We start from the raw sequence: 119090 nt of genomic DNA on the forward strand, positions 1-119090 counted from the left end.
TTGGGAGGGGCAGTGAAGAGAGCTAACATTTACTCAGGCATTAACTGTTCTGGACAATGGGCTAAGGGCTAGAGATAAGAAATGACAAAACCCACATATTTCTCTCCCCAGAGCTCACAGCTTAGTACGGGAAAGAGACAAATGAGCAAGCAGTCACAGGACAGCATGACCAGCGTGGAGACGGAGATCCTTGCAACTGAGGGGACAGTGGAGCAAGTCAGGGAGGACTTCCCAGAGGAGGAGATACGTGAGCGGAGGCTTGAAGGGTAGGGAGGAATCTGTGGCTTGAGTGAGTGGGCCTCCTGAACAGATCATATTGCATGGAGCACAGGGCGCACGTGACAGGAGATGAGGACAATGGTGAGCAGATCAGGCAGGGTCCTGGCCCTCTCTCAGTGTGTGTGGGACTGGTCATCATCAATAATAATAATCTCACGCAGCTGAGACAAGTGTTGTGAAGGAGACGAGTGTAAGGGGCCGGGGGCTGGGCCAGAAGGGTTCACCCTGGTCAGGGAGAGCAGAAGAGGCTTCTCTGGGGAAATGATCCTTGAGATGAGCTTGGAATGATGGCTATGAGTTAACAACAAGGAGAGGGGAGGAAGAGTGTTCCCGGCAGATGGAACAGTGTGGATAATGGTCCCGGGGCTGGAGAGAAGGAGGCACGTCAAAGAACCGAGTGTGGCCGGAGCCCAGTCAGAGGAGAGATTGCACAGAGGCAGGGTGGGGCCAGGTCCTGTATGGTCTCGTAGGCCAAGGTAAGGATCAGGCCTGACAACACTGGAAGACAGAGATGGGTTTTAAGTAAGGCTGTGACAATAAGATTTGTGGCATTTGGAAAGGATCTCTGTGGCATCCGTGTGGACAATGGGGACAAAGGCAGATGTAGGGAGATTGGCGAGGAGTCAGAGTCCAGGCAAGAGGTGATGGTGGCCTGGCTGGGAGAATGGATGCGGTGGGGTGGGGGGATGTAGATGGAGTGAAGTGGACGCAGGTACAATTGACCGGATGTAGCGAGGGTTAGTTCCGGGGGATAAGGGAGAGGGAGGTGACAAGAGCAAGTCTTGGGACTCTGGCTTTAGACCTGGATAGGCAATGAGACAGGAAACACTGTGCTGGGTGGGAGCAGGGGGAACATCCTGAGCTCAGATTGGGCATGTAGAGTCCAAGTGCCCTTGAGGTGTCCAAGGGGATATGTCTGATGATCAGAGAAGCGGGGAGGGCCGGAGATGTACTCGTGTGAGCCACCTGGGCATCCTTGGGGATGGAGGTTGGGAGGCTGGATGTGGGGCTCAGGGAAAGACTTAAAAGTGGGAAGAGAAGAGGGCTCAGGATTGGACCTTGAAGCCCCATGTGTCACTGGAGGATGGTGTGAAGTATTGTGGGGTGGGCGGAGGCAGGGAGATGAGTTTGGAGGCTGTGAGCAAAAATGAGGGAATCTGCAGGGAGAAGGAAAGGAGGGGCCTTTATAAAGCAGAATTGCCAGGCCTTGGTGAGGGATGGAGTGTGAGGTGAGGGCAGGGAGGAGTCTAGGTTGAATCCAGCTTTTGGCCCTGGTATCCTGGTGGGTCTGCTGTTCAAGAGGGAGATTTGGGCTGGGGATAGAAATGTTTGGAGTCATCAGCATATGACTGGACAAGAATGATCAGGGAATGTGTGTCCAGTGGGAAGAGATCCAAGAATAGAACCCTGAGGGACATTAAGTAAGATGAGAGGAAGGGCCAGGAGGTAGGAGAGATGTCATCGAAACCCTGGCGACCCCTGCAAGTCGTCCATCAATGTCTGCGCTCCAGTGGCTGCCCAGGTGGACTCGCTTCCCAGCTAGCTCCCCGCTGCCAGGTGTGGGCGTGTGATTTCATCCCCACCAGTGAGAGGCCAAGGGGAAGTGGTGTGAGCCCTTCTCCGCCTGGGCTCTAAGACCCCAGGTAAATCCTCTGTACACTCCCTTTCCCCCTTCCCGAGGCTGGAGCCCCACAGGGCAGTCCCCTATCTTTGGTCTTGAGTCACCGATAAGCCCTAGGGGGCAGTGCAGCAACACCACGGAGGGAACCTGGGTCTCTGAATGACTGCAGGGGAGTTCCTCATGGACCTGGAATGTAAGAAACTTTACATTCTTTGAGCAGCTGTCTTCTTTGGATCTCTCTGTTACCGGAGTTTAGCCTAACTAATACAACTTAACTAAGCTAATACAATTTAGCCTAACCCAACTAATGTAACTAATTAGGCTAATAAAAGTTATTAACCTAACTAGTACAACATAAAATTAAAACACAATGAAATAAAAAGTTGGCCTAATGAATACAATATCACTTATCCTAACTAACACGAGAACCAAGGGAGGAGAGTGTATCAAGAAAGAGAAAGTGGGGGGCTTCCCTGGTGGCGCAGTGGTTGAGAGTCCGCCTGCCGATGCAGGGGACACGGGTTCGTGCCCCGGTCTGGGAAGATCCCACATGCCGCGGAGCGGCTGGGCCCGTGAGCCATGGCCGCTGAGCCTGCGCGTCCAGAGCCTGTGCTCTGCAACGGGAGAGGCCGCAGCAGTGAGAGGCCTGCGTACCGCAAAAAAAAAAAAAAAAGAAAGAGAAAGTGGGGAACCGTGTTGAATGTTGCAAAAGGATCAGATAAAATAGGGGATGAAGAACCTCCACCAGCCTTGGCAAGTAGGAGGTGACTGGTGACTCTAATGGCCTTGCAAGGGCAGCGGTGGGGGGGTGGGAGGGTGGAGGGGTGGGCCGGGGGATGGATGCGTGAACCGGGCGATAAAGAAGTAGATTCAGCAAGTGCAGGCATCTCTTTTGAGGAAGTTGGATGCGAAGGAAAGAGTTGGGGAATGATCTAGAAGGGGACTCAGGATCAAGCCTGATTGCAGTGGAGCTGGGGGAGAGGGAGGGGTTGAAGATGCTGGAAAAACGATGAGTGAGGGAGTTAGGCCTCTGTGGGTGGGGGAGGGGCTGGGACCCAGAGCTAGGTGGACAGGGCGGGAAATGTGCGTTCCCAAACATAAACACACACTCAAGGCACATTGGCAATTGTGGGAGAGGAGGGAGTACTTTCTAGAGAGCTTCCATTTTCTCTGAGAAACAGGACTAGGTTGAGGGGTACAGGGCGGGACAGGGAAGAGTTGGCTGGAAGCTTGAGGAGATCGGACAATGTCAAGCTGACAGAAGGAATCTGCCAACAATACAGAGACAATTGCAAACTGGGAATCGGTGGAGGTGCCAAACTTCTGGGGTGCGGGGCTTTTTCCAGCTGAGCTTAGCCTCTAGGGCTGGCGTCCAGGAGTGCAGCAGGCACATGGGTGGGCCCAGGGCGGGAGTTCTTCCCACTGCAAGCAGAGGAAGTCCAGGACCACGAGAGCGAGGGTATGACATGATGGATCCAGGGGTTGGATGGGGACCGAAGTTGAAGGTGGGGTCGGGGCAAGATCTCAGTAGAAAACTGAGAAGTGTGAGAGGGTGAAGGTGTCAGGAGAGCACAGAGCAGCTGCGGCGGAAGCAGGGAGGCAGAGGCCTGGGAGGAGGGGAGGTTGGCCAGTGGAGGCTGCCTACTTTTTGGGTTTTGCCGGGACCCCGAGGCTGCCCAGGATGACAGCAAGACTTGGGTCAGAGAGGCTTTCTAGGAGTCAAGGGCCAGAGTCTCTGAAATACGAGGGATGTGGGCAGGGCGATCTCCCAGAAAAAGCAGGGCGGACAGTGGCCCGAACCTTCCCTCTGCCCACCGCACAGACATCAACAGGCCGAATAAACAGTGATCTCTTACATTTATGGCATGGAGCCTGACAAATTACAAAGCCTTTCATTTCCCTACCGGTGCAATTCAGCATTTGTTTTAACAGAGGAACAGCTGAGAGGGATTAAGACTCTAGCGGGGGTCTTCCCTGGTGGTTCAGTGGTTGGGGGGTCTGCCTGCCGATGCGGGGGACGCGGGTTCGTGCCCCGGTCCGGGAGGATCCCACGTGCCGCGGAGCGGCTGGGCCCGTGAGCCATGGCCACTGAGCCTGCGCGTCCGGAGCCTGTGCTCCACAACGGGAGAGGCCGCAGCAGTGAGAGGCCCGCGTACCGCAAAAAAAAAAAAAACAGATTCTAGCGGCCCCACAGTGGGGTTGCCTTACCCACTTCTTGTCATAGCCACAGACGGAGGTCACAGGACCTTGTTTGTTGCCATGAAAACAGACGTGGAGTGTCCCCCACCTTTGGTCCCTCTCATGGAGGTATAGGGTCCTGTCACAGGGAAATAATTCACCTACAGTTATGAAAGGTGGACACCCTGGAGAGAGGAGGGGAGACTGAGGATACATTCCTGGGTTGGGGGTGACCCCGATCCCATGCCTGAGGCAGCCATGAGCCGCCTTTGATGTTGTTTTGACCTAGAGGACCTGGCAGCAGGAGCTGGAGACAGTGGGGTGCCCCTGTGGGGAATTGTCTATGGCTTATGAGGGCCCGTATGTCTGTCCACATGTGTCCCTTGGTCCTGTGTGTATGCTTGTGACTGGGTCCCTGACAGGTTCCGGAGTTGGGGAGGTATCTATGGACCTGCGTGTGTGTGCGCGTGAGTCTGAGCGTATTTGGGAATGAGCGCCGAAGTTCCTGCCTCAGGCTACCCTGAGTGCGTGGAGCATGCGTCTCTGGGCCATGCACCACTCTGTGTCTAGGAGCCTGTAAGGACGTGTCCCTTCTGCATCGAGGCAGAAACGAGGTCAGCGTGCAGGCGGGGGTGGAGCTAGGGATTGATTCTCCAGCAGTGACAGGCTGAGCGGGGAAAGGGGGCGGGGTGGAGGAGGGGGAGAGGGCAGGGAAAGATACCCTCGGACCTGGGAGCCCCCTAGCCTCTTCAGAACACCTGCCCTTGAGGGAGGGAGCCAAAGAAGGGAGTGGGAGATGTGGAGAACCTTATCACCCAGGGACCAGGAATGGGGGTGGGGAGGCAGGCAGAGGGGCAGAGGTGTTCTCGGTCTCTTGGCCTGGGGCTGGTGGGATGGGGGCCAGATGTTGCCTGGAGTAGCCAGCTGTCTGGGGCTTTGGTTAAGAAAAATGTCTCTAAAACCTTGTTAAAAGGGCTGGCGTTCCTCCTGCCTGATACCACCAGATCAGCTGTAGCAAGATCCCATAGCAACACCCCTCCGTCCATCCCGTCCTCCTCTATCTCCACCTGGGCATAAAGAGAAGCTGCAGGTGGACCCCAAGCAGCTGGGTGGGGAAGAGTGCTGAGGGATGTGTGATCAGGTCGGAGAGCGAGGGTTAGATTTGGTTAAGAAAAAGATGGAGGCCATCTGTCTCCAGATATGGTTGGGGCGTCTTTGGGGACCTGCATTTTTTCCCCTGGGGAAGGACACAAAGGTGTCAGGGCTCCCTGCCCGGGCGTCTGGCTGCATGGGAAGGGTCTCTTATCCCAGGGAGTGAGAATCCTTAGTCCTCTGGGACCTGAGTTCCCCCCAACCAGGGAGATGTTCTTTTGTCTGCTCCCCTAGTGCTAGCCACTCCTTGATCTGGGATCCCTAAGCCCTAAGGCCATAACCCCCATGTCCTCGTGTATAATGGGAGCAGGGAGTCTGAATGCCAGGGTCCTGGAGAGGGCAGTGGGCCCTTCCCTAAGCCAGGCCTTTCTAGCAAAGACGTGCCCCCGTGTCAGGGCCCCGTGCCTGCCCTGCCTCCGGCTTCCCACTTCCTCTTCCAGCTGAGCTGTTGCTGTGGCAGCAGCACCTTCTCTCCAACGCCTTCCAACCCGGGGCCCAGCCAAGTACCACCCAGCCCACGGCAAGCAGGCTCATGGCAGCCCCAGAGCTGGCACACTCCTTGACTCCTGCCCCTCCCCTCTGTTGCCTTCTTCGGCCCCTCCCTTCCTGCCTTCTGCATCCTGGAGAGGCTGTGGAGAGCCCCCTGCTCTGTCTGGGGCCCCCACTGCAGCCCTCTTTAGCTCAGGGCCTTTGTTTCCAGGGCCACATCAGCCCAAGCCCTTGTGAGCTCCGTATCACCCTGGGTACCAAGGTGGCGTCACCTTAGTCCTTTAGGGTTCCAAGTCAGTGCAGACCCCCGTGGCTACTGTGGATTCCATCTCACTCTGGGCCAAAGCAGGCTCCACTTCAGTCGAATTCCTTATGGGCGCCATGATACCCTGGAGCAATGCGGGCCCTATATTAGTTAGTTGACATGGAGTGGCTCCATGTCGACTCCAGGCCCTGTGGGCGCCTTAGTGTGGGCTGCTGTGGGCTCCCTGACATTCTGGGCTGGGAGTTCCATGTCAGCTTGGGCCCGGGCAGGTGTCATATGGTTCTAATTCCTTGATCCGCTGGACACCATCTTCATCAGCTCCCTGGGCCCCTCAGGACTCCCGTGGGTTCTTTGTCCCATCTGAGCCAAAGTGAGCTCCAGGTTCTAGTTCCTCGTAGATCATGGCTGCTCATTTGGGGTCAGTGGACAAATACCACTGGCATCACCGAGACGTGTTGGAAATGCAAAATCTCAGGCCCCACCCAGACCTTCTGAATCAGAACCTGCATCGTTAACAAGACCTTTGATACATGTGCACGTTAAAGTTTGAGCAGCACCATTGTCAAGTTCATGTCAATCTGGATCAAGGTGGAACCACATTGACCCAATGCTATATGAGCTCCACGACACCCCGGGCCAGTGTGGGTGTCATATTAAAGACGGCCCAATGCCACATGGGAGTTGAGGTGTTCTCCCTGTGACCCCGCAGGCCTCTGCCTCCTCTGTCTCTCACCTTTCCTTACTTCCTCCCTGAGACCTTGCCTCTAACCAACTTCCTTCTCCAAAACCAAATGCTCATTCCCCTGCCCTGAGTCTCTGGCCCCCTCTGCACAGAATCCAAGCACAAAGGGCTTTTGTCATCCTCCACTCTGGGCTGGGCTTTGGGGATCCTCCCTCCTGACCCTCCCTCCCCACCAGCCTCCTACCGACCTCAGGCCACCCGAGCTGGAGGCCGCTGCTGTAGTTTTCCATCCCTGCTGTTCTCTGCCTTATACACACGTTGCACAGATAGATCCAAAGTCTATATCTATATATACTTCTCACCCCCCCACCCCCGGACGGCGTGCGTCTCCTTTGCCAGGCTGTGGTCGTGCAGTCTGTCGCTCCTTAAGGCACTGTCTCAGATTTGCATGTTTAATATTTTATCCAGGAAGCGCTCCTGGCTGGGGCCCTGGGAGCTGGTGTGAAGCTGACAGAATGTCAGGCCCCGGAATGGTTGCTCACGGGTGGTGGCGGTGGGACGAATGTCTGGGGGACAGGAGAATGGTGACGCCAGTTCCTGGCTGCTGGTCTAGACGTCAGTATCAGGGTGGGGGTGGGGAGAACACATCAGAGTTCCGCAGCCCCAGCCTGCACAGAGAGCCCCCCTTCTGGGGCACAGCCATTGACCTCTGATGTGAACTTGCTTTTTAGGTTCAGCGACTCCTCCAGGTCTCAGTCAACATCAGTGCCTGGGGATTTTCCAGTGGGGAGAAGCCCTTTGGCTCCATGGGGAAGTGGCGAGGAGCTCATCCTCTTATCTGGTTTCCCCCAGATAAGAGGAGGACAGAGTGGGAGGGAGGAGGTGGGCAGGAGAACAGCCGGTGCTGTGTGACCTTGGGGTGCCATTGAGATGGCTGGTTTCTGTGAGTGACAGGGAAGAATCAGCATCTTCCTTCCCTCTCTGGCATGTTGGAGATCTGAGTTAGCGGCAAGCGGTGCAGAATATTGACAGCAATCCCTTCTGTTCCCAGATATTTGTAAAGAACTTAGTGGGCAGGAGGGGGAGAGGAGGGAGAAAGAGGAGGCTCTGGCCCTAGGGCAGATGGAAAAATCTGAAGATGGAAGCGGGGGAGGGGAGAGCAGACAGACACAGGCCTTTCATTCTGACCCTTGCGAGGCATGAAATGCCTGATTGTGCCTGTGTCCTGAGGGTTCAGTGGGGCCTGGAGGTCAGGAGGTAGGGGGGAGGGGAGGGAGAGGCTGCTCCATCCCCTAAGCCCCTGGGGAACAAGATCCCCACACATTCTGCCGCAGTCTGGCGAGGCTCTGATAGAAAGGGCTTCTTAGAGACGGGAGGATGGGACATGGCCCCAGACCCTGCTCCCATACCCCTTGCCAAGTTTCAGAGCCTGGAGTTTTATCTGTGCAGGACTCAGCGCTGGTTGGGGGCAGGGGCCAGGAAGGAGTGTGTGTGTGTGTGTGCGCGCGCGCGCGCGTGTGTGTGTGCATGCGATTATCCCTCAGCCTGCAACTGGGACACCCCACTGCCCCAGAGCTGGCTGCTGCACGGCCGCTCCTCTCCCAGGGCTGCATTGGAAAGTTCTTCCTGGTGTCTCGCCTCAGTTCTTTCTGCCTCCGCTTCTGTGTGATTACTCTCTGTTTTGCTCCCTGGGGGCGGGTAGGGGATTAGAGCCCTCATTTCCTGGGGTTTGTGCTGCCTCCTCCACCCAGGAAGAGGCATCCTGACCTGATATGGAAGCCTGGAGGCCTGGTCTGCCTCTCTGGTCCATTCTCCTGCCCACATACCTAGAGGGCTTGGCCGTTATGTAAAGTGATCCCCTCCTATCGGCATCCCCACCATCCACCCACTAATAAGAAGCTGGAAAAGAAGCTTAAAGGACCTCCAAACAACCACGATGGACACCACCAAGTTGCACACCAAAGCATAGACATTTTACATGTTAGGCAGCCCTCTGCTCTCACAATACCCCCCATCTAGGTCAGCAGTTTGCAAACGCTTTTTACCCCTGGGACTTTTGGTCCAAAGGATATCATGCAGAAGCAGAAAGAAATAAAACTGAGAAAAGTCCAGTTGCTGTGGTGGAAGCCGGGGTGGAGGGCCAGGGGTATCTGTCTGCTGTGCTCCTTGGAAACCTTTCCAATCCCTCCCACCATCCCCTAGGGGCTTCTGAGAGACCCTGCAGGGCTCCCAGCGCCTGGCAGAGCACAGTTAGAAAAACACTGATCTGCAAAATCTAGTTTCTTAACTCCTGGAAGCTGCCAATCAAAGGGAATGGGGGCCGGCAGAGTTAGGAGTGTAAGTGACGGTCCCACAGGTGACAACTTGATGACAAGGGAAGGAGAGGTAGAATGATGCTTAAAAGCAGACATGCCAGCCCGAAGGGTTCAAGGCTGGGGCCATTTAGTTTGGGGGTGACCTTGATTACTCCTCAAGAATCTCCAGGGGCTGGACTCATGCTCAGAGTGGGGACCTGGGGCATCAAGGGAAGGTTATGCTTGCTGGAAAGGAATTAGATGAGAGATTTCTGCCCTCACCATGGTTAAAATACAAAAATATGGAACAACGTGGGTCCTTGAAGATGAACCCTGAGCTTACTGAATATGTTGACTCATTCAAAGACCTCATAGCAGTGGTTCTCAGCTGGGGTGATTTTGGTCCCCCCAATCCCAGGGAACATTTGGCAATGTCTGGGGACATTTTTGGTTGTCACAACTGGGGAGAGGGTGCTATCTAAAGGATAGAGAGAGACCGGGGATGCTGCTAAACGTCCTATAATGCACAGGACAGTCCCCCTCGATAAAGAATTGCCCAGGGACTTCCCTGGTGGTCCAGGAGCTAGGACTCGGCGCTTCCACTGCAGGGGGGATGGGTTCGATCCTTGGTCAGGGAACTGAGATTCCCCCATGCCTTGCGGCACAGCCAACCTTTTTAAAAAAATTTTAAAAATATAAATAAAAATCACTTAAAAAAATCGCCCAGTACAATACATCAATTGTGCTGAGGGTGAGAAACCTTGGTCTAGACTCTAGATGATAGCAGGGTCTTTAACTGTATCTATTTATTCCGCCCACCAGAATGTGTTCCCAGAAGTTGGAAATAATGAGTCTTCTACTTGTCTACTGCATCTGCCTCTGGACTTTATGCAGAGTCGGTGCTTTGCAAGTATTTGTTAGGTGAATGCGTGAATAAATGACTTACCTGGACATGGTAGGCAGCCCTCTTCTTTCAGTCCAGAGCCCAGTTTGCCTTGGGGAAGGCGTGTGCTACTTCTTCAGTTTAGTTAATAGATCCTGCAAGGGATCTTGACCCTGGGCAACCCTGGGAGAAAGCTGGGGAGGGCTCCCTCAAAAGTGCCTGAGCTGTTGACTCAAAAAGAACAGATGCTCATTTGCAATGCAATTTACATATCACTTGCATATTGCTTTGAATATAATTTGCATGCTGCTCCTTTAAAGTCAAAAGGCACAGATCTCCCGCCTGGTCCTGCCTTTCCCACCTCTGTCCCTTCACTGTTTCTTTGCTCACTTTCTGGGGAACATCCACCTGTTGGGCCCACATTTGCTTCCCCAGGGCCTGGCACAAAAAACTTAAGAGACCCATTCATGGTGAGATGCAAAAAAAAAAAAAAAAAGAAGTAGCAGACCCCTTCCATTTTGCCCATTTCTTGTGGTCAAGATTCTGGCCTTTGGTGTCCCACATGCTTGAGTTTCAACTCGGCCTCTGCTACTCCACAAACTGTATGATCTTGAGCGAGTTATTTAATCTCTCTGCCCCTCAGTTCCCTTATCTGTGAAATGGAAGTAATGATGGAGCTACTGTGATGATTCAGGAAGAAAATCTGTTAAAGTGCCAGGCATCTGGTAGGCACTCAAGAAGTGTTCACTGTTGTGCTTACTATTATTCAAGCCTCGCTTCCTTGAAGCAGCTGTCACCAGGAGAAGCTGCTTTTCTGAACTTCTTGCTCTGCTGCTCATCCCTTAGCTGATCTCTTTTTTCCTTCTTGAAATTCTCTCTGCTCTTGGCTTTGAGTTGCCACTGTCTTCTGGATTTCCTCCCATCTTGCTGGCCACTCCTTCTTAGTCTGATTCCTTCTCCCCTGTCTACCTCTAAAGTTTGGAGACTCCCGGGGCTTGGTCCCAGGACCCCTCACCTTTTCTTCCCGGGTGTCCATGGCTTTAACCACTGGCTCCACTCCAGGGACTCTCAATTATTTCTCCAGCCTGGAGACTTATAATCCACACCTACCTGCTATCTCCACTTGATGTCTAAAAGGCATCTTAAAATCAACGTTGTGATCTCTAATCCCTTTCCTCTCCCAGGCGTCCCTACTCAGTAAAATGGTACTGTCATCTATCCAGTTGCTCAAGCCCCAAAACTCAGTATGTCTTTGATTCCTCTCTCCTTCACCCCCTGTTTTAGTTATCTCTTGCTACGGAACACATTATTCCCCAAATTTAGTGGCTTAAAGTGATAAGCAATTACTATCTCACATAATACATACTTCTTTGGGTCAGGAATCCGGAAGTGACTTAGCTGGGCTCAGGGTCTCTCATGAGGTTGCAGTCAAGATGTCAGTGAGGATGCAGTCATTTAAAAGGATTGCTTGGGCTGGAGGATCTGCTTCCAAGGGGACTCACTCACATGCCTGTTAAGTTAGTGCTGATGGTGGGCAGGAAGCCTGCATTCCTTGCCAAGTGGCATCAGAGAGCTGCTTGAGCGTCCTCATAACATGGCAGCTGACCTTCCCAGAATGAGTGATCTAAGAGATAGCAAGAGAAAGCCGTAGTCCCTTTTCTGATTTTGTCTTGGAAGTCTCACACTGTTACTGCTGCCATGTTCTATTCATTAGATAGGAGTCACTAAGTCCAGCCCATGCTTTCAAGGGGAGGAGAATTAAGTTCCATCTCTTGAAGGGAGGGATATCAAAGAGTTTGTGGGCATATTTTAAAACCACTACCTAGGGACTTCCCTGGTGGCGCAGTGGTTAAGAATCCGCCTTCCAATGTGGATTTGATCTCTGGTCTGGGAAGATCCCACATGCCATGGGGCAACTAAGCCTGTGGGCCACAACTATGGATTCTGCGCTCTAGAGCCCATGAACCACAACTATTGAGCCCGTGTGCCCAGGGACAGTGCTCTGCAACGAGAGAAGCCACCGCAATGAGAAGCCCGCTACTGCAATGAAGAGTAGCCCCCGCTGGCCGTAACTGGAGAAAAGCCCGGACGCAGCAACGAAGACCCAATGCAGCCAAAAAAAACCCAAACAAACAAAGAAATAAGTAAATTGGTGGTTCAGTGGTTAAGACTCTGTGCTCCCAATGCAAGGGGCCTGGGTTCGATCCCTGGTCAGGGGGCTACATCCCACATGCATGCTGCAACTAAGAGTTTGCATGCTACAACTAAGGAGCCTGCCTGCTGCAACTAAGACCTGGCACAACGAACGAAAGAAAGAAAGAGAGAGAGAGAGAAAGAAAAAAAGAAAGAAAGAAAGAAAGAAAGAAAGAACAACGAACGAAAGAAAGAAAGAGAGAGAGAAAGAAAGAAAGAGAGAAAAGGAAGAGCGAGAGAAAGAGAGAAAGAGAGAGTTCTGAACTTCTGCTTTAGTCCAAGATGGAGTAACAGGCAATGGATTTACTCTCCCATCTGAAACAACTAAAAAGTCAGACAAAATATATGAAACAATGATGTTCAGACATTAGAAATCAGGTAGCACAGGACAATGATCCCTGAGAGAAGAGAAGCAAAGCTATAAGCTCTGCAGTCGTCCCAGCCTACAACCTGGAGTGAGTTTCCAGGCCACGGCACAAGTAGGGGTAACTCAGGCAGAACCTGGTGATCTACCTGAGTTTTAGTAAATTTATACAGTTGTGCACCCAAGATGGTACATTTAAACTCAACCATATCAATAATTTCAGTCAGTATACCTGGTCTAGACAATCTAATTAAAAGGCAGATAAAAAAGAAAGACCCAACTACATGCTGTCTTTAGGAAGCCCACCTAAAAATAAACACAAGTAGGTAAAAAGTAAAAAGCTATACCATGCTAACACTAATCAAAAGAATGCTGGAGTGGCTATATTAATATAAGATATATCATGTTAACACTAATCAAAAGGGCTATTTTAACATCAGACAAAATAGATTTCAGAGCAAAGATTATCACAAAGGATAAAGAGGGCCATTTTATAATGATAATAGGGTCATTTCCACAAGAGGACATAGATCTTTTTTTTTCTTACTTAAAAAAATTTTTTTAGGGCTTCCCTGGTGGCGCAGTGGTTGAAAGTCCACCTGCCGATGCAGGGGACACGAGTTCGTGCCCCGGTCCAGGAAGATCCCACATGCCGCAGAGCGGCTGGACCCGTGAGCCATGGCCGCTGAGCCTGCGCGTCCGGAACATTTGCTCCGCAACGGGAGAGGCCACAACGGTGAGAGGCCCGCGTACCGCAAAAAAAAGCATAAACTGGCACCTGAGAGATGTTATTGCTGTAACTCAGGCAGGGTGGCCCATTGGGACAGAAGGGCAGAGAGGGGGCCAGGTATGTATTCAAATGTAATAAATCCAAAACAGATTTGCATTAGCTTTTGAAGACTATTTCTGTTAAAAGAATGGCTTTGCTGGCTAGTTATTTTCAGCACATATCAAGTAAGGATTTAGCAGGCATGTGATTTAAAGCTATAGGTAAGTAACCTATTTATTCCCGAATCATATTTCCTCCAATTTGATTTTATGATATTCTGTTGGCTTTAATAAGCCTCATATCTGACAGTTGTAATCAGGTGGAAATGTAAGTAATTTAATCCATTTTGCTGTCTTCTAAGTTGCTCTGAGGTAAAAGTCACCTATTAAAACATGGTAGACAAGGGTTTAGTCAGTTATGAAACATATATTGGCAATGTCTTCTGTCATTTTTGTCCTTGATCCCAGGAATTTCTAGTGAAAATTTAAAAAAAGGGGGCTTCCCTGGTGGCGCAGTGACTGAGAGTCCGCCTGCTGATGCAGGGGACGCGGGTTCGTGCCCCGGTCCGGGAAGATCCCACATGCCGCGGAGCGGCTGGGCCCCTGAGCCATGGCCGCTGAGCCTGCGCGTCCGGAGCCTGTGCTCCGCAACGGGAGAGGCCACAGCAGTGAGAGGCCCGCGTACCGCAAAAAAAAAAGAAAAAAATTTTTTTTAATTTAACTATAGTTGATTTACAATATTGTGTTAGTTTCAGGTGTTCAGCTTCAGATTCTTTTCCATTATAGTTATTATAAGATATTGAATATAGTTCCATGTGCTATACAGTAAATCCTTATTGTTTTTTTTATTTATAGTGGTGTGTATCTATTAATCCTATACTTCTAATTTATCCCTCCCCCTCCCCTTTCCACTTTGGTAACCATAAGTTTGTTTTCTATGTCTGTGAGTCTGTTTCTGTTATATAAATAAGATGATTTGTATTATTTTTTTCAGATTCCACATATAAATATCATACAATATTTGTTTCTCTATCTGACTTACTTCACTTAGTATGATAATCTCTAGTTCCATCCTTTTTGCTACAAATGGCAATATTTTATTCTTTTTTATAGCTGGGTAATATTCCACTGCATATGTACATATACCACATCTTTTTTATCCATTCATCTGTTGATGGACATTTAGGTTGCTTCCATGTCTTAGCTGTTGTAAATAGTGCTGCCATGAACATTGGTGTATCTTTTTTTTTTAATTTGTTTATTTAGGTTGCACTGGGTCTTAGCTGTGGCATGCAGGATCTTTAGTTGTGGCAGGTAGGATCTTTTAGTTGCGGCATGTGGACTCTTAGTTGCGGCATGCAGGCAGGATCTAGTTTCCCAACCAGGGATGGAACCTGGGCCCCCTGCACTGGGAGAGTGGAGTCTTACCCACTGGACCACCAGGGAAGTCCCAGTGTATCTGTTCAAATTAGAGTTTTCGTCTTCTCTGGATATATGCCCAGGAGTGAGATTGCCAGATCATATGGTAACTCTATTTTTAGTTTTTTTAAGGAACCTCCATACTGCTTTCCATAGTGGCTGCACCAATTTACATTCCCACCAACAGTTTAGAGGGGATTCCCTTCTTTCCACACCCTCTCCAGCATTTACTATTTGTAGACTTTTTGATGATGGCCATTCTGACTGGTGTGAGGGCTTTTCTCTAGTTGCGGCGAGCGGGGGCTACTCTTTGCTGCGGTGCACTGGCTTCTCATTGTGGTGGCTTCTCTTGTTGCAGAGCGCAGGCTCTAGAGCGCAGGCTCAGTAGTTGTGGCACACGGACTTAGTTGTTCCGTGGCATGTGGGATCTTCCCAGATTAGGGCTCAAACCCGTGTCCCCTGCATTGGCAGGCAGATTCTTAACAACCAGGGAAGCCCATTTCTTCCTTTCTAATCCTTGTACTTGTTATATAATGTTCTTGCTTTATTACATTGACTAGACTTTCTAGTACAATGTTAAGTAGTGGTGATAGAGACCTTCTTGTCTTGTTTTCTGTCTCAGAGGAGGGCTTTCGATAGTTTGGCATTTACCAGATTAAATAAATTTTCTTCTCTTCTTACTTTGCTAAGAGTTGTCTTTTTAAAAAAGCATGAATTAGTGTCAAATTTTTTCAAGTTCTTCTGAATCTGTTGAGATAATCATATGGGTTTTGTACTTTATTCTGGTAAAGAGATGAATAACTATTTGATTTTCTAATGTTAAATAAATCTTGCTCTCCTGGAATAAACCCAATTTGGTAGTTATGAATTATTCTTTTTTTTTAACCAATTTATTATTTATTTATTTGTCTGCATTGGTCTTAGTTGCGGCACGTGGGTTCTCTAGTTGTGGCACGCAGGCTCTAGAGTGCATGGACTTAGTTGCCCGCGGCATGTGGGATCTTAGTTCCCTGACCAGGAATCGAACCCGCATCCCCTGCATTGGAAGGTGGATTCTTAACCACTGGACCACCAGGGAAGTCCCTGTATTATTACTTTTATATATTATTGTATAGGATATGCTAATATTTCATTTAAATTTTTTTCCATTTCTATTCAAGAGAGAGACTTTTAATTTTCTTTTCTTTGTAATATCATTATTTTTTTTAACATCTTTATTGGAGTATGATTTCTTTACAATGGTGTGTTAGTTTCTGCTTTATAACAAAGTAAATCAGCTATACATATATATATCCCCATATCTCCTCCCTCTTGTGTCTCCCTCCCTCCCTCCCTATCCCACCCCTCTAGGTGGTCATAAAGCACTGAGCTGATCTCCCTGTGCTATGTGGCTGCTTCCCACTAGCTATCAGTTTTACATTTGGTAGTGTATATATGTCCATGCCACTCTCTCACTTCGTCCCAGCTTATCCTTCCCCCCCCCATGTCCTCAAGTCCATTCTCTATGTCTGTGGCTTTATTCCTGTCTTTCCCCTAGGTTCTTCAGAACCATTTTTTTTTTTAGATTCCATATATATGTGTGAGCGTACAGTATTTGTTTTTCTCTTTCTGACTTACTTCACTCTGTATGACAGACTCTAGGTCCATCCGTCTCACTACAAATGATTCAATTTCGTTTCTTTTTATGACTGCGTAATATTCCATTGTATATATGTGCCACATCTTCTTTATCCACTCATCTGTTGATGGACACTTAGGTTGCTTCCATGTCCTAGGTATTGTAAATAGAGCTGCAATGAACATTGTGGTACATGACTCTTTTTGAATTATGGTTTTCTCAGGGTATATGCCCAGTAGTGGGATTGCTGAGTTGTATGGTAGTTCTATTCTTAGATTTTAAGGAACATCCATACTGTTCTCCATAGTGGCTGTATCAATTTACATTCCCACCAGCAGTGCAAGCGGGTTCCCTTTTCTCCACACCTTCTCCAGCATTTATTGATTGTAGACTTTTTGATGATGGCCATTCTGACTGGTGTGAGGTGATACTTCATTGTAGCTTTGATTTGCATTTCTCTAAAGATCAGTGATGTTGAGAATCCTTTCATGTGTTTGTTGGCAATCTGTATATCTTCTTTGGAGAAATGTCTCTTTAGGTCTTCTGCCCATTTTTGGATTGGGTTGTTTGTTTTTTTGATATTGAGCTGCATGAGCTTCTTGTAAATTTTGGAGATTAATCCTTTGTCAGTTGCTTCATTTGCAAATATATTCTCCCATTCTGAGAGTTGTCTTTTTGTCTTGTTTATGGTTTCCTTTGCTGTGCAGAAGTTTTTAAGTTTCACTAAGTCCCATTTGTTTACTTTTGCTTTTATTTCCATTTCTCTAGGAGGTGGGTCAAAAAGGATCTTGCTGTGATTTACATCATAGAGTGTTCTGCCTATGTTTTCCACTAAGAGTTTTATAGTGTCCGGTCTTACATTTAGGTCTTTAATCCATTTTGAGTTTATTTTTGTATATGGTGTTAAGGAGTGTTCTAATTTCATTCTTTTACATGTAGCTGTCCAGTTTTCCCAGCAACATTTATTTAAAAGGCTGTCTTTTCTCCATTGTATATTCTTGCCTCCTTTATCAAAAATAAGGTGACTATATGTGCGCGGGTTTATCTCTGGGCTTTCTATCCTGTTCCATTGATCTATATTTCTGTTTTTGTGCCAGTACCATACTGTCTTGATTACTGTGGCTTTGTAGTATAGTCTGAAGTCTGGGAGCCTGATTCTTCCAGTGCCATTTTTCTTTCTCAAGATTGCTTTGGCTATTCGGGGTCTTTTGTGTTTCCATACAAATTGTGAAATTTTTGTTCTAGTTCTGTGAAAAATGCCATTGGTAGTTTGATGGGGATTGCATTGAATATGTAAATTGGTTTGGGTAGTATAGTCAATCTCACAATGTTGATTCTTCCAATCCAAGAACATGGTATATCTCTCCATCTGTTTGTATCATCTTTAATTTCTTTCATCAGTGTCTTATAGTTTTCTGCATACAGGTCTTTTGTCTCCTTAGGTAGGTTTATCCCTAGGTATTTTATTCTTTTTGTTGCAATGGTAAATGGGAGTGTTTCCTTAATTTCTCTTTCAGATTTTTCATCATTAATGTGTAGGAAAGCAAGAGATTTCTGTGCATTAATTTTATATCCTGTTACTTTACCAAACTGATCAATTAGCTCTAGTAGTTTTCTGGTAGCATTTTTAGGATTCCCTATGTATAGTATCATGTCATCTGCAAACAGTGACAGCTTTACTTCTTCTTTCCAATTTGGATTCCTTTTATTTCTTTTTCTTCTCTGATTGCTGTGGCTAAAATTCCAAAACTATGTTGAATAATAGTGGTGAGAGTAGACAACCTTGTCCTGTTCCTGATCTTAGAGGAAATGGTTTCAGTTTTTCACCATTGAGAACGATGCTGTCTATGGGTTTGTCATATATGGTCTTTATTATGTTGAGGTAAGTTCCCTCTATGCCTACTTTCTGGAGGGTTTTTATCATAAATGGATGTTGAATTTTGTCAAAAGCTTTCTCTACATCTATTGAGATGATCATATGGTTTTTCTCCTTCAGTTTGTTAATATGGTTTATCACATTGATTGATATGCATATATTGAAGAATCCTTGCATTCCTGAGATAAACCCCACTTGATCATGGTGTATGATCCTTTTAATGTGCTGTTGGATTCTGTTTGCTAGTATTTTGTTGAGGATTTTTGCATCTATGTTCATTAGTGATATTGGCCTATAGTTTTCTTTCTTTGTGACATCTTTGGTTTTGGTATCAGGGTGATGGTGGCCTTGTAAAATGAGTTAGGGAGTGTTCCTCCCTCTGCTTTATTTTGGAAGAATTTGAGAAGGATAGGTGTTAGCTCTTCTCTAAATGTTTGATAGAATTCACCTGTGAAGCCATCTGGTCCTGGGCTTTTGTTTGTTGGAAGATTTTTAATCACAGTCTCAATTTCAGTGCTTGTGATTGGTCTGTTTATATTTTCTATTTCTTCCTGGTTCAGTCTTGGAAGGTTGTGCTTTTCTAAGAATTTGTCTATTTCTTCCAGGTTGTCCATTTTATTGGAATATGATTGCTTGTAGTAGTCTCTCATGATCCTTTGTATTTCTGCAGTGTCAGTTGTTATTTCTCCTTTTTCATTTCTCATTCTATTGATTTGAGTTTTCTCCCTTTTTTTCTTGATGAGTCTGGCTAAAGGTTTATCAATTTTGTTTGTCTTCTCAAAGAACTAACTTTTAGTTTTATTGATCTTTGTTATTGTTTCTTTCATTTCTTTTTCATTTATTTCTGATCTGATCTTTATGATTTCTTTCCTTCTGCTAACTTTGGGGTTTTGTTGTTCTTCTTTCTCTAATTGCTTTAGGTGTAAGGTTAGGTTGTTTATTTGAGGTGTTTCTTGTTTCTTGAGGTAGGATTGTATTGCTAGAACTCTTAGAACTGCTTTTGCTGCACCCCATAGGTTTTGGGTCATCGTGTTTTCATTGTCATTTGTTTCTAGGTATTTTTGATCTCCTCCTTGATTTCTTCGGTGATCCCTTGGTTATTTAGTAGTGTATTGCTTAGCCTCCATGTGTTTGTATTTTTTACAGATTTTTTTCCTGTAATTGATATCTAGTCTCATAACATTGTGGTTGGAAAAGCTATTTGACACGATTTCAATTTTCTTAAATTTACCAAGGCTTGATTTGTGACCCAGGATATGATCTATCCTGGAAAATGTTCCATGAGCACTTGAGAAGAAACTGTATTCTGTTGTTTTTGGATGGAATTTCCTATAAATATCAATTAAGTCCATCTTGTTTAGTGTATCATTTAAAGCTTGTGTTTCCTTATTTATTTTCATTTTGGATGATCTGTCCATTGGTGAAAGTGGGGTGTTAAAGTCCCCTACTATGATTGTGTTACTGTCAATTTCCCCTTTTATGGCTGTTAGCATTTGCCTTATGTATTGAGGTGCTCCTATGTTGGGTGCATAAATGTTTACAATTGTTATATATTCTTCTTCGATCGATCCCTTGATCATTATGTAGTGTCCTTCTTTGTCTCTTGTAATGGTTTTTATTTTAAAGTCTGTTTTGTCTGATATGAGAATTGCTACTCCAGCTTTCTTTTGATTTCCATTTGCATGGAATATCTTTTTCCATCCCCTCACTTTCAGTCTGTATGTGTCCCTAGGTCTGAAGTGGGTGTCTTGTAGCCAGCGTATATACGGGTCTTGTTTTTGTATCCATTCAGCCAGTCTATGTCTTTTGGTTGGAGCATTTAATCCATTTTCATTTAAGGTAGTTATCGATATGTATGTTCCTATTACCATTTTCTTAATTGTTTCGGTTTGTTATTGTAGGTCTTTTCCTTCTCTTGTGTATCCTGCCTAGAGAAGTTCCTTTAGCATTTGGTGTAAGGCTGGTTTGGTGGTGCTGAATTCTCTTAGCTTTTGCTTGTCTGTAAAGGTTTTAATTTCTCTGTCGAATCTGAATGAGATCCTTGCTGGGTAGAGTAATCTTTGTTGTAGGTTTTTCCCTTTCATCACTTTAAATATGTGCTGCCACTCCCTTCTGGCTTGCAGAGTTTCTGCTGAAAGATCAGCTGTTAACCTTATGGGGATTCCCTTGTATGTTATTTGTTGCTTTTCCCTTGCTGCTTTTAATATTTTTTCTTTGTATTTAATTTTTGATAGTTTGATTAATATGTGTCTTGGCGTGTTTCTCCTTGGATTTATCCTGTATGGGACTCTCTGCACTTCCTGGACTTGAGTGGCTATTTCCTTTGCCATGTTAGGGAAGTTTTCAACTATAATCTCTTCAAATATTTTCTCAGTTCCTTTCTTTTTCTTTTCTTCTGGGACCCCTATAATTAGAATGTTGGTGCGTTTAGTGTTGTCCCAGAGGTCTCTGAGACTGACCTCAATTCTTTTCATTGTTTTTTCTTTATTCTGCTCTGTGGTAGTTATTTCCACTATTTTATCTTCCAGTCACTTATCCGTTTTTCTGCTTCAGTTATTCTGCTATTGATTCCTTCTAGATAATTTTAAATTTCATTTATTGTGTTGTCCATCATTTTTTGTTTGCTCTTTAGTTCTTCTAGGTCCTCGTTAAACGTTTCTTCTATTTTCTCCATTCTATTTCCAAGATTTTGGATCATCTTTACTGTCATTACTCTGAATTCTTTTTCAGGTAGGCTGCCTATTTCCTCTTCATTTGTTTGGTCTGGTGGGTTTTTACCTTGCTCCTTCATCTGCTGTGTGTTTTTCTGTCTTCTCATTTTGCTTAACTTACTGTGTTTGGGGTCTCCTTTTCACAGGCTGCAGGTCTGTATTTCCCGTTGTTTTTGGTGTCTGCCCCCAGTGGCTAAGGTTGGTTCACTGGGTTGTGTAGGCTACCTGGTGGAGAGGACTGGTGCCTGTGTTCTGGTGGATGACGCTGGATCTTGTCTTTCTGGTGGACAGGACCACTTCCAGTGACATGTTTTGGGGTGTCTGTGACCTTATCATGATTTTAGGCAGCCTCTCTGCTAATGGGTGAGGTTGTGTTCCTGTCTTGCTAGTTTTTTGGCATTGGGTGTCCAGCACTGTAGCTTGCTGGTCATTGAGTGGAGCTGGGTCTTAGCTTTGAGCTGGAGATCTCTGGGAGAGCTTTTACCATTTGATAGTACGTGGAGCCAGGAGGCCTCTGGTGGACCAATGTCCTGAGCTCGTCTCTCCCACCTCAGAGGCACAGGCCTGACACCCGGCCAGAGCACCAAGACCCTGTCAGCCACACGGCTCCAAACTCTGGAGCCCCACACTCTAGAGGCCCTCCTTGACGTGCTGCCTCTCCCCTTCTGCCTGTAATATTCTTAACATGTTTCAATATCAAGGAAATAACGGCCTCATACAATGAATTGAGAAGTGCGTCTTGTCTTTCTTAATTTGGAAGAGTTTCTTGTAAAAGTTTTATATCTCTCCTTTAAATATTTGGAAGAAGTTACTGGTGAAGCCATCTGGGCCTGGGGTTTTCTTTGTGACTAGACTTTCGATTATTGGTTCAATGTCCTTAATAGATATGGAGCCAGACAGATTTTAAAATTTATTCTTGTTTCAGTTTAGGGAAGTTGTACTTTTTAAAGAATTTTCTCACTTCTTCCAAATTTGCAAATTTAATCATATAGTAATTAATAACATCCTCCTTATCTTTTTAAAACTTTTTAATGGAGGTATAACATGCATATAGCAAAGTGCACATGTCTTACAGCTTGATGAATTTTTCCATAGGTATATGGTATAACCACTCCCAGATCAAGATATAGAACATTTCCAATCCTCAGAAGCCCTCCCAATGTCCCTCCACCCCTTTCCACAGGTAACCATGTTTCTGACTTCTATCATCCTGTATTTTTTTATCTGTTCTTTTATCCCCCCCATTATTAAACTTCATATTAATGGAATTGTATGGTCCATATTCTTTTTAAAAAAATTTAAATTGAAGTAACGTTGCTGTACAATATTATATAAGTTACAGGTATACAATACAGTGATTCACAATTTTAAAGGTTATATTCCATTTATAGTTATTATAAAATATTAGCTATATTCCCTATGTTGTACAATATATTCTTGTAGCTTTTTAAAAAATAAATAAATAAATTTATTTATTTATTTTTGGCTGTGTTGGGTCTTTGTTGCTGTGCATGGGCTTTCTCTAGTTGCCACAAGTGGGGGCTACTCTTTTTTGCGGTGTGTGGGCTGCTCATTGCAGTGGCTTCTCTTGTTGCAGAGCACAGGCTCTAGGTGCATGGGCTTCAGTAGTTGTGGTGCGTGGGCTTCAGTGGTTGTGGCTTGCGGGGTCTAGAGCGCAGGCACTGTAGTTGTGGTGCACGGGCTTAGTTGCCCGTGGCATCTGGGATCTTCCTGGACCAGGGCTCAAACCCTTGTCCCCTGCGTTGGCAGACGGATTCTTAACCACTGTGCCACCAGGGAAGCCCCCTTGCAGCTTATTTTATACATAATAGTTTGTACCTCTAATCCACTACCCCTATGTTGCCCCTTCCCCCTTCCCTCTCCCCACTGATAACCACTAGTTTGTCCTCTATATCTGTGAGTCTGCTTCCTTTTTGTATTTGTTTTTGGCCGCACCACATGTGGCTTGTGGGATCTTAGTTGCCTGATCAGGGATTGAACCCAGGCCCACGGCAGTGAAAACACCGAGTCTTAACCACTAGACAGCCAGGGAATTCCCTTCTTTTTTGTTATATTCACTAGTTTGTTTTATTTTTTGGATCCCACATATAAATGATGTCACACAGTGTTTGTCTTTCTCTGTCTGACTTATTTCACGTAGCGTAATGCCCTCCAAGTCCATCCATGTTGCTGCAAATGGCAACATTTCATTCTTTTTTATGGCTGAGTAGTAATCCACTATACATATATTCCACAGCTTCTTTATCTATTCATCTGTTGATGGACACTTAGGTTGCTTCCATATCTTTTCTAATTTTTAATTAATTAATTTATTTTTAGCTGTGTTGTGTCTTTGTTGCGGTGTGTGGTCACTGCGGTGGCTTCTCTTGTTGCAAAGCACGGGTTCTAGGTGCACAGACTTCAGTAGATGTAGAACACGGGCTTAGTTGCTCTGCGGCATGTGGGATCTTCCCGGATCAGGATTCGAACCCGTGTTCCCTGCATTGGCAGGCGGATTCTCAACCACTGCGCCACCAGGGAAGCCCTGCTTCCGTATCTTGACAACTGTAAATGATGCTGCTATGAACATTGGGGTGCATGTATCTTTTCGAATTAGTGTTTTTGTATTTTTTGGATATATGCCCAGGAGTGAAATTGCTGGGTCATATAGTAGTTCTATTTTTAGTTTTTGAGAAACCTCCATTCTGTTTTCCACAGTGATTTCACCAATTTACATTCCCACCAACAGTGTACAAGGGTTGGTCCACATTCTTTTGAATCTGGTTTCTTTCACTTAACATTATGTTTGTGAGATTCACCCATATTATTATTATTATTATTTTTATTTTTTTTTGTGGTACGCGGGCCTCTCACCGCTGTGGCCTCTCCCTTTGCGGAGCACGGGCTCCGGACGCGCAGGCTCAGCGGCCATGGCTCACGGGCCCAGCCGCTCCGCGGCATGTGGGATCCTCCCGGACCGGGGCACGAACCCGTGTCCCCTGCATCGGCAGGCGGACTCTCAACCACTGCGCCACCAGGGAAGCCCTCACCCATATTATTTTATGCAGCAGAATTTCATTCATTTTCACTGTTGTATAAAATTCCATTGCATGAGTATTACACAATTTATCCATTCTACTATTGATGGACATTTGTTTTTTCTTTTTTTTTTCCAGTTCTTGGCTGTACATTTTTTTGTTTTACTGGAAATACACATTCATATTTGTCGTGTAACTAGGAGTGGAGTTGCTACATCATAGTGTAAGCTATGCTTAACTTTCATGGAAGCTGTCAAGTAGTTTTCCAGAGTGACTGTAGCAACTCATACTCCCATTATAAATTTCGAGTTTTAGACATTTTAGCCATACTTGTAGATGTACCTTGGTATTTCATGGTGGTTGTAATTTGCATTTTCCTGATGCCTAGTGATTTGAGCACTTTTTCATATGCATTTGTTGGATATTTGAATATCCTCTTTTGTAAAGTGTACTCAAGTGTTTTGTCTATTTTTAAAAAATTAGATTGCTTGAGTTTTAAAATTAATTAGTAGGAATTTTTTACATGTTTTGTGGTTTGCTTTTTCAGCTTTACGGTGTCTTTTGATGAACAGAGGTTTTTAATTTTAATGAAGTCAAACATATCAGTCTTTTACTTTATCTTTAGTGTTTATTGCACCTTGATTAAGAAATGTTTGCCTTCCCCCAAACCATATAAATATCCTTCTACGATTTTTTTCAGAAGCTTTATTGTGTTTCTCTTCCACGCTTATATCTAGGATTCATCCCAAATAAGTTTTTGGATATGTTAGAGATAGGAGCCAAGATTCCATTTTTTCTTCATGGATGGTCTGTTGTGCTAGCACCATTTATTAAAAGCACCATCATTTCCCCACTGAATTGCAGTTGCGCCTTTGTTGTATATTAGGTGATGATATATGTGGAGGTCTATTTCTGGACTATATTCTATACCAATGTCTATTTGCCTATCCTTGTGCTAATAATCTCTTACTGTAGATTTATCTCTCTGTCTATCTATCTATCATCTGTCTATCTCTTTATAATAAGTTCTGCTATCTGATACTGTAAGTCTTTAAACTGTGCACTTCAAGATTGCCTTGGCTAATCTAGTTCCTTTGCATTTCCATATAAATTTTAGAATCAGTTTGTCCATTTCTACAAAAAAATCCTTCGAGGATTTTGATTGATATTTCATTCAATTTATTAAAGATTAAGAGAATAATTAACATATTAACAATATTGAGTCTCCTGATGGTTATTAACATGTTTATTTAGGTCTTTCATTTCTCAGACTGGTTTCTAGTTTTCATTAGTATTTTGCACATCTTTTGTTATGTTTATTCCTGGGTTATGTTTATTCCTGGGTTATGTTTATTCCTGCGGCATGTGGGATCTTCCTGGACCAGGGATGGAACCCGTAGCCCCTGCACTGGCAGGCAGATTCTTAACCACTGCGCCACCAGGGAAGTCCCTGATACTGTAAGTTTTCTAAGTTTGTTCTTCATTTTCAATGATTGTTTTGACTATTTTAGGTCCTTTGCATTTCCATACAAATGATAGAATCAGCTTGTCAATTTCTATTTTTTTTATTATTATTTTTATTTTTGGATGCGTTGGGTCTTTGTTGCTGTGTGTGGGCTTTCTCTTGTTGTGGTGAGTGGGGGCTACTCTTCGTTGTGGTGTGCGGGCTTCTCATTGCGGTGGCTTCTCTTGTTGTGGAGCACGGGCTCTAGGCGTGTGGGCTTCAGTAGTTGTGGCATGCAGGCTCAGTAGTTGTGGCTCGCGGGCTGTAGAGCACAGGCTCAGTAGTTGTGGTGCATGGGCTTAGTTGCTCTGTGGCATGTGGGATCTTCCCGGACTAGGGCTCGAACCCTTGTCCCCTGCATTGGCAGGCGGATTCTTAACCACTGCACCACCAGGGAAGCCCCGTCAATTTCTATTTTTAAAAACCTGCCAAGATTTTGATTATGATGGCACTGAATCTATCAATCAACATAGGAATCATGACATCTTAACAAATTCCCTTTTATTTTAGTTATCTGAGAGTTTTAAAGGTCATGAATGGGTATTAAATCTTGTTAAATGCTTCTTCTGCACCTATTAAAAATGGTCAGGTAGTTTTTCTACTTTATTTTGTTAATATGATTAGTTACATAGGTTGATTTTGGAATAGCAAACCAACCTTCACTGCTGGACAAAACAGCATTTGGTCATTATTATTAATTACCTTTACAAAAAATATGAATTTGATTTGCTATTTTAAAGAAATTTATTTATTTATTTATTTAGGCTGCACTGGGTCTTAGTTGTGGCACATGGGATCTTTGTTGTGGCATGTTTAGTTGTGGCATGCAGATTCTTAGTTGCAGCATGCAAACTCTTACTTGCAGCATGCATGTGGGATCTAGTTCCCCGACAAGGGATCAAACCCGGAACTCCTGCACTGGGAGTGCGGAGTCTTACCCACTGGACCACCAGAGAAGTCTTGATTTGGTATTTTTGTGTAGGATTTTTGTGCCTCTGTCTATGAGAGATATTGGCCATAACTTGCCTGTCTTGTAATAAGCTTGTCAGGTTTTGGTATCAAAGTTATTCAAGTCTCATAAAACGAGATGAGAAATGTTCTTTTTTTCTCTATTTTCTGAGTTTGTGTAAGGTGGTAATATTTCTTCCTTCAATGCTTGGAATAATTTCCCAGAGAAGCCATCTGGGCCTGGAGTTATCTCTGTGGGAAGATTTTAAATGAAAGATTCAATTTCTTTACCAGATGTAGGCCTATTGTGACCTCAAAATTTAGAGTATTCTTGTGATATTTTTGGATATTCCTGTGACATTTTTGGTAATTTGTATTTTTTTAGAGAAATTTTCCCATGTTACCTAAATTTTCAAATATTGACATGAAGTTGTTTGTAATATCTCCTTATTATTTTTTAACACCTGTGGGGTCTGTAGTAATGTTTCCATTTTTATTCCTAATATGACTTATTTTTGCTGCCTCCCCCATTATTTTTCTTGCTAGGTTTTTATCAATTTTAGTGGGCTTTCCAAAAACCAAATTTTGGCTTTGTTGACTTTATTGTATTTTTTTTCTATTTTGTGGATTTCTACTCTTATCTTTATTGTTTCCTTTCTTCTACTTTTTTTTGGAGGGGTTGTTAATTGTTGTTCTTTTTAAAAATTCTTTAAATGGATGCTTAAATCATTGATTTTTATCTTTTATATTTTTCTAATATATAAATTTAAGTCTATACATTTCTCTTTAAGTGTGGTTTTAGCTGTATCCCATTATCATTCAATTCAAAATATTTTATAATTTCCATTGTGGTTTCTTCTTTGGTACCATTGGTTATTTAGAGGCTTATTAATTAATTTCTAAACTTTGGGGGAGGGGGGTTTCTAGTTATCTTTTAGTTACTGATTTCAAATTCACTGAGTTCAAAGAATACATTCTGCATTATTTTAATAACTTGGAATTTGTTAAGACTTGCTTTATGGCCCAGCATATGGACAATTTTGTTAAGTGTGAAAATTGATATTTGAGAAGAATGTGCCTTCTGTAGTTGTTAGTTTCCTCATTTTTTTTTTTATATATATATATAGTAGTCTATAAATGTCAGGGAAATTCGTTAATTATGTTGTCAAATCATCCATTTCTCTACTGATTTCTAAAATCTACTTGTTCTATCAGCTGCTGAGAGATATATGTTAAAAATATAAACTATAATTGAAGGTTTGTCTATTTCTCCTTTAATTCTGTCAGTTTTCACTTTATATATTTTAAGGTTATATTGTTAGGTGAATATAAATTTAGGACTGTTATGTATTCCTGTTTGATTGGCCCTTTTATCATCATAAAATGTGTGTGTTTTTAGTAGTACTTCTTGCCATAAAGTTTACTTTGTCTGATATTAATTTAGCTACACCAACTTCATTTTGGTTGGTGCTTGCATTGTATCTTTTTTCATCCTTTAATTTTAACCTTTCCATGTTCTTACATTTAAGATATGTCTCTTGTAAATAGCACATACTTGGATTACTTATTATAGTTTGACATCTCTCTCTTATAATTGGAGTATTTAGCCCACTTACATGTCACATAAGTACTAATATAGTTGTGTTTAAATCTTCCCTGTTCTATTTGTTTCCTATTTGTTCCTATATTCTCGCTGGCAAAGGTCTCTGATTGCAGTGTGAGGATCTGATTGGAGAAACACTTGAAGAGAAACAAGGATACCAGTTAAGAGATTGTAGCAGTTGTTTGGGTGAATAAAAAGGGCAGCATGGATTAGATTCACAGCAATGGGGATAGAGAGAAGTGGACAAATTACCTTTCCGGAGGTAGGAAAAGCAGAACTTAGCGATTGGATTTAGAGTGTGGGGTGAAAGAGAATAAAGAATCAAAGAAGACTCAGATTTCTGGTATAAGCAGCTTGGTGGATGATACTACCATTTATTTTAAAAATTCAGGAGGGGAAAGAGGATTAAGGGAAAAGATGATGAGACCAGTTTTGGAACAATCAACAGCCTAGTGGAGAGAGGTCTTGTATGCAATTGAATGTATAGGACTGGAGCTTATATCTGAGCTGGAGATATTAAACTGGGAACTGCTAGAATATGGATAGCAATTAAAGCCATAGAATGTTAGGGAGTGAGGATAGAAGCAGGCCTAGAACAAAAACCTGAGGAACATCTAATAGGTTGAGCCAAGGAGACTAAGAAAAAGTTGTCAAAGAGATAATAAAAGGTAAACCAAGAAAATGGAGTGTCCTAGAGGCTGGGGGGAGAGTATGTTTTAAGAAGGGGGAAATAGGTAACTGCTGTATGCTGCTAAGAAGTCAAATTAGATAAGAGCTAAAACAGGGGAGAGTTCCCTGGTGGCCCAGTGGTTAGGACTCTGCACTTCCACTGCAGGGAGCACAGGTTCAATCCCTGGTCAGGGAACTAAGATCCTGTAGGCCGTTGGGCATGGCCAAAAAAAAAAAAAAAAAAAAAATATATATATATATATATATATATATATATATAACAGGTATGCCACAGCGTTAGAAAGAGTAGTTTGGAGTTGAGGGGGAGGGGAAGTGTAGCACCAGGTTGGAGTAGGTTGTGGAGTGGGAGGTGAGGAAAGAAGATACATTTAGATCACTATTCCAGTCAGAATAGGCTAGGTTTTGCTATGGCAATAAACCTCCCTCAAATCGCAGTAGGTTAAAGCAGGAATTGGCAACTTTTCCTGCCAAGGGTCAGCTAGTAAATATCTTAGGATTTGCGAGCTGTAATTACTATCACAGGGTACAGAGACTGTAGTCTCTGTCACAACTACTCAACTTGGCCATCGTCATGGGAAAGTAGCCACAGATAACAGTAAACAAAAGGGTGTGGCTGTGCTCCAACAAACCTATATTTATGAAAATAGGCAGCAGGGTGGACTTGGCCTGTGGGCTGTAGTTTGCTGACCCCTGGGTTAAAGAACTCTGAGGGTCATTGAAATGTGCTGCTCAGATTTCCTTCAAGGAAACCTGCCACGTGGAGCCTAGGTGACTGACAGCTCCAGCTGCCATCCCTACGAATCCTTCATTGCATTTGTATTGAGGCCATGTTTCCCCTCTGCTGCTCAGCCATTGGGGTACTAGTGCTGGCCCATTCTTGTGGGACTTGGGACTCTACTAATGGGTAATTTTGGCTTGGTGACTATCTCCATCAGCCTTTCTTTTTTGTTTGTTTGTTTGGCCGCGCAGCATATGGGATCTTAGTTCCCCCACCAGGGATCGAACCCATGCCCCCTGCAGTGGAAGTGCGGAGTCTTAACCACTGGACTGCTGGGGTAGTCCTTCCACCAGCCTTTCTGAAAGCTTGTTTTCCTGCCCAATCCTCCTGATTCCTTCTCTCCTCTCAAGGTGTCAGACTTGCATTGTGGTCTGATGGCTCTCCATGCCTACTCTGGCTCCTAACCCTTTCTCCTTAACAGGCGTTTGCCCCAATAAATGCTTTGCCCATCTAACCCTATCTAGAACTCTGCTTATTAGAGAAACCGAACTACCACAGCATCGTGGCTTGTTTCTTGCTTGGACTACATGGCCATCATGGGTTGACATGAAGCTCTGTTTCACATCATCCTCACATCAACGCAGGTTGGTTGGAACTTCCACCAGCTAGTTACTGATGGTCCCTCTGGCAAGGGAAATGCAGCATGGAAAATTGTGCACCAGTTCATAAAAGCATCCACCTGGAAGAAACACATGTAAATTCCATCCACTTTTCATTGGCCAAAGCAGGTGACATGGCCATCCCTAACTTCAGAGGGCAGGGCAGTGGAATCTTACCATGTGCCAGGAAGGAAGAGACACAGACTAGTGATGAACTGTCCTAATGACAACTGCAATCACTTCCTAAAAGTTTAAGGAAGGTAAGTGGGAGACTTGGAAAGTTTTTTAGAGATCAGGAGAGGTAGTTAATAGGAGCGTTGTCAAGCCATGTTCAGGTTCCATATAACATCAAGAACCACCCTTTTTTTTGGGTTCCTGTCTTTTCAGCTCTGTGTTTTTCTTTAGTAATACTCAGCTGCTTGGATATAGGCACAGTGAAAGCAGAAAGTTGGATTCATTCATTTTTTAAAAAATGATGCCTCCACGTACTATGAAAGCAGAGATTCTGTTTGTTTTGTTTAATGCTATGCCCCCAGCCTAGAACAATGATTGGTCAGAATAGGTGCTTAAGGGTTAAGAGTGGATTCCCTCGGCTCTCTTTGCCACTTTCTTAGGGATTATGATCGTGTGCGTGTGTGCGCGCGCATGTGTGTCCTTTCAGACCTTTTTATAGGCACAGGCATATACTTTAAAATTAAAAACAGAACATTTATATAGTTTTCTGAAACTACCCCTTTACCCCAACAGCAGTTTAGTAAATATTTTAAAGGATAGATTCAATATTAGAATTGTTTTGGTTTGCAAGGGACAGAAATGTAATTCAAATTGGTGGGAGGGTTTTATTGATTCACATACTAAATTCCTAGGGACATCTGACTTTGCACGATTGGGTCCAGGTGCCCAAAGTTTGTCTTCATGAATCTTGCACCAATACATGGCTTTGATTTCCTCTGCCTTCTCAGATCAACTCTTCCATGTGAAGTCAAGGTGGCCATAGAAGTTCCAGAGGCACTCCACCAGCTCTTCTTTCCGGGAGACTGGAAAAAAGTCACAAGGTGTTCTCTAATTTGACCCTCATTCAGATCACACGCTCTGCCCTAAACCATTCCGTTTGCTTGAGGGAGGATGACTCAGTGATTGATCAAGGTGAAGTCACATGACTGGGAGGGGAGCAGCCCCGCCCAATCGCGTGCGAGTGAGTGAGAGGGGAGGGGTTCTCCAGAGAGTGGGAGGTGGGCGAGGGCTGTAGCTGGGAGAAAGGGTGACGGATGCTGAAACAACAGATCTCTGTTGAAAGTGGAGCACCGCGATGAGGAGTGGCCCCCGCTCACCGCAACTAGAGAAAGCCCTCGCGCAGAAACGAAGACCCAACACAGCCAAAAAAAAAAATAAATAAATTTATTAAAAAAAGATATATGAAAAAAATGAGATGACATAGATCAATTAAAAAAAAAAAAGAAAGTGGAGTAGTTTTCTCAAAGGATTCACTTAACATTTGATGAGTACTAATAAACTGCACCAAAAACTGTTGCACCAGTTTGTATTCTCACCGACAACAATGTATACGTTTTCTTTTTTATCCTCGCTCCTGTGAACACTGAACATTATTTGTTGTATTAATTTTTTTAACAATTTAGCGGACAAAAATGGTAGCTCATTATTGTCTTAATTTGCATTTCCCTGATCCCAGTGAATGTGAACAACTTTTCATATGTTTCTTAGCCTTTTGCGTTTATCCTATAAATTGTCTTATTACTTTTGCCCGTTTTTTAAATTGGGTTTTCTAACTTTTTCTTACTGATTTTTAGGAGCTTGTTGTATATTAAGGGTAATAATGAAACTTATCTGTGTCTTAAATGTTGCCAATACTCCCCGCTTAGCGTTCAATTTTTAACATTGTGGTGCCTCTCACTGTAATCAAATCTGTTGATCTTTTTCTTCATGGTTTATGATTTTCATGTCTCATAGAAGTCCTTCCCATCCCCAAATTATAAAAAACATCCTTCTATATTTCTTTCTGTTGCTTTTATAGTTTAACTCTTCACACTTAGATATTTAATCCATCTGGAATTCATTTTTATGTATGGATTTCACTTTTTTTTCCCCATAGATAGATAGCCACTTGTTCTAGCACTGTCTCCTTTCCTTGCTGGTTTGAAATGCTGTTTTTATCCTGTGCTAAATTCCCACGCGGTGGGAGGGGGAGACTGAGAGACATCTCAGAAGGTAAACAGAATGAGAGTGAGGGGGAGAGAGGGATCCAGGGTGACCACTTTTCCTGTCTGGGTGACTGTGTGGAACTGTGAAGTAGGAAGAAGTGCATGAATAGGGAAGGGGAGTAGGGTGCTTAGGTCAATTTGGGGGCATGTCACCTTGAGGTGCTCATGGACATGAAGGACATATTTAATAGAAATACATGATAAACCTTTATATTACAATATTCACTCTATGCAGACTGTTTCTGGACTATGCTATTGATCTATTTGCCTATTCATTTACTTGGTCATTCTGAGACAGGCTGGGACCTGGGACCTGGGACCCTTTGCTGCAGTGCTGCAGTGCTTGCACCTGGACAAATGGTTTCTTGAGCCACAGAATACAAGGAAATTATCAAAGACTAAAAATAACTGCGTGCATGCAGAGTTGGGGCAAATTCTGGATAGCAAGATACAGAAAGACCAAGAAAAACCCAGCTGCCACTTCTGAAGAGCTGGGAGAAAAGCAGGGTACTGCGCAGACCCCCTGCACTCAACACCACCAAAGGGGGTGGGTAAACCACCTAAGCCCCCCCTCCAGCCTAACCCCTGGACGCACCCCTACCCTCACCCCATACAAGGAACCAGCCCCCACCCCCCCCCACCTCCCACCAGGAGGGAGCAAGAGAACTTGTTACTTGTTTTCGCTCCCCAGTGCTGCAGCAGGGGCTCCAGTCAAGGCTTGCCTGAATTTCTTAACTGACCTCTAACCAATTTCTATTGATTAGGGAAGGCCAAGAACCCTGGTCAGTATCAATTCTACAAATGTTTGTGAAGGACCTACTGTGGGTGAAGACAAATCCTATTCTTACTGTAAAAGCAACCGTTTTATGGTACATTTGGATTAGTGGTGATGCAAGCAATTTGCACCCAGCCCGTTATCCTTATTTATTTATTTATTTATTTATTTTGCGGTACGCGGGCCTCTCACTGTTGTGGCCTCTCCCGTTGCGGAGCACAGGCTCCGGACGCATAGGCTCAGCGGCCATGGCTCACGGGCCCAGCCGCTCCGCGGCATGTGGGATCTTCCCGGACCGGGGCATGAACCCGTGTCCGCTGCATCGGCAGGCGGACTCTTAACCACTGTGCCACCAGGGGAGCCCTGGGGCTTGTCTTTTTATTCCTTTAACAGTGTCTTTCAAATAGCAGAAAGTCTTAATTTTAATAAAGTCCAATTTTTTCTTTTAAAGTGTCTTATCTAAGAAATCTTTGCCTAACCCAAGGTCGCAAGGATTTTCTTCTATGTTTTTTTCTAGAAATTTTATACTTTTAGGCTTATGTTTAGGTCTAGGGTCCACTTTGAGATAATTTTTATATATGGTGTGAGGTTATTTATTTTATTTTGTATATCCATTTCTCCCAGGACAATTTGTTGAAAAGACTATCCTTCTTCCCCTAGACTGTCTTTGCAGCTTTGCTAAAAATCAATTGACCATATATGTGTGGGTCTGTTTATAGACATTGTATTCTCTTCCTTTGGTCTATTTGTCTATCTTGATCCCAACATGCACTGCCTTGATTGCTATAGCTTTCTAATCACCTTGAGTTTACATAGTGTAAGTTCTCCAACTAGTTTTTGTTTTTAAAGAATGAGGCAATTTATTAACCCAGCATTTGTTCTAATGCTTCTCTTAGGCAGATGCCCCCATCTGGCAATTCTGTCTAGATCTCTCTGTCCTTGAGGTGTCAGCTTGCCACCCCCATCTTGGTCCTTGTCTACCATTTTCAGCCCTTCCAGGGCTTGGAGGAACAGACAGGCCACACTCTTGGAGCCCTGCTGAAGTGGCTAGACATGATGTGGTTTATGTCCCCATAGATGTTGGTCTTGGAACCAACCCAGCACAGCCCTGGAGATAGATGTGTAGCACTGTGGAAGCCACTCTATGTAGAACCAGCTCTCAGTGTAGTGAGCAAGCTCTTTATGCTTGGCCAGCTTGGTGGTGTTCACCCATTTAGGGACTTTCAGCTTCCCAGACTTTTTGAGGAAAGCTGTCAGAGCCCTGATGAACTCCTGCTGGTTCATGTCTTTTACGGTAACCCTAGGCAACGTCTTCTACAGTAACTTCAGGCACCCTGTGGCTTCCTTGCTGCCAGCCAGGGGGAAGGGCTCTCCAATATTTTCCCGTCCTTCCGTTTCAAAGTTGTTTTGGCTATTCTAAGTCCTTTGTATTTCCTTAAGATTTTTAGAATCAACTTTTCGATTTTTACAAAGACCTGTGGGGAATTTGACTGGGATTGTGTTGAATTTATAGATCGATTGGGGGGAGAATTGATATCTTAACCGTATGGAGTCTTCTGATCCATGAGCATGGTATGTCTCTGCATTACTGATTCTTCTTTAATTTCTCTAAGCAGTGTTTTGTAGTTTTCAGTGTACAGGTCTTATATATCCTTTGTCAGACTTATTTCTAAGTAGTTTGTATTTTTTGATGCTACTGTACATGGCATTTTTTAAAATTTCAATTTCCAGTTGTTCATTGCCTGTCTATAGAAATATAATTGACTTCATATATTGATCTTATAACTTACAGTCTTGCTAAACTCATTTATTAGTTCTAGTAGCTATTTTTTAGGTTCCTTCAGATTTTCTACATGGACGTTCACACCGTCTTCACATAAAGACAGTTTTACATCTTCCTTTCAGTTCTAGATGCCTTTTTCCCCCTGCTTTAGCACGCTGGCTAGAGCCTCCAGCACAATATTGAATTGTGATAATGGGAGTGACATCCTTGCTTTGTTCTTGATATTAGCAGGAAATCCAGGGTCCTTTTAGGAAACTTCACACTTTGAGAGGCTCGCTCTATGGGGTCTTGGATTCCTCTTCTCTATTGGGTTTTCCTATTCGTACAATGTAATCTGCTTTAAAACTTCAGTATATTTTTTCTCTGTCATTTCAGAGGGATGGTGTGGTAAACATAGGTAGCCTTCCTGAATCAGAAGTCCAGTGTCAGGCTCTTGCCAGGCAAATGTAACCACAAAAGACTGAGGGTAGTGAGTGAAGATAATCTGATAAATCAGAGACTCTGGGCTGAAAAAGTAAGAGAATGAAGACAGAAGGGAGCTGATGGATGGGGAAAACATCACCGGGTCAGTTGACAGAGATTGAAGAACAGTTGTCTGGAATAATTGAACAAAAGGAGCAGAAGATGAGGTCAGAGAGAAAAATGTGAGCACTTACAGGTGATGACAATGTACAGGATGTGAACAAGGGTGCGGGCAGAGGAGAAAGTGATTAGACATGTGAAGGCTGTAGAACGGAGAGGCTGGGACTTTAGAGTTACCCAGGGTGCACTAGGGGGTGGGATGCCAAAAGGCTTCAACAGATGGAAGGCAAGGTCAGTGGACAACACCAGTGAGGGGGGTAGAGGGTGGCACAAGTAGATGCAGTAGGACTTTTGCAAGAAAGTGACAGAGTAATGGAAGCAGCAATGGGGAGCTAGGAAGGACCTGACCCCACCTCCCAACCCTGGCCCTACTTCCTGACCCTGAGGTTGGGGATGAGGCTGAGTGGGTGGCTGCCCAGAGAAGGGGTGACACGACCGGCAATGACCCAGGGGAGTTGCAAAACTTTCTCCCCACTTCTTGGGTCCCAGCACCCCTACCTCTGGTTACACTTGGGGATTGAAGTTCAGCCTTGACCCAGAACGCAGGAGCAACAGGGCTGAGCTCAGCCAGCCAGCCGCGTGGAGGTAGAGAAGAGCAGGGACTTCTAATTCCTTGGGTGACTCACTTCACTTCCCTGGGCTTCAGTTTTATCAACTCTAAAATGGGATTTTAGGGAATTCCCTGGTGGTCCAGTGGTTAGGACTCGGCGCTTCCATTGCAGGGGGCCCAGGTTCTATCCCTGGTCAGGGAACTAAGATCCTGCAAGCCACGCGGCACAGCCAAAAAAAATAAAAAATAAAAAAATTTAAATTAAGTGGGATTTTATATACACAGAGGATTAAATAAAATAATGTCCTAAGTGCTTAAGAATGGCCCCAATGATGATGATCTTATATTCCTCAGGTTAGACTCTGATTTCCCTGTTTCCCTACAAGGAGCTCCCTGATTTCGACCAGAAGCCCACTCACGCCTGACTCAAGCTGAACCTGCCCCACCCCTTGAGAGTGAAGAGCTGGGGCCTCATTCCTCAGGGCTGCCTCAGAGCCTTGAAGGTTGTCCCTGAACCACAGGTTCTTACAACCTCTAAGATACTTGCATCAGATTTAGGGCTGGACCTGGATGGAGGCTAAGCAGCTTTCAGTCTGCCACAGGACAAGGAGCAGAGGCTGCAGGTCCTGGGAAGAGAGGGAGCAGGAAGCAAAGCGTGCACTCCAGGCCACCGATTCGGCCTGGGCCAGGTGTCTGGGTGGGGGTGGGGGTGGAGGGGCTTTGCTGGTCTCACAGGGGTGGGAGCAGGGCTGCTCACCTAGGGGACTGGCAGTGACAGAATACGTGGATGGCTGCTCTGTGTGAAGCATCTCCCCTCTGCGCTCTTCCTGTTTTCTAGTTCCAGAAGCAGAGAACCCCAGAGTGGCTTGCCCAGGCACTTAGTGGGAGCAATTATGGGGCATGGTCTCTGTGCCTACGGCTCACTCCCCTCTCCATCCTTGCCTTCGTATCCACCTCGGGAGAGCAGGGGCTGGCTTCTGTTTCCTCTTACCTCCCAACATCTAGAAGAGGGTCCTGCTCCTCGTAGGTGCTCAGTAAATATTTCTTGACCATTGAAGGACTGTCGGGCACTGTGCCAAGTGGCTTATATCTGCGCATGCTCTCTCTAATCCTCCCAGGTGCATTTTACAGATGAGGAAACTGGGGAACAAAGAAGCTAAGTGAGTGATTAGGTATGAGAAGGGATCTGGGTCTGAATCCTGCCTCTGCCACTAATTAGCTTTGTGTCCTTGGGCAAGTCACTTAACTTCTCTGAGCCTCGGTTTTCTCATCTGAGAGTGGCTCATGTCATGGGGTTGGTGTGGGGCCCTGGAGGCCTGGTCCAGCGTGGGGACAGTGAGAGAGGGCTGAAGATTAGGGCCTGAGTCATTCCTTTGGGAGGGAGCCTTGCCTCTTTCCTGGGAGGTGGTGAGAGGTGAAGGGGAAGGGCTTTGGGGATGGACAGACCTGAATTCTTATCCCACTTACACTCTGTGGGACCTTAGGGAAGGGACTTATACTTCCCTTTACTTCTTTACTACTGAAACTTAAATTCTGTTTCCACATCGGTAAAAAGGGGGAAAAAAACCTCTTGGTTGGGGCTTCCCTGGTGGCGCAGTGGTTGAGAATCTGCCTGCTAATGCAGGGGACACGGGTTCGAGCCCTAGTCTGGGAGGATCCCACATGCCGTGGAGCAACTAAGCCCGTGCGCCACAACTACTGAGCCTGCGCGTCTGGAGCCTGTGCTCCGCAACAAGAGAGGCCGTGATAGTGAGAGGCCCGTGCACCGCGATGAAGAGTGGCCCCCGCTTGCCACAACTAGAGAAAGCCCTCGCACAGAAACAAAGACCCAACACAGCAAAAATAAATAAATTAATTAATAAACTCCTACCCCCAACATCTTGTTTAAAAACAAACAAACAAAAAAAACCTCTTGGGCTTCTTGTAAGGATTAAATGAGGCCATCTTGCAGAGTGTCCAGAGTAGGTGCTTAATAAACACAGTGTCCAGGTGTCCCCTCTACGAACCTTTCCAGAAGAATCTCTCGAAATGCAGCTCCCACCCAGACCTTGGCCCCTTTAATCTGGCAATTCTCCAACCGCTCTGCAAAGAGTTCATTTCTTGCTTTGGTCTCCCCTCCCCCAATCAGGAGAGGTGCCCCTCGCAGCAAACTGGAGAAGGATGTGGTCAGGGTGCCTGGTGGCTCGAAGAGAACACTCACTCACCCCCTGCACCCCTGCGTCTCCCCGGGTGACTCCTCCCTGCCCACTGCTACAGGTTCTTTCTGAATCATGGTACTTAAAAGCCTCATGGGGACTGGCAGGGCACACCCCAAGCTTCTTAGCTGGGCCTTCACCATTAACAGCCTCTTCTCCAGTGTTAGCCCACCCCTACCCAGTCTCTCTTGCTGCCATTCCGGCTCAGCCCCCCACCCCAAGCACACCCCTTGGCGGGGAACACCCTCCCCCATCTTCTCCACCCAGCAAAGTCCAGCTCTCCTTTCAAGGTCCACCTCAAATATCAATCACCTCTCCCATAGAGCTTTTTTTTTTTAAATAAATTTATTTATTTTATTTATTATTTTTGGCTGTGTTAGGTCTTCATTGCTGCACGCGGGTTTTCTCTAGTTGCGGTGAGCAGGGGCTACTCTTCGTTGCAGTGCGCGGGCTTCTCATTGCAGTGGCTTCTCTTGTTGCGGAGCATGGGCTCTAGGTGTGCGGGCTTCAGTAGTTGTGGCTCACGGGCTTCAGTAGTTGTGGCTCGCGGGCTGTAGAGGGCAGGCTCAGTAGTTGTGGCGCACGGGCTTAGTTGCTCCGCAGCATGTGGGATCTTCCTGGACCAGGGTTCGAACCAGTATCCCCTGCATTGGCAGGCGGATTCTTAACCACTGCACCCCCAGGGAAGCCCACCCATAGAGCTTTTCAGACCCATTCCCCTGCAGGAAATGGCTCAACCCCCAGGCCACCCGGCACACTGCTCATGGGGCCAGTGGGATGGTGTCCACAGGCGACAGCTGTTCTGCTCTTGCTCTGAGAAGAGGGCAGACACAGCTGGCCTCCTGTCCTACCCTGTCCAGGCAGCTGAACACTTGCCCAGTGCCCTCCATGGTCTCCTGTGCTTGTCCCCAGCCTGCATGTGGGCTCTGAGCCCCAGAGGTAGCAGGTGTAGCCCTCATCCGGCAGGAAGGCTCTGACTCCACCCACTTGGCTGTGTGCAAAGCTGTATAGTACAGATGGGGATGTTGAAAATATCCGTGACATATTCCAAACTGGCCTACTTTCCTATCACGAGAGAGGCCGAGACGGAGACACGAGGATGAGTGAGATGGGAGCTTGGGACCTGTTCCCATCTCCTTCTTCCTCCCCAGCTCAGTTGTTAGACAGGAGAGGGATTTGCAGCCTCTCGCAGCCGTCTCCGCCCTGTTCTGGGGCTGTGTGTTTGGGGTGCCGGTGGGGAGGGCGGTGTGGAGGAGTGAGGGTACAGGGGGTCTGGGGAGGTTGGTGGAGGAACCAAGGCCTGGGTCCTATCTTGGGAAGCTTCCAGCCCAAGAGGCAGGGCGGTGGAGGCCATCTCACTGGACATGGGGGCTGAAAGCTTGGGTTCAAGTCCGGGTTCACCTGTGAAGCCTCGAGCAAGTTCCTTAACCTCTCTGGGCTTTGGTTTTTTCATCAGCAGAATGGGCTACACACAATCTCTGCTTACTCTCCTCAAAGGCTTGATTATGGGATTGCTTTGAAGACCGTAAAGGGCCTTGCCTTAATTAATCCACTTCTCAGACTTTTCACCTCACAGGACGGCTTAAGCGGTCGCCTGCTCCAGCCTTCTGCCTCCCAGCAGGCCTGGCAAGGCCTCCACCCTTAATCTTGGCTTCTTGATCCCTGAGTGGGGAGTCACCCACTGTCCTTGCCTGGTGCCAGGACTGTGTGTTGGGCAGGAAGTTCACACTGGGAGCTAACTTCAGTCTCTCTTGCTGACATGGAACCCCTTGGGTGTTCTCTGGCTTCTCTCCTCCCTCACACATGAGGTGATCATTATTTTAGCTTTTCCCTCTTTAGGCTAGACATCCTCTCCTTCCCTGTTTCTCAAGATGGGCAGGATCCTTGGGGCATTTTTCTAACTCTGAGAAGCTGGACTTCTTCTTGCTTACAGGTCCCTTGCCCAACTTTGGATTCTTCCAAGTGCCGGGGCAGGGTGGGGGGTGGGGGGTTGGGGGTTGTCTGTGTCTCTGCCTCAGTTTTCCCAGCTGGCTCACCACAAGAGAAATAAGTGGCCAAATTGGGAAAAATTGGTTGCTCTGGTGCCATTGATCAGGGCAAAACCAGAAGTAATGGTTCATATTTAAACCACTTCTTATGCATGTACCCCTTATCCAGCTATTCTGCTTCTAGGAATTTATTCTACAGATAAACTCACATTGTGTAATATAAAGTAACTAGCAGGATATCTTGCACCACAGCCTAAACATCTGTCAGCGAGGCACCTTTATATGTGTTGTTGCAAAACAATCTTCTAGTTTATGTTGATCGTATGCTGTCATTTGGGTAAAAGAACACAAAGGAAATGCTTGTGAACACACAGGCAAGCCCTGAAAGACCGAGAAACTGAGAATGGTGTTTGCTTCTGGTGCTGGACCTGGGTGACCAGGAACAGAGACAGTGATGGGGAAACCGACTTTTTCTTTTTGTACCTTTTGAATTTTGCATCACATGCAAATAGAATTTCCCATTAAAAAATAGGTCAAATTAATTTTTTCCAGTCCTTAAAATCTTATGAACTAATTTTTGGCCCCAGTCATATACCAGTGTTTCTTACTGAGAAGGTCCGACCCCGGGTAAGGAGGGTGAAGCCAGGGATGAATGGGGCATGGAGTGATATAGAGGCCTGAGTCCTATGTTGGGAAGTTGCTTGAAGCTCCCCCAGCAAGGAATAGGGGGGCACGGAGGAGCAGCCACAGGAGGGCCCAGGAGAATCAGGGCAGCAGAATGCCCAGAATCCATGAGCACAGATGCTCTGGACGGTGGAGAAGACAGAGGGGACCAAGAGGACGAAAGCTCTGCCCTGCGAGGAGCAGACAGATGGTCACAAATAAAGCTAAGTGGGTGTTAAGAAAACCCAGGGGAGACGGAACGTCAGCTAGAATGTGTTTGTGTGCATGTGTGAGGAGGGCAGGGCTGGGGAAGGCTTTATCGAGGACGTGAGATTTGAGCTGGGCCTGGAAGTGGGTGTCACATGTCCACAGGTGCAGGGGAAGGAAAGGACAAGCCCAAAGTGGGAAACAGTATGCACAAGGGCACGGAGAGTAAAGGGAAGACACAGAGTGCGTGTGCGTGTGTGTATGCTTGTGTGTGTGCGCGTGCATGCGTCTTGTTGCTGGAGGTAGCTGGAGATAAGGCTGGAAAGACTGGGGATAGAGCAATGAAGGGCGTCAAATACGAACCTAAGAAATTTGCTGAGTGGGTCAGGCAGTCTACCCTGAGGTGACCAGATCCTCAAGGCAGTGTTTCTCAAATTCTCTATGGTAAAGGACCTTTTTTTTTTTTTTAATATCCAATTGATTGTGAACCCATGTTGTTGTTTTATTTTTTTATAAATTAAAAAAAATGAATTTATTTTTGGCTGCGTTGGGTCTTCGTTGCTGCACGCGGCTTTCTCTGGTTGCGGCGAGCGGGGGCTACTCTTCGTTGCCGTGCACAGGCTTCTTCTCATCGCGGTGACTTCTCTTGTTGTGGAGCGCGGGCTCAGTAGTTGTGGCGCACGGGCTTAGTTGCTCCGCGGCATGTGGGATCTCCCCGGACCAGGGATCAAACCCGTGTCCCCTGCATTGGCAGGCAGATCCTTAACCATTGTGCCACCAGGGAAGTCCCTGATTGTGAACCCACGTTGTTGTTGTTTTTTTGTTTTTTTTTTTGTTTTGCGGTATGCGGACCTCTCACTGTTGTGGCCTCTCCCGTTGCGGAGCACAGGCTCCGGACGCGCAGGCTCAGCGGCCATGGCTCATGGGCCTAGCCACTCCGTGGCATGTGGAATCTTCCCGGACTGGGGCACGAACCCGTGTCCCCTGCAATGGCAGGCGGACTCTCAACCACTGCACCACCAGGGAAGCCCGAACCCATGTTGTTTTTATAAAACACAGCAAAAATGATCATGCACTGGGACGTGTGGCAATGTTAAATCGCTATAAAGCTTTCTCAAGGATGGCTCTTCATTTCTGTACTCATCTTGTGGACCAAACTTTGAGTAGCCCTGCTCTAGGGGTCCTTGGATGGGCTGCAGAGGTCGGGGAGGCCAACACATTTCTTGCAGCTGGACATGTATGTTCATTTGTTTAGGGAAGGGTGTAAAGCTTTTGTCAGGACCTCAAAAGGTTCAAGGTCTCCAAAGGACACACTCCTCTGCTGTAGGAAGTGGTCATTAAAGGTCACTAGGAAGGATCTAGTGGGGCTTTAGAGCCAAGGGGAGCAACAAATGTGCCTGATTCATCCTAAGACCCCTCCCTTCCCCGCCTGCACACAGAGGAGCCAGCCCAGGGCCAAACTCAGGGGGAAAGGACTGGGGGGAGTGTGAGATTCCAGAGAACAAGGGGCTCACTTAGGGGCTGATTAAAATAATCTGTGGGAAAGAAAACCAGAGGGCTTTTTAAAGCTGTGTTTGGACCCAGATGATCAGCGAGGGGTGGGCCTGCCGCTGGGGCAGATGGCACGATGTTAGCTGAAGATGGGAAGCTGAGCTCCTCAGCGCTTGGTCAGGCATCTGCTGCCTGCTTGGGAAGCAGGAACCTGAAAGGGAGGCTCCCTTGGGATGGGAGCCAGGCAGAGCAGGAGGCTGCTAGGATGCAGTCTGGGTTCAGAAAACTGCATCCTGGGGTCCTGTGAGCATCTTCCAAGTGTTCAGAGAGGATGCCTGGTGCTCCAGACCATGGGGAGTGGCTGTAACTCATGTGGGTACAAGCTCCTGTTTCCCAAGAAGGCAGACTCTGAAATCTGCAGATGGGTCTACTTAATGAACTCCCTGGAAACGCCTGCTTCATTACTCTTTTTTTTTATGAGATGGAATTTATATAACATGAAATTGACCATTATACAGTGAACAACTCAGTGGCATTTACTGCATTCACCATGTTGTGCACCACCACCTCTATCTGGTTCCCAAACATTTCATCAGCCCCAAAGGGAACCCCATACCCGTTAAGTAATTGCTCCCCATTTCTTCCTCCTCCAGGCAAATCTCTATGGAGTTACTATTCTGAATATTTCCTGCACATGGAATCACACAACACATGACATTTTGTGTCTGGATCCTTTCACTGAGCAGAATGTTGAGGTTCGTCCGTGTTGAAGGCAGTATTAGTACTTCCTTCCTTTATTATGGTTGAATAGTATTCCATTGTGTGGATAGGTCACAAATTGTTTATTCATCCACTGAAGGACATTTGGGCTGTTGGGTCATAGGGTAATTCTATGTTTAACTTTTTGAGGAGTTGCCAAACTGTTTCCCACAGCTACTGAGCCATTTTACATTCCCACCAGCAATAGATGAGGGTTCCACCCACTTTCATTATTAAACAGGTGATTGTTGTGACCCTGGAAGGCAAGGAGATGGTTACCAGGTGCTAACATGGGTAAAGGAGGTGAGGATGATACCTGTTCCATTTCCCTGCTGCCCACCATAGGCTTCTAAGGCTGGTTGGCAGTCCTGGCAAGGCTGCTGGCTGAAGTAGGGGTGTGTGTTCCCTTTCTTTTCCCAAGCAAGTGGATCAGAGGGTGAAATCTAGAGCCTCAAAGCCAAGCTTGGTGTGGTACTGCAGGAATTGGGCTTGTGGCCCACCTGGGATCCAGTGTCTCACGGTATGTCCTCTCAAGGATAGATACAAACTGCCTTCCTTCTCCCTGTTTTACTCCCTTCTCCTCATCTTTCTTTTCTCTTTCATTTCATTCTACGCCTAGGCGGCTGAGTAGGAAGGAAGGAGGTGGGGAGCTGCATGCATGTTTGTGGACTACATCCACAAGCCCCTCTCCCCACTGAGGCCCTGGGAGGTCATCCCAAAGTGAGGTGGGATACTGGGAATCCTCTCCCTCGCCTTTATGCCCTCCTTCTCCCAGGAGGAGACCCACTGGTATCTGCAGCACGGAGCATGGTGGCAGGCAGCTGGGGGGCAGGAGATCCAGTTCTGGCCACCTCCAGCCCTCAAAGGTCAAGGTCAGGGGAGGAAGGAGTCACCAGGGGCACTTATGGTGGCAGGAATTGGCTTTGGTGGTGGTTTAAGGAAAGGAGAGGAGAGGGACATTCATCTGTGTCACAGGGTTCTCCTGGACACTCCCTGTGTGCCAGGCCCTGCAGTGACTTGCCACTTGTCCCACTAGCAGGCAAAGCCCGAAGCTGGGAAAGCAAGAAGTCAGTCCCTACCCCACTGGCTCTCAAAGTGTGGTTCCTGCCCAGCAGCAGTAGCAGCAGCAACACTTGGGAACTTGGTCGAAATGCAAATTTTCAGGCCCCTCCTCAAACTTGCTGAATCAGAAACTTTGGGAGTGGAACCCAGCAACGCCCGTTTTCACAAAGCCTCCAGGGGATTCTAATTCTTTTTTCTTTTTTAAAAAAATAAATAAATTTATTTATTTATTTAGGCTGCGTTGGGTCTTGGTTGCTGCGCGTGCGCGCGGGCTTTCTCTACTTGCGGCGAGCGGGGGCTACTCTTTGTCGCGGTGCGCGGGCTTCTCATTGCGATGGCTTCGCTTGTCCCGGAGCACGGGCTCTAGGCGCGTGGGTTTCCGTAGTTGTGGCCCGCGGGCTCTAGAGCGCAGGCTCAGTAGTTGTGGCGCAGTTGCTGTGGGCTTAGTTGCTCTGCGGCATGTGGGATCTTCCTGGACCGGGGTTCAGGGCTCGAACCCGTGTCCCCTACATTGGCAGGCGGATTCTTAACCACTGCGCCACCAGGGAAGCCCAAGGGGATTCGAATTCATTCTCTTTTTTTTTTTTTTTGCGGTACGCGGGCCTCTTACTGTTGTGGCCTCTCCTGTTGCGGAGCACAGGCTCCAGACGCGCAGGCTCAGCGGCCATGACTCACGGGCCCAGCCGCTCCGCGGCATGTGGGCTCTTCCCGGACCGGGGCACGAACCCGTGTCCCCTGCATTGGCAGGCGGACTCTCAACCACTGCGCCACCAGGGAAGCCCGGGGATTCTAATTCTTGCTTTGGTTTAAGAACCACTGCCCTGCCCTGAGGAGGAGCCAGAGTTAATGAGGGGGGACTCAGTGTTCCCAGTCTGATGGGAGAGACAAGACCCTTGCTCGCCATCTGATAGGGAAGACAGAGCCTTGTGCTCAGGAAATTCTCAGTCAGAGGGGGACATCGAGGTTTCTCAACGCAAGTCCCTCTAGTGGGGTCCCTCCCTGCTGGAAGCACCAGGATGAGTTTCTCTGGAGGGGGCTGGCTACAGTTAGGACCCCAGAGAACCTCCCCCCTTCCATTTTTACTCTCCATTCTTCAGAAAGTGGGTTTGATGTGCTAATGAGGACATCAATTATTGAGGCTTATTAGCATTCATGACAATAACAAGCAAGGGAGGGGGGATCAAGGGGAATGGAGGGAGGTCTTTTGAAACTTACTGCCTTTTACTTCTCTCCTATAGGGTGGGAGGAGGAATGGGAGAGTGAGGAATGCGGGAGGAGGCTTCAAGGTTCTCAGAGACTGAGCTGTGGTCGGAAGTCTGCAGGTCTGGGGCAGAGGGAGGCAACCTCCACCTCTCAGCTCCCCAACCCAAACCAGCCCCAGAGGCCAGCTCACTGCCCCTGGTCACTCTCTCCCCAGAAGAGGGCTCTCCACAGCCCCCTCAGCGCCTTTGGGCCACCCTTGGTGGAGTTTGGGTGGTCCAAATGGGGCTCATGAAATGCCCTAGCTAGACAATAACACTCCTGGCAGGGTGCCTTCTCGAGGATTTGGGGTGGGGGACTCTGAGGTGGCAGAGTGAGCAGTTTGGGGTGTCCCAGTATCATTTTCACATCACCTTTTCCCCTGTGGCTTTCCTTAGAGGCCCATGTGCCCCTCTGCCCACCCCAGGCCCTGAGGTGGGAGATAGATGGGCCCCAGGCTGAGCAGCTGGACAGAGGAGAAAGCTGAGCCCTACCCAGATAAGAGATAAAGAGACCATGTATTTCTCGTTCTCAAGGTCAAGGAGAACTTCCTGACTACACATGCACGGAAAGGCTCCTTGGAGGTCAGAAAGGGAGTGATGTCAACCCACCCATAGGCCTCTTCACTAGAATCCATCTTGGCTAAGAGGTGCACGCACACATGGGAGGACCCTAAGATAAACCCAATACGGACTCAGAACCAGGCAAAGCAAGGTGATTGGCCGAAGGAAACCCAGAAGAAATGCCCCATACAAATGATTCAAACTACCATGCTGGTGTGACTCTCTCTGAGTCAGCCCGTGTGTCTGTCTACACGAACTCTTTTTCCTCCTAATAAACACTTTACTTGTTTCACTAATTTTGGTCTTTGTGGGAATTCATTTCTACAAAGTTGAAGGGCCAGGGGCCTCGTCATTGGCCACTGGTCCCCGGTGGTCGAGTGGCTAGGATTCAGCACTCTCGCTGCCGTGGCCTGGCTTCAATCTCTGGCCGGGGAACCGAGATCAGCCCCATCTCCCTTTTCCTGCCCAGATGTTTGTCCATGTGCAAACCCTGTTCCAAACACCCTTGGGGAAGGAGCAGTGAGGCTGAGAATTCTCACCTCTAGGGCTCTCCCTCATAACCTCGCTCCTGCGGGCTCCCAGGAAAACGTGAGCAGGATGCATGGAGTGAGAAGGGCAAGGTGGGTGGCAAGGTGGGTAACAATCTGCTGTCCCAATCCCTCAAACAAGCCAGCAGCCCCCTCCCAATCAAGCGCAATGCCAGAGATACAGGGGAGAAAGGCCAGAGGGAAGTTACTCGTTGAGGAATGAGAGTGGGGGCAGGGTGGCACCTGAGGCATCTCAGGTGGAGACAGCTGGCACATTGCTTGTGCCCAGGCACCATGCCAGCTTCCAGAAGCAATTCTGGTCTCTCGGCTGAAGAAATAATACCTGTGTTTCCCTCGCCCTGATCAGAGGAGATGACTTCCTCAGCCTCCTCCCTACACCAGAAGCTTGGCTTTTGAGATCAGGTAGAGGGTGGGTGGGAGGGAGCGAGGCACCTATCTTCCCTGGGACATGGGGCAGAGGATCGAGTGGGGTCAGTGAGGGTGGCTGGTGTCAGGCCATCTGTCCTCTGGCTCAACTTGGGCCTCAGGGGAGGGCCCCAAGCTTCCTGTTCAGGAGCTGTATCCCTTCTCACCCCTCCACGGACCCATGGAGGCCGCTGTCCTGCTTTGAGGAGAGGAGGGGGTCAAGTGAGCTCATAGCTATGAAGATGATCAGAAATGCTTACGCTATGTCTCTAACAAGTGAACTACACAAATAAAAAATGTTACCTGAATCTGATTTAATCTTCTAACTATGGGGGGGGGCATTCATGATGCAGGAGGTCACTGATGTCATATTTGGAATTATTCCCAGTCTCTGGGGGCTAAGTCACAGAGCCTCCCTCCCCAAGTCCCCGAGCCCGTGGCTTCTTGGCATCTAGCGTAAAGGCCAGAAAAACCTCCATGTGACAGGACAAGCATCTTTCCAGCCATCATCCAGGATAATGCCCAGCTCCCTAACCCTGACATTAACTGTGTCTTTACCCTCTTTCTTTACTTTCTGGTCATGAGATGTGTATCAGAGTTAGGCCCCTGCCTCTGGCAGCCCACAGGGTTAGGAGATGGTGGTGGTGATAGAAAAAGAGGCTGGGAGCCTTGGAATCAGGCAAGTCTGGGTTTGAATTTCACCTTTGCTATTCTTAGATTGGGCAAGTGGCTATGCCTCTCTGAGCCTCAACTCCTTTCTCTCTGAAACGGGGCTGAAAACAGCCACTTCCGCAGGGTTGTTGAGAGGATTAAATTAGAGAATATGGGTAAAGCACACGCTGACGCCCTTCCACTTAGGTGGGCACAATGTGGGGAAGGGAGGAGAACTTGTCTCATGGCAGGGGACCTGAGGGGGAGGGGAGGGGCAGCATCCTGCGTGGTTGAGCTGTGGGCCTGGATGGAGGACCAGCAGCGAGAGTCCCCAGCCTCTGGGCTCTGAGAGGCTTGGGAACTGGTGTCCATGCAGCTGAGGGGAAGCCACCCGCCCCCTTGCCGACCCCTCCCCTACACAGGGCCTGCTGCCTCCCATGCCCATCCTGGGCAGGCAGCCAAGCAGGGAGCTGGATGAGTGCCCACAGCACACTCAGAGGCCAAAAGATGGGCACCATCCAGTTGGCAGAGGGAGAGGCAGCTGGCCCAGGAGGGAAGAAGTCAGGGTGCCGACTGCTGGGGTCGTGTGCCCAGACGGTGTGTCCAGGACACGGCTCTTGGCTGCCCTCCTTAGCTGTCCGGCTGGAGCTGGGAAGGGCCCCTCCTCTCCTTACCCTGGCCCAGTCACCTAAGTTACTGCAACTGGAGATTAATCTCTAAGGGGCATCAGACTTGCCCCGAGCCAGGCATGTGGCTGGCTCAGGGCAGGCCGGGGGTGGGGGGTGGGGGGGTGGGAAGGAAAGTGGGAGAGCTTGGATTAAGGCTGCAACTGGGTAGACCAGGAAGTGGGGAAACCGGTTTGTCATTTGGGCCACTTGGGGTGGGGTCTCCTCTCCTGCCCCTATGCTTGCCTGCCATTCTACCTAGTGGCCTATAGCGAAGAGATGTGCTGTGCCCCTTTCTTGCCCATCTAAGCTGGCTTTGGGAATGCCGGGAGTAAATAAAAGGGGCAGGGGACCTTCCCCTCTCCAAGAGAAGTTTGGGAGAGAAGGGACAGGACAGAGAACCGGAGAGAGAGAGAGCAAGCAACCAGGACAGGAGGAGGAGGGGACAGAGCGACCCAGAGAAGTCTGTGGAGCCAACAGGTAGGCCAAGGTGGGACAGGGACGGGGTGGGAGTGAGGCAGGGGTGGGGCAGCGCTGGCGCTCTGCAGGCTTCGGTGGAGGTGGCAATGGCGTCGCCAGGTGAGGTGTGAGAAGGGGCAGGAGCTGGAGCACCCTCCTTTGTAGTCCTGCTTAGCCGATTGGCCGACTCCCCTCACTCACAGCACGGGCCGCTGTAGTTCCAGCAGAAGCCTCCAGGAGGGGCTGCCACCCGAGCTGGGGGCAAGGAGACAGCCCAGCAGGGGGCGCCGTGGGACTGGGTCCCCTTGGCTAAGCCGGGTCTAAGGAGACAGCTAGGGGGACGTCCCGGCACAGGCAGAGGAGGGTCCAGACTCTCCCTGCATAGGACGCCTGTGGCTTCCGGAGGTCACCTTGGCTGAAGAGTAGTCCCCCAGTCCCTCCCTGCCCCGTCCGTCCCCGAATGCTTCTCCATCCTAAGGCGCGCACGGACTAGGAGACCGAGAAGTTTCCGCACCCTCGAGGTGCACCCCCTCCTCCGATGCCGGCCCCCACTTTAGGCATTAGTCCCTGTCATGGCTTAAGGATTGCTCTGGGGGGAAGAAGCAGGTGCAGCGGGGAGGGGAGCGTGAGAGCTCCCCGCACCCCAAGCCCGGCCGCGCGCTGCGGGGTCCCGCAGTGCAGCTGGAGGGCGCGAGGCGCCGGCCCCCTCCCGTCCCTGCTCCCCGCCACCCCGGCGGCCCTTTGTACGTTCAGGCCACACGCGCGTGCTCGCGCCGCGCGCGCTCCAGCCCGCAGTGACACACCCGCGCCGGCGCGCGCGCGCACACACACACACACACACACACACACACACACACTCGCTCTCGCACACTCGGTGACACGCCCGCGCGCGCGCGCACCCACACGCCCGGCCGCCGGCGCCCTCCCAGCTGGTCCACCCCGGCGGGGCCCGCGCCCCCGGCCCGCCCGCCTGGCACCGCGCCCCGGGCTGGGGCCCAGCGAGGAGCCCGCGAGGCGGCGAGAGGGCGAGCGCCAGGCAGGCCGGCCCGGGGCCCCCGCCCCCCGCGCCCCCGCCCGATGGGGAACGCTCCGTCCCAAGGCATGTCCCTGTCTCTCTCCTTCCTAATGTGCCTCCATGCTTAAGTGGAAGGTATTTCTGTTTTCTTTGTGTGTTTTCCCCTCGGCCGGGGGCGGGGGCGGCGGCCGGGCCGGGGAGGCGGCGGCCGACGGGGCGAGGGATGCTCGGGGCGCAGGTGTGTGGGGGGCAGGGGACCGCGGCGCTCCGGGCTTGGGAGAAGGACCGGGGCGAGAGGAGTGCTGGGACCAGAGAGGGGGTCCTGCATTGGCGAGGCTGGAGACCGGGTGGGGAGGGCCTCGTGAGGCCCGGGGAAGGGGGCCCGAAGGGTTAAAATTTAAAGGGGTTTATGTGGAGGGGGGAGGGAGGGAGAAAAGAGGAAGGGGGATGGATGGTGAGGAGAGCGGAGGAGGGGAGTGGTCCATCCGAGGTGGAGGAAGAGGAGGATGCAGGGGGAGGCGAAGGGGATGGAGAAGTGGTGGGAGCATTAAAGGCCTCTTTCCCCCAGGTCCCAGAATGGGGTGCACGCCCTTGGATGGTGGTGGTAGGCGCTTTGCGCCCGCCCCCCAGGGAAGGAAGAGGATTAGTGTATTCTGGGGTTGGCTGTGTTGCCAGGATACAAGCCTGTATTCCCCGCACCCCCCTCCCCAGTCACCTCGAGGCCCTAGCCCTGGAGACCTGGGAGCCTAAGCAGCAGTTGCAGGACTGGGGACCCGCTCCCCGCTAGGCTGGCGGGAGGGGGAGGGGCTGGGGAGGGGCCATTTGATCTTAAGCCCTCCCCTTGCAGAGGCCAGAGGGCAGGGGAGGGCGCCCCCAGCTGGGGAGAGCATCTCGGGTGAATGAGGAAGTAGGGGCTGCCGGAGGCTGAGCGGCAGAGGGCGGGGCTGGGGAGGGGCCGCGCTAAACCCCCCCCCCCTCCCACGCACCCCTTTGCTACGTCAGAAGCTCCCTGGCCAGCTCCGAGTCCTGTCGGTGGGGGCAGCAGGATGCTGGTGGAAGCAGAGGGGGCCGGCCGGGTGCCTCCGCAGCTCGGCTGGCAGGGCCCGGCGGGGTGTGTGCAGCTGCTGGTGCGAGCCCCTCCGCCCCACCCCTCCCCATGCAGCCCTGGCAGTGCCTCCGGCGCTTTGCCCTGGCCTGGTGGGAGAGGACAGCGGAGGGCAGCGCCCGATCTTCCAGGGAGGAGGCTGGACCGAGGGACCCCGGGGGCCGAGGGGAGCCAGGTGAGCAAGGACAGGGAGTGTGCAAGGAGGAGATCCTGGACTGCCAGTCCCTCTTCCCAAATACGAGGGAACCAGGAGGTCCTTGCAGCCCCCAACTTTAGGAGAAGTGGGTTCCTGACTGGAGCTTTGCAGAAGATGTTGGAGCTACTGTTGTTTGGGGGAGGGGGAAACAGATAAGGGCTGGGAGTCTGGGGCAGATGACCAGACTTCCAGGCTTGTGGGTCTGAATATTCCTTGGTGTTGGGTTTGAGCACTTTGGGGTGGGGATAGGATGCCTTCTTTCCAACTCTGGATATCTTGGTCTGGGTGACCTTGAGCCAACTGCTTGGCTGTCTAACTCTGTGCCTCAGTTTCTCTCATTCCCTTCCCCATTCTTCTTGCTGGTCTTAAAGAATTGGTGATGCTTTTGATGGAGACTGTCACTGTGAAAACGTGGGGCTTTGTCATCATTGGTGGCAGCTGTGATGGTGGTGGTTTCTGGCATGGTTGCGCGTGTGTACATATGTGGGGGGCAGTTATGGTTTCCGTGTGAGGTCTTTTGCTGGTTTTAGTTGATGTTGGGCCCACTGTGGGCAAGTGTCAGGGTCCGGCATTCATACAGGAAGGAGGGCTCCAGGCAAGCTGGGAGTTATTGGGGCAGAGACTTAGCTGGTGGCCTAGTGTGGAAGCAAGGGATGGAGCATAACAGGAGGGGGTTCCAAGAATAAGATTCCCCCCTCCACCCAGACTGCCGGGCACCCAGGCACCATTGGCAGCAAGTGCAAAGGCTTTGCCCTGGCTTCCTGCCACTGCGCCTTGGGGACAAGAGGGTCTTTGTCCAGTGCTCCCCCCACCCCTGCTCCTTCCGCCCTTACCATGTTGGCCAGTTCTCTGTGATGACCCTCAGGGCCGGGATGGAGATGCAGGTCCCCCATGTGCTCTGGAGATCTGGAAGAAGCAACTGTGGTCTCAGGCACTGCTGAGCGGAGACGGGGAGCTCTTCTAGGGGAAGGGTCCCTGGGAATGAGCCATTGGGAGCTTTGATCCCACCGCATGCTTTCCGCTCGCCTCCTTGCCTAACGCGGAGGGGATGGGGTCTGGGGTCTTCATGGCCTGATTCCTGCTGGGAATCCAGGGTTCCATGTTTCTTACATATGTACAGGGCAGAGTTGGGTGCTGTGATGCAGAGCCCCAGATGATCTCTCTCTTTCGCTCTCTCTGGCTAGGGACCCACCCTGGAAAAAAGGTTTAATTAGAACCATTGATTCCTTCTTTGGCTGTGAGCATCGATCTCACCGGTGTGGTCAGAGCTGGGGGTGATGGTGGCGCGGCTGCCGTCTGCCCAGTTCGAACCTTGGCTTTCTCTGACAAAACCCAAGCTTAGGAGGGAGGGGGCTAGGCTCTTTGAAGTACCAGATCTGTTTTAGCCCCATCTCCACCCCAGGTGAGGTCTTGGGGAAAGAAGGGAGACGAGATTGAGGGTGTGACCTGAGGGAGCTGTGTTTGGGGTTTGAGGGTCCTGAGTAGTGGGCCTGGGGCTCGGGGACGGAGGGACGGCTTGGTTGGAAGGGAGATGGGAGGCCACTGGGTGGGCAGGCAGAGATTTCAGGGGAAGAATCTGGAGCTTGCCATTGAAGCTTTGCTTTCGAGGAATCCCAAGCACTTATCTCCTCCAAGCCCTGGCAAGGAGATCCGATTTCTTCCTTAGTTTGTGTCTTCGAGGCCCAGAGAGGGACAGAGACGGTCTCAGAGGCCCAGTGGGCCTGGGTCTAGCCTTTGAGGCTGGCTGCCTGACCGAGCGGCCCCTGCCTAGGCACAGAGAACGAAGGGTGAGGCTCCAGGCAGCCTCCGATCTGGTCTCTGGGGTTGGTGGGAGGTGGGGGACAGATTGCGCCCCCGCCCCAAGCCCCAGCTGCCCATCGTGGGTGGGCTGGTGCAGGTGCAGGCTTCAATGAGCCACTCAGATGCTCTTTGAAGAATCCCTTGTTGGCTTCCTAGGGCCCATTCGAGCAAAGATAATAAAAATCTGGCCGTCAGCGGGTTTGAGGGCTGAACTTGCTTCCCCTTCTTTCATTCCCAGCTCTGAAAAGCAGAGATGAAGGCTTTGGATTTGGCTGGGAAGCAGCGCTTGCCTGGCCCTAGGGAGGGAGGGAAGGAGAGCAGGGAGGGAGGCAGAAGAGGGAGGACTGATTTCCCGGCAGCCGGGGTGTTTGCTGGGGAGGTGGGCAGAGGGTCAGGGACCTGGTCCCCTACTCTTGCCAGGCAGCCTCAGGCCTCGATGGGGCTCCTATGCCCCTCGCCCAGGCTCCAGCCTTGTCCTTCAGTTCCAGAGGCTGGGAGCCCCCCCTTCGGCTCCACTGCTCCCACATTCTCCCCTCTGCTCCTCAGATCCCCCCACTTTCTCCCCCCCTGGTGCCCCCCCATCCCTGCCCCTCCATTTTTCTCCCTCTGCCCTTCCCGCTGTCTCTCCTCTTTGTCTCCCCCTTCTGCTCCTTAGTCTCCCCTTTTCTGTCTGTCTGCCCCCTCATACCTGTCTCTCTTTCCTTAGCATCTGTCCTGCTTTCTAGGACTGTCTGGAAGGTTAAGAAGCCAAGCTGGTTGGAGGGAGGGAAGGAGCTGCAGCCACGGAAGGGACCAGCCTGAGTTGACTATTATGGTCTGTCAGGAGTCATAGTCATCAGAGTCCAGGCGGAAGGGGGCCTCTGAGCGCTTAGAGATGTGTGTGTAGTGAGGGCGCCACCCCCTCCCCACACACAGCGGGCACCTTGCCCTGACATTGGGCTTCAGACACTCAAGTTCTCCTGCCGCCTTCTACTGCTTGGCTGCCGGAAACCAATGCCTCCGGCCTCTGGCCCCTCCACACCTCTGGTCGCCCACTGTCCAGGCATCATCGCCGCCCTTGCCCATGGTTCCCCCACATCCACTACTCAGGCTCACAGGAGGAAGGGAAGGGTCCAAGGGAACCCCTACAGGCCCTGTGACCCCTTCACCATCTTGTAGGCCCCCCCACATGGAAGACAGGACTGTCATGGAAAGAGCACTGGACTGAGTAAAGAGACCTCGTTAGGATCCTGCCTCAGCGCCCAAATGTCCGAGTGACCTTGAACAAGTCCCTTCCTGGCAAGGGCCTCTTTCCTCACCTGTGAAATGAGGGGGCACAGGCTGGCTCCTCTCCAAGGTCTCTTCTGACATTCCACCGTTGTTGTGTCTCTCTTCTGGGTGATTTGCATATGCTTTGCATATATCAATGATGCCTGCTTGAAGGGGGAGGGTGCCGCCCACGGGGACCAGAGCCCCACCCACCACTCCAATTCCCCTTGCCCATTGGCCCAGGCTGTCACTGCTGGAATCTCCCAGAGGGATGGAAGCCGGGTGAGGCCTGAGAATTCCCTGGGGAGGTGGCTCCTGTGCTCCAGCCGTCCTAGAGGCAGGATGGGGGGATAGCCCTAGTGGAGGGGACCCCTACCCTCATCACTCCGGCTCTAGAAAGTCCAAACAGTGAAACCAAGTGGGTGTGAATTCACTACGGTTGCCTGTGGCTACCACGGGGTGTGTGAAACCCCACTGAGCCTGGCAGAGGGGTCAGGGCCTGAGCACCTCTAGACGCCAGGAGCTTAGCTAGGTGTAAGAGGTGTAAGAGTCCCTCCTCTGGCTTCAGCTGCCAGACAGGCAGCTTCACAGTCCAGGACAAGTCCTGCCGTCTTTTGCCCTGCCCACTTCTGCTCAGGCCCCTGGGCTCTGGATATGTGTGGGTTGGAACTTGGACCTGAGAGATGGTCACTGAGAACAGGATCATGGCATATCTGGGCCCTGCCTGGCCAGCACACCACAGGTGAGGCGCGGTGCTCCCTGCAAGGGTCACAGGGAGGGAGAAACTGCTGCTCTCAGTTCTGCACCCACCTCCGTCTACCCCGACTGATCTCACGGGCCTTCTCCCCTGCCACCTGGTATGTGCTCTGTGTCTGGCACGGGGCAGTGCGCTGCATCCCAGCCCCCAACCTGCCTCATTTCCTTTCACCCCCATAATACTCATCACGTGGGGCAAGTCTGGGGTAAAGGTTGGCAGCCAGGAGAAGATAAGGTGGGCCACTGAGTAAGGTGAGGGATTCTGAAGACAGGAGCAAAACTCCCCTCCACCGCCATGGTGGGCGGGGCCAGAGGAAACACAGCAAGAGGGATCAAGGTTAGATTTAGTCTCAGGGAGGAACTGACCCGGGGGGCAGTTTAGTTTCTGACCACGGAATTGTTGTGAAACTTAAATAATAGGTGAAAATGTCCAGCACAGTGCCTGACACATGATAAACAGTCAATAAATGGTATGGGGAGGGAATGGATGTCTCTGAACCCAGAGGAGACCCTCCCCTAACCCTGAGATGCAGGATTTTGCAGGAGATGAAGAGTCAGAAGGACAATTCCCAGAAGAGCTGTTTCTCCCACACAGGCGGCTGCTTCCCCACCGCAGCCCTCGTGCCCCACACACGCACCGGGCTCAGGGCCCAGCCACCCTGGGGTACCCTGCCCTCATCCTCTTGCTGCAGGGGTGCAGACAGGAGGGTTTGGAGGCGGGGAATCCTGTTCTCCCCCTCCCCCTGTTTTTGCACAGGACAGCTTGAGAGGAAACAGGCCCACGCTGCAGCAGGAGGAATCGAGGTTAGATGGGAGGGAAACCTCCAGGTGCGTGAAGGGTGGCTGCTCTGAGGCGGTGTTTTTGCATCTCTTACCTCAATGATAGGTGTCTGTGAGCGCAGGTAAGTCAGTGTTGTACCTAGGGGCAGGGGACTGGTTGGCATGACCTTTGAGATGACCTTTGGGCTATCGAAAGGAGCTTGGTAGATCCAGTTTCATCTCTTGTGGCTGTGTTGGTTGGCCAGAGTGCAGGGGGCCGTGATGAAGAGGAGTTCAGAGCTGCTGGGGAAGAGGAGGTTACAGCGAAGTCAGTCTTTGATCCCCCAGGGCAGAGAAGTCAAGTGCGGGGTGAAGAGCAAGCCTTGGACTGGTGTCAGGTTGCCTGCCTCCCCTACTGCTGTGTGACATTAGGCAAGTTAGTTGCCCCCTCTGGTTTTCAGTGTCCTCGGTGTGAGAAAAGGGTGGAACTAGAGAATCTCTAAAGTCCCTTCCAACTGTCACAGGTTCTACCCACCTCCTCTCTCCTGAGATAATACATGCCTCGCCACACAGACGGTGGGAATAATACTTCCCAGCTCCAGCTAAACCAGGAAAAATGGAGATTTGGCCCAAGAGAACACTGGTGCTTTTGTGCGCCTGCATACGCCTTACAAACAGTCCCTCCTGCTCTGAAGGCACATCTTGCCTAAATCTGTCCTCTCAGCCCAGAAGATGGATAAGCGAGAGGCTATAGGATTCAGCTACCGTCTGTTTTCCTCCCACCCCAGAAAAAAAGGCTTTGCAGCACTCCGTTCCAACCAGGAACTATAATCCAGTCCATCTTTTCTTCTGCGGAGGCACTGCCAGCTGGTGGCTCCTCTCCCCCACAACCTTTTCCTGGTTCCTGGTAGCCTCAGCCACCTGGCCCGGTTGCCTGCATATCCCGGAGTGGAGTAGCACTGAGACTGGGAAGGAGCTGGGTTTTCACACGGCCTGCCTTCCTCACTTCTGCCAACCTCCTCATCCCAGCACCCTGCTCTCTGTCCCACCCCATTCACAGAGCGTGCTGGAGACCCCAGACCCAGGGACCCACAGGGGCCCCCCCAGATCCAGAGACCCCCACAGAGTGGCCCTAAGCTGGAGATGTTTGTGCAGAGCCTAGGAGGCAGAGAGGGTGTGTGTCCTGCTGGCTCCTTCCACCCCAGGGAGGCTGATAATTACAGACACAGCAGGCATCTGCGGCGTCACCCCAGGCACCAGCAGCTGCCTCATTGAGGAAGAATTAACGATCCCAGTTCATTGGGAAGGCATTCCACGGCTCACTGAAGCCCTTGCAGATACACCCGGGCCTCTATGCCTCCTCTCCGGGGCTGTCCCCTGCCTCGTCCATCCCCTCCCAGTGGCCAGGCTGGCCTGCTGAGTCCCCATTCTTGTCCCAGCCTTCTTCTAAGTTGAAAGTTGGGACTCTGAGGGAAAGCCAGGGCTGTCTGGACTGACAACGACTCTCACTTTGCTGCCCCTGACTTTTTAGGCCCCCTCTCCCTAGCGTGGGTGCTTGCGGGGGGATTTCTGGATGTTAAAACGAGAAGAGACCTTTGAGGGGCTTCCTGGAGCCTCTTCTGTGACGGAGGCGGGAGAGTAGGAAAGGGGCTCCCGGAGAGGCAGAAGTGACTTAAAGATGAAGCTGGGGAGGAGCCAATTCTCCTGAACCCAGCAGCTCATCCCCCACCCCTGATCCCTGGTCCATTTGCAGCCTACGGTTAGAATTATCTGCTTCCCACTCCTAGGATGAGGCAGAAAGAAACTGAAGTGAGGCCTTCTGCTCCACTTACTGTCCGTAAAAAATAGTTTATGCTGGAGCATGGGATGGAAAGAGGTTAGACTTCAGGCAGAACTTCCCAGCGGGCACTGAATGGGAGCCCGTCAAAGGCTGGGGAGGATGGACGGGAAGCAGTTCAGCTCAGGGGTCAAGCGCTCAGGCTCTGGAGTCGGACAGATCCGGGCTGGCATCCCAGCCCTGTGACTCACTCACTGTGTGGTGTGGGGCAAGTCACTTCACGTCTCTGAAGCTCAGTTTCCTCATCTGTAAATTGGGGCTGGTATCCGTGGTTCCCTCACAAGGTGGGTACCAGGATTAAATGAGGCAATTTAGGCGGAGCTCCTGGCACATGGTGAGCTTTCAGTAAATAGTAACGTCTTTGTCTTCATCCTTGTCCTCACTGTCCAGTTGAATGAACGAATGGGTGGCTCTTCTCCCAGGAAAAAGAGACATACGTGAGAAAGCCTCTTACCTAAAACCCAGATTCTCACCCCAGCCGGCCTGGGGCTGGGCCCCTGGAGCTGCCACTTAAGGCCAGGGGTGAGCGGGGAGCTAGGCCTCTTGAGTCTTCATGCCCCCACCTGGTGCCCCTCTGTCCACCTGCCCCTTCTGTGCCCCACCCCCACCCCACTGCTTTGTCCAGGAAGCCCTCTGGGGCTACATATGTCAGTGAACATTCTTGATTTCTTCCCCCAGTCAATGTCCCAACATCTGGGTACAGCAGCTGCTTCTCCCCAGGACGCCTGTGTCTTGGGTAATCGGTGGGAAAATTGGAAACATCAGATTGGCAGGGGGCTCTGAGGATGCTTGTAGCCAGACGTGATGTGCGTGTGGATGGGTCCGAGACAGCCAGTGAGGGCTGGGCCCGAGAGGGTGCCCGGCCCACAGTGTCTCCGTGCAGGAAGGGTCCTAACGCCGCGCCCCAGGATGAAAGGCAGCAGACAGGCGTTGGGGCACGAGGGAGGTAGAGTACAGTTAGAAGGACTTCCTGCAGAGTGAGAGCGAGGCAGCATGACGGACACCTGAGGGGGGCCCTGCCCTGGCAGTTTGAGGATTGGGGGCGCGTGGGGGTCAGGAGCTGGGCACAGGGCTTCCGGCAAGCCCCTATCACAGCAGGAGTGTGTGCGCGCGTGTCGCGTGTGAAGTACCCGTTTCCTCTGTTGTGGGCAGAGAAGGGGGGCCTTCCTCAGGGTTAGGGGGTGAGTGGAGCAGATGGGGGTCTCTTGGGCTGGGAGGGGGTGGTCAGCAGAGCAATGAAGGCAGGCCCCTCTGACTCTGAACCCACCAGCCTTCCAGAATGAGGCGACCTTGGCTGGGGGAGGCAGATGGGGGTCTTGTGTGGACCCCAGTAAAGAGCCTGCCCCGTTTCTGGGAGGAGAACCAGGCCTGGCTTGCTGGCTGTCTATCCTGGGGACCCCACTCTGGGGACCCCCTTGTTTTCTGTGTTGTCCTGCTGTCTGTCCTCCTGTCTGTCTCCCACCCGTGTCTCTGCCCCTTCAGCCCCTGCTCTTCCTCCGACACCCAGTGTCTGTCCTGCCTGCCCCCCAGCCCTCAGTGACCCCCCAAAGGGACACCTCCTAATGCTCTGCTTTGCTCTGTCCCCGTCCCCTCCTCCCCCAAGGCCCAAGGCCCCTGCAGGGCCCATCCCACTTTGGGAGCCCTGCCCCAGCCCCTTCCTCTCTTCAGCTCCTCTCCTCCAGCTCTGGGCATTCATTCACGACTTTCCTCCTTTCCTGTCCCTCACCCAGGGCTCCAGCGTGCAGCAGGAGGGAAGCCTCCAGGACTCTGTTCCCTCTGTTTAAAGTCTCCAGGTTGGTAAGCCAGGAGGGGGGCCTCTCCCCACCATCCTGCCACCCACTGCTCCCTAGCTGGTGCCTCTCCCCAGCTTCGGGGGCCAGAAACGGGGGAGGGGGCTATCCCTGGGGGGCCCAGGCCTTTGCCAGGGGAGGGGGCAGCAGAGACCTGACTCTGGGGAGGGCACCTTGCCTGGCCGAGAATGTGTCCGTGTGTGCACGTGTGTGCATGTGAGTCAGTGTGCGCGAACAAACACGTGTGCATGTATATGTGTGTGCTGGCTGCAAAGCTCCATGTAGTGGGGCTGGGGAGGGAGGAGGAGGCGGGAGCCCTCTGTCGAGGGGAGAGATGGCCTGGGGAGAGGGGGTCAGGAGCAAGGGGCCCTTCTTATCAGGGGCAGCCCATGTTCTAGCGTCGGCCAGAGGGGGGGCGATGGGAGAAGATGGGACCACATCGACCTCAGTACAGCTTTGTTTAGTTTATAGGCACTTGAAACCCTGTGATCGCATTTCATTTATTGAATCGTTCATTCATTCTTCCATCCACTCCTTCCTTCTTTCATTCAATACAGATTTATTGAACACCTTCTCTGTGCCAGGCACTGGTCTAGGCTCAGAGGCCAACAATGACCAAGACAGCGAAGTTTCTTTCGTTGCTTATGTGGTGAGCAGATAGAGGTTAAGGGGTTGGCTGAATTCACTGGCTGTGGGGCCTGGGGCTGTGGCCTGGCTGGCTGTCTGGAAAGGGCTGTGACCCTCCGTCCACTGATGCCCCATCCGCCCCTGCTCCCCCTGCTGGCAGCTGCTCTGCACTTCATGTCCCTGCAGAGTGTCCCCTGACCCAATGGCACTCCTCTCCTATAATGTGTCCCTGCCAAGCAGGCAGTGACTGAGGTCCCAAGTGCCCGTGACCCTGGGCCCTGTGGGCAGGGCCAGAGCTGGGGCCACTTCAAGAGGGCCTCTGGGAACCCCCATCTCACTTCCGTGCCCAGGACCAGCAGCCTGGAGCACTGGACTTGAGACTCAGTCTGATTTGGGTTCCAAGGCTCACATAAACCATGTCCTAGCTGTGTGGCCTTGGACAAGCCACTCTCCCTCTCTGAGACTCAGCGTCCTTGCCCGTAAGATGGCAGGCTTGTTGAGAAGAATACGGGAAAAGCAGCAGCAGCTGGACCGGAGCCCAGCCCACAGCAGGGGATGCCCAATTGCTGGTTCCCTTTCTGCGCCTCCCCCAGCCCCTCCCTGGGGCTGGGCAGGCTGTGCCCTGGGTACTGTCTGTGTGCTGCCCCTGCCCGCCCTTGGGAGAGGGGCTGCAGAGTCCCTGCCTTGGCTGTTCACAGGCTCCACATCCTCCAGCCCTTCTCCAGCTCTCTGGAGGATGCTTCGGCCCCAATCCGGGCGGGCGGATGGGGGAGGCAGCCCTCCTCGCCACTGTGGCTGCCGATGCCTTGATGGCCTTTTAATAACTGCTCGGAGACAATCTGTAGAGTGCTCGTTTGTCTGCCTCTTAATTAAAATTACCATTTTCCTAAAAGAGCAACGATGCCGCTCTCCTCCCCCGCCCCCCTCGGTGGCTGCTGCCAGGAGAAGGCAGGAGTGACTGGAAACTGAAGACTTTCCCCTCAACCCCCGTCCTGGTCACACAGGCCACCCCCCTTCCCCACACAAATGGCAGAGGGGCCGAGGCTCAGGGGCAGGGAACCACGGAGGGGGCCTGACTGCCCTCCTCTTTTGCTTAACCCTCTTCTGGAATACTCCCAGAGGCGGGGAGCTCAGTCCTTTCCCAGACTTACTTTTTACATCTGTAAAGAGCCAGAGTGGGGCTGTGTTGCTCTCCATGGGGTCAGGGAAGTGACTCAGTGACTTAGTCGGGACAGCAGATGCTGCTTGTGAGGCAAGGGAACGTGGTCTTACATCGTAGCTCCACCAACAAGAACCACCTAGGAAATGTTCTGGAGGAGAGGGAGGCGCTGCAGCCTGGGGCCTGGAGATGCAGCACTAGGAAGGACCCCTTGAGATGCCTCTGTCTCCATCAGCTCCCAGTGGCCCTCCCCTTTCCCTCTGTGACCCTCTGCTTCTGTGCCTCCTCTTCCAGGAACACCCTGCCTTCGTCACCTCCCACTTCTGCTTCTCCCTGAAGTGCCCCTCCCTGACCACCTCCGGGCTCGCCCCCTGAGCTCCCAAGGCTCTGTCAAATCTCTCGTGGCATCGGTTCTGGACATAACTGAGCCTACTAGTTCATGTTTGCTTTTGGGGCAGCAAACTCAGTGCTTTCAGGGGCTGGAAATGAGTGAAGCAGTGGATGAGGACGATAGGGAATGGTGAGGACTGCGCTGAGTAGAGTGCCTGTGTTCCTTAAAGGCATTAAAATTCAAAGACACAAAACAAAGCACCACCAGCTAAACAAAATGCCTGTGCCCCAGTATGGCTCCAGCGTGGTCTTTGCTAAACTGCAATTCATTTATCTTGGCATCCTCATATTGCCCAGTGCATAGTAGGTGTGTACTCATTGTTTGTTGAGTGAATACATGATCATCCATATGTCAGGCACTGTGCTAGATACTTTACATATTTATTTCTTCCCCTCTTCCCAAGGTAAGCACTATTTTTCCCATTTTGCCATTAGAGAAACTGACATCCAGAAAAGTAAAACGACTTGTTCAAAGTCACACTTATGGGAAGAGGCAATTTTTGATTGGAGCCTTGGCGTGCTGTGTCCTTCTTGCTCTGTGTGGTCACGGGCATGCCTGTGCGTGACGCAGGGCATATGCATTCAGTACCTGGCCTGGCTAACGGGGAGCACTGGTGTGGCTAGTGGCCACCTTGTTGACATGCGTCGTGCACCTGTGGGGAGGTAGGGTTGAAGGAAGTGAGGGCTGCAGAGGCGGGGAGGGAGCAGACGTCCCTCACCCCAGCACACCCCTCCTCCATCAGCTTCCGGTCCCATCCCAGCCGCCTGGGGATGGCGGCGTGGTGACAGGTGCCGAGCTGCCGAGATGACAGCACTGCTGATTCCCCCATAATTACTGTCTGATGAGATGCCAGAATTAGCCACCACGCGAGCATGGGATGCAGATACAGGGCAGAGTGCTGGGAAGCAGCTGTGGGTAAGGGAGCCTCTCCTTGCAGTCCTGGGGCCCTCTGGCAGTAGGGCAGAGTTTGGTGAGGAGGAAGTAGATTAACAAAGAGGAAGCACTGTGTGGTTAACATGCATCAGATGTTATCGTGTGGGCTGTGGTTTTCCAGTCCTCAGAGTGGCTGGACACACCCCTGAGATGGCTGGCTTCCAGACAGGGTATCAAGGGCCTCAGGCCACTAAGTAGAGAATTATGGGCAGAGCAGGCTGCCCACTCAGACTCCTGGGCAAACGCTTTGGTGCTTGTAGCTGGGATATGCCTGGCTGGGGCTAGGGCATAGTTGCTAGGAAGGGGCTAAGACCCAGAGCAGACTCCTGGAATCACATTAGCATGGCCAGGCAGCAGAGGGCAGAAGGAAGTGCCTAGAAGGAGCCGGCAGGTTGAGCTAACCTTGCCAGGAGAGTCGTCCATCCCAGGCAGGAGGAGACAAGTTGGCCCTGAGGCCCGAGGTCAGGGGAGGCCTGAGAGTTGAGAGCAGGAGATAAGGAAGGTACGTTCTGGTCCCAGAGCAGGGCTGAGTATGCCCTGGCATTTGTTTCCCCTGGCACACATGCTGGGGGCAGGAGGAGGGCTGGCGAGAGCAGAAGCAGAGAGGGGTCATCTGGACTGCTCAGACGTTATCTGGACCATTGGAGCAGTTTTTAAGGCCACCAGCTAAAAGCGGTGGTGACAACATGGGGCCGACCCAACAGAGGGCAGTGCACATGGCCCGGGGCTGAAGCCAGGCCACAGAAGGAAGGACTTGAGGTGTTGGGCTCAGGAGAGAAGATACTGGTTCAGGAGCCTTCATTCTGCCCTGAAGGGAGAAGTAATCGTGCCCTGCCCCTGGACCCCTCTGAGGGCCATGGGCACAGACTCTGGCTCTTTTTAAGGAAGGAGGAGTTCCACAAGGTAACTGGTACCTTAGATGTAATGAGCTGTCTGTTTCTGGAGGAATCCAAGTCCTGGCTGGATGGCGTTCCTGAAATAGGACTTGCAGTTCTGTGTCGGCACAGCCTGTGGCAGGGGTTGGGAGGACTCAGTACCAAACTAAGGTATGAGTGGAGGGCTGTGGAAAGGCAGGACCCCCTTCCCAGCCTGGGCTTCTGTGGCCCTGGGGCAGCTCTGCTCCCTGCCCCTCCTTCTCTCTCAGCCACGCCCTGGGGAAGGGTCCCCACTCTTCCGGTGTGAGGTCTCCCCAAAAAGGATGGGGTTGAGGGTCTCTGCGCTTCTCTGGGGAGGGGCCTGTTCGAGTGTTCCCTTCTTAGGGAGTTGGACAGACTGAGGGGACGTAAGGGGCTCTGGCCCAGTGGCTCAGACGAAGACTCAGGGATGCCTTGGTGGCAGAATCAGCGTCTTCCTCAGGGGTAGCAGGGTGTAAAGGAGAGAAAGGGGATCCGGGCTGAGAACCCCACAGTCGAGACCAGGCTTCTCCACTTGGCAACTCTGACCATGGACAAGTCACCCCTTCTTGAGCCTCTGCTTTCTCACCTGTAAAATGGGGGGAGAGCAACGTCACGAGGTGACTCTGAGAACTGAATGAATAGAGGCTATCAGAGCCCCTTGTGGGCTGTCATGAGAGTGTGCTTGGTTGAGGGCTGGGTATCAAGAGTGCTGTCATTCATGGCTGGTCCGTTTTCCCCACGGCATCCAGCAAGCCTGGTGCTGGGTTTAAACCTCATCACTCCAGATGGATGGATGGATTTAACTGAGACGAGAAGGTTGGAGGCTTCAAGTCTTTTCCAGAGGGAAGGGGAGACTGTTTATTTCTCCCCTGCCTTCCAGCTCGTGCTCCACCTTCCTGGATCCTGCTCTGGTGGGACAGTTCAGGTTAGGCAACAGGGAGAACTGAAAGATGCCCCTGGAATCTGATCAGGCTTCCCAGCTCAGTCTGGACGCAGCAGTCAGGCAGGAAACTCTGAGTCTCCTCCTCCCTTCTCTGGGTTCCCCCATCTTCCATCCTCCAGAGTCTCTCCTGGTGCTAACCTTAGCATCCCTAAGAAGGGAACATACTGGAACGCAGATTTGGCCGTTTGTACCCGGTTGGCTTGCAGGGCAGTAGAGTAATTGACCTGTGAGGTGAGGGCTGAAACTTGCAGCCCAGAAGCCCTGTCCTTCACCCTCCGGCAGCAGGTGGAAGGGTGTCCAGGGCCCGCCGGCCCCTTGTCCTGGTGCAGGAGGCTGAGCACCTGTAGAGGGAGACAGGGGCTGGGGGTGCGAGGTCCAGGAGGGGCATCTCAGTCCTTGGCATCACCTGGTTGGGTAAACATTGGTGAGAGTGGAGTGGCCTGTATTTGTAGACAAAATGTCAATGCTTTCGCAAGGGGACTCTGAACTTGACAAAGCAGGAGAGGTGCCAAGAAGCTGCCTCTCTGAGAAGGGGTAGCTGGACTCAGCATGGGCAAGTGGGGTCCCCAGTGTCTTTCGCTCCAAGCTGGAGATGCCTCGAGCTGGCACTTGAGGGAGCCCCCAGATGCACTGCGATCTGTGGAGAGGTTGTAAATGTATATGCTGTGTGCGTGGGCACAGCACCCTGTCTGTCCACGTAGCACCCAAGGTGGCATCTCTGCAGTGACCCAGTCGCAGCTGGGCCCACGTTGATGTCTGTGGTGGGTGCAGGGGAGGCCTTCGTGACTGGGCACACGTTCGTGAGCCTGTGCTGGGCGTGTGGGCATGTACCATGGGGGCACAGGCGTGACGATAGAAGTGTGAGGAGCAGAAGCGCGGTGACCTGTGCTTGGAGTGTGGAGGCACCAGGGCCCCGATCATCCTGGTGTCTGAGGGAGCTGTCTGGGTGCTGGGTTGTGGGCCTGGGAAGAGCCTCCTCGAGACAGCCTGATCCCATGAAGGGCAGTGTCTCAGCGGAGGATGTGGAGGGGGACAGCAGGGCTGAGGCTCCTGTCCAACATTTGTGAGGCCCTCAATGAATCCTGGGTGCTGACAACACTTCCTTATGGGTGGGGCTTCCACCCCTCACCTCTGAGAGATTGGGGTCCCTCCCCCTGGGAACAGGATGCCTCCCTCGGGGCTTGCTTTCAGCCTGAGGCAGCTATAGGGGCGTGGTGAAGGTCCCTTTGCCCACACCTGCTGCCCTGGCCTTGGCACCCTGAGGCTCGAGTGCCCCCGAGGAGAGGAGGCTCACTGACAGCCGCCCCTGAGCAGTGGCAGCGCTGGGAGGACAGGCATCAGCCTCCCTCCCTTTCCACCGTCTACTTCCCTTCCTCCCAGCCTGTGTTCCTCTCTGCTGCCTCTCCAAGGAGATGTGGGACTGACAGGACACCTTCCCTGGGCACGTGACGGTGGAGACGCCCGGCGGAAGTTAGCTTGTTAGTGAGGGCTGTGTGGGCACACGCCAGGGCTGTTCCCAGCTTTTCCAGCGACAGCTTCAGACTGGGGGTGATGTGCTCCCCTCTGCATCCCTGCCCCTGCCCTTCCTGGGGAAGCCAATTAGCCAGATCTTCATTAGTGGCTAAAAATCCAAACCCTACCGTCCTGGGTTTGAGAAAACTCTGACTGTGGAGTGAAAGGGAATCAGGCGATTGGGCAGATCAGGAAGGAGCTGTCCCCCACCCGTTCCCTAGGCCGGTGCCTTCCTGCAGTGTACAACCCACACGCCTGTTATTAGTTTAAAAAAAACAAATGAAAGGACTGAATCTCAGAGACGCTGCTGACCTGCTCAAGGTTACACAACTAGATAGCGGCAGAGCTGGGTCTGAACAGAGCTTTCTCACCTCCAAGTTGAGTGAGTTTTGGTAATGCCATAGCTTTGCCGGCAGTTGGGGGAGGGTTGCAGGGAGAAGAGGGAGGGTCCTATATCTGAAATTCTGGGCAAGAGGCTGGCTTGTTGGCCCTTTCGCAGGAGAGGTGGGTCTTTGAGGAGTATGGTCCGGACCCCACGTGGGGACCCTGGTTTCTGTGTGGCAAGCAGCCACTGGGCTGGGGCGGGCGCCTGGGGGTACAGCTGGACTGTGATCCACAGCTCTTCTCTCTCTGGGGCCGAGGGTGCTGCAACATCTTCCACCTCTCTGCTGATTCCTCCTAAGGAGATTGTTAGTCTCTGCCTGCCTGGGGCCTGGAGAGGGGCTCCCCTGGTAATTGCTTTCGGGGAAGTGGCAGACAGGTGTGGACAAGTCCTTGTCCCTGGGGGCCAGGGGGCCAGGGTTCCATTTCTGGCTCTGCTTCTAGCTCCCGAATGAATCGGTTCGCTCTCTGGGCCTCCATTTCCTTCCCCGTTAAAGGCATTTGACTGGAGGGAAAACAGACGCAGGCAAGGCTTAGCTAACAGTCTTGAGACATCACTCCTCTTTGCCTAAGAGCGAAGAACCGAAGGGAGGGAGGCCTCACCTCGCTGGGGTAGAGGGCTGCTGTGCCCTGTGCCCCGTGGACGTGGGGAGTCGGGGGGGAGAGGGCAGCAGGTAGAAGGAAGCGAGGACTCCAGGGCCACGCAGAGCCAGGGCAGCTGGCAGAGATGACACTGAGACCAAGCCTGGCATCTTTGACTGTCCCTGGGCCCCCATCCCACTCCTGAGATGGCAAGACCACCCAGTGTGGGCGGAGTGGTATCTCTGCCATCAAGGAGGCCCCAGTCTGAGGGAGGAGACAAGAGCCTTGCCCAGAGGGAGCGTCTGATCCAAAGAGGTAAACAGGGGCCCGCCCCTAGTGCCCCTCAGAGAGGAGGCACAGGTCCTGCCCAGTCTGAGGGGGAGACAAGGTTCTGTCCTAGGCGAACCCCTAGTCTGATAGGGGAAACAGGGGCCCTGCTCTGGGGTGTCCCTAGTCTAAGGGGGGAGACAAAGGCTCCCAATTGGAGGGAGGAGACCTGGGCCCTGCCCTGTGATGTGCCCAGATTCGGGGAAGAGGCCCTGCCCTGCCGGGGCTCCCAGTCTGAGCAAGTGGACAGAAGGTGCAGGACAGAGTCAGCCTGTGGACGGGTGAGAAGCGAGAGCTGGCAGAGGAAGCATCTGGCTGGGGCAGTGCCCGCCCTATCCCCCGGGAGCCCAACACCCTCTCTCTCTCTCAAATTCCCTCTCCCTGGGGAAAGCCCCAGAGGCTCTGCTGGGAGCAGTCAAAACCCAGGCAGGTGAGCTCTCCCTCCCCAGCCCTGCCGAGGGCCTTTAATTGATTCCGACTCGTTTACCAAGTGGCCTTTGGTGGGTTTTAAATCTGCGCAAATTGGTTCGTGTGTCTCTGCCTGCGTGAAGCTGAGGCTGGCAGTGCCCTGCACCCTCCCCTGCCTCCCGGCTCCCTCCGGGGCTCTGTCGTCTCCGTCCCGCTCCCCAGCCGGGTCTAGACGCCCAGCTTCCCTGAGGGCTGGGGGTTAGCAGGGCTCCCTGGACGTGGGGGTAGAGGAGTCCAGGGGGTCACAGGCCACAGTCCTCTTCCCCCTCTTCCCCCCCAGCCCGGGGAAGGGAGTCCACACAGTGACTTGTTAACTCCCTCAGCCTCCCTGAGCCTCAGTTTCCCCGCTGTACTGACAGGAGAATCGACCCACCCCAGGCTGTCCTCCACCGTGGCTCTGTAGATCAGTGCTGGGGGGTGGGGAGGGGGCCTCGGTGTCACCAGCCAAGGACTATCCTGCCTCTGGCGCCCTCTCGCCTTGCCCACCTTCCCCCACCACTGCGCCGCCCGGGTAGTGGTCCATCGTGGGATGCGCTCCACCTGGCCTCTCCCCACTTGTGTGTCCTCCCTCTCACACCTCAGGGACAGAGGGAGCTGCCTTCCCCGGGGACTCAGTGATGACTGGCCTTGCCCCTGTGCTCCCAGGTTCCAGGGAGTCACCTTTCTTGACTAACTGTCACCCCCATGATTACAAGTCATTTCCCTTTCCTCTTAGGCCTCCCTTCCATGGGATCCCCTCCCCCTTCTTCTCTGTCATCCCTCCCGGACCAGACAGGCTCTCCTGAGGGGGCCTGACCTTCAGGGCAGTGGGGCTGGGCTGGGGGGATGGGGAAACACGGGGGCAGGTTTGGAGGCTCGTGCCAGGAGCTGGACTTGAAGCCCTGCCCTTAATCCTCGGTGTGGCCACCTCCTCCCCTCCAATGCCCCTTCCTCCCACTGCCCACCTCCACCTCTGAGGCTCCGGTTGGAGTGACAGGGAGACTCAACGGGATGCTGGGCATTAGCAGTTTGGGGGGATACTACACAGGAATGTTTACAGAAAGGCGATTGCCTGGAAAATGATTTCGGTTGCTGTGGTATGGGGCGGAAAAGATGGCTTTACAAAACCGACACAGACGGGCTTCTGCTCCAAGGACCCACGGACAGACAGCGGACTGAGGGCCCCCAGAGCCAGGGGCGCCCAAAGGCCGAGGGGCCAGCTACTTCACGGGGGGAGGCGGGGGTGAAGGGGTGATCCCAAGCTTGACCTTTGTCCTCTGGCCTCTGACCTCCCAGCACAGTGCACTTCCTGACTGCAGCAGCCGCCCAGCAGGATGGACTTGTCAGGCACAGTCAATGGTGGCAGTCGCCTTGGGGCTCCCCCTGGGTGACCTGGGCTCCTCTTGCTTCGGCTGCAGACGGTGGGACTGGGGGAGCCTTGCACCGCATGTGTTCAAGTGTGTGTGTGTGTATCTGTGGGCAAGGCACTTTGGGTATGAACCAGGCCCTCCACTTTTCCAGCAATCTCCAGGCATCCCTCCCCTTGCCCTGCCTGCGGACCTCACTGTGATCTAGCCCCAAGGTCCTCTGTACTCCCTGAGTTGGTGCTCAGCCACCACTCTGCCCAGGCAATGGATGGGGGCGCACCTGTGAGGTCTCTCAGGTCCCCAGGGGAGGAGCCTTGTCCAGCCTCCCCGTCTCTGGGGAAAGGGAGCCAGGTCCTGAACTCCGGGTCCTCACAGCAGGCACCCCCGTGAGAGCCCTCTCTTCTCTGTAGCTCGTAGCTCTGTTCTCCCCTCTACTTCCTCCCCTTCCTCTCTCTTCTTCCCTCTCCCTCCCCCTCTCCTCTTCTCCACTCTCTCTTCCTCTGAAGATGATGTCATGGGTGGATGTTGCCCAGTGACAGCCTGAGGGCTGGTGACATCTGGGGTAAAGACGCCAGGTGGGGAGGGTCTGGGTGGCTTATGAGAGAGTGTCACTGAATCCTTGGGATCTTAATTCTCATCTTGAGTTACAATGATCTCATGTAAAAGAATGCAGTGAGGATAAAAATAAATTGGGCTCCTAAATAAACGTGGAATTTGGAGTTGGTGGAACAAATAACAATGTCGCTTTCTTTCCCAAGCACCTGCGCCTTTATCCGCAGCCGGCCACTGGGGGGCGCCCACTGCTCCCTGGTCATCCCAGCCTCTGGCGGGTTCACTTACTGGTTGCCCAGGCCAAAAAGGTTGAGCTGAGGGTGACCCGAGGCCCCCTTTTCCCACTTTCCTTTTCCCTCATTCTGAGCTGGATTTCATCAGTCCTGGGCATCTTCCCTGCAGCTTGAATCTCTGACTCGAAAATTATAGCTGGCCTTGCACACTGAGGATACTTGGGGAGTTGGCAAACCCTCCAGGCCCAAATTATGTCTCTCTGAATCCCCCAAGCCCCCATCCCTCAGGGACCTTCAGTCCCAGCGCCCCTTCCAGCAGCGTACCCCCGCTCTGCTTTCCCCTCCAGGGTCTCCCCACTTTTCCCCTGCCCTCAGAGCCCCCTGCCTCTGCCTCTCCACCACAGAGACAAGACCCCCACCCCCCACCAGCCCCTTACTGGTAAACGGCAAGCATCGATCTGCTCAGAACCACTGCTACCCAGAGCCTACTGCTTGCTAGGTTGGAATCGACCTCCTGGCCTTCTCACTGGGCTGCTCAGTGTGGGGAGGGTCAGGGTCACTCAAGATCTCAGTGGTGGCTGGAGCGGGAACAGGAGTAACGGGAAGGCTGTCCTGCTGTCTCGACAGCCCATGTGCCAGGCGTGTCTCTAATTCAAAGCAGGGTGCTTTCTCCTCGTTATCTTGCCGGCTTCTCACCCAGTGCCCGGAAGTGGGGTTTAGAGGTGGACGTCCCCATTTTACAGATTAGTACTGTCAGGCTCCAAGGGGGAAGAGGCTTGTTGATCGAATGGCTAACCCGGGGCCCCTCAGGGAAGGAGCTGACTCTAAACCCAGGGTGTCTCTGGCCTGTGTTTATTTTCTCCCAATGTTCTGACTTCAAGCGCCCAGGGCTGGCTCAGATAAATCCATGCCTGAGCCCTCAGAGCCCCCAAGGGCCTCTTTCTCCCAAGGGCAACAGGATGGGCCCCGCAACCCAGAATCCCAGGCCAGTTGTCCCGGTGCACTGGGGCCCCAGAGTGGAGGGACATCTGCACAGAGCAGGGAGCTAGGACTCATGGGTTACGCAGGCACCTCGCCTCTTTCCCTGAGCCTAGTTTCTCTGTTAAACAAAGATCTTGAAGGTTCTTAAACAGATTCTAAAGCTTTTCAAATCAAAGCCCCACCTCCCCTTAGAGGTAGCAGGTTGTCTCTCCTACCCCCTCCTGCCTCTCTGCCACCCCCTAGAATCCAGCTCCTGCCTCACCCATGACCCCGGCCTCTGCCGGTGCCCAGGCACCTGAGGGGTGAGCCCTGACTTGGAGGAGGCAGGGAGGAGTTGGTCCTTGCTCCACTCTGTTCGGGCCTGCTCAGCAGCTCTCTCCCCACCGCTGCCCACCTTTGTGAGATTCATGGGGCTGTAGTGATCCACTGTCCGGAGCCTCCGCCTCCCCGCTGCCCGCTCTAGCAGCCGGGACCCCTCCCTGCCAGACCTGCCTCGCCCCTTTAATCGACCTGGGAGAGCCTGGGTGACCCCAGACCTCCCCACAGTGCCTGCTTCTCTCAGGCTGGCATACTGCTTGCCCCACTCCGGATGCACTGAGGCTCCGCCGCACCCCGCCCCAGGAGCCAGGGGAGGAAGTGCTGGCATGGAGGGTGTGAGTCCAGGAGGGTGGAAGGGCAGGAGGGCAGATGTGAATTGGAGACCTTTCCCCGTGCACCTATATGCGTCCAGAGCCCTAGGAGGCACGGCGAGCCTGGCTGGCTGGCACTGGGGCGGGCCCTCTGGCTCAGGCAGGGCTCATGCTGGGCTCTAGAGCTGGGCTTCCAGCAGCCAGGCCTTGGGCAGAGTCTGCCCCAGCCTAGGCAAAGGGAGGACTACGGAGTGTCCAGGGCTCTCGGCCAGCGAGGGTCTCCTCCTGCTTAGTTGTGCCCCATGAGGTTGCAGACCTCCAGCAGGTGGTGAGGGTGAGTGGAAGAGAGAGTTTAAGGGTCATGGGAGGCAGCCCCCTGACTCCGGTTGGGGCTATTTCTCCTGTGCCCAGAGCAACCCCTATTCCAGCTCTTCTTCTTCTAGATGATGATCAGGTCACTCCCTTTCGGCCATATTCACTGGCCACCGTGGGTTACCACTAGCTCCTCAAGGGCAAGGACTGGGTCCCCGCCGAGATGGCCCCAGGGTGCCCAGCCTCAGTCGGGGGCCAGCTTCAGGAATTCCTTCCCTACCAGGGAACCTTCTCACCGTCTTAACTCAATATGTTAACTCACTTTGAACTTAATAAATTTACTTTAAAGGAAACCTTATCTCACTACCATCCCAAGGAACAGTACCCATGAAATCAGTGGTTGGGCCTTCTTGTTTTTTTCTTTTTAATCCTTGAAAATAAAGGTATAACTATTAAGCTGTGAAACGATATTCCTCCCCCAGTCATCTCTTGGGTATCTGGACCTCACTTCGGGGAGCACGACAGAGGGTTGTGACTGTGGTGAGAGGGACAGTTGCCTGCGGGAGGGAGGAGGGAAGGACCCCAGACTCAGCGCCAGGGTGAGGAGACAGCAGGCAAACAAGGAGGTGGTACCATTTTTCCATCAATGAACAATTGTCGTCTGGCCAGGAAGGTGTGGTGGGAGGGGGTGAGGCAAACCTAATAAATGTTGGGGTCCAATCTGGCCTCTACCACCGACTGTGGCTTTGGGTGTGTCACTGGCCTTCTCTGAAATAGGGCCACAGGAATACGCCCCCCCCGCCGCCCTGCCATACACACACACACACACACACAGGAGGTTTGAAGGCTGTGGTAACGGCAATCAGTCAGGACCTTGGAAGCTTTGGAGCTCTGTGTGCACGGAAGCCATTCCCTTGGCTTTGGTGGGCGGTGCTGGGTCATCGAGGGGTCAGTCCCCAAGATCTACATGCCTCTGCCGTAGCCCAGGGAGGAGTGTGCGAGTGTGTTGGGCGAGGGGTGGCTTTTCCTAGAACGTGGCTGAAACTCCTCTTTCCTCCTGTGGCGGACGGGAGGCGACGGAGGCCCGGCAGTGGGCCTGATGAACACTGGATGTGTGGAGGGAGGGGGCTGACGGGGGCTGGGCTGGATGGAACGTGGCTGGGTCACAGAATCCTCAGCGCCTCCTCTTTTGCCCCGGTCGGCCCTGTGAGTTAGCCCCGCATCGGGGTGCCTGTGTCTGCTACGGTGCTTGAGTCCCCCCAGAGCTAGGCTACACCTCGGGGTGCTGCTTTGAGGCTAGTGGATTGTGAGGCTGGGGGTATGCTGGGGAGACCAAGTTTGTCTCTCAAGGGGGGTGACTTCTGGAGATGAGGGAGGGCAAATCTGTTTTACGACCAGGAAGATGACTCAGGTAAGCCCCAGCAATGCCTCCCACCCCTGGTGTGGGTGACACTGTGGAACCACTGTCCCTGCTGGGCTTTGGGAAGGTCAGCGTTGAGGCTGGAGGGTAGGACACAGCAGAGCTGGGCCTGGGGAGGCCAAGGGCTCAAGGCTGATGGGTATGTGGGGATGGGCTTCAGGGTTCTGCATGGAGACCTCAACCCCCGGCCTCTCCTTTTTTGGCTTCTGTACTGTACTTTGTCCCCTGTGCGTCCCTTACAGGTCTTGAACTTGTGTGTGTTTTGGGAAGGCAGCCTGAAGAAAGGGAGGGGGGAGGGGAGGGTCCCGGCGAGAAAGCTTGAGCTGTTCTCTGCTTTCTTTGAGTTTGTCCCCAGTCCATCTCTCACTGTCCTCTCTGTGCCCAGCCTCTCCTGTCTGTCTGTCTGTCTGTCTGTCTCTGGGGAGGGAAGGGAAAGGGGCTCCCATGTCCCAGGCCCTGATCTTTGGCCTCATTTCCCCCCTGTTTCCTAGTCCTGACCCTTTTCCAAGCCAACCCCCAGCCTAAAGACAAGTGTGTCCTGGACATGCTAGTCTGAGGGAGGAAGCTAGCCCCTGCCCCACTCCTTAGAAGATGCTCTTGAGAGAAAGACAGTGCAGGCTCCTTTCCACAGCTTTTAGGAAGCGTCTAAAAGGAAACTCCCCTTCCCTCCCCTGTTCAGCCCAGCGTAAGGAAGGAGGAAGGGGATGTGTGGCTAGAGGGGTGTCCAGGACCCCTGCTTCCAAGCCCTCCTTGGCCTCGAAGGACAGCACCTCAGCCACAGTCATTATCCTTCAAACCACCGGCAGAGGGCAGGAAGCTGGACACTGCCCTTGCTCACCACCCTCCCTGGAGCCACCCCTTCTGCCTCTTCTGTTCCTAGTGGGGGGCAGGCAGCCCCTGCCTCACCCCAGGTGCCTCGTGCCGCCCCCCCCCTTAGGCCAACCCCTCCTCGCAGTGGTCCCAGTGGGAGATGGGCAGTCCCAGGCCCGGCACACGGTGACCCTGCCGTCCCCCCTCTCCCCCCTTGCAGATCCGGAGCGGAGCAGCCCCCCCATGCTCTCTGCAGACGATGCCGAGTACCCTCGGGAGTACCGGACCCTGGGGGGCGGGGGCGGAGGCGGGGGCAGCGGGGGCCGGCGCTTCTCCAACGTGGGGCTGGTGCACACGTCGGAGCGGCGGCACACGGTGATCGCGGCCCAGAGCCTGGAGGCGCTCAGCGGGCTCCAGAAGGCCGATGCTGACCGCAAGCGCGATGCCTTCATGGACCACCTGAAGAGCAAGTACCCCCAGCACGCCCTAGCCCTGCGGAGTCAGCAAGACAGGATGCGGGAGCAGGTGAGTGGGGCCGGGCTCGTCCTGATGCCGAGAGGCGTCTGAGGCAGAGGGGGAAAGCGGATGCCCCGTTGCCGTGCTTGGCCTTTTCTGGAGCCTGGGGAGGAAGGGGGTGGGGGGTCAGCACCCAGACCTCTGCCTGCAGCCCTGGAATTTGGAGCATGGGACTGGACAGAGGGAGCCCAGCCTCTAATCAGGCTGTTGGACTGAGCAGAGGAAGGCTGTCTTGGAGAGACAAGAGCGTGGTGGGGAGGGAGAGGGACAGCCTCGTCGTGGACTGAGTGTTCTGAGTCTGAGGGTCCGTCCAGCGGTGGAGTTGAGACCTTGGGGTCGGCACCTCTGTGATATGGCCCCTAAGGGAAGCTTCAGAAGGCTGGGTCTCCTGGGCCCCGGCCCTGCAAGAACAGAGCCCAGAATTTCTGGGGTCTTTTACCTCCCCCCCCACCCCGTTCCTTCCCCCCAAGACTCGCTGTGTGACTTTGAGCTAGAGGACTCCTCTCTCTGTGCCTTGGTTTCTCTCCTGTCATCAGTAGGGCTTAGACGGGAGTCAGGGCTCCTGCCTCTGGTCCAGGACCTGTCTCCTTCTTTGTGGGGTGCGAAGCTTCCTTTGTAAAGCTCTCCCAGGTCCTTGGGTTCCTGGATCTCTGCGTCCACGTATGCCCTTCTTGTTCGTAGGAAAATTCTTTCTTGGGATTGGCCTTCTACTTCCAGTCCCACCTTGGTAGGAGCCTTGACAGCTGCAGCACGTTGGCCGTTGAGACCCAGGCATTGTCCACTCTGGGAGAAAGGGCTGAGGGGAGGGTGGTTAATCCCGTCAGCATCCTTTCAATCAAGCCTTGGGGCATCCATCCCTGCTCTCGCACCTGTCTGGCTCTGTCCCCCTTTCCAAGTACTGCTGGGTGTGGCTGGGGAGGGGGGAGGGTGTGCCCATCCCCATCCTCACTGTAGGGAACAAGGACACATTGGTGCATTTCTGGTACCTTATCTGCCCCTGATGTCACCTCCAGTTCTGTCCAGCCTTTACCTTTTCTCAGCTCCGGAGTCCTCCCGGGAGCAGAGTTCCAACTAAAATAAGGGAGAGTTGCAGAAGGAGATCTGGCCCTCCCCTTCAGGGGTCCCTCTCAGTGGATTCCTTCTGTGTGCTCTGGCTTAGGGGGAGGGGACAGGGACCTTTGTGATCTAGATGGGATGAAAGGATGGTTAAACTTAAGTATAAGGGGCACAGTCAGTTGGAAGAGGGTTTGGAGTAGAGGAGATCAGGTGGACTGGCCTGGTCAGGGAAGGCTTCCTGGAGGAGGAGGTACCTAAACTAGGTTTAGAAGGATGAAAAGGGTCTGAATAGTCATAGAGGAGGAGAACGCTGTTTTAGGAGTTAGGGAGATGGGAGGTGAGCATAGGTCTGTGCTGATTTGAGGACTGGCATAGAGGTCCAAATGGCTGATGCAGAGGGCTCGGGGTGGGAGGCAGTGAGAGGTGTGGGGGCCAGATGGTGGTGACTAGGGGGGCCGTGGCTGTTTTTGGATGGTGAATAGGAGGGGACAAGAGGGAGTGGCTGGAGGCAGGGAAAGGAGAGGAGGAAGAGAGTGTGTCAGGGAGGATGAGGGGAAAGGGATGGGGTGGGAGTGGGCTTGGAGGGAAGATGAACAAGGCTTGTTTGCTGCCTGGATCCAGGAGGCAAAGACAGAAAAACCTGGGTGACAGGGACATGTTGGTGCCTTGGGGGGGAATAAGAGGGATGGGAGGGAAACGTTTGGGGGAGTGGGGGACAGGAATAGGGGAGATGAGTTTGAGGAGGGGGTAGGGGTTTCCCGCAGAAGTCTGTTAAGCACTGAATATACAACTCAAGACTCTGAAGGGACCACGGCTTCAGAAGGGAGGTTGAGCACGATGTGGGCAGAAATGGAAGTGGGACCCAGGGTAAGCCTGGTCACCAAGGCAGAATGGAGTCTCAGAAGGGAGAGTGCCCATGACAGATGGGGAGGGGGAACCAGAAATGTCCTGCATGCCTGAGGAAGAGGACAAAGGCCCAGCAGGAGGGCCCCCTGCACTTCTGAAGTCTGGAGGGATGGGAGAGAGAAACAGCCATTGGGACCGGCCAGGATCTGTGAGTCTGGAGGGTATCAAGAGCTCCTTTCTCGTGCTGTGGTGAGGTAATGGCCAGTGTCAGGGGTCGAGGAGGTTGGAGGTGGTGAGGGAACAGGACCCCAGGGCTGCAGATCTGTCTGGGGAGGTTTGGCCAGAAAAATATGAAGACAGCTGGCGTGGCGGCCTCAAGGGGCAGCAGGCCTGTAAGAGGGCACGTGGGCATGTTTGAGGGCCTCCTGTGTGTCTGGCACATTCACTGGCACAGAGTAGGTGCTCAGTCAGTGAGTCAAAGCACGGCCCTCACTCGCAAATTCATTCCTTTATTCATTCACTCATTCATTCCCTGCCTTGGGGAGTCAGCGTGTAGGATCCACGGCTGTTTCACTTACATCGAACGCTCGGTGCCTAAGCCTGGCTCAGTACGTTAGTGGGGTGACCTAATGAGAGACGGATGACTTTGAGGATGCTGAGGTCCCGGAGGAATCAGGAGGGGATGGGTTTCAAGCCTTAGGTGTGATGTGGGAGAAGAAAGTCACCTCCGCGAGATGGCGGGGAGGAAAGCAGTGCTGTCAGGACAGAGGCACACTGGGCTGAGGCCCCCTGCGGAATGGTTCCCGACAGCTTCAACGAGGGGCCAGTGAAGAGCTGGAAGAAGGGACAGGAGAGGGGCAGCCCCCTTGCAGAGTGTCCAGAGAGGTGGTCAAGAATTGAAGACAAGGACTTCAGCAGTATCCGCTGGGGAAGGCCTTGCCCTGGGCTCAAAGAGCCCCCAGCCTGACTGGAGAGAAAGACCCGGCAACAGGCCCAGGGCCCCCGCATAGAGACCCAGCCTCGTAAGGGACTAGCCAGTGCCGCAGGGTCCCCCTGCGGGGTGAGCTCTGTGCCAGACTTGCCCCAGGAATGCCCTCCCCACCCCGTCACAGTCCCCCAGCGGCTCCTGCCCGCTCCCCCTAATGGGGTGTCCCCCGCTTCGCACACACAGGTCGGCGGCTGGACCGTGGACCCCGTGTGCCTCCTCAGCTCCCTCTGCTCCCACCTCCATGGCGACTCCGCCCCCTCCGGGGCTGGCCAGCCGGCCCAGGTGAGTCACCCGCCTCCACCCCACCCCCCAAACCCATGGCAGACTTGGGCTTTGGGGAGGATAGTTTTTGGAGGGGGGATATCCAGGATTTTAATTTTGCATCCCTTTCTCTTACGTAGGAGCCCGCATTTTCAGGAGACTCCTATGCCCCGTACTCTCCCCGTGATAGTCTAATTCCTACCGCTACCTCCCCAAACCTGTGCCAAAGTTTGGCTTTGGGGAGGGAATTTTTTTGAGGGGGAATAGTCAGGTTAAAAAACCTTTTTTTAAAAAAATCCTTCTCTCCTTAAACAGGGGTACCTCTCCCCTCACCCCACTGGTTTTCAGGAATCTCTTGTGCCCTGTACCCAATTCCTACCCCCACTGTGGACCATCTCGTTCCTCTATCCCCACCCTATCCTCCATCTCTGAGCAGACCCAACCTTCCCCTGATGTCTCACCAGCAGGAAGTTCTTCATGATATCTCTCTCCCACACTTCTTGCTATGTCCACTGCTTAGTTTCAAAATGTGAAGAGGACCTTGGTCTCTAGCCATTTGTTCTGAACTGATTTCCTGATTCTTCATATGCCTCAGTTTCCCTGATGGGAAGATGGACAGGGGCACCCTGGGACAGGATCCTAAGGGCTCAGGCTCCCAGCTCAGGCCTGGACATTGCTGTGGGAGAAAAACAGTCATCTGAAGCCCCAGAGGGGAGGAGGGGCCAGGGAGTCAGAGTTACAGCAGGTCAGGGGCAGCCCTGAGGGGGCCGTGACTTGAGGGTGGCAGAGGAGGTGTAGTGGCGGAGAATCCAGTGGGTCGCATGGGCGCCATCGTCTCTCCCTTGCGTACCCTGCTCCCCCTGGAGAGGGGCAGCAAGCCTTGAGTTTTTCGAGAAGAATTAGGAGAAGGAAAAACCTGACAGCCTAGGAAAAAACAAGGCTCCGGAGCACGGTACTTTTAGCTGTGTGTAACTCAAGTCTAGCAAGAGATTGGCATGCTTGGCCTCACTCACAGGGCACCCAGCCCACTTCCTTTCCCAGCTCTTGGCCCTGTACTGACCGACCTTAGGGAACAGAGATGTGTCTGCGCCCAAGGCTAGATGGCAAGTGGGATGGACTCCTCTTGAGTGGCCGCATGTGCGGTGGAGGTCAAAGTGGGGCTAGGACGGGGATGGCGATGAGGCAGAGGACGCGGGCGCTCCCTGGATAGAGCAACTGGAGCAACTCGAGTTGGGGTGATGGAGGGAAGTGAGGCTGGACTTGGTGAGCTCTGATGTCCCAGGTTATGGGGTCCCAGGCCTGTCCACATCTGGAATCTACTCTGATGGAGGAAAGAGTCGAGAGCTTGAAGGGACCTTCACCCCAGGGCTTTGAAGTACAGAGAAAAGTGGCTGTGCCCAGGATCTTGTCATCACTTTATACTTAGCGCTTATCACACTTCCCGTTCCCCATGGCTGGGTACGAGGCTCCTTTTTGTAAAGTGCAGGACCAGAGACGTTCAGCAAATGCCAGAGTCACACAGCAGAGCAGGATCAGAGGCCACGGAGGAAATTTAGGCATCCTAGGCCTCCCAGACTTGGCTGGGAATTGAGTCACGGGAGAGCTAGAACGGAAACGGTGCACAGCCGAGACTCCGGTAGGGAGAGACTGTAAGCTCAGAGAGTGGCCGGTCGGGAGGTAGGCCACTCTCCTTCCCCACCGCCCACACACACCCTAGGCCAGACCGTTGGGGGTTGGGGCCTGAAGAAGACCCTGAGAGGGGACCGGAGGCCAGACTCCAAGCCACAGCCCTTCCCCCGCTTCCACTAGGCTGTCTAACCTCCCTCCCTCCTCCTGCAACCCGAGTCCCGGGCGGCGGGCCGGCGTATCGGGTGACCGCGGCGACGCAGCCACCAGCCACCGCCGTTCCTTGGCGGGGCTGCGCCGGCGGGGCCGCGCCAGGGAGGGGGCCAGAGAGAGGATGTGCACGGCGGCGCGCCGTGCCGCGCCAGGTGGAGTCGCGGTTACCGGGGCGACCGGGGCCCGGGCCCTCTCGGAGGCGGCGGCGGCGCCTCTCTCATTGCAGCAAAGGGCACCGGCGGCTGGGGCTGCGGAGGCGGCCGGGGGAGGGGAGAGCCCGGACGGGTGGAAGTAGGGGGCTGCCCTCCCTCCCCCGCCCGACGCGCGACCTGGGGCTGAGAACCCCGCGTATACACCTGTGGCCGCAGGTAAGGGGGAGCGGCTGCGGGGGCCGGGGTAGCCGCCTCGGGTTCCGTGGGGCGGGGGCACGGAGATGGGGGCCCTTCCCACGACTCTGAGAACGGTCTGGGGGTGGGGGGCCCGCAGGCCGTTGCGGTTCCGGATCCCTGAGAAACGCCCCCTCCCCTCCCCCATCTCGTTCTCAGCCTTCCGCAGGGGACCGGCCCCCACCCCGAAATGTGGCTGGCGTCCCCTCCCCCAGCCTCAGAAAGTCATGACCTTTCCGGGGTGCGCCCTTGCCCCGCCGCAACCCCCGCTCCCCAACATACACTCACTGCATTGGGAAGGGGTAGGAGGTGACCGTGTCGACGGGCACACAGGGGAGAGGGCCGGAGTAGTGCACGTGCGTCGCGGTGGGAGGCTGGCGCCCTCGGGGGCCGTTAAGGAGCCCCAGCCTGGCGGGGGCAAGGGAGGGGGGAGGCGAATGTTTACGTGGACGCGTGTTCACAAGAGTTGAAAGGTGGGTGTGTGCGCCGGTGCACGGAGAGCCAGGGGACTAGAGCGAGGGTGCGACCCATAGGTTGCCCTCCCTCTCCGAAGGATGCATCGTCTTCGGGGCTCGAGGTCAGGGAGGGGTCACGCACTCACCTAACCTACAGAGGACGTCTCCCCAGGGGAGGGGAGAGACCTCAGCTGGCTGGGCTAAGGCTCCCATGGGACACGGCCCCGCCCTCCCAGCGCACTGCGTGGGGGAGAAAGGACCAGCTGCAGGGGGGAGAGAAGAACCCCACCAAGGGCGCCTAGGGTGGAGGAGGGAGGGAGTTAACTCCTTAGCCCCCAGAGGGAAGCAGCTGTTTCCTCTTCTCAGCAGGGAGTTTGAGGACCCCCTGGCGCTGCTTCCTCGGGTCTCCAGGAAGCTCCCCTTCTCGCATTTCTGAAAGCCTGGTCCCTACAGAGTGGATGGGTTGGCTTCCATCTTATCCTCCTAGAACACCTCTCATTTTGCTCCAGCTCCTGTAAGACTCTTCCCTACAAGTGATGACCTGGAAGGGCCTCTCCTACTCAGCCCTTTCTTTTTTTCACTGTCTCACTGTCTTTTGGGAAGGTGAGACACCCCTCTCTGAGAATGGGGGAGGGAGACAGCTTTGCCCTAATACTGGAGGTTTTCACTTGGGTTGGCGAGCCAGACCTCTCTTGGGCCCTTCCTGCCCTCTGCCCTCCTTCCGGGGGTTTCTGGTGCTGGGAAATTCCCAGGGAAAAGACATGGAAGGCTGAGCTGTCCTGAGTGCCAGGAGATGGAAAGTGGTACCAGACTATGCAGAGACACCGCCTTCCACCTGTGGCTGGTCCTGTTTTCTTGACACTCATTCATGGCCAAATACTTGTTGAGCGCCTACTCTATACCAGGCACTGTGTGTGGCAGGATGGGAGGAACAGACAACCAGGAAGAGGGTGAGGAGTAAAGGGTGCTGGAGATTGGAGGAGAGTCCTACCTTAGCAAACAGAGGAGCCCTCCGCTCTTAGGCACCCAAGGCTGTCCCATGGGTTTAACACCCTGGAAAGAGACAGAGACGGGGGATAGACGGCATCCCCAAGGACCTCTCCCTACTATGGTTTTTCCCCTCCAAGGACACTGAGTTGCCAGGAGACTCTGTGCCTCCCTGCTGGTGGGGCCAGCCTGAAGGGGGAGGTGACAGAGGGGCGGGATTCTGTGTACTCGACCAGCCAGCGCCCGAAGCCCCAGGACTCTGATCTCAGCCTCACTCCAAGTCCACCAAGCACAAAAACAGCATCTCTTCCACCTTTACCCGCTAGTGGGGCCTGGCTGGCCTGTTCTGTGGCACTGATGCCACCCAGTCCTCTCCCCTGGCCCCAGCTACTGAGCCCTCCTTTCCAGGTCTGGCTGCCCCATGGATGTGCCCAGCGTTGCCTGAGGCAGGTCCAGGTTGAGGGCATGGCTAGCATGGCTGTAACCAGGCCCCATCCCTGTCCCCCTCCCAGAGACATGAGGTGGGCCCCAGCTGTCTGCACATACTGAGTCTGATGTGTTGACATTTGGGGCGGGGGGGGCCGGGGGGCGCATCTTCTGCTTCTTTTGAATCAGGAGTTCACCTACCTGCCACGTGATGTCTGGGACATCACAGGCATGGTACAGTGACCGAGGCGGCCAGAGGCGCCGTGACCTGGCTAGTGGGGGGAAGGAGGGGCGAGACTTTCTCTGTGTGTGTGTCTCTGCAGCTGGTGTGCGTGTATGTGTGTATGTATGTGTGAATGGGTATCCATCATGTCTCTGTCTGTTTCTGTGACTCCCTAGGGGCCAGGGGGCCCTCTGTGATTCTGCTTGTGGGAGTGTGTGTGAACAGGTCAGTGTCCTGGGCGGGCCGGGGGTGCATGTTTTGTATGAATGGGGTTGGTCCACGTTTGAATAGCTCTGTCTCTGAGTTTCTGTTTCTGGGGTTGTTTCTGACCATGGAGGGCTTTTCTCCAAGTGTTTGTGTCCCTTTGTGGGCGTGTCTTTGTTGCTCTGGGTGTGTTTGTGGCGATGTCATTACTGGAGGATGTCTGCGCGTCTGTACGCAGCTCTCCGTGTGGGGCCTGTCATTGCAGGGCGCTGTGGGTGGCCTGTGTGTACACGGTGTGATGGTGGTGGTGGATGAGGGGGTGTGATGGTGGTGGTGGATGAGGGACGGTGGCCTTCTCTGCAGAGCCGTCCGTCACCACTGGGGCTGCAGACATGACTCTCATCGTAAACCTTCCCCTGCCCTCTGCCTGGCTCTGCCTGCCCTGCCCCCCACCCCCTGCCATCACATGTCCACTCGCTCTGCTCTCCTTCCCCTCCCCAAGGCCACAGGCAGCTGTGGCTACAGCCTGGTACTCCAGTCCCCCCCCTCCCCTCCCCTCAGCACCTGTGGGCATCCCCTGACACCCAGACTTTGCTGTCCCCTTCCTCTGCCTCTCTTGGAGCAAATGCTGGGGGGAAAGGTGGGGACTGTGGCCCAGAGGGGATGGTCCTGGTGAGTAAACCTCTTCATCCTAGCCCTAGCCTGGCATCACCCCCACCCTAACGATCCGAAGCCTCCAGCCCAGCAGGGCCCCTCCCCACCTCCTTTCTGCCACTAAAGTATTCAGGTGGCACAGGACACCCCGCCGTGGTGTCCTCCCCCCATCAGGGACCCTTGGTGTCAGTCTCCTCTGCCAGTGGCTCTGAGGCCTAGGGAATCTTGTCTGTTGGTGCCAGGCGCCCCAGGGCCAGGCCATCTGCTGCCTCTGTCTTCCTGCTGAGGCTGGCACCGGTCAGCAGGGTGCCCTCGGCTTTGCCAAGAACCAATCCGGCCTCCGGGCCACTCCTCCCTTGTCCTTAGCCATCTGGAGGGGGCTTCTGGTCTCCAGGGAATGCAGGGTGGCTGTAGGTTATTGTGAATGAGGAGGAACCTGAGGCCCCCGTTCTAGGGGAGCAAGGAGCCCTCCCCTCTCATCTGTTCAACCACAGAACATTGCCGACACTCCCTTGCTGTCCATGGCTCCCCGTCCATTGCCTGGTGCTGTGGGGTGATGGGCATCTGTCCACTTTCCCTATAACCCAGGTCCATCGTGTTACACAGGCTTCCCTGCCCTGGGCTTGGCCCCCTGCCTCCCTCTTCCACTCCCTGCCCCATCAGCCCTCCTGGGGTCCCATCCCACTCAGTTTCACGCAAATACTTTCTGCTTGTCCAGCCAGTTAAGTCTCAGTTCTTTCGCTTGGCATTTAAGGGCGCTCCTCCGGCCCCAGGCCCTTCTTCGCAGCCTAACCTGCTACTTTCCCAGGCCCTGCGCCCCAGCCAAACTGAACTGTTCCCTCAACACCCCCTGCACACGCCTCCCCAGGCCCTCTGCTCAGCAGGCTCTTCCTCCCAACCTCTGACTGCTCATTTTTTAAAGACCCACCAAAAATGTTCATTTTTTAAAGACTCACCAAAAACGCCACCTCTTCCGGGAAGTTTTCCCTGGCCAGCCACAACCAGATGCCATTTCTCTGACCCTGCAGCTCCAATTCAGCTCTGCCAGTGTCTCACGTGTTCCCTGTATCATGGTCATCTGCGTCTTTTCCTGCCTGTAACTCTCTGAGGACAGTTACTGTGACTAGGTTACGTGGCTTATAAACGTCTGGAATGATGGTTCTCCCCTCCCGCAGCAGCAGGCCTGGAGCCCGCTCAGGGCCATCCCGGGCCTCTGTAGAGAATGGGATGTACCAGGCATGGCTTCCTTCCTGTTCCTGGGAGGGTGGAGGGCCCATGTCCCAGGGCTGAGTCCTGAGCGCCAAGGGTCTCTAACCTGCCCCTGGCCCTACTCTCTCCTCCCAGCGCCCCCGCATAACCATCTCTTCTCTTATTTCCATCAGCAGCCAAACTACTGGAGTTTCAAGGTCAGTGTGTGGTGCTTCTGCGTCCGTGACAACCGCATGTGCTCTCCCGCCCCTGCCCCTCCCTGCACATGCTTTGCACAAAGTTGTGCATCTGCAAGGGACCGTCTGGTGTGGGTGGTGGGTGTGGGACTGCAGGCTGGGTCTGCTGCTTTGAGAGAGCCTGGGTTCGCCTGCCAGGGGCTTGTGGATCCAGTGTGGGAGTTTGTGCCACCCGTGCTGGGGATCTGGGCTGGGGACGCTCAGGCTTCCCCAGGACGTAAAGAGCATTTGGGAATGAGAGAGGCATTTTCCCCAGCCTGGAGGGACTGCTGGCTCCAGGGGACGGAAGTGGACCCCGTGATTTTATTGAGGGCCTTGTTCTCTGAACTCAGACTTCATCTTCCAGGGAGGCCCCGTGACTATAATGGGCCCCTCATCCCTTTCTTACTTTCCACTGTGGGGAAGCTGGTCAGTGCCAGGCAAGAGACGCACAAACTTACACCCCCAAACCCATTGCCCAAGTGGAGGGCTGGGCTCAGGGACGGTGTCTTCCTGCCTCCTCTGGAGAGTTTGGACCATCCACAGCTGGAGAGATGTCTGTCCCCTCCAGGGGCATCCTGCTGACCCCCAAGGGAGCACGCTCCTGGACCTCCTCTTCTCTGGCACCAGGCTCAGAACTGAACTGAGTTAGACTGCTGCTTGCGTCCTGGAGTCTCTGGTCCCTCAAATCCTGGGCACCATGACAGGGGGTGGGAGGTATACATTCCAGACTCCCCCAGTGTCATCTTTTTTTTTTTTTTTTTGCGGTACATGGGCCTCTCACTGCTGTGGCCTCTCCCGTTGTGAGGCACAGGCTCCGGACGCGCAGGCTCAGCAGCCATGGCTCACGGGCCCAGCCGCTCCGCGGCATGTGGGATCTTCCCAGACCGGGGCACGAACCCGTGTCCCCTGCATTGGCAGGCGGACTCTCAACCACTGTGCCACCAGGGAAGCCCACCCCCCAGTGTCTTCTTGCTCCAAACATCTTGTTTGCATGCATCCTCCCAGAGAAAAGTTCTTGAATCAGAGAATCACGGAATTGTAGTCGTGGCATCAGGCATATAGCCTTTCTGGAGGAAGCAGTAGAGCATAGGGGTTCAATGCACGCGGCCAAGGGCCAGGCTGCCTAGTGGTGAATTCCAGTCTGCTACTAACTAGCTGGGTGACCTGGGGCAAGTTCCATAATTCTCTGAGCCTTGGTTTCTCCTCCATAAAATGGAACCGTATCTACATCATAGAGTTGTTGTAAAGGTAGAAGAAACACGAGACTGCCTGTCTTAAGCACAGTGCCTGGCTCATGGCGAGCCTTACCTCATTAGCTATTAGCATCCTGGAATCACCTTGGGAACTTGTCAAAAACCTTGAACCCCAGGCTCCAAGCCCCAGAGATTCAGAGTTAGTGAATGTGGGGCACTGGAAAGAGTGTTTTTAAAAGCTCCCAAGTGATTCTGTCCTAGCCTGTGGACAGCTTTTGGGAATCTCAGATCCTAGTCTGACTGCCCCACTCAGGGTTCCGTCTGCCTGATCTCTGACCAGGAGTCATCGGTTCCTCACTGGAGCATCTCCAGGGACCGGTGCTCACTGCGTCCGATCTTTGGGAAGCCCTTTCCTATCTTTGGAGAGCTCCGCTTAAATTACTGTTTTGTTCTCTTGCCATCTCCCTCTAGTCAGGAAGTCCTTCTGGATGTCTCACTGTTTTTCTGCTCTGTTGTCCCAGCCCAGGGCTGGAGAGACATGCTAATGGGCTTTCTCTCTTCTCAAGAGGGTTTTCTACAAAGGCTGTGAGAATGGAAAGGCGCCCAGGAGGCCAGGATGGAGACAGGAACCGGTGGGGCAGGGAATGTGGGCATCTCTTCTCGCAGGGTTCCCTGGGCAGCCTTCTCAGTCCCTAGGATCCCTGCCCCTCCTTCATTCTGGCCCTTGTTCCATCTTCTTATTGGCAACTCACTTGTGCCCCCCAGGCACCGTGGCCACCTCCTACTCTTCATCCCTGCTAGCTGCCTCATTTTGCCTGAATTCTGTAGCCCTTCATCCATACTAGCCTGGCAACCACTGACCTTCCAGTTGCCTGGCAACCTCATGACCACCAGACCAGGCCTGGTTCCCCACACTGGGAAGAGAGAAGGGCGTAGGCCAGCACTGGTGATCAGCCTAGAACTGAGCTGCAGGGTCCAAAGTCTGGGCACAGGCATTCCCCCAGTGGGTCCAGTTGCTACGCTGCCTCCCTCCTCCCCAGAACCATGCCCACCCGCTGGTCAAGGCATTGTGCTTGAGGCTGGATGCCCGCTAATGTCCCCAAATCTGACCTGCTGTATCTCCAAGCCCTTGAGGACACTTTGGGGACAGCTGGGCACACTGTCCATCAGAGGAATATGTTCTCTCTTTTCGAGAGTGCTAATCCGACTGGAACATTAAATTGAGTTAATAAGAAGATGGAGATTAATTAGGGTTTAATCAGGACTTGGGGATGGAGGGAGCTGAGGAGGAGAATAAATACTTCCTTTTTAGAGACACTTTTACTGTTTTTAAAAAAATTATAAAGATGATACATTCTGATTGTGCAAAGTTCACCCAGCAGAGAAATGTATAAAGTAGAAAGGGAATGCTCTGTCTCAACCCCAAGATAACCAGTGTTAATGGTTTTGAATGATTTGTTGCTGTTGAAGATAGGCAATATATTTTATAGAAAAATACAATTGGGCAACATGATTTTTTTCTTGATAACATGTATATGTGTGATACAGCTAATATATATATAACGTTACATAACAGGGAATGATGTAGGTCTGATTCAGTATCTTTCTCCCTTAAATAGATGGGTTTCTGACAGCAGCCAGGTTTGAGGGGAGGGGCTAGAGCAGACTGGCAGGAGCTGTGGCCCTGAGTGACAGCCCCAGCTTTCAGCCAGAAGTAGGCTCTTGAAGTGCGATTGAAATCAGGGTGTCCCCTCTCCCAAGGAGAGAGTAATCGAGCTGTCCCTGGGGCAGGGAGTGGTCACTGGGTGACAGCCTTCCCTGGCCCCAGCCAGGTATCACCCTCAGCTGTGGCTTTGGGGCAAGGGGCTACTATGTTGGTACTGGAGGAGGCTTTTCTGGGAGGCTAGCCAGGCAGGTTGGCTGTGTGGCAGCGTGTGCCATGCAGGGAGGGGCTGAGGCCTGGCACTTATGCCATGTGCTCGTGTGGGCTGAGCATGTGCACTGCATGTACTAGGCAGGTAGTCTGTGCGAAACTGGGGTCCACCTGGCTTTGGGAGGTTTGGGGTGGTCCTCCCAGTCACTCTAAGTCCAGGACATTGTTCCCAGCTCTGTGAGGGCCCATACCTCCCAGAGCTGGGATCCTGGGGTCCCTAGCTCTCTGCTTTCTCCCTGCTTCCCGCCCCCACCCCAACCCTCTGAACTCCACGAAGGATAAGTTGTTCATCGCTCGCGAATCCGCCGCTTAATTAATGTCTGGAACTAATGCCCCAATTTGCTCAACGATTCTGCGGCTCACCTCGGTGACACATTTGTGTTCTTGTTGTCCTTTGGAATCTTAAAATAGCAGGTGTGCCCATGGCTCCCGCTCAGGTGGTTTCTTGTCTGGCTTCCCAGGGTGCCTGAGTCCTTTGCCCACTCCTTACCTGCTGGGTGTCCCAGGGAGGCCAAGGCCCCAAGAGGTTGGGGAACTCTCCTGCAGCCACACAGCGAGTCTGGAATCCAGGAGACCCTCCGGGGTGTGTGTGTGTGTGTGTGTGTGTGTGTGTGTGTGTGTGTGTGTGTGTGTGTGTGTGTGTATGTGTGTGTGTGTCTCACTGGCTGGTTGGCTGGGGCTCCCTGGGCCTGGATGGGGGTAATGGGCAGAGTGAAGGGGTCATTCCTGGTTCCTCTTGCCCCGCCCTGCCCCTGCAGACCCGCAGCTCGCGCCACACTCAGGGAGCCCAGCCTGGGCTGGCAGACCAGGCGGCCAAGCTGTCGTACGCCTCCGCTGAGTCACTGGAGACCATGTCGGAGGCGGAGCTGCCCCTGGGCTTCAGTAGGATGAACCGCTTCCGACAGAGCCTGCCCCTCTCCCGCTCAACCAGCCAGACGAAGCTGCGCTCTCCAGGTACTGCCTGTCCATCTTCCCTCCAGGCTACTGGCTCCTCCCTCTTCTCTGCTCACCCTGGAACCCTCTCCAGCCCCTTTATCACTCCCTCTCTCCTCAACCATCTTTCTAGTAAGCCTCTGGCTCCCTTCCCCCATACCCATCTTCCCCCCTCCCCCCAGCAATCTCCTCCCCACAAGGCCTCTCCCTCCTCTGTGGCTCCCTTTCCAACTTTCCTCCACTTCTCTCTTCCCTCACTTCTCTCTCCCTCAGCACCTCCTGCCCTGTCCCTCTCTCTCCAAGCCTCCTCTCTCCCTTAGGCTTCTCTCTCACCCCCTTCAGCAGCCCCCCTTTCCTTCATCTCCTCCCTTCTCACCTCTCTCCCCCAAAGCAACCACTCACTCTCAGTTTCTGCCCCACCTGCTCCTGCCCCCAATCCCATTTCCTCATCCAGACTCCAACCTGCCTGGGGTCGAGGAGGTGCCTTAAGGGGCCGGCAGCATGAGGAGTGCCTGGGTGCACCTGCACTCCGGGGCGGCATCCGGCCTCAGACCCTGCCTCTGCGGGACCAGCGCGGCTCCCCAAGGCTCCCCGGGCCGCCGGCGTGGCGGTGATAGCGGCCCTGACAGCGAGGGCGGCGTCTCCTTCGCAGGGGTGCTGTTCCTGCAGTTCGGGGAGGAGACTCGGCGCGTGCACATCACGCACGAGGTCAGCAGCCTGGACACGCTGCACGCACTCATCGCGCACATGTTCCCGCAGAAGCTCACCATGGGCATGCTGAAGTCGCCCAACACAGCCATCCTCATCAAGGACGAGGCTCGCAACGTCTTCTACGAGTTGGAGGACGTCCGGTGGGCGTGGCCCCGGGGGGGGGAATGGGGTGGGCCTCCCCATACTCCTCCTCTGAGGGGGGGTTCGACACCGCAGGTCATTCCCCAGCCCCCTCCTGACCCAACCTCAGCCGTAACCCCTCTCCTCCCGGAGCCCTACCGCCCCGCCCCCTTCTTCGGTCATCCCGGCCCCACCCCCTCCCTTTAAATCATCCACCCCTGCTGATTGGCCTTGGCTTGAGCTAACCTGAAAATGGCTCGTGAGGCCGAGGAGGTGTACGGGGTGGAAGCTGCTGAGTGTGTGTGTGTTGGTGGCAGGCAGTCCGAGGCACGAGATCCACTGAGCAGGGAGTTAGGAAGGGGTTGGGGCTCGCGGCCCTTCTTGGCCACCCCTCTTCCGTCTGCCTGGAGTAGCTTCCTCTCCTCGTCACAGGGCTGGGGGATGGTGACCCTCTGCACCCCTCCCGCCCCCAGGGACATCCAGGACCGCAGTATTATCAAGATCTATAGGAAGGAGCCACTCTACGCCGCTTTCCCTGGCTCACACCTCACCAACGGGGACCTCCGGGTATGGCTGGGGAGGCCCCGGGCATTGGGGAGGCTGGGCAGATGGGGTCCAGGAGCACAGAGTCTAGTCACTTGTCACCAGGGACAGCTTTGGAGAAGGGAATGTGGAGGCTGAAGCAGAGGGTGGCCTCCATTAATTGTGGAGTCATGGAGGAGTCCTTCCCCTCATCTGCCACTTTCCCCTCTTGTCCGATCAGATTTCTCGAACCCGCCTCTAAATATTCTAGGAGACCTCTCTCAGGAGCCACCCCTTACCTTTTCGCTTCCCATCCCCCACCATAGGGTGGGCTGGGGGTCGCTCCTCTGGTGCCTCTCCCTCCACCACTTCTTCCTCCGTGCTGAGAGCCCTGAAGGGAAAGGGGCCCAAGATGCAGCAGGAGGGTGGGAAGGCAGAGAACAGAAGGGACTTCCTAAGCGTCAGGGGGGAGCTGCTGGCTCAAGTAAGAAGCAAGGGATCCCCCTTTGTGACCAGCCCTGTCCGGTTCGGGGGCTGTGTTCTGCACAGAGAGAGATGGTGTATGCGTCGCGGGAGTCGTCGCCCACGCGGCGCCTCAACAACCTGTCGCCCGCGCCGCACCTGGCCTCCAGTTCGCCGCCGCCGGGGCTACCGTCGGGGCTGCCGTCGGGCTCGCCGTCGCGCTCGCGCCTATCGTACGCCGGGGGGCGCCCGCCCTCCTACGCCGGCAGCCCCGTGCACCACGCGGCCGAGCGGCTGGGAAGCGCCCCCGCCGCCCCGGGCGTTAGCCCGAGCCCCAGCGCCATCCTGGAGCGGCGCGATGTGAAGCCGGATGAGGACCTGGCGGGCAAGGCGGGCGGCATGGTGCTGGTGAAGGGCGAGGGCCTCTACGCCGACCCCTACGGGCTGCTCCACGAGGGCCGCCTGAGCCTGGCCGCGGCCGCCGGCGACCCATTCGCCTACCCGGGCGCCGGTGGCCTGTACAAGCGCGGCTCGGTGCGCTCACTCAGCACTTACTCGGCCGCTGCGCTGCAGTCCGACCTGGAGGACTCACTGTATAAGGCGGCGGCCGGAGGCGGCCCGCTCTACGGCGACGGCTACGGCTTCCGCCTGCCGCCCTCGTCGCCGCAGAAGCTGGCCGACGTGGCTGCGCCCCCCGGGGGCCCCCCACCGCCGCACAGCCCCTACTCGGGGCCGCCCAGCCGCGGCTCGCCGGTGCGCCAGTCCTTCCGCAAGGACTCAGGCTCCTCGTCTGTCTTCGCCGAGAGCCCCGGAGGCAAGACCCGCAGCACCGGGGGCTCCTCGACGGCTGGAGTCCCCCCTCCCGAGCTCTTCCCCGGGCCTGGGGAGCGCCCGCTCGTGGGGTTCGGGCCGCCTGTGCCAGCCAAGGACACGGAGACCAGGTGAGGGACGCTGGCGAGGCCCGGGGCTGCGCGGGTGGGGTGGGGAGAGGGGACACGGCAGAGTCCGTGGCAGGTTGTGTCCTGGACTCTCAGACCCGGGAATCCTTATAGACCCGGAGTAGCCTTGAGGGGTCGCCAAAGTAACTTGCCGTGGCAGGGAAGGCACTGGAAAGACGTTTCATCTGCAAAGCCTGAGAGCTGGATGAGAGGGCCCCAGACAAGGACCCTGGAGACCTGGGTTTGCATCCGGTCCCTGAGCCTCAGTTTCCCCAATTGATATTGAGGCTGAAGTAGAACTCTTTATTTAGTGCCTTTCCTGCTCAGACACAGAATGTGCCGCCATGAGAGCTGTCCAGCACAGGGCCGGCTGAAGTCCACTGGGGAGGGGGTGCTGGTAAGAAGTGGGGATGGGGAGAGAGGCACATTTCTTTAAGTAGCCTCCGAGCTGGGGAACTCTTGCCCATCATTCAGCTCTCTGCTAAGGGTGCAAGGCTGGAGGAGGTAACCAGGGCACTGAGCTGCCCCCCTCTGCCCTCAAGCAGCACTGCTAAGAGGTGAGAAGAAACGATTCATTCACACAGCTTTCTTGTGGCCTGTGTGCCAGGCACTGCACTGGCCACTGTTTATGCCAAGCTGAGCAAACACGGTTCCTGCCCTGCCTAGTGAGGGAGACACAGCAAAAAATACTTGTTCTTCCCTTGGGAGGGTGTACTCCTCAAGGCTGTTGGGGACTCTGGGATGGCTTCAGAGGAGAGGGTAGGGAGGAGGGCATACTGGCAGGGGGAATACATGTGCAGAGACCCAGAGTGACCTGGGTGGGGCCCATTAGGGAGCCAGTGATGAGAGATGAGTCTGGAGAGGGAGGGGGTGACTGTCAGACAGGGAAGGGCCTTTCCAATGTTGGGGGTGGGCTGTGGACCCTTAGGCAGTGGGACCCTTTGAACTGTCTATGCGCTGGTGGCTGGGGAGGGAATGGTATTTCCTCTAATTATCCATCTTAGGAATGGGGCGCTGGGCAGGAGGGACCCCATGCCCAGAGATGGGGTTGCTCAAAGCCACCGTCTTCCCCAGGGAGCGCATGGAGGCCATGGAGAAGCAAATTGCTAGCCTCACTGGCCTGGTGCAGAGTGCCCTACTGCGAGGCTCGGAGCCAGAGACCCCCAGGTGAGGTGTTTCTCCCAGCACCACTGCCCAGGCATGTGGGTGGGCAAGAGGGAGGGAAGGCGAGCAGCAGGAGCCCTGGGCTCAGCTCAGCCAAGGTCTCATCATTTTGCCCTGGGTGAATCGCCTCCCTTCTCTGGGACTCCATCCTGAGATCAGGGGGCTGGAGGAGTTTATGTTAAGGTCTCACCCAGCTTTGACAGTCTGGGGCCTGGACCCCCTGATGGCCATCTTTCCCCTGTGCCACAGTGAGAAGATTGAAGGCTCCAATGGAGCAGCCACCCCCTCAGCACGTGAGTGATCCTTCTCCCCTCCCCCACAGGTTCTTGCCCTCTCTGAGCCTCCGATTCCTAATCTGTAAAGTGGCTACATCACCAGGCTTCAGTGGATAAATGAGTAGTCACCTTAGAACAAGATGCCTTCGCTCCGGCGCTTTGCTCCTCGCAGAGGGCTGACCACTAGTTGGGGCAGGGAGCCAGAGCCACGTCTCTCTGTGGCTGCTGTGTGGGGTCAGGAGTGGGGAGGACTTTACCCCAGGCTCACGATTTATTCCCTTTCTCCCGTCCTCGTGGTCCCTGTCTGCAGCCTGCGGGTCAGGCAGCCGGAGCAGCGGGGCCACCCCAGTGTCCGGCCCTCCCCCGCCCTCGGCCAGCAGCACGCCTGCGGGGCAGCCCACTGCCATCAACCGTTTGCAGATGCAGCTACACCTGCGTGGCCTGCAGAACAGCACCAATGACCTGCGCAGCCAGCTTCAGCAATTGCGGAAGCTCCAGGTACCACCCTCTCCGGGGCCTCGCCCTGTATCCCGCTTCCTCAAACCCCGCCCCCTCAAACCCCGCCCCGCCAGAACCCGCCCACGAAACTCCTTCCTGCGAGTCTGCCCCATCCCGAGGCCCTCCGCCGCTCACTGGGTTGCTCTCCGAAACCCTCCTCGAACTCTCGCCACCTCGCTGAGTCTCTACTCCCTCACCAAGCCCCCATCCCTCGCCCGGGTCCCCCTCACTGAGCCCTCTTGCCCCTTTCCTTAATCCTCACCGCTCTCCTGAAGCCCCAATGCACCTCACTGAGCCCCCTTCTCCGGTCAGTATCCCTCAGGGCAGTCCCTGTCCCTTCCTGCCCCGCATTCTCTACCCCCTTCCCTCCCTTGGGCGGAAGCCCTTCCCCCAGATCCCCTCAGCTCTCCCTTCCTCAGCCCACACAGTCTTCCCGGGCCCGCCCCGCCTGGCAGATGGTCCCACCAGTCAGGAGCCTGGCATCGCTGTGCCCGCTCCTCGAGAGTATCCCAGGGCCCGTCAGGTGAGAATAATGAGTAGAGACAGGCTGGAGAGGGGGCAGAGAGTTGCCATCTGGGCAATGGGTAAGATCTCGCCCACCCCCACCTTTGCCCCAACTCGGCCTTAGAACTCGGTTTTCCCGGCGCATCCACGGAAGCTCTATCAAACCCCAGTGCTTGAGTCCTTCATCGAAGCCATAGCCATGCAGCCGCAAGGTGGGCAGGGGCCTATGTAGGGCCACCCCTTGCCCCCCAAATATCCGCTATCCCGTTCTCCTGCCTCAATATTTACCCAGAACGAAACATTTTCCTCCGCCCCCCACCATCTCGCTGCAGCTAACCGCCACAGCCATGCAGCTGCACCTTCTGCAGGGCCCAACTTGGCACTCCTCCCTCCACTATCCCAGGCCGTTCTCCTCCTGCCTCTATTCTTCCCCAGAACTAAGCCCTCGGCCTGTGCGCCCCCCCCGCCATCCCACCCTTTCACTGCTGCTCACGGCCACAGCCGAGCATTGGTATCTTCCATGGAGCTTGCCCCGCGTCGGGCTCTCCTCTGCCTGCCTCCTCCTAGCCCTCTCCCGGCTGCGCGCCTCCGTTCCCTCCCACCCGCGTCCATCGGTCCATCTGCGTCCCGCAGCTACAGAACCTGGAGTCTTTGCGCGCGCTGCTGAAGGGCACGGAGGCGGAGCTGAGCATGCGCGTGTCGGAGGCGGCGCGGCGGCAGGAGGACCCGCTGCAGCGGCAGCGCACCCTAGTGGAAGAAGAGCGGCTGCGCTACCTCAACGACGAGGAGCTCATTACCCAGCAGCTCAAGTGAGGCGGGGCCCAGCTTTGGAGGGAGGGCTGGGGGTGCGACCTGGGTGGCCGGCAACCTGGTTTCACGGGGAGGCGAAGCTCCCTTCCTTCTGAATCACAGGTGACGTTCTGAAGCCTGATTTCCTTCTCCTCTGTGGCCTGATTTCTCTGTGACCCACAAACCTTTGACCATCTGGCACAATTCCTGTTTTCTTTTTTTCTGGCTTGATGCCTGCTTTTGCTATAGTCTTGCTTCCTAACGGTCCACAGTCTGGCTTCCCCGTGGCCTGCAGCCTTACTCTCACGCGTCCAGCTGCCCGATGTCACTCTGCCCTCTGCCTGCTTTCATTCTGGCCTGTGACCCGTGCAAACTGACCCTCGAGTATTCAAGTGGAGCTTTCAGATGTGGCCAGCTTAGTGCTGACCAGTCACGGTCACCACCACTCCAATTCTCTGATCTCTGAGACCAGGTATAGCCAAGGAGAACCCTCCCCCCGTCCTAGTGCAGCTGAAACAGGGCTCCAGGAATAGAGAACACCCCACCCCCAAATGCTTAGACATGGAAGGGTTAACAGAAGACAGTCCTCTGCTCCAAATTTAACAAATGGCTGTCTGGCCAAGATTCGATTGTCTGGCACCATTGAAGGGAGAAGCTGCCTGCCGCTGTCCATCCAGTGAGTGAGCGGCCCCAGCCCACTGCAGCCTTCCCTGGTCAGTCCCTGGGGTCTGAGACAGAGGCCCTGCTCCTCCATCTGGTCTCCCTCTAGGTGGTTCAGGGCACAAGGGGCCTGAGGTCCAGCTCCAGCACTGAGAGGCTGTTTGATCACGATAGTTTTTGCCCTTCTCTGCACTTCAGCTTCTTCACCTGTGCCCCGTATTAAGATTTTCGCAATTCTTCCCAGAGAGGACTTGGGTTCTACTGGTCAGCGACTCGGAGCCAGGGAGGCTGCTCAGAGGAGCCCAGCTTTCTCACCAAGCTCATAATTGGCTGTATCACTTGCAAGGGGCTACTTGAAAAGGGTCCCTGCTCCTCAGTCTTGGGCGCACAGCCTATAAGTACATGTGCTTTTCAGAGATGCACAGGGCAAAGATTCTCATGACCCCTTGTGGCTGAGATGAAATAAGGAGCCATCCCACTTGGAAATAAGCTGGTGGCAGCCACTGCATCACCCCTAGTGTGACAGCTGAGTGTCAACTCTTGTCAGATCTCCAAGTAGACTGATGGCTGCCAACCCCCTTACCCAGGGAATTCCATTTACTCAACGTTCCTGTCCCCTTTTTGCCCCTTTTTATTCAGCACAGAGGAGCGGGGTTGGAATTTTCAAAAGGAACTTTACTGAGACATTAAAGGAAAATAAAAGGAAATATAAAAGTACAGAGGCAGAAGGGATGAAAGGATGTATTTATGCTCCTGTCATATGAGTGTCTGGTCCTCAGCTTCCTGGGGGCCTCAGTTCTCCAGGAGTACACAGACGCCCTACCCGCTGCCCTGTTATCAAACCCATTGCTCAGACTGCTCACTTGAGAGAGCTTGGGGGCTGATATATGCTTCCGGCAGGATTCTCCATCTGCTTCGAAAGGAGTTCCTGCCCTTTTTTGGGTGGGGCCTGGGCTGCACACCAGCACTGCAGTGGCTTTGGCCTGGCCAGGGGGACGTCCCTGCCCAGCTCCCGTAGCCTCCTGGCATTAAGTCAGCCAGCAGGCCCCCTGCTGTGGCTGCAGCCCCTGGACACTCGCTCTTGCTCGGCCTCACTCTGCCCCTTCCTTTAGCCCCCTGGCATCTTGCTGGGAGTAAAGGCTGATTCGGTGTTTCACTCCACTTGGCTCGCTCACTTGACCTTCTAGCCAAGCGCTTGAGTGCTGTCTAGACATTGCCCTTAGGGAAAGCCTCTGCTGACTGAGACCTTTTGGCCTCTGGAGCATAATGTGACCCAACCCAGGACCAGCTCTGTAAGCATGTGACCTGTGTAATCGCACAGGGCCCCATGCTTGGGAAGGCCCATGCTTGGTTTAATGCTCTGCTGTCACTGTCTTGAAATTCTTAATTTTTAAACTAGGGGCAAAATCTTCATTTCGCTTTGGGACCCCCAAATTATATAGCTGGCTCTATCCTGACCCTTACCTCTCAACTCCTCTAGAACTAAACCTGGGTCTGGAAACCCCACTACGTTCTGATCCCAGTGCCTAGACTTGGGCTGGTCTGGACTCACTTGCAGAGCCTGCCCAGGTTATGGGCCCCCAAACTTTGGCAGATGGTAATGATCAGAAAATCGAGGTGCTAATTGAGCCTAAGGCAGGCCTTGTCCCTTCTGCCTGAGAGTTGCAGTGTTATTTCCTCCTGAAGGCTTACCTGAGTGCCCTTCCTCTGCAGAGTGATGTTTGAGAGTGACCATTTTACAAAACTGGCCCACCCTGAGCCAGTCAGGTTATCACACACATCAAAAGAGAGTTGTTCTTTCGCGTGTGGCGGAGGGAAGGCTGGGTGGGACAGTGGGTGGGTGTGGGGTGATGTTAGTCCAGTGTGGGAGGGAGATGCAGCAGAACCCAATGGCTGAAGTCAGACAGGAGTAGATCCTGCTTTGCCACAAAATAGTTGTGTGACCTTGGACAGGTTAGTTAATCTCTCTGAGCCTTTTTTTTTTTTTTAATGCCAAAGCCCATTGTTAGGGTAGCTTAGTTAGGGTAGCTAATTAATTAGTTAGGTTAGCTGCTATAACAAGTTGTATAATGGTTCAAAAGTAATCAATATACCTTTCTTTCTCATGGAACAGTATTGGTGGGTTAGCAGAATGGCTTTCCTCCACGCAGTCATTCAGGGACCCAGGCTAATGGAGCTTTTGCCATCTTCAATATGTGTCTTCCAAGATTATCCACAGGGTCATTGTCTTTCAACCAACAGGAAGGGGAAATGAGCATGGAGGAGCTTACATGGGAGGTTTTTAGGCGCCAGGTCTGGAAGCAGCATGTAACCCTTCCACTCATATTCCATTCACTAGACCTCAGTCGAATGGCCACTTCTACCTGCAAGGGAGGCTGGGAAATGTAGTCTAGTGCCTAAGCTACTGTTTGTCTGTGTGTAAACTGGAGGTAATAATGGTTCCCACTCACAGGATTTGTTGTGAGGATTAAATAAGGTAAAGAAAGTGAAGAGATGAATGTGCGCCTGGCAGGCCATAAGCACTTAGTACAAGATAGCTCTGTAACTGGTAGTGCTGACTCACAGGATTTTGTCCTTGGCTCCAATGTGATCTGTCTCTTCACCCGCTAGTTGGATGAAGATGTATAAAGCATGCTGATAAGATTTGCTGATGACACAGAGCTCTGAGGGGGAGCAAATCTGTTGGATGGTAGAACTGAGATTCAAAAGTTGTTCCTACATGGATGGTTGAGCTGAAATCCAACAGATGGGATTTGACAGGAATGTATGTAGAGTCCCGCATGTGGGTCAGGGACATCAGTGACTCAAGTACAGAACTGAGATGACCTACCTGGGCAGAGTTCCTTCTTTCATTTATTCATTCCTTCCATAATTATTTACCAGGCATTTATCCTGCTCTGGGCACCATGCCAGGTGCTGGAAATCAGAGATGAATCAGAAAGACATGGTGTCTGCCTGCCTAGAGTTGCTTAGCCCAGGAAACAGGAGCTCCAGGGAGGAAGCAGACCCCCAACCCCAAGTGTAGGGAAGGGGGGAGAGGTTCCCATTGGGACCTGAGGATGAGTGGGAGTTAGTCACACATGTGCGTGCGTGCGTGTGTGTGTGGGGGTGCTAAACGGAGTGTTCTAGGCAGAGGAAATGGCATTATAGAGGCCCAGGGAGAGCAGCACATACGAGGACCTCAGCAATTCTGGATGGTTCTAAACAGAAGCAAACCAGACGAGGAGGACAGTGGATGTAGCTGGAGGGAAAAGAAGAGCAGCTCCCAGGGACTGACCCCTTGCATTAGCTCATTTAATCCTCACAGTGGCCCCAGGAGGGAGGAACTCTTACCATCCCCATGTTTTTGGGTGAGGAAGTTGAGACCTGGAGACAGTCGGCAGCTGGGCCCGTGAGCCATGGCCGCTGAGCCTGCACGTCCGGAGCCTGTGCTCCGCAGCAGGAGAGGCCACAGCGGTGAGAGGCCCGCGTACCGCAAAAAAAAAAAAAAAAAAAGAAAAATGTTGGGATCCATTTCGGGTTCAAAACAGGCGGTGGTGACTTGGTGGTCTGATTTACATTTTAGAAATATGGAGGGTTTTAAAACGACACAAGGGCTTCCCTGATGGTGCAGTGGTTAAGAATCCACCTGCCAATGCAGGGGACACAGGTTCCAGCCCCAGTCCGGGAAGATCCCACATGCTGCGGAGCAACTAAGCCCGTGTGCCACAACTACTGAACCCGCGCTCTAGAGCCCGTGAGCCACAACTACTGAACCCGTGCACCACAACTACTGAAGCCTGCGCACCTAGAGCCTGTGCTCCGCAACAAGAGAGGCCACCTCAGTGAGAAGCCCGTGCACCGCCACTAAGAGTAGCCCCCGCTCGCCGCAACTAGAGAAAGCCTGAGCGCACCAACGAAGACCCAATGCAGCCAAATATAAATAAATAAATACATTTTTTAAAAAAGAAAAAAACCCCACAAGCTCAGCATAAACCATCTGAAAATTGAAAGCAGCTTTGTCATTGAGGAAAGAGGCTGAGTGTCTGGATCACTTGAGCAAAGGTAGATGCACGTGGCAGTGCCCCCCTGAAAAACAAGAGATTGTTTAGGAGCACATGCAACTGCCTCCAGTTCTCTGAAAAGCTGCCAGTTCCTCTGCTGTGTCCTTGGCATAATGAGAATCATAGTATGCAAGTTATCGGGAGGGAGATTTGGATTGATGTTAAGAAAGATCAGAACTTCAAAGAGGGGACCCAGGGCACCTGTTAGGGAGTGCTTCTAAGTCTCATCTCTGAAGTTTGGCTTTCTGATTTCACTTGGGCTTGTGGTCTGGTGAATGGCTTTTAATTTTGGTCTGATTGGTGGCCTGATTTCTTTCCAGCTGCCCAATTTCAGGGGGCTGGGCTGGGGCCAGAGGGGCTGAAAGGGTCTTTCTGTGTGGCTGCAGTGACCTGGAGAAGTCGGTGGAGAAGATCCAGAGGGACGTGTCCCACAACCACCGACTGGTGCCTGGGCCCGAGCTGGAAGAGAAGGCGCTGGTGCTGAAGCAGCTCGGGGAGACGCTGACTGAACTCAAGGGTGAGCCTGGGGGCACCCCACCCCCACCCCACTGCCTGTCCTCCCAATCCTCAGAGCTGCTCCCTCCCCAGCTCACTCCTTCCCTTCCCCTCAGCTCACTTCCCAGGCCTGCAGAGCAAGATGCGGGTAGTGCTGCGTGTGGAGGTGGAGGCAGTGAAGTTCCTGAAGGAGGAGCCACAGCGCCTGGATGGGCTCCTCAAGCGCTGCCGTGGGGTCACAGACACGCTGGCCCAGATCCGAAGGTCATACTATCCCTGAGTTCTTATCTCTGACCTCCAGTTTCCCAGTGAGGTCACATACTGAGCTAGATCGATAGGTCAACCTGACCCCTTATCCCAGTTCCCACAAAGCTCACTGGTGTGCCGACTGGATCTGCACCTCAGCTCTGATCTGTGGCCCCGTGCATGTTGTAGGCTTGGCCCTCCCATTTGCCGGATGCAGTCACTCCTCCCCAGGCCCTTCCACTTGTCCTGCAAGATCCCAGAGCCCTCCTCAAACCCCACCTCCCCCAGGCCAGGCTTCCCTCCCATGGGGCCACCATCCTGCAGGCCTCACAGCTGCTCCCAACTCTCCCAACCCCAGGCAAGTGGACGAAGGTGCATGGCCACCCCCCAGCAACCTCCTGAATCAGTCCCCCAAGAAGGTTACAGCCGAGACTGACTTCAACAAGAGCTTGGACTTTGAAATGCCACCCCCCAGCCCTCCACTGAAGCTCCACGAGATGAGCGGGCAAACCGAGGGGGCCCCTCCGACCCCGAAGGCGGGCAACCCCACCAAAGGCCTGGACACTCCTGGCAAGAGAAGCGTGGACAAGGCTGTGTCTGTTGAGGTGCTGGGCCCGGCATGGGGGGGCCAGAACTAGGCTCACACGTTCTCACCCCCGTCCTAGATTGGCAGGTGCCAACACGTGGGGACTTGTTCCTGGGGGACGAGGAAGTCTGAGAAGCATACTGAGGGTGACATGAGTCCTGCTAGACAGAAAAGCATATTATAAACCTATGATAATCAAGGCAGTGTGGTGTTAGCATAAGAGTAGATTTTGTGCTCAGTGAGACAGAATAGAATGTCTAAAAGCAGGTCTAAGTTTATCCCAAGAGTAGTTTGTAATGAAGGTGGTATTTCAGGCTCACAGGGGAAGCGTGTAATACTCAAGGAGAAGCCCGAGGCTCGGACCAAATGGGAGGCTTCCTTTCCATTCCTTGCATGTGTGGCCGAGGCCCCAAAGGTCCAGGAGCAGGGCAGCCACTTCAGTCCTGACTGTCGACCCCTCCTCTCAAGGCTGCCGAGCGGGACTGGGAGGAAAAGCGGGCAGCCCTGACCCAGTACAGCGCCAAGGACATCAACCGGCTTCTGGAGGAGACACAGGCAGAGCTGCTGAAGGCCATCCCTGACCTGGACTGTGGGAGCAAGGCCCACCCAGGCCCAGCCCCCACCCCTGACCACAAGCCCCCCAAGCTGCCCCACGGTCAGAAGGCAACCCCCCGAACGGAGCCCAGTGGAAGGAGAGGCTCAGGTATGGGGGCAGGTAGGGGGCTGGCGAGGAGCCCAGAGGAGGGGAGCCCCAGCCTCGGGAGCTCTCAGGTTGATGGGGGAGGCGCTTGGGAGTGAGAATCTTTGTGGTCAGGCTGCCAGAGGAGGGAGGTGCTGGCCTGCCCCTCGTCCACGAAGGGAGACCCAGAAGGACGGGATAGCACAGGACTCCATCCGGGGATTTTTCCCACTGCTCTGACTTCTGCTGAGAGGACCATGCAGGGAGGATGAGCAAGTCCAGGCAGAGGGTCGTCCCCCTGCACGTTCTGACCCAGTGTGTGTGCCAGAAGCGAGGCTATGGTGAGACGGGGTGCGGGTGCAGTGCTGAGCTATACGGACAGGGTTCCCGTGCTCCCTGAGCCTGTGAGAAACCCGAACCAGAAATGGCAATTGTAATTCACGCGTTTATTCATTCCTGCCGCATATATTTGTTAAGCACCCACTATCTGCTAGGTGCTGGGGATAAGGAGATAAGGCTGCTTTCAAAGAGCTTAAAATTTCGTGGGAGAGTAATACTAACATCTGTGTTTATCAAGCACTTACTACGCGGCAAGAACTGCTCCAAATGCTTTTCTACGTGTAAATCCTTATAATTTTGCAACAATCCCAGGAGGCAGATACAGTAATTATTTCCATTTTACAGACGAGGACACTAAGGCTCAGTGTGGTTAAGTAATCTGTCCCAGGCCATACCTTGTGTGTAAACCGGAAATAGGATTCAGGTGCTAAATGCTGTCCTAGAGGAGGCCCTGGAAGGGCAGGAAGGGCTTCCCATGGAAGGGGACTTTCCACTGGAGCCTTGCATTTCCCTGGCCAGTGAGAGAGGGCATTCCAGGGAGAAACAGCACATACAAATGCCTGGAGGTCTGTGTTTGGTGTTGCCCTGCTGGGTCCAGACCAAGGATTAGTAAGCAGAGCTGAAGCTGAAAGGTTGGCAGGCTCAGAGGGTGCTGGGCCAAGAAACTTGAACGTGGTTTGAGGTCATGGGGAATCGCTGGGGGATCAAAGGCGGAGGAATGTCAGGCTTGAGGGACTTTTCTGCAGGTTGCCCAGGAAGCAGCCCCCACCCCGGGAAGAACTGGGGGAAAGGAGAGCCTGGTGGGTGGGGTCAGACTCTCAGAATAGTACTCTCTCTTGATGGAGAAAGGATGAAGGTCTGTGCAGGGCAGGGCTGAGGGGTGGGCAGGAAAGGGATGGATTAGAGCAGTGATTCTCAAACTTGAACGTGCACGTGAAATCACCTGGGGATCTGCTAGAACGTGGATTCTGATTCAGCAGCTCTGGGTGGGGCCTGTGCTTCTGCATTTCTAAGAAGCTCCCAGGTGCTGCCAATGCTGTTGTCCCACGGGCCACACTTTGAGTAGCAAGGGATGAGAGTGCTGTAAGGGGAGGAGCAGCAGGGCTTGGGGTCGGATTGCACGGGGAGGTAGGAGAGAAGGAGGAGGGAGCCTGTGTCCTTTCCCCTGTGCATTCCTCTCCCTTCCTCGCTGGAGGAGGAAGCCAGGTTTATCCTAACCCTGGAGTCAGATGTGGTGCACAGACTCCAGGGTTACGAGTCCCCTGACCCCCAGTCCCTTGGCCTCCCACAGATGAGCTGACAGTGCCCCGATACCGCACGGAGAAGCCCTCCAAGTCGCCCCCGCCGCCCCCTCCCCGCCGGAGCTTCCCCTCCTCCCATGGCCTGACCACCACGCGCACTGGAGAGGTCGTGGTCACCAGCAAGAAGGACTCGGCCTTCATCAAGGTACTGCCACCGCTTGGGTAGGGGTCAGGGGGTCGAGTTGGGGGGATGCCTGAGATGACCTCTGGAGACTCTCTGGGGTGGTCCCCTCTCTCAGAGGAAGTGGAAGGAAAGAAAGGAGGCTGGCCAGTGGTGACTCTGCTTCTGGCTTGGGCTTCCTCCATGGCAAGGGGCCATCCTGGCCGTTGAGGAGCTGGGGCAGGTGGGAGATGGTCTGGAAGTGCTGGGGCCTAGGAGGCGAGCGGGAGGTGCCCAGAGCCTGGTCTCCATGGGGACCGGGCCCTTGCAGAAGGCCGAGTCTGAGGAGCTGGAGGTGCAGAAGCCCCAGGTAAAGCTGCGCCGAGCCGTGTCCGAGGTGGCCCGCCCGTCCTCCACGCCCCCCATCATGGCCTCTGCCGTCAAGGATGAGGACGACGAGGACCGCATCATCGCAGAGCTGGAGGTGGGTCAGGGGCGCACCTGACCCCCCGAGTCATCAGCCAGGCCCCCTCCCTTTGCCTGTCAAGCTGACCCCAGGGTGAGGTGCCCGGACTAGGACAGGGGACTGGATTCTCGGGTCCCCACTGAGGCTGCTTCAGGAGCCTCTCCTCCTTGCCTCAGTTTCTTCTCCACTGTAAAATGGGGGAGGGGGTCTGAGGTCCCTCCCCACATGTTTGAGTTTTTTACTGTAGTGTCTGAGACACCCCGCAACTGCCCTGACACCTCCTGTGCTCTGAGACCCCGATCCCCTAGTGTTCTGAGAACAGAAGCTCTCACAGACTCGCCCATATACCTTGACCCCCTCCCAGTGCTGTAAGTCACCCAGACTCGGGTGTTCTCGGCACCCCTCCCCAGAGGCTGAAGACCTGGACCACCAGGGCCTCTGGTGGCCAGTGGCCATGGTGAGGGGCCAAGGAGGGCCAGCCCAGGCCACCCCCTCCCCATGAGTGCCTGGGTCAGAGCCCAGCACCCCCATCCTCCCTGTACCCCCTCCTCCAAACCTGCCCCCACCTTCTGCTCCCCAGGTGTTTGAGAGAAGCTCAGTGTCTCCCCTCCCCCCCACGCCCTGCCGCCAGCCGATCCCCACCTTGCTGTTCCCCCAGGACCCGGGGCCTCCTGGGGGCTCAGCCCCGGGCCCCACGTGGAAGGTAACGGGCTGCCCCCCACCTCTCACGGCGCTCTCTCTGCCTGTGCCTCCACGCTTCCTCTCCTCACTTCTCACACTAACCCGCTAGAACACCCGCTAGAACCTGCCAGTCACGTCCCTGAGTCCCGCCACTGCCAGGGCCTCACCCCCTCCCCCGCCCCAAGGACGGATGCATCACCCTTCCTTCCCTCTCCAGACTCCAGCAGCCTGGTACCTGGTGGCCCCCTTGGGGCCTTTCCTTACAGGCCTGATTCCGGGTCTGGCCTGTGGTGGGTGTTTTGTTCGTATCTGCAGCCAGAGTTTAGGTCTGGCCCGAAGCCCACGTTTTGTCTTTGGTCCAAGATTGGAGTTTGGATCGTGCTTGTTACATGACTTTAGGCCCAACTCAAAGTCTGACACTGTCCTGAGCCCTCGCCTGGTCCCTGCCCCCATCTCCCCTACTCCGCTGCCTATGCCAGGTGGGGGCTCTTTCTCCCACTAGAATCTATGCCTTGCGCTGGGCACCAGGATGCCCAGGAGGAAGGCTCATTTACAGCCTCTCTCCGTCCCATGGCCCCATCTGGGCAGAGAGCTTGGGATGGAAGAAACCCATGCCCTTCCTTGGCTGCCGGTTCTGTCTTTCGGTGTTGGGCATTTCAACTTCAGTCCTTGCTGCTGTCCTGCTGCACTTATTTCCTCTTTATTTTTTCTTGGGAATTTGAGGGTGACCTGCTGTCTGCACCCCAGGGGGCTGTGCTTGGTTGGGGAGGGGGAATTGCGGGGCGGTGGTCTGGGAATCTCTCCCTCTGCCCAGTTAGGTTGTAGCAGGAGGGCCTCTGCTCTGCAGAGGGGAGCCTCCCGTGCACTCACGTGTTCACCTTCCTCATCTGGTTCTCTCGGCCCACAGTGGGTTCTGTGCTGGCCGCCACCTGATTTTTAGCCTGGCTTGAGACCTGGTGGTGCTTTGGCTCCCTGGCGGGGGGAGCAGACAGGCACCAAACAGGTAGACAGTGCTGTCTGCTGGGCAGAGGATGGGCCCAGAGCAGTCCAAGGAGCCGTCTGGGGGTGTGGCAGGGCTGCCCCAGGCTGGCTGTGCCTCGGCACCTTGGCCCGCTGCACCCAGCCACTGCACCTTTCTGGCCCTGGAAGCCAGTCCTGGTGAGGTCCAGTGGGCAGAGCCCCTCCACTGGCCCTTTGGGCTGGCTGCTCCTCTGCATCCTGAGGCGCCATTGGGCAGTGGAGCCGGGCGGGCATGGGTCGCCCTTTCTGCCTTCCCAGTCTGCACCTCCCACATCCAGGTAAGCAGGTGGCAGGGCTGGGTGGGTTGCCTGGGGCGGGGGGGTCTGGGGGTCCCTGCTGCCCCCCACGCATCTCCCCATGGCTCCTTTTAGTGGAAAGAGCACTGGACTTGGAGTCAGACTGCCTGGGTTCAAATCCTGGCTCTGCCACTAGCTAGCTGTGGGTAAGTGACCTTGGGTAAATTACATGACACCCCCCACCTCAGTTTCCTCATCTGTAAAGTGATGAGAGTAGTAGCCATTTCACGGACAACAGAAAGGATTAAAGATGAAGGCGTTTATGGCAGTTCCTGGTATAAGACTCTGCTCAGAATTAGACCAGAATTCACTCAAGTGGGGTAGGGGTGACTGGGGGCCTCCCTCTGTGCCCCCACCAAAGCCAGAGCCCGGGACGCTCACACAGAGGCAGATGCTCTAGCTTTGCCCAAGCCTGTGCAGCAGAGGGACTTAGCTGAGCCCCTCCCGTTGTGACTGTGAAGCCCTCAGAGAAACTCCGGAAGTAAAGGGTAGGGACCAGGAATCTCTGGCCTGAGATGAGGATGGCAGACCCACCCTCCGAGGCCAGAGGCCAACACCTGGTCTCCACCCACACGGGGCTGCGGGTCTTGGACATTCAGTTCGAGTCAACAAATAGCTGATATCTATCGAGCACTTACACCGTGCCAGGCCTTGTTCCAAGCACATGCCCACTTGTGCTCACTTCATCCTCCACCAGCCTCACGTTATTGTTACTCCATCGCACAGATGGGTAAACTCCTGGCAGTAACCATGAGAGCTGCTCTCAGAGTTTAACATGGGTGATGAGATGTAAACATGTGTCTGTGCTTCTAGGTAAACTGGCATCTTTGCCAGAAAGTGGGAGACCGTAGGCTGTGGTGGAAAAAGGCCTGAGTTCTAGTCCCAACTTTGCCTCTAACTTGCTGGGTAAACTCAGTCAGGACCCTCCCCTGCCTCGGTTTCCCTATCTGTGAAAGGAAGGGGCTGGGCTCACCCACATGCGACCCCCCATCCCAGCTCAGGGTGCTTCGGTTGCAGGGACCACACTCTCCCTCATCTTTCCTCTCTCCGCAGGCTGCCGCAGGCCGCAGGCCCTTCTGTGTCCCCCGGATCATCTTGACAGAGTGTGCCCCCAAACCTCCTTCTCCACCAGAGGCCAGGCTTGAGGAACCCGGCCTCAGGACAACCCCTACCCCACGACCCCGGACCCTGGCTGGCAGCGGGAGGGGCTGGGGTAATCCACGGTCCCCGCCAGGGCTAATGGCTGAGGTTTCCCAGCCCGGGAACAGCTCGATGCTGGAGAAGGAAGGGCCGGCTCTGAAGAGACTGGGGACAGGGAGCTACAGCCCAGAAAAGGGAGGAGCTGGGGTCCCCTGTTCTCGGGGACCTGCCCCAGACAGGACCCAGGAGCCCTCCGCTGCCGAGACCTACCCAGAGGAGACCCTCAAGGACTCTGGACACGACGCCCAACCCTGCAGCAGGGACTGCAGGGGTCAGCGTGCTGCTGGCCTGGGCTGCACGGGGCACGGTGCCACCACCCAGCGGATGGACAGCCTGGAGGAGACGCTCCGGGAGCTGGAAGCCACCCTGAGCCAGATGGGCACGGCCCCTGCCGTGGGATCCCCTGGCAGCCCCCCACCCCCGCCCCCTGGTCCCCAGGTGGCTGCCTCCTGCCCCGTCCTCTCCTCTTACCTTCCTGCTCCAGTCTTCAGAGCTGGAGGGAGTGGGAGGCTGCAGGAGCACCACGCCAGCCCCCTCCTCCCACTGGCCTTCTCTCAGCCCCGCCCCCCTCCTGGGAGCCCGGTGCCAGGCTGGGTTTGCAGGCAGAGCCCCTGGCAGGCTGGGAAGCTGGCCTGCCCAGGGATCAGCCCAACCAGCCGTGGTGGGGACCAGGGCCTCTCCCTCTGCTCTGTATCTGTAAACCGACAAATAAAGTTCTTTCCCCCTTCTGCATCCCCACACTCCCCTCCTCCTCTCCTGTCTGACTCTCTCTGTCTCTGCTGTTTCTCTGCCTGCGCCGCCCTTCTGGGCAGGCCTGGTCCCTGGGGTGGTTCAAGGGGGCTGGACTTGTCCATCTCTAGGGAGACTTCGCCCCCATCCTCCCATTCAGAGGAAGATGTGGGCCTGGGGCTGCCAGTCCTACTTTGTCTGCCATTATAAAGACCCCTCCCCCCAGATCTCAGGCACGTTCTCTCGGGCCAGGAGTGGTGGTGGTGATGCCAGGGACCTTCACCTTCAAAATGGCTCCCCCAGAAGGGCACCAGCTGCCCCCGGGCTACTCAAGGAAGCCACCAGGGTTCTCACCCAGGAGCTGCTGGGAACCTAGCCGGGGGCCCCATCCCCTCTCCTGCAGGGAGGCCTTAAACCTGGCCTGAGAGTGGGCCTGATTCCTGGGGTGGCGGGGTGTGGAGCCAGGGAGAGCTCTCCAGGTCTCAGAGGGCCCACTGTGCCTGGGCTGCCTGTGTGACCTCACCTCCAGTCCTGACCCTGTTCCTCTTCCTGCAGAGTGGCGGTGGCAGTGTGCCACCCATGAAGGTGGTGACTCTGGGCACCTCTCGGCTGAAGGCGGCCCAGGGCCAGGCAGGCAGCCCCGACAAAGGCAAGCATGGCAAGCAGAGGGCCGAGTACATGAGGATCCAGGCCCAGCAGCAGGTAAGCCTGGGTACCACGGGGGCGGGGCCTGGCCCCCATCCAGACGCCCTCCCCCTCCCCACTGGCAGTGCTGTGTGCTCTTGCTGTGTACTGGCCATCTCCCGCCAGTATTCCTGTGACCACCTTCCTGCCGGCTGCCCAGAGAGGTCCTCCCCGCCAGGACTGCCCCACCGGTCCCTTAAGCCATCTTCTCCTTCCTCTCTCCAGTCCCAGGGCTCAGGATCTGGTTCTCAGCCAGACGGCTCCTCTCTCAGAAGGCCCCTCACACAGGACCAGAGAGGGCTGTCTCCTCAGCCGCTCCTGGACAAGACCCTGCTAAGGCTGGTGACCCCGGGGTGTGGAGGGGGCCTTTATGCCTGTCTTCCTGCCACTCCACTCCCCTCCTCTGCTTCCTTCCCTCTGCTTTCAAGTCCCACCTGCTCTTTGGGGTCCCCACTCTCATCTCAGCCTCCCTCTTAGGCCACTTCCCAACTAAGGGAGAAACCAGTTTTGCATCTGTTTTTCAGTCTCGTGTTTGGGTTGCAGTGTGGTTAATGGGGAGGGGGAGGAAAGGGAGAAGTACTTCGGCCCCCCGTTGGGTGCCGTAATAGTGGTGGAGGCGCTGCACCCTCTTTCAGATTTAATCAGTGGGCCTGGGACAGTATACAGAGTTGACAGCCTCACCCATGGGTGTTTCTGCCCTGTGGCTCACCTGTGGCCCGGTCGGAAGATGCAAATGGTCCTGAGGCCTGGATGTTTAGAGAGACCTTTAGTGCGCTCATCTGGTTCAGTAAATATTTCCGAGCAGTTCCTGTATGCCAGGTCCATTCTGAGTGCTGGCTGGGAGTGGGGGTCATGAAATGTCCAGATGCTGTGACTTGAAGAAGGTTCTAGGCTCAGAGGCAGGAGGTGAGAGATGGGCAAGTCTAGCCACCTCCTTTACAGATGAGGGGACAGCTCAGAGAAGGAAAGGGACTTCCCACAGGCCCACAGCAAGGTGGCATCAAAGCCAGGACTGGGACCCAGGGATCCCAAAGCCCTTCCCACCACATGGCTCTGCCCAGCGCTGGGCACACAGGCCTGCCTGCTGGTCCTCGGGGGAGTCCAGCGGAGACGCCCCTCAGTGGACGTCCAGTGGAGACGCTCCCTGCTGGCCAACCGTCTTCCTCGTGGGTCCCCAGACACATCCTGCCAATCCCACCCCCAGCTCTCTTTCCTGCCACTACCAAGGATGCGTTCCCCTCATCCTGTCCAGGCTGGTCTCTCTGCGGTGTCTAGAATGGCCGCCGACATTCCCGGGGTATTCACTTGTGCCGGACACACACATTAATTCATTGCACACTCACTACTCTGAGGATGGGCCTTGTTATCCCCATTTGACAGATGGGGAAACTGAGGCTTTACCCGAGGTCACAGGGCCGGCAAGTGCTGGAGCAGGGTTCAAATCCGGACTGACACCCAGGCCCCCACCCCCGCACAGAGTTGCTTCTGCCTCTTCAGCGGGCGCCTCCCTCCTCTGGAATTGTGCTCCCCACCTCTCACCCTGACTCCCAACTCCCCCGGTACCCAGCTCCTCTGCCTATTGCCCTCTCTCCTGCCCCTCCAGTCACCTCCATCGCCTCCATGCCCTCTCCTCCATTCATCCCTCAACCCACCCCCTCCTCCTGCTTCCTTCCAGCCTCACCCCTGGGCTTGGCTAGGTCTCCAGTGGCCTCCAAGTGGCCTCTTTGCACCGTGCTCTACCCACCTCTCTGCAGCATGTTGGGCACATACGCTGCCCCCCCACGTGCATTGGGGGGCCGTGGGACCCTCCACTCCTTGGCATCCTCTCCTCCCTTGTCGGTCCTCACTGACCCTCCTGGGCACCTCCCCTCTGCCCACCTCTTCACTCCCCTGCGTCCATCTTCTTCCACAGCCTCTTTGCTGCTCACACCACGTGTTCCTCTCCTTGGGCACCAGGTGCCATCTGTCCCTGCCCAGGTCTCTGTTCTGAGCTCAAGCCTGCCCCTGTTGCTCGCTGCTCGCCAGTTGGGAAAGTCACCGGCCCCGGGCATCCACCTATGCTGAGGGGTCCCCTGAGCTCCCCGCCTCCCTCACCTTCCCCAGCTACATGGTGCTTCTCTCTTCCCACATGACTGGTGTGGCTGTATCTCACTTTCACTTTTCTAGAAACCTTTCTTTAAAAAAGCATCTTCTCTCTAATGAAGTATTACACGTTCTTTGCAGAAATGTTTTAAAGTAAAGAAATGTTATAAAGCAGCAGGGGAAAAAATTATCCTGTGCCTCGGTACCCCAGTGCATGCCCTTCTAAAGTTTCCCTGCAACTTCTGTGACCCCTAACCTATCTTCCCAGACCTGCGGGGTGGGGAGGGTGGTTTGTAAAATGCGGATCTGATTTTATCACTCCCCTAGCTTACCACCTGTGCCCTCCAGCCCTGGCTGGGTAAGAAAATCAAAACTCCCTCACTGGCCGCCCTGGCTCTTCATGACCAACCTCGGCTCCCTCAGCCCAGTTCTCCTTGCCTGCCCCCCCACCCCAGCCCGTCCATTTGCTCCAGTCACTCATATCACCTGGCCCTCCATCCTGAGGCCAGGGCGCCGTTCCATCCCAGCTCAGTCTGTGACCCTGGTCAAAGTCCTCTGCCTTCTGCAGGCTCTTTCCTCATCTGTACAATGAGGGCAAGAACCCAGAGGCCGGCTTCTGAGTTCATGTAATATAATACCGTGTGTGGGAAAGAACTTCGAAAGCCACAGAGCGCTCTCCAAAGGGAAGGAGTCGCCACCATGCTTGGCTGCACTGTACCTTTGTCAGGGCCAAGGGCTGGACAGAGGCCTCTCCTTCATCTCGTGGTTCTGACACTAGGAGCTCGAAGCGGCCTTGACAATGATGAGGGGGAGGGGAATAGAAGTGGCAGGACCAGACAGAGAAGTCGGGGGGGAGGAGTGGAGAAAGTTCCGAGAGGTGGTGCAGCTGTGCCTGATACCGCAGAGAAATCAGAGGAAATGATTGAGGAAAAGCTCTTGGATGTGCTCAAGATTCAGGGGTGGGATGAGAGCCAGATTCCCAGGCGACAAGGATCGAGGGCTTGGTGCGGGCATGAAACTGTGGACACCCCCTCTTCTACTAGGGCTAAGCAACTGTTGGACACCTAGCATATCTCCTCCATTGGTTCCAGTGAAGAGACTGTAATGAGGGGACCAGCAAGAGACGCTGAGGCACCCAGGGACCAGTGAGAGCAGGAAGCTGGACCTCCCTGGGGAGAGGGGTCTGGGGACCTAGGGTGTAGGGAGCCCTGCGAGATCTGGACAGTAGGTGCTATAGTTCTGGAGGGCACAGCATGCCAGCGACGTGGCACCACGTGGGGAGGGAGTAAGGAAGAAACTTTACCCTCTCTTGTTCCGCCCTGTCATAATCCCCAGTGGGCAAACCCAGCCAAGCCAGCCGGCCACGGCATGGCGGGTTCAGCCAGCCAGGGTGCAGAGCAGGGCAGAAATCAGAGCTGGGGATGGAGAGGCAAACAGAAAATAGCACCCCTCTTCTGTACCAATTTTAAGCATCTTATTTAATCCTCGTAACAACTTTATATCTTTAAAAATCTGTGCCTTAATCCCTTTGTCACTGCTACATCCCTACAGCACCTAGAACAGTACTTGGCACACACAGGCACTCAATAAATATTTGTTGGTTAGGTGAACGAATGGATGAATGAATGAATGAATGAATTTGCCACTGATCAGGCCCAATCCCGATGGAACTAGACAATGCAGACTTGAAATGTTAATATACTAATGATATAATAATAATAATAATAATAGCTACCATTTATTGCCTGCATCCTGAGTGCAGGCACTGGGCCTCGTGCTCTGTGTGCATCGTCTCACGTGATTCTGGTGCTGCAGGTGCTGTTATCCCTGCTTTGCGAGTAACGACATGAAGACCCAGAGAGATACCTGCCTAAGGTCACACGGTTAGGAAGTGGCAGAGCTGGGACTTAAACCCAGGTCTGCCAGTTACAAATTCTGCTTGTCCTAACGCTGGATTCTACTGCTTTGCTGGGAAGCATAACTTCGTGGGTGCCGCCAACCCTTGGGGAGACGGCACTCGTGACGGGAACACTGTTGACAAGAACGTTAGGGGAACAATGGTGGGCCTCACATATAGCAGTCTAAGCGGTTTTAGCTGCACATAACAGAAACTCCAAAATGGCTTAAATGACAAGGAAAGGTATTAGCTAACGAAACAAGAAGCAGGGAGGTTCCAGGGTTGGGGAATTCAGCAGCTCAAGGACATCAAGACCTGGGCTCCTTCCATAGTTCTGTTCAGGTGGTCCATCATCCCACCCCACCCGAACACACCTGCCTTCATTCCAGGGCTCCTAGGCACACAGATCATCGTAGGAGAAGGAGAACCTTCCCCAGAGGCCCCCAGCTGACCTCCCCTCTCTCCTCATTGCCTGTCTCTAGATCAGTCACTAGCTAGGAGAAGGGAACGGCTTGAACTGCCATAGGTTTTATCGGGACGCATTCCCCTTGGGCTGGGGGAAGCCCCACCTCTTCTGCCAGCCCAGTGCCTGATTCAGGCAAACAGCTAGGAAGAAGGGCGTGTGGGCAGGAGGAGGTGGCCCTGGGAGTGGCCCTGGAGGAGGCGCCAACAGGGTTGGCAGCATCAAGATGACCTACGCTTGTGTGGAAATCTATGCCTCGTAGCCCAGAGGGACAGGTCAGTAGGCTCGGGGCGCAGAGAGGGGGCTAGACTCTGGCCCACAGGAAGAGGAGGGGTGTGGGGTTCAGCCCTTTGGGTGTGGCTAACGGTTCCAGTCTCCCCCGGCTAAAGCTGACCATCTATGAGGTTTCTGCCTGTCACAAAGGTGACAAAGCTCTGTTTCTCTGGGCATAATTAAGAACAACAGGGGGAGGGATTGCTGTGCACGTGTGGAAGAAGAAATGTGACCAGCAACCTCAAGGGCGGGTTCACTGTCGGCCAGTCAGGTACATACGGTCTCCTTGGTTCCCTTCCAGGCTGCGGGAGGCACCGTCTGGGTTTCCCCTGCGAAGCGTCTGTTAGAGGCTGCCCAGCAGCTGGGTGGTAATGTAGGTCGGGGAGAAAGGGCGTGACCGTGCCCAGACCTGGCCCGCAGGAGGTCTCTGTCAGTGCGCCACAGCAGTCTGCCTCTAGTCCTCATGCCTTGTCTTTTTTCATCAGGATGGGTCGGTAGCTAAGTAAGGCCAGGAGGGACAGTGGATACAACTACAGAGAGAAAACCTGGTCCATGTTGCCCTAATCGAGGGATCTCAGAGTTCTGTGCAGCAGGATCACGTGGGGCGCCTGGCTAAAATGCAGATTCCTGAGCTCCTGCTAGAGATGGACCCTGGGGTGGGGCCCTGGAGTCTGCATTTGTGACAGGCCATCTCCTCCAGGACCAGTGTAAATGCAAGGGGTCTGCTGGAGGTGAGGAGGGGGCACGGCCGTTTCTGTCAGAGGTGACCTGTGAGTGCCGGACACGTCACGAGGGGGTGACCTCCCATTACCCACAAGGCACAGCTCAGAGCTGGAGGAACACTTGTGGGGCAGGAGGCGGCGGGGGGAGGGTCTTTAAAGAAGCGCCCCCCAGGAGGACAAGCTCATTCCTCAGTTGCCCCTGTGAGACCTGCTGAGGCTGGAAGGGGCCCTGACTGGGCTGCCGGCTGGCTGGGCCCCCCTCCCAGCCTGGGCTGCGCCCCTCCCGCCTCCCCTTTGGCAGCTAACGTTTCCCCTCTTCCTCCCTTCTCCTGCCCTCTCCCTGCTCCCCACCCGCTCTGCTCCTGGTGCCTGTCCTGGCCCTGGGCTGCCCTCCCTTGTGCTTCTCTGGTCTCTCTCTCCCGCCTTCTCTCTTTCCTATCAGTAACCGTGGGCCTACCCTCCCACCCCAGGCCCTCTGTTCCAACCCCGCGCCCCCTTTCTGCCCCTGCTGTGCCCCCCACCCCGCTCCTCCCCTGTCTCAGGGGACCAGTCACTCTCTCCAGATCCTCCTCTGATTTCTACTGTTTGCAGTTAATTTTCTCTTGGATTTGTGGAGATTTTTCATTTTTTAAAACTGTAACTGGGGCTTCCCTGGTGGTGCAGTGGTTGAGAGTCCGCCTGCCGATGCAGGGGACATGGGTTCGTGCCCCGGTCCGGGAAGATCCCACATGCCGCGGAGCGGCTGGGCCCGTGAGCCATGGCCGCTGGGCCTGCGCGTCCAGAGCCTGTGCTCCGCAACGGGAGAGGCCACAGCAGTGAGAGGCCCGCATACCGCAAAAAAAAAAACCAACAAACTGTAACTGGGGGCCAGCACAAAGGTTCCCCTTCCTCTCTCTGACCCATGACCTCTGTTTTTGTTCCAGGCCACTAAACCGTCTAAAGAGTTGAGCGGGTCGAGTGAGACCTCAAGCCCAGTCTCAGAAAAGCCCTCGGCTTCCAGAACCTCCATCCCCGTATTGACTTCCTTTGGGGCGAGGAATTCTTCCATCTCCTTCTAGAAACTCCCTTACCCCCCACCCCCGCCTGCCCCCTCCCTTATCCCTGCCATTTCTCTCCTCGGCTTCCCTTCATCTCCACCCCACCCTGACACCATTCTCTAGATCCCCTGAAGGTGGCCTGTCCTCAGCTCTCTCTGCCCATCCCCTGTTGGTGTTTTTGGTTTTTTTAATGATTCACTTTTAATTATCTTTTTTTTAAAAAAAAAAAAAAAAGAAAGAAAGAAAAAGCAAACCAGTAAAACTAAAAACCAAAACGTGACACCTTCCCTTGATTTCCTGTTCCAGAATGGCACACTTCCTGTCATCATGCCTCCTTTTCTCTTTCCCCACTTTCCCTCCCAAGTCCATCCTGAAGTTCCTACCCCCCTGCCCCACCTCCTCGTCTCCCACACACTCCTCCCAAGAGCACTCCAAACAAACGCTACGCGTGGAGACTTGGAGCAGCCAGACACCCCCTCTCCCCTTCCTCGGAAGCCTTCCTGGAAGAAAACCTGGACATTGGACCAATCCCAAAATCAGGCTGGAAAATGGGACGTCGGGAGACTTTGGCCCTGGAGGTGCCGCACCTGTCCAACCTCGGGATGTGACCCAACGCCGCTGCTTCTCTGCTCCCGTCCACTCATGCCTGGGTGGGCCTGGAGTCGAGACAGAGGGGCTGGAGAGGGAGGCCAGAGGTGGAGGGGCCTCAGGGTGGTGTGAGCCCGTGGAATCTGCGTGTCCTTGGAGAGGAGCTGGCTTCCCGGGACTACCTTCCTGTGGTGAGGAGCTGCCTGGCTGGCGCTGATCGGAGGAGGGGGCACCTTTGGACTGCTGGTTATGGATGGTGGGTTGAGCAGACAGCCTGACACTGGGGACACTGCCCTGGGAGAGGGCAGCCCCGAGGAGGGGTATTTGGTACTTTTAGTTTCCTAATTTAGCACTTTAACTGACATTAACTTATTTAACGGGGGTGGGGTGGGCAAGAATGAAGGGCCTATAGCAAATTAGATTTTGAGGCCTGGAGGGTGGGGAGGGTCTGGTTGTGAGGGAAGTGGGGGGAATAGAGAGGGGTTTCATGGGGGGCAGTGAGGACAGCTCTGACCCCACAGGTGGGGTGACTTGACCTTCAACCATCCTCTTTGAGATTTGAGGGTTTTCAGGGTAGGGCTGGGGACCCCTGGTGAGATCCTCGAGGGTCCCTGAAGCCTGACCAGCCAGCCAGCACCCCCGAACCTGTGGGCGCCAGCTTTGCAGAGGCTGTGGGCAGTGAGGCTTTCTTTTAGTGGGGTCCTGAGAAGGAGCTGGAGAGACCAGTTTTGGTTCTTAGCCCCGCTCCCCCCAGGGCACAGTGAGGGGCCAGCAGGGAGAGTATGTGGATGGGGGAGGAGGGGGAAGATGGAGTGGGGTCCCCAGGGAGCAGGATTCCTATTTGGAGCACAAAGTGGGGTAAGCACAGGGGGTGGGGGGCGTTGGGATTAGTCTCCCCGAGTAAGCACAGAAAGAAGGAGCCATCGCAGGGGCAGAACCTCCTAGACCTTGGAGCCTGGCGTTTGGGGAGAGCCAGGGGGAGCTGTTGAGGGTTGGGGCGGGAGGGGGAATTGGGTTGTGTTCCTTCATTTCTTTCTTTTTCTGTTGTTGTTTTTGTTGGCTCATCCTTGTTTTCTAGCTTTGGATCATTTTTGTACAAAGGCAAGCAAGCCTTTTTGAAAAATAACAAAAGAAGAGGTTAAAAAAAAAATCCGTCCTGAAAAAAAAATACCCTGGAAAATAGAAAAAAAAAAAAAAAAGGACCTCATAAATGATGCAATTACTTTTAATTGCAGGCAACTCTTTACATTTAAGTGAAGTGTCTTAACATTTTATATTGTTTTAAAAATATATTTACATATTATATATATATATAATATACGTAATATAAATATATATAAATATTTAAAAAAGAAAAAAAAAAGAAAACCACGGCACTCTCTCCCTGGCCGCTGTTTTGGCAGGGGAGGGGGCTAGAGGGTGGGTACATTGGCCTGGCTTCTGTGGTCCAGTGAGACGGTTTGGTTTGATTCGGCTGTACAGAGACACCCTGACTTGGGAGGGAGGGGGGGAGTGGTGCCCCCTCCTCCCTCCACTCCATTACTCTCTGCTTGCTACTTTTCCCTTGCCGCACCTCCCACCCTCAACCCTGTGCCCTGAACGTTTGCCCCACCGTCATTGTCCTGAGTTGAATGTCTCTTGGAGGGGGGGGAGAAGGGCGTGTCCATCCACAAGGGAGCAAATGGAGGGAGTCCTGTGCCCCACCCCACCCACTCACGTGGAGCCCAGTGGAATTTGCATCTTTCATTTTGGTGCCTGCATATTTACAGGAGGAGTTATGCGCAGCCTGTGTGTGTGTGTGTGTGTGTGTGTGTGTGTGTGTGTGTGTGTCCACTGGCACAAGTCCATTCACCAGTGTGCGGAGGGAAGGAAGCATGAGCGTGCACAGGCATGACCTCCCACACGTGTGCAGGGAGGCGGGCACACAGCGGTGCATGTAACTGGCCTGGGCATTGGCATGTGCCCACCTGCACATTGATGTGGAGGACCTTGGCATGTGAGAGCACGTGTAATGTGTGACCTGTGTGTGTGTGGACAGAAGGGTGTACGTGGAGGGGTGTGTGAGCTGCGCATGCACGTGCACATGCGTGCAGACCCCGCGTGTGGGAGCGCCTGTGTGTACGGTCCTTGGCCTTGCTCCACTCGCTCCGGCTCCCCTCCCAAGCCTCCAGCCCCTGGGCCCTCCCAAAGCCCCCAGCACGTCAAGGCCCCCCCCCAGCTGCATGCGCCTCGCTGCTCTGTCCATCAGTGTGTGCTTGACCAAGAGAAAACCAAGACGTCTGGGGGGACCCCTGTAGCTGGTCTCCCCAGCCCCTGCCCACTGTGCTGTGTTACTCGCATGGGGGGTTTCTCTCCCGCCCCTTCCACAATATGCTGTTTCCCCAGGAGCCTCAGGCCCGAGGCTCTGAGCGGGGTCCCAGGTGGGACCCCCAGGGCGAGCCCGGCTCCGCACCCCGCCCTGTCCACCCTGTAGGGCCCGTGTTGGTGTCGCAGTGATGGCTTCTGTGGATATTCTGTGACCTCTGTCAGTGTAACTTGACAATTTCTAAATGGAAAAGGGTTGCTGTGTTTTCTCTGTCTCTCTTTTTTAATGTCCCTTTTCTTCTCCCACTTTCCTGCTCTCTTTCCTTTTTGGTTTTTCTAGCCGAGTGTTTGGGGCTTAAATAAAACTTGTTTCTTTTTCCTCTCCTGAATCTCCTTCCTGGAGGCTGCTGTCTCATTATTTCTCATCTTCATCCTAGAAGGTGCTGGGGTGGGTGGGATGGAGGATCGGGAATCCCTGGCAGCCACTGCCCCTCAGCTGAGCTGGCAGAGCGTGAAGAGGGAGGGGCCGAAACAGGGGCCCTGGGGCTGCTGCTGCCTGCAAGAGCCCGTGAGAACCGACCTCATCCAGATGCTGGAGAAGAGGACCGCTAACTCACGGGGCGCCAGCTCTCCACCATCAGCGAGGAAGCCGCTGGCGTCACTTACACCTGCAAGTGACAAAGCCAGAGGCATTAGACGTCTTGCCCAGAGTCACACAACTAGTTGGATGCAGAGTCAGGATTGGAGTCCAGCTCTGCCCAACTCCAAATCCAATGCTTTCCCCCAAAGCCAAGTCGGGTCTGCTTACCTCCAGCCGTCCCCTGGATCGGGTCTTGGCCTCCTGCCCTTTGGGTGGGATGACCCTTTAATGGTATCCACCCATCCTATCAAGAACATCAGCTTTCAAACTTTGTTAAAACTGTAACTCACAGTAAGAAATCCATTTTAGGGACTTCCCTGTAGGGCCCATGCTGGTGTAGCAGTCCCTGGTGGTCCAGTAGTTAAGACTCCGCACTTCTACTGCAGGGGGCGTGGGTTCGATCCTTGGTCGGGGAACTAATATCCTGCATACCATGTGGCACAGGCAAAAAAAAAGAAGAAATCCATTTTACATCTCAATGATTTAGACGTGTCCACACACAAACACCCACGTATTTAGTGAAACAGCACCTACTGCATACAATGTACTCTGCTATTTTCTGTTATAGTCTAAACATTTGGTGACAACCCACTGAATTGGGTTCAATCATGAATCATGATTTCATGACCCTTGAATGGGTCAGAACCTCCGGTTTGAAAAATACTCGCCTGAAGATTTAGCCCCAATCATGCTGCATCTCTGCTTTGTCCTCCCCAAAGGCCTCCTGGCTCCGCTTACTCCGTGGTCGCCTATGAAATTAGAAGATCCCTGAGAGGAGATTTACCCTCGATTCTGGTTGGGTGGGAGCCTTGGACCCTGGCCCTGTAGCCAGTGAGCTGCCCGGCCCCTTCCAAGGCTACCACATCAGAGTCTAGCCTGCCCCGCCCTCCAGTGGGCCAGATGTCCTGCTTGGGTGTTTCAGGTTTGCCTGGAATTCTGAAGGCTGTGCCACTGTCCCAGTGTGTTCTAAGGGTCCTTGAGGCTGCCCTTCCAGGCATTCTCCAGCTGGACTGAGACCTGGGGTATCATTGGGTCTCCTCTACCCCCGCCTCCCGCAAACCATCCCTTCCATCCCATGAGGTAACGTCAGTGGCCTACGCCACCCTCTTCCAGGCCTCACTGGAGGCTGGGGGTGAGGATGTGCTCACTGTCTGCAGGCAATGCCCCACTCCATGGGTCACCCACTTATCAAGCAGCCCTTCAGACTCTCAGCCAGACCCCATCCCTTTTGTCCCTTTTGAAATGTCAGCAGATCTTGCCTTCTCTCTCCCACTCTATTCCCAGAAAGCTGGGCCAGTAGCCAAAGCCCCCTCATCTTCTAGAACCACCTCAGTCACTGACAGGTCAAGATCAAGTAATAAATGGGACCATCGGTGCCTGGCAAGAATTATGCCAGGCACTTCATTCGCCCTTCAAATGCCTCCCGACTGTCTCCTCCTTGCCAGCGCTGCTCGTTGACTCACTGGGACGACGGCTGAACGCCGA

General features: G+C 53.6%; 1 protein-coding gene, 1 long non-coding RNA gene and 1 pseudogene across 25 annotated transcripts; 1 reads left to right on the plus strand and 2 right to left on the minus strand.

The window, feature by feature from the left end:
• Nucleotides 1-7184: 7184 nt before the first annotated feature.
• LOC101272557 (40S ribosomal protein S19-like) lies at nt 7185-36959 on the minus strand (annotated as a pseudogene).
• Nucleotides 36960-38432: 1473 nt separating this feature from the next.
• Nucleotides 38433-54674, minus strand: LOC125962206 (uncharacterized). Of its 2 annotated transcripts, none has more exons than XR_007473727.1 (3): nt 54171-54674; nt 51906-51978; nt 38433-38700 (listed from the first exon to the last, which is right to left on the minus strand). It is a non-coding gene; the product is annotated as an uncharacterized LOC125962206 (long non-coding RNA). The 2 variants fall into 2 exon arrangements; XR_007473726.1 differs by lacking the exon at nt 38433-38700 and adding an exon at nt 51612-51707.
• SRCIN1 (SRC kinase signaling inhibitor 1) lies at nt 49663-117354 on the plus strand. Of its 23 annotated transcripts, none has more exons than XM_033410752.2 (22): nt 50768-51051; nt 59203-59265; nt 73985-74289; nt 77354-77452; nt 83988-84011; nt 87917-88112; nt 88744-88942; nt 89396-89489; nt 89961-90847; nt 91919-92011; nt 92258-92301; nt 92594-92781; nt 93919-94094; nt 99164-99294; nt 99389-99536; nt 99877-100123; nt 100573-100807; nt 102414-102568; nt 102855-103007; nt 103570-103692; nt 107471-107617; nt 107825-110115. In XM_033410752.2, exons 1-22 carry the CDS (start codon nt 50928-50930, stop codon nt 108074-108076), a joined length of 4083 nt encoding a protein of 1360 aa, XP_033266643.1. In that variant the 5' UTR covers nt 50768-50927; the 3' UTR covers nt 108077-110115. The 23 variants fall into 23 exon arrangements, with proteins under 23 accessions (XP_049558652.1, XP_049558651.1, XP_049558642.1 ...); XM_033410753.2 differs by having other exon boundaries at nt 50769-51051; nt 89994-90847; XM_033410754.2 differs by lacking the exon at nt 107825-110115 and adding an exon at nt 113960-117354 and having other exon boundaries at nt 50770-51051.
• The last annotated feature ends 1736 nt before the right edge of the window (nt 117355-119090 follow it).

Source organism: Orcinus orca, chromosome 19, assembly GCF_937001465.1.
Source record: "Orcinus orca chromosome 19, mOrcOrc1.1, whole genome shotgun sequence".
Taxonomy (NCBI): domain Eukaryota; kingdom Metazoa; phylum Chordata; class Mammalia; order Artiodactyla; family Delphinidae; genus Orcinus; species Orcinus orca.

What these genes read in the sequence shown, in the direction of transcription:
- SRCIN1 (XM_049702685.1), top strand. Translation starts at nt 50,928, where the DNA reads ATGCAGCCCTGGCAGTGCCTCCGGCGCTTTGCCCTGGCCTGGTGGGAG. An exon ending in CAAACTACTGGAGTTTCAAG is followed by an intron (nt 84,012 to 87,916) that starts GTCAGTGTGTGG and finishes CTGCCCCTGCAG; the next exon opens with ACCCGCAGCTCGCGCCACAC. An exon ending in AGCAATTGCGGAAGCTCCAG is followed by an intron (nt 92,782 to 93,918) that starts GTACCACCCTCT and finishes TGCGTCCCGCAG; the next exon opens with CTACAGAACCTGGAGTCTTT.